Below are 116,245 nucleotides of genomic sequence, written 5' to 3' on the forward strand. Positions count from 1 at the left end.
TAAAGTTACATCGATGATAGATGAAATAAAGTTAAATTGAAAGGATAAAATAAAACCTATTGCATCTAATGTGTTGTATCGGAGCAGTTCAATACTAATAACCGTCTCAAAATTTGGATTTTATTTATACAATGGGTTATGGTGACCCCATGTCAGGGCCTCAAATATCAAGGGAAGGCACTATCATGAAATATATAATTGCTTGATTAGCATTTTAAATAAATAAATTAATATATCTAAACAAAATGATATAAATGCTTGCAAAAGATACATTTAACATGTATCTTATTTATTTGTTTACAATTGTTTGTGATTTAATGATTAGTTTATCGTGTTAAAAGTTTGTGACATTCGAATTTTAATAACATAAACCGGTTAAACCATTCTACAATCAAGTGGCACATGAATCATGACAGAAGTTGGCAAACGCTGGAAGAAAAAAATCGCTTTACTGGATAATATTTGAAGCTGCGACAAGTAGCAAGTATTTGCAAAGGTATGAACTTATGTCATGGACAATTGACTATGGTAAATTATCATGACATATTTTCATTATTCAAGGATTTGTCATATTCACACTCCACATGAAACAAAATGGAGGTAGGAATTCCATTTTCTATTTTTAGAACATGTCGAGTTCATTTGTGTATCTTTTAAGCAGACGGAAATATTTTAATAAGCATTTGATAGTGTAGAAGTATATCTGTAAATAAACATGATACTTAATGAATTAAGTAGTACTTGATGATTAAATCTATAAATAAACAATGAATTAAGAAGTCTTATACCCTTCTCTGCTGCAATGGTGGTTTCTAGCCCACCAGGAATCCCATTGAAGCCTGGGTCTGCCTTATTGATGTTAATAAGGCGGAGCACCTCCTCGGGCGGTTTTTCCGATGGTGGTCCACCCCCTGTTCCCTTCAAATGCTTTCTTTGTTGCATTTCTGTTGACTTTGCAACCCGGTTCAAGTTGTGAAATTTGTTTCTTACATCTTTTCCTGTTCTTATCCCAACTCCAGCAAGCGAATCAGCATTACCAATACAATCCCACATATTTTGTTTCGCATCTTGTGATACCTTTGCGTTATTTAATTTGTCCTTTACTTTTTCATATTCAGTTTTGAGAATTTCCCTCTCATATGCAGTAAAGTTGCAACCTCTTTTCTTATTTTTTCTGACAATGACAAAGTGTTGTCTGCTTGGGCAGCCATTACGTTTTTTTCAATGCATTGTGGGTAGTACTTTATGCATTTAAATGCATTGTGGGAAAAAGCAAATGCATTATGGGTCAACCCCATTATACATTTGTCGCTTAAAATTTAGCGATATCGCTAAATTTCCTAGCGATATCGTTAAATAGTTTAACGATTATTAGTTAGCGATAGGGATAACAATAGTCTGAACAATCGGAATTTTAACAATTTGTTAGCAAGCGATTCATAAAAAATGTAGCGATTGTTAATTTGACGAATCGCTAACTTCTAGCGACTTTCTGAACACTCGGGCCATAGTGTATAAATTGTTTATATAAGATCAAAAAGACACATGAGTATTCAATAAATACGACATACATGTATAAAATTAGGTCTAAATGAACGCTGAATAATTTCTCTTTCACAATTTGCAATGTTTACCTGCCAATTAAAAACAATACAGCAATAAATAAGACTAGCCCAATCACTGTTCATTTTTGTCATTCAATCTTAAAAAAAGAACAGCATTGTGACTCACGTATTTAGAAGGTACAATAAGTAACGTTTCTGGTTTGTTTTTGTCGGTTATGGGTCATAATACAGATTGTTCAGAATATTCAAAATGGCCGCAGCCGTTGGCATGACATTAACAAATTGTTTTACCTACTATAAGATCTTGTTTAGCAGCTTAATATCCCAAACAATGGTTGTAAAACCGACACTAAACCGTTTAATCTGATGCTAACAAACAAAAATGAGAAAACCCTGTGAAATAAAAGTAGAAATGGCATTATTTACATTGTATCAGAAGCGTATTTGAAACGGATGTCGGAGAATTCGCACTCATTCAATATCGTACCGGGCTGATAAGTTAGAGGAAAGTGCACTTACCGCGGAAAGTACGAAATCGGTGAATGCTCATGAAACGATAGTTAAGTGGTTACTGGTACTAAATCTCCGTAAATCCGGGAAACCCCGTACCAAGATTGGAACGCGAAGATAGCACCTGAAGTTTTTAGTAAACAGTTTTCAAAATATGAGATTCAATAAAAATAAAAACATGCATCTCAGATAAACTCACCTTTACAATTAAATCAGACGTATTTGCTCGGCTTCCAAACTAGTAGAAGGATTTGTTATGGCTCCATTTGTTGTTGTTGTTGTTGTTGTTCCTTATAAACAAAATGGCGTTCAATGCTCTCTTGAAATCTTCATCAAGTTCATTGTAGCGTGGAATGCGGATTAATATAATTTAAGTTTGATTCCATAAGCATTTAGTTTCAGGGATACTTAGTGATTTTGTCGGATGAAATAACTGCTTAAATGACAAAAACCATTTTGCTACATACTGTATTGCACATAAGTAATACACGCTTTCCTATTAAATGCAGTACTACTTTTAACTCATATCCATATATGGAAGTTCCGATCCAAAAATACATGTACCTCGGGTGTTTCCGTGATGAATTTTCATTGGTTTACGGAGGTCAAACCCCGCCCAAAACATGTACAATTTGCTTGCCGACATGCACGCGCTTTATATGAACAATGTATGACAAGCTTTTCTGGTTCTCATTTTCATGGTTCAGTGGTGCCCAAATGTTTTCATACCTATCATTCCGGCAAAAAGAAGTAGTCCCTTGCATACACGTACAAACCGTAAAAGGGCTTGTACAGACAAACGCTTTGCGTTTGTCTTCAAGCCCATATTAGTTCCAAACGAAAAATTGTTCAGTTTAGGTTAATTGATGCAACCAAATTAATGACGTCGAAAGGAACTTGTAATTTTATCAACTGGAGATAGCGCACCGTTGGCACATTGCTTAATTAAAAGCTGACGAGTGGACTGGGTTGTAGTAGTAGTTAAATAAAACGACGAAGGGCTTTGCTAGACCTTATTCAAAGAATTTGTTAATTTATGTAAATAAAGCAATGCAACAGATTTGATGATATTTTCCACGACTTAACCATGGATATATAAGCTGAAAGTTAGTAAAATCAGTAAGTTTTCGTGCTGATGAAAACTAATTATCGGAATGCGTATATGACATTTGTGTCAATATTTATATGAAAACCAACAGAAAGCTCAGTAGACGAAAGTTTAAACATAAATCCCGTTTAATGGCACAGGGTAAACGCCAAAGACATAAAACACAAAAACAAATAATCACAAACCAGAAATCAATTCCAGCGAAATACATCAACATTTACTTGGTACTCATCGACAAACAAAGCTAGCTGATTGTACTTAAGTTTCTGTTTAACACTAGCATGACCACATTCACAACACCAACACTACCACCTTCACAACACTTACATTACTACTTTCACAAAACTTACATTACTACTTTCACAACACTAACAATACTACTTTCACAACACTTACATGAATACTTTTACAACACTAACATGACTACTTTCACAACACTAACATGACTACTTTTACAACACTTACATGACTACCTTCACAACACTTATATGACTTCTTTCACAACACTTATATGACTACTTTCACAACCCTTACATGACTACTTTCATAACACTTACATTGCTACTTCCACAACAATAATTTGACTTCTTTCACAACACTCACATGACTTCTTTCACAGCACCTGCATGACTACCTTCACAACACCAGCATGATTACCTTCACAACACCAACATGACTACCTTCACAACACTAATAGGACTACTTTCACAATTCAACAGGAATACCTTCACAACACATACATTACTACTTTGACAACACTAATATGACTACTTTCACAAAATTAATATGACTACTTTCACAACACCAACATGAATTCTTTCACAATTCTTACATTACAACTTTCACAACACCAACATGACTACCTTCACAAAAACTACATGACTACTTTCACAACACAAACATGACTGCTTTCACAACACTAACATGACTACTTTTACAACACTAACATGACTTTTATCACAACACAAACATGACTACCTTCACAACACAAACATGACTACTTTCACAACACTAACATGACTACTTTTACAACACTAACATGACTACTATCACAACACAAACATGACTACTTTCATAACACAAACATGACTACTTTCACAACATAAACATGACTTCTTTCACAACACAAACATGACTTCTTTCACAACACCAACATGACTACCTTCACAGCACAAACATGACTATATTCAAAACACGAACATGACTACTTTCACTACACTAACATGATTACTTTCACAACACTAACATGACTATCTTTACAACACGAACATGACAACTTTCACAACATTAACATGACTATCTTCACAACACTAACATGACTTCCTTCACAGCACAAATATGACTATCTTCACAACACCAACATGACTACTTTCACAACACAAACATGACTACTTTCACCACACCAGCTTGACTACTTTTACAACACCAACATGACAACCACAACAACACCAACATGACTACCTTCACATCACTAATATGACTACATTTACTACACCAACATGATTAATTTCACAACACTTACATTACTTCTTTCACAACACCAACATGACTAGTTTTACCACACCAGAATGACTACTTTGACAAAGCCAAAATGACCACCTTCACCAAATTAACACAACTACTTTCACAACACAAAAATGACTACTTTCACAACACTAACATTCTTACTTTCACAACACTAACATGACTATTTTCACAAAACCAACATGACCATTTTTACAACACCAACATGACTTCCTTTACAACACTAACATGACTACGTTCACAACACCAACATGACTTCCTTTACAACACTAACATGACTACGTTCACAACACCAACATGACTACCTTTTCAACACCAATATGACTACTTTCACAAAACTAACATGAATACTTTCACAACTCTAACATGATTACATTTACAGCATTAATATGACTACATTTACAACATTAACATGACTACCCACAGGAAATTAGCATGAATTCTTTCACAACACCAACATGAATACATTCACAACACCTACATTACTACTTTCACAATATTAACATGACTACTTTTACAACACTAACATAACTATTTTCACAACACTTACATGACTACTTTCACAACACCACCATGACTACCTTTACAAAACTAACATGATTACTTTCACAACACGAAGTTGAATACTTTCACAACACTTACAAGACTACTTTCAAAACACGAACATGAAAACTTTCACAATACTTATATTACTACTTCTTCAACACCAACATGACTACATTTACAACACTAACATGAACACCTTCACAACACTTAAATAACAACTTTCACAACACCAACATGACTACATTAACAAAACTTACATGGATACTTTCACAACACCAATATGACTACATTCACCAAACTAACATGGATACTTTCAAAACACTAACATGACTACATTCACAACACCAACACGACTGCCTTTACAGCACTAACATTACTGCTTTCACAACACCAACATGACTACCTTCGCAACACTTACATGAATACTTTAACAACACCAACATTACTACTTTCACAACATGAACTTTACTGCGTACACAACATTAGCATGACTTCATTTACAACACCAACATGACCACCTTTACAACACTAACATGATACTTTCACAATACTACCATGACTTCTTTTACAACACTAACATGACTACATTCACAAAACTAGTATGACTTCTTTTACAGCACCAGCATGACTACCTTCACAACACTTTCATTTCTACTTTTACAGCACCAGCATGACTATTTGCAAAACATTAACATGACTACATTCACAACACAAACACGACTACTTTCACAACAAAAACATGAATACCTTTACAAAACCAACATGACTACATTCACAACACTAACACGACTACTTTCACAACACAAAAATGACTACCTTTACAACACAAACATGACTACTTTCTCAACACTAACATGACTACTTTCTTAACACCAACATGACTTTAATCACAACACTAACATGACTACTTTCACAGCACTAACATGACTACATTTACAACATGAACATGACTACTTTCACAACACTAATATGACTACTTTCACAAACTAACATGACTACTTTCACAACACTAACATGACTACTTTTTCAACACTAACATGACTACTTTCACAACACTAACATGTCTACTGTCACAACACTAACATGACTATTTTCACAACACTAACATGACTACTTTCACAACACTAACATGACTACTTTCACAACACTAACATGACTACTTTCACAACACTAACATGTCTACTGTCACAACACTAACATGACTACTTTCACAACACTAACATGACTACTTTCACAACACTAACATGACAACTTTCACAAAACTAACATGACTACTTTCACAACACTAACATGTCTACTGTTACAACTCTAACATGACTACTTTCACAACACAAACATGTATACTGTCACAACACTAACATTACTACTTTCACAAAACTTACATGACTACTTTCACAACACTAACATGACTACTTTCACAACACTAACATGTCTAATGTCACAACACTAACATGACTACTTTCACAACACTAACATGACTACTTTCACAACACTAACATGTCTACTGTCACAACACTAACATGACTACTTTCACAACACTAACATGACTACTTTCACAACACTAACATGACTACTTTCACAACACTAACATGACTACTTTCACAACACTAACATGACTACTTTCACAACACTAACATGACAACTTTCACAAAACTAACATGACTACTTTCACAACACTAACATGTCTACTGTTACAACACTAACATGACTACTTTCACAACACTAACATGACTACTTTTACAACATGAACATGCCTACTTTCACAACACTAACATGACTACTTTCACAACACTAACATGACTACTTTCACAACACTAACATGACTACTTTCCCAACACTAACATGTCTACTGTCACAACACTATCATGACTACTTTCACAACACTAACATGACTACTTTCACAACACTAACAAGACTACTTTTACAACACTAACATGACTACATTCACAACACTACCATGACTACTTTCACAACACTAAAATGACTGCCTTCACAACACCAGAATGACTAGTTTTACAGAACGAACATGAGTACCTTGATAACACCAGCATGACTTCGTTCACAACACCAGCATTTCTACCTTCACAACGCCAACTTGACAAGTTTCATAACACCAGCATGACTTCTTTCACAACGACAAAATGGCTTCTAACACAAAGCCATTTTGCTAACTTACAAAATAATACAAATACTACCTTATTCACCCCTACTTTAACAGCGGCACCATAACTACCTACCAAATACCACCACAACATATTTAATAATACACCGTGACTACTTTCACAACACCACCATGACTACATTCAAAGCACTACCATGTATACATCTACGGTATTACCTTGAATGAATAAACAACACTAGCATGAGTATTTTCACAGACTTTCAAAACACAACGGTGAAGACTTTCAGAACACCTCCATCAGAGATAATTTAAACATCCCTATTTTATGTTATTGACATAGGAATTGTATTAATCCCTACACAGTGCTTATTCAGACCCACTTAATAAGAAAATATAACTTACATCCGGATCAGATTAGGGATGGATAACGAAGGTCAAATGCATTTCAGTATGATTCATAAACATACTTTTACAGCTTAGGGTCTTATTTATTCAGGATCATCCATCAAGTAAACGTTTACTTTATCGCAAAGATTAAACTAAACAAATTCATCATGCAGGGGTCAGAATGGCTTTTATGAGATAAATGACTTAAGAATACACAAATAAGATAATAAGTTAGGACACAGCTTGATGTGCACATTATATGTGATATTATGAATTACAAGTTTTTGCGAAAATGGAAATAATTTTAATACACAATGAAGTGTTATCTTTTATGTTAAGATACACTAAAACACGTACATTTATGTATGTATTAGTAATTAGCTTGAGACCAAAGTATTGACACATGTTGAAATATGGGCACGACTTAAAGAAAAAAGTGTGTGTGTGTGTGTGTGTGTGTGTGTGTGTGTGCGTGTGCGTGTTTGTATGTGGCGGGGAGGCCGAGATCGGTGGATATAAGGGTTCTTTCTTTTGAAAAATGAATCCTTTAATTTACATTGTCCGACTTGAATCTCTTTCCGAAATGACCATCACTTTAGCAGGATGCAATGTATTTATATGGACAGGATCACACATATATATATAAAGCAAGGTTTACTTCTTGCAACGACAGTTCTTTAATTTCACAGGACACTCTTCATGTTACAATATTTTATCCTTTGACTGCAGCAGTGATTATATAGTATGCTTTTTGAAGATTTCCGACTGTCCATGACATATGCCTTTTTTGTTGAATTTTTTTTTGCCAATTTTCCAACGTCTTACATAGAAATTAACGTCCAAACGTAAACTAATTCCAAGTTGCTAACAAAAACAATTGAATATAGTCCAACTAAAAGAGTGGCCTGACATCATTTGAATCGAGACCCCGGAATACCGATTTATAATTCCAAAAGAAATAATAATACTTGACACTGATCAGGCACAATATAAAGGAAAATATCTAAACTGCTAATAGATAAAACCGTTCAAATACATAATAACAACAATAAAAACTTCATATAGTCGAAATGCTGTATGAATATGACTTAACTGGGGGTCGATTTATATTTAAAAATAGTTTGCCATGCTGGAAATCCTTATCTTGCCCACGGGCAAAGATAAAAAAAGTATCCATATCGAACTACTTTTCACTAAACACAACAGAGTTTCAGCGAAAACAAACTTATGTTTATACTGTGTTTAACTGAGGTGGGAGAAAAGAATCTACAATGGCCGCTCGTGTAAGATAGGTGCATCTCATCCCTCGCGCAGGGTGTTCTGCGGGAATCCAGAAAACCTCGTTTCAGCAACAAAAACCTACGCTCGGTTGTAATGAACATATCTTACACTCTCGGCTATGGAAGATAATTATAATTCTCATTTCTATATAGGTCTGTGGAGCGGGAAAAGTTTTTGTAATACCTAATGTATTATTGATTCATCACATGGTCAAATTATTCGCCGACATATAAACCATTTACAACAACTACCATCTAACTTGAATTTTAATTTAACGCCCGATTCTAATGGAAATATTTACTTTTGTCAATTTTTATCATAACATTTAAACCAAGAACAAGGAAGTATCGTGTGTGGGTAACGCCGTACGTAAACCCATCTGTATAAATACACATTATATTATAATTAATTTTGCTTAAACACAAATATAAACAAAATTTCTTTTAAAAAAGTGAAATAAAATAAATATTTACCGATAATTTGGACGTGCTAATCCCACAGTTAAAGAAGCCACATTGCTCTGATTACAGAGACCCAGTTTGAAAAACCTCTATCAGTTTATATTTTATCTTGAAATGACAGCTACATACTCATTCAGGCTGTCTCATAAATATCATTGCGTTGTGCAAACAGTTTTTGATTTGCAATCGCCCAAATATTGCATTTAAATCCAAGACCCCTGGAGTTCGGCAAATAACATCGAGGTTCTTGTTTGTTACTTTTCGTCAAACTGGTAAGGGTATTAAGATTATTACCATTATTAATGTGAACCTTGAATATGTATTATTAGTATTATAATTAATATTATAATTTAAGCCGGCAAATTTGTGCAAAATGTCAGCTACAAAATGTTACAATCGTGACGTAGGGTTCATTTCCTAAATGTTTTATCCTGACACTTGCATTCCAATCGGTCCAATAAGAAGGTGTCGTGTAAATTTTAGTAGGGATAGTTAACAATGTGATGTTTATCTACAGTCAGTAGGTCATGTGACCGCGAACATAAGCGTCTTTTTTAATCTGAAATGTCAGAGGAAAAGCATAAATAATGCTTCATAACCTGTTCAACAGTCCGCCAATAACCGAACTCCACAATCACTCGCCCAGAAGGTTCCATTACTCTGCATGACATTGGCAAAAAACGGCCAGAAAAATCTACATGGGCACTTTCCCTACCCGCAAATGCTGAACATGTGCAGCATTAAGCGATAGTTAATTCCATTTCTGTTGTGAATGAGAAAATCTCACATACAACATAAATGTATTCTTTCTTTGCCGGTGCAGTTATGAACCTTCAAAACTTTATTCTTTACTATCAACATGAATTCATGCCATTAAACATGTGGCAATTGTTTGTACACTCTTGACTTTGAACCATGACCTGTTTAGTCTGTGGTTAGCGTAATAATTGTTGGTGACGTATCCATGTTTATACACTTTCAAAAGCTTTAATGTTTTAATTGATATTGACGTATTAAGATGCTATTACTATGACAAATAACGTATTCAATTAAGTTGAACAGCTAGTAGTTTAGTCTAAGGGAGATAACCGGGAACGAGGACCTGGGGAGAGGGGAGACGAATCAGAGGCATGAGGCCAGGAGCATGCTTGCTGTAGCTGAAGGTAAAAAGCCACTTTCTTAGACGAATATACGGGTTATGCAGAAACCTTAAACAATCAAAGCACTGAAAGTGCTGATGGACGGTGACATTGTTCGGTCTGCTGCATGTATAGAACTAAGTCCTTTCTCTTATAAACACAGAAAATCATCGGGACCTAATCTTGAATATAGGAGCATAATTTAAACACTCTTAGGTGAGGACAATTAGACAATGCTTCAAACCAAATATCTAAGCTTGATATTTATTTTCCAAACATATTCATTTTAATGCTGTAGCTTTGAAAAGTTGATGAAAAGGTCACCCAGCAATATCATCGTTAATGTTTGTTTGCAGAACTACATCATGGTCAAAATTTCATTCCAGTTGCATAACAAATACGCCAAAAGGACACAATCAAGATAACCGAAGCACAACATTAACAGATGTTTTCAAAACAGTACACTTGGTTCAAAGTTCAATGTTGTACTCAAAATTAAAACGTAGGCCTTAGTTGAAGCAACTGTGCACAAGATGATCAATTTGCAAGATTTTTTTTTATCAAAAACTGACATAAACTTTAATATTAAACTTTAGTATTAATGTGTACAATGCATTGAATCTCACTAACTGAAGTACCACATTTTATTTTAGCTAAGCAGTTATTTCGTATTTTTCCATTAAAAAATCACTGGGTATGTCTACCTAGGTATATAGCTTAAATATACCACCCATTTGGAGTAAGCCTTCGTAGCACAGTGGATACATCACTGGACTGCTATTTTTTTTACATTTTGGTCCTTTCTCTATAATTATGATTCAAAGCTGAACACATTCTATTAAATAATTGTCCTGAGTTGCGTTACAGGAAGAACATTTTTTGGTGCCAATCTGGTGTACAGCCCCTTTAAAGTAACCCGAGAACAACAATGATGAATTGTTTTCCAAACATAGCAACATTTTATTGCAGAGGCAACAAAAATAAAGAAGTAAGTGAAAATGTCACAATCATGATTAGCCAAACACAACATTTTTTTTTTTTAAAGCAGTACATTTTGTCCAATCTGTAAACATATAAGTTAGCCTTTGTCGAGCTTACTAACATATTTCCTTGACGAGTTGTATAATACAGTCTATTATATGATGACCAGTCTTAGTATCTTTTTATCAAAATATTCTTTAAGTAAAGACAGCAAAAACAACCAACCTGTTTTACTTCTCTAGTAAAAAACAGGATACCATACAAGTGATGCTATTCTCTGCACAACATGCATGCATTGCAAAAATGTTGTATTAGGAAAAATTTCAAACCAAAGAATCATGCGATCATTCTCATTCTGTTTGTAAGAAGAATACATTTAAAGGTGATATCAAGTAAACAGAAGGAATAACAACAAAAAACTAAACTCTTTCTTTTTAATTGTGACATCATAATGGTCACCAGTAAGATGAAGTCATAGATTACTATGTGTTCATGACGTCATTTCCTATTTAAACCAATATAGTACCCCATGCAGTACCCAACGTGATTGAAAGTTTTTATCAGGAGATAAGATAAATATCACATTTTCCTCTTAAGAATTGGTTGGAAATTTAATTTACCTTTTTTCATCACAATGAATACAAAATGACAAAATGTCATTCTTGCCAATGAATTTGTTTAAAAACATGTGGAAGGATACTTAAAGTTCCATGGTCAGTAGGTAACCCGATATGGGATATTCAATGTAAAGGAAATAGAAATAGACCAATGTTATATTGATAACCCCATGTGTATTTAGGATAGAAAAAATATGTGATGGCTGTATTTAACTGGATATAAAGTATACAAGTAAATAAAAAACACGAAAAAAATTCTTTATGACAAAACATTATTAAGAATGGGTGGAATGATTGCTGATAATGAGCCCTTCTTAATCATTAAGCTAGTTACTTTAGGTCATTTAATTGAGTTACAACCTCATTGTCTAATTCATTGTCAACGTAAATTCTTATGCAGGGATTGTGAATCAGGTGAGTGACAGTAGGCTGAGGAAAAAACAAACTTGAAGAATGAAATTGTTAATGATTAAGGGTAGCACTTCATTTATGCCTATCTGAAATTTCATTTGCTTAATTGTAGGTTTATTCTATTTTTTGTTGTTAAAGCTGCACTCTCACAGATTGAAAGTATTGACAACTTCTTTATTTTTTGTCTTGGAACGAGCCATTTCTTTGCGAAAACCCATGGAAACCAGTAATATAAGACTGCTGACAAAAAATCAGATCATAGATTCTTATACTTAAGTTCAAAAATTGATAGTTTATGCATTTTTCTTCTTTAACCGTTAGTATCAGTTTAAGCCATTAAACATCATTTTTTGAACGTAAATATGAAAATCTAAGATCTGATATTTTGTCAGATATCTTATAGCATTGGTTTGCACATATTTACACAATAATTCGCTCTTTCCAAAACAAAAAAGAAAAGAAGCTGTTAAAATAGTCCATCTGTGAGAGTGCAGCTTTAAGGGCTCATTATTTCTTAGTCTTAACAAATTGATGTTCAAATTTAGATTCTTCTTATCCATAAACATCTATTAAAACAAGTTTTTAAAAAATAGGGTGTTTTGAAAATATCAAAATTGAATTAAGGAATAGAATTTCATATTTGTCAGGTTTGAACTGACATTTCCAAATGCTTTATCCTTTGGAACAGGCCATGCGGTAACTAAGAAATATGTCAAGTCCAAGATATACGCATTACCACAAAATTAACCAAGCACAATTTTGATCACAATTTACACACTGTGCAAGCATGTCAAAACATGGCCATGTTAAAATTGCAAAATTTTCTTCTGATTGAAAAATAAATCACAGGCTATCAGACTGAATTACTGACACACCTCTTCTATAATAGTTCATGCTGTCTTCAGAAATAAATTGAAATAACGAATAAGGGTAATGTAACATTCTGCCAAAGGGGGAAGTGCATTCATAGTATGTGGATGTCCTGGATTAAATATGCAAATTAACATACCAGGTCTCTGTTTGGAGGGAGAATATATGTATATAAAAGAGTTATGCATGCTTTTCTCTGAAGGGATCTGTTGGCCTTGAACATTTCAGCAATATGGCTTGTTTTTATTGATATTTTTAGACACACATGTTTGATGCTTGATAGGCATACCAATGAGAATAATTTGCCCAAAATTGCAACAGAACAATTTCAGGGGCGTAGCCAGCGTAGCCAGCGTAATGCACTTACGCACATGCGTAACATCAATTTGAAAAATGAAAAAAAATGGCCAAACATGGAAACAAAGTCGAGGGCTAAGCTATGTTTTGACATCAGAATAAAACCTTAAAGGGAAGATCAGCTATAGAAAGCATTGTTTCTCTGTGCTAGATAGATTACAGAGCCTTAAAATCACTTGGTAACTACATTCGTCGGCCTCGAACCTATAAATTCCGACAAATACAAATCAATGCTAAACATGTTAGTTCCATGTTACATTTTTCCGTGGGGAGCAGCCCCCCCCCCCCTTTAACCCCCTACGGTTACAGGGATTCCCCATCCCATAGCCTCTCACATTTGTGCGTAACATTCAGTACAGCCTGGCTACGCCCTTGAATTTAATTAATTGCCAAAAAATGTCAAAATCCTGTCTACATTCTAGTATTTTGATTTTTTTTTTCATTGAATAAGACATTTTTTGCCTATTTAAACACTGTAAATATCCAAAAAGCTATAAACATGTATACAATATTGATATCCCCAGTATGCACAATTAAGTTAAGCATTATTTTTTACCATTGTAAATTTAAACATACAAGAAAATACTGTAATTTACACTTACCTGAAAATGTAATGTCAATGATAGAGAATAATAAGTGGCAGATTTCAAATCTAGGCATTTAAGGCTCACCAGGGGCTTAGCACCGTCCAGATAATACAGCCGGGCTAGCTCCGTGTCCTAATGCCAGGATCATCTATAGTAACTTTATCGTTATGCATTATCTTTTTCAATTGTTAATTTTAACATACAAGAAAATACTGTAATTTGCACTTACCTGAAAAATGTGTAGTCAATGATAGAGAATAATAAGTGGCAGATTTCAAATCAAGGCATTTAAGGCTCACCAGGGGCTTAGCACCGTCCAGATAATACAGCCGGGCTAGCTCCGTGTCCTTATGCCAGGATCATTTATAGTAACTTTATCTTGTTGAAAAGTTTCATACTTGACTAGTCCAAATAAATAGCAACTTCAAAGTCCTTGACAAGTTTTGTTTTGGCGATTCTTCATGTCCACATCCAACTTTTTCTCCTAGCCAAGAATGACATTTCAAGCACTAAGTTTATTTGGTTCAAATAATTGTACATTGAATGATTTTTTACCATTTTTGATATGGCACGTCACGTAGTGAACACGTCTATAATTTTTTACTTGATGTATATTAAGCTTCAAGATGACGCGCATCAGCTAGATAGTTCCAAAATGGCAATGCTATGTTGACAGGAGCTGATCGGTATAAGTGTTTAATGAAACACTTGTGTAATTATATACACTTGTGTGATTAAACAATGATATTGGCTCAAGATAAGTTATGTGAAACTTTTGTGTTTCTATTTTGCAATGCAGTGTTTGATATTGAAGTGTTACAGTTGAAGAAAATATTTTACTATGGTATGAATCAGATCAACATGGCGTAAAGGGAACCAAATTATGCACTGGTCAGTCAATTGTAACCACGCCCCCCCCCCCCCCCCCCAGATCTGGGGAATAGCGGGGACAAGGTCCCTGCACCCCAGGGACCCTAGGTAAGGCCAATTAGCCGCTATATTTAAAGCAGACAAAACCACCGCATTCACCCGGCAATGCGGGGCCACCTGAAAAGCAAAGACACGACCCATTTCACCGGCTATTCCCGGTATATCTCCGGACCTGGGGTGGCCGTGGTTACAATTGACTGGTGCATTTATATCACAATTTTAAAGAAATACCCTACTGTACTGTAATATATATTTTATGCAGAAAGATGACAACTGTGACGCAGAATGCAAGTTGTTTCGAGTTAGTATCATTATTTTTCACATTAGCCAATATGACCATAAGGTGATGATGTTATTCAATTAATTATTTTTAATTATTTTTTTTAGCACTAACAATCCATTGTAAAACTCTAGTTTGATGCCTTAAATCCCATTTGACATCGGAAATTCCACGGACATGTGTTGATTCGTCCGCCATCTTGGATAAACCGGGTCATTTTGGGTCATGTCATTAACACATCATATTTTGATGATTCCACTTAAAGAGTCAACAGTATGATATATATTTTAAAATATTTCGATAGTTCAAAGTATTAAATATATTCTGTTTAGCAACAATGTACTTCAGTATTATGTTCGAAACATTTACGGATTTATTTTTCATGTCAGCTGTTCATTCGGAGCTCTTCGGCCATTTTTTCGATAAAATCGCCGAGGAGTTCCAAATGCAGTTTGGTATTAAGGCAGTGGAACCATTTTACATGTAGAGGTCGATATTGGGGAAATGATTTATCAATATAAATATTTAATTTGAGTACCAATTGTCAATACATTATACATGACCTACTTAAAATCAGCTGTGTATTCAAAACAATGATACGAACTATTTACTGCCATTGGTACGCGCTGATTTTGGCGTGCTTTGGCTGGTAGTTGGATCGGCTGATGTGCCTACTTAGGACGGGCCCTGAGGGGCACCGTCCAAAAACAACATATTCTAATTGGTATATTAAAGCAAGCTGAAAAACACCACACTATGATTATTTTAGTGCATTTTAATTGAGACGGAGTATCCATGTTCTTATTAAGACGCTGAAATAAGACATTCAGTGATGCATAAGAATGATAAACTGTTAAATGATATCAAATCCTTCGATTTCTTTCCAAAAATGTGTACAATTTCTTTTTTTTTAAAAGATAGTTATGTGATGATTTGAAGTACGAGTCTATTCACTTTATTGATCACAAGTAAAATCAATTGAATTGTTTGCAACTGCCGGAGCCCGTTGTATTTCTGTTGATAAGTAATTGTAACGGATGACCCACGAACAAAGAATATGGTTCAAGTTTGTATCTTCAGATTGTATACGAGAACAAAATGCTGTTTCTTTATACAGTATCTCATTTCAGTACGTAATCCCTCTCATGGGTCATAACACGTATGTTAATAGTCAACACATTTAAAATGATCAAAAAACAATAGTAAGAACGTAATAATGAGTATGCAATATACAGATATCAATCAAATTCGACGTAAAACAAATCAAGTATGACGATACATTATGTTAATAAACAATCACATTATCATGTGTCTAGTGGTCCCACATATATAAAAACATGCAAAACAACATCAGCTTGCTTTAACAGGTATCGGATAATGGATAAAAAATAATACACATTCAGGTCTCTTCCACGCCCCTTCGTCGTCTTAAAAAGTATTTTACTAGACCATGAATACATGTGACACGCTAGAAGTCCTACAAAAGACATAAACTGCAAACTTAATACAAACACATTGCACTAGATGCCAAACGTAATAATGGATATCAATTCGTTCATTCGTTCAGGTAAGACAATCGTTTAAAACATTGTGATTGTTCATGTTTTCAGTTATAGTAATAGTGTTATTGTTCACCCGAGTGTCTTATTATGTCTAGCGACCACGTCTCTGGCCATTATATGACAATTAAGCCGGATGTCACACAGCGGCCCTGCTCCGCTATGTAGTAACCTTGTAATGATGAAATTTTGTTGCGGAATATGATCGGTATGTGTTAAATGTTTATAAGATTAAAACAAACCTTTCATGAAACTGCAATGATTATGACAATGAATAAAAGTTGGAACAATTAATGAATGCAAAATGACCAGAGAAGAATATGGTTTGAAATACTCATTTGTTTCTAATATAAATACCTACATCAACAAGAAGCCTTAAGTTATTGCGTGAAACTGTTTTCTATTTTAGTTACAGCTACCTTTACCAACATATATCAAATGCAAACAATGTTGTTGTATTTTATTCTTTCGAATCGTTTTGGATTGAAAACCGCATTCATTTAGATTAAGCGTAAAGATTGTGGTCAGAATTGTAACAAGATGAGGTCTTCAAATGACGCATTTTATACCAGACACGTGTTAAGGCTTACAAAATTGATGATATTTCGTGAATTTGCAAAGCACTGCCGGTGACCCGCCGAGTTTCACAACAGTGCTCTCTAGTCCCATGTTGAAAGTGTAAGTCAGCCGTTCTCCCATTTGGGGCCCAAAATTATTTTTTTCTGACTTTCTTATATAACGATTTCTTTACTTTGTTATTAAAGTTCAATACCTCTGACAAATTGTGTAGAAATTTAACCCACACCATTCACTCCGTTTGTCTACGGAAACATTATGAAGTTACCTACTATTAAATGCGTCGTTACGGAACATATATTAATCATCGGAATATCTTTGGAAATACTATTTTACTAACACTTTATATTGAATGATTTGATATATAGGTATTGGGAAGATAAAGACCACTGGTTAACTTTAATAACAATAGTATATACCATATCTCTTTCTGAAACTTGTATATTCGTGATGTTAAAGGCTTACAACATATAAGCAAAGATTTAAAAAAAAATTATATTGCCATTGTTTAGATGTAATGCGAAAACAAGAACTGTCAGAAAGGTGGTCAATTTATATTTTAGATAGAAGCAGAACACAAATAAAGCATAACTTTTAATTAATGTAACGTTGCCAAACAAATGTTGCTACACAGATGTTAAACCAACAATATTTACATCCTGTTACGAAACATAGGTGACTGTAAATGTTGCAAATGTGTGAACAATGCATTCAAAACATAATAATGTTTTTCATTATCCGTTTAAGCTTCATTGAAGCATCATTGTCACAATTTCACATAATCTAAGAAACCATAAGTAACTGTTAACAACAACAACAACAACAACAGGGATATATTTATATATGTAAATATATATGAGCTGTGCCATGAGAAAACCAAAAGCGGCTTTACGACCACATGGAGCCAGATCAGCCTACATATCGTTTCTTCGCTGATCTTGTTGATGCATCTGTACTTCGTCAATATCTGGGCTGATATTTGAAAATGAAAGCCTTTCTTTGATTTCTTCTTTCTAGCACTTTCCCTGATTGCATCAATCACTGCATTCCCAAAAATTAACCTTTTACGAACAGCACTTCTCTTTTTCACATTTATACCTGCTTTCTTAAGCATGAATGCTGCTTTTGACCTTGGGGTTGCATGTATGCTCTCTCCAGAAGTAGATGGTTGTTATCGTTGACGTTCTCTTTCTACTTGTTTCTGCAGCTTTTTCTTGTCTCTCTCCAGCTTTTCACATGTATCTCTAAGTCCGTCGAGATCCCTGTAAGCCTTTCGTAATGCTCTGCTGTACCTTCTCTTTACTCCTAATCCCTTATTTTCAGAAAAGCTCATTAGTACCTTTAAACTATCAGAGGTCCTAGTAAAAACATTTTCGTGTTCACTTGACTTATTTGCTTTCTTCTGTTTTCTTATACAATGTTTCTTGTAGTCCTCTCTACATTTTTGTCGCCGTTGCTCTTTCTTTTCAGCAGATAACTTATGAATGGGGACATACTTTTTCTGTTTTCTTCTTCTCTCTTTTCGTAAGTATGATTCGTAGTTTTCCACTCTCTGCTTTCGTCTCCATTTTCGTTGTCTTAGGCATTTGATAGTGCCATTCTGAAATAGAAAACCAGTGCAATTTCTAAACTTAGTATCAACAATCATATTAAATTTTTTAATCATGATTCACCATCATGATTATTAACTTCAATATAATGATCATTATAACTATTATCATAATCATTATTATAAATAAACTGTTAAATAATTTAAAAGACATTACGATTGAATTTCGGGATTGTTCAATTAAAATAATCATTCTAAACAGAGCATTTATTAGTACTATGTTCCGTAACGGAAAGCTACAACTTTACAATGCACAATGCTAAACATGTTAGATTTCCAGGTCATATTGAACAAAATTTTCATACATCTTACTCTTGAAAAACTCATTTGAACCTGTTTAATAAACTTTCTGAATAAAAGTTTTATGGTGCACAAAAAACTAGTCAAATACTATGCTTCCGTAACATTTTTTGTGGTTGTTTGTTTATCGGTGCTTTCTTTTGTCATTAAAATATTTATTTCATGTCTAAAACCAATAATATATTTCAAATTGTCAACCACCTATGGATAAAATGCATATATCACATCAATTTATGATGTCACAATTATAACCAATGTTCCGTTACGGATATTTAAAACGGGTAAAATTCCATATAAACATCGTCAACTTACGACTTTTCATTTCTGCAAATAATGTTTGCGATCAAATTAACCAGTAAAACTGCTTATTCAAGTAAAATACATGAATCATAATAAAAAAAGTACAGTGATTTTCACCTACCTTTATTTACCGAATTTTATCACAAAAAGTCGATTTACATTTTTTTTTGCAGACATAATTATGACGTGTCAGCGGAGGCGGTGAAGAGGTAAACAGTCACGCGGTTATTTGAACCATATACTGTACCGCATTTAGGATAATCGATTCGTTACGGAAAATAGTCGTTACGGAAACATAGTGAAATAAGGCTTCTGTGGGACACACTGGTCACTTTTGTATGCCGATAGCATTTATTTTACTCCGTCTCATTTCAAGAAATACAAGTCAACATTTTTAATCTTTATTTGATTTATATCAATTACATTGGAGTATATACGGCCGTTGCGGAGGCATAGCATTTTAAACGCGACATTCGTATTTTCTAAAATAAAATCGTTTGTGTTAAATTGTTTAACCGTAGGAGTTTTTTTTTAAATAATTTTAGTCCAAATAAAGTATTTGGACATTATATTGGATACGGATTCAAAAGAATATAACACACTTTTGGATTGTTGTATTCCAGTTTAAAATCGTTACGGTAGCATAGTCACATTTTGGTGACAGCCTGATTTGATAAGATTTGCGAACAATATTGATCTCTTACTTAAATTTCTGCTGCAATTCCTAATCATAGAGGGATACTTAATTGATTTTATACGAAAAATCGTCTAAAAACACTGTAATAGTTTGTTGTTTTTTATTAAAAAATCTCTTCAATGGGACAAGCGACAGCAGATTTTTGTGGTTATAATTGTTTTTCAGATAGAATTGAAAGAAAATCCTGTTTATATTCGTCGAGTATTAAAACTACGAAATTTAGGCTAAGCAGCTAAAAACATCTCAAAGTACTTCTTTAACTCTTAATTAGATATGTTTAAGCTTTTTTGTACATTTTATAGCTCTTGTAATGTTGGAGACAGGATTTTTTCACTTTTTTACTTGTATTTATTTTCATAATATTTAATTTATTTTCCTTTTTACTTTCGACATTATAAAACAAATAGAATACAATTTGATGTTTTCAGTAATATTAAAACTAATACAACTCTTGGACGCCAGAATTTAAATTATTGAGTTTGTTTTAATAAAATATAATTTCTACGTTTGAAAATATGAAACGGGGGAAAATCTTCTTTCATTTGATGTAATGTCCAGTAACTGGCTAGATATAGTAGTAGCAATTTGGATATGGTAGAATGTTTTGATTAGCACTTAGTGTTATTTAACATTATCATGTGTTCTTATTTGTGTGTAAACTTGTTTAAGCATTATTAAAATCATTTCTGGAATAACATAATTATATATGTTTATTAATTCAAATATTTAGTTGATATGATGTTTGAATGCTTAATATGATAAACACTTTATATATCCACATGACTGTATGCATAAGTCAACATCCACGTGCTACTTGGTACTCAATTCTATATTAACATTTTTCGAATTGTAGGTATGTCTGTCTATTCAGACACAGTAAATCTTTAAAAGAAACAACGATTTCCTTCCAGACATGTATATGATAATTTTTTCCGCGATTTGTGTAAAAAATGTAAGTCTTATCCCAAAAGTTGTATGTTCGGTTGGAACGTTTTTTTACAAATCAAAACGCCATTATGGAGTGTATTCTCACGCATGCCCTTTGTGTCATTGTAGGCCATTCATAACCTTAGTTATTGAGCCGAAAACGTTTTCTTAATACGAGTTTGACCTAAGCCAATATTTATATGAAAAACTACAGAAACAAGCTCAGTAGTCAGTAGTTTAAACATAAACAAAGTTTTATGGTAAAGGGTAAATTCCAAAGACATAAAACACACAAACAAACAATCACAAAGCAGAAAGATGGAACAACAGATCAAAACTCCACAAACAACACAGTACATATATATACTATATAAAAACGCCCCTACCATAACCTACTCAAACGCAGTCTCTTTCTACGTCTTCATATGCGATTGCTACTTACCCGGTTGTATTACTATAGGTCATCACTGTAAACGTTTTCGATGAAGGTGCGACCTCAGCTTCTGGATTGGACAGGTAGGTATTGTAGCTATAAGTCATCTATACTGGACACCAGTTTCAAACTATGACGATAAAAACACGTTTAAACCAACTTTGACCTTTGTGCTACCTTTGTATTGTTGACGTATAGACAAAAAGGTAATACAGTTAACAATCTCATTTTGCAGAATGTTTCGTAACAAAAACAAATGTAACTATTTTCAATGTGATTATTTAAATATTTGAAACGTTATTTAACACAAAAACACCGATCCAAGCTGGTTCGCACGTAGCCGTACTTTTATACTTAGTATTCATAATAGTTAGTTTTCATAAAATCAGAAGTTTTTCTTCTAGTATCTATCGAATGATTATACGCATGAATAATACCAGTAAGCGAGATAACACATAAATTATATGCAACTTGCACAAGTGTGTATCAGCCCTTTGATATTGACAATGTACATCTGGGTTACCGTTTATATCTATAAATTGATATGAAGTATAAAGTAAACAATGTGTTAGCGTTTCGAAACATAAACTTGGCAAAAAATATCAGTTCTGTAATATTATGTATATATATTCTTATAATTTCTTGTAATAATCAATAGTTCAATTAATCCGTACCATTTTACTCTGATAAAATTATGCCATTTTTCGAAATAGTTTAATGTGAATGTGTTCCAATCGCAAGCTCAGTCGTTAATATACTCTCGCAGAAACAATGACACGACTAAGCTTGGCCGAACTCTAGAGCCACTCAAAAGATTGGCATTGCCAGAATAATGATATGTTGAGTAATGCGCTATTATCGTATAAAGGCCATAAACGAAGCATTTACTTTTCAATGTGAAAAATCAGCGTTGGGACGATAAGTTAACTTGTCTATTTTGAATCCTGACCTTCACCAACGGAATTTGAATTAACAACTTAAACCAACATAAAGGAAATCCCACAAAATACACGCTAGTGAAAGTGATCATTGAACGATTATGTCATTATATTAAAAAGTTAAAAGAAGGGAAAAACACCCATGTTTCAAAGGGCTTGCTTGGTGTAAAGTCTTCAGTAAATTGCACTTATGATAACAATATAAAGTCATATCAAATATTTACCTCATTTGGGCTTGATTTGGGCATCATTAGGACAATTTACTATGGAATGTTGTCAGTTCAGTTAAGTATCCCTTTGTTCGATAGTTAAGTGTTAAAAAATCTAATTTTGTTTAATAAGCTCATGAACAGTCATTTCGTCTTAAAATAATGTTAAGACGAATTTCAATATACCATATCGGTCGTAAATGTCCGTGCGCATCATAATTGACCGAAAACTAGTATCCTATTCTTAGTATAAGGAAGTTGACCCCAAACGAGTCCAAATGCAATCTTATGTATGCGTTTATTTGAGATTGCTACAAACCAAGTTGCATCTGGTAATTGTAGCTTTAATCCATGAAACCGAAATGGAATCCAAAGGTATGTCCACATGATGTTGCCTTTTTCAAAGTTTCATTATTTCACGTCTTTCTGAACACAAGTTATGGAATGGACTACAAGTATCGGTCATGTGTTTTCGGTGTGGATGGGAAAATGTTATCGGTATCGAGGCTTGCGGATACACGGATTATGCTTTTGATAACTTTTGAATGGTATTTGTTTGATGAGTATTTCACTTAGGTTACAAACAATATTATATTTTCCATCCACCATTGCGATTCCAAATAACAAGAAAGGGTAACAGCGATACATTTTTTTTTTAAATTGGTAGTCTTTTAAAAGAAATGCATTTTCATCTTTGGTTAACCAAACCTTTAAGACTGGCCGTGACAAACCAAGGTCCACTATTACAAACAAATACGCATTTGACATCTTCAGGTATTTTTACCGATTTAAACTGTCATCCCATCAATCCGTACATATCAACTCTAGACCCTTCGAAATATATATCCGTTTTCAAATGCCAACGTAGAAACTTTGATGGTGATAATAATATAGTGGCATAGGATTCCACCCCTTACTCAAGAGGCTGTGTGTTCGATTTCCACCAGGTGTACCTTTTATGGCCTCTTTTTATTGTCTTATAGTCTCTGCAAATGGACATCAGCACATGTTTCTACCGATAATGGTTCAGATTTGCATTCGGCTGTCTTCACATTCGAGATAAAATACATTCGGATGCATGACAGTGGAGTCGTGTAAACAGTTCAATTCAATTCAATTCAACATTTTATTGCATTAAACATATCAGACATGTAAATAGCAAATACAAAATACATACATGTGCAAGGCATGGATTTAGACACGAATTGCTTTAACAGAAGAGCAGAACAATTGTTTATAGATACAAAAAAGGACATAATTATTAGTTTCTTAAGTTTGCATTGTATATAAATTTTGATAAATTAATTAGAGAATGGTTTGAATTGTTAGATAACAAATTAATAAACTTTTGCTTTGTTGGCCACGTGTAGTAATATCTTTTAATATATTTGGCTCTTAAGTCTACGTATTTCGGACATATTAGTAAAAAGTGATATTCACTTTCAATCATTCTTTGGTTGCAGTAGATGCATACTCTTATAGATCTATGCGTATTAACGTATCTACCACTCTCAATTTGTAGGTCATGTGATGAAACTCTAAACAATGAAGCCTCTGCATATTCATATTAAAATAACATTTTAACCCGCGTGGAACTATTCACAGTATGCTGTTTAAATGTATTGGTAGTTTCTTTTCTTATTCAGCAGCACCAGTTTCATCAAAGTATTGCAGTTGAATAACCATTTCCCTTTCTTGAAATAATTTGCATACTTGGCAGTAATTGTATGTCATTGATACTTAGTTGTTTATATACCCTGACGAACGACTGTACTTTGTTTTAAAGAAGAATTATTTACACAGCTCTATTCGAATTGATGTGGAAAAGTCGCGTTCAATCAAGCGTGTTATTTGTTACGGTACATTTGGCACAATAACTATATTGATGTTTCCTCAAAAACCAGTTAAACAAATATCTCTCTAATTATTGAATCTTTATACATGTCATGGCAATTGTGATTGGATTGATTGTATGTTCCACTTCAATTGAACATGCTTTTAATTAATGTAATTGCTTCATAAACTTAGTTTTCGATGAAGTATTAGATGTCCTAATATTTGATTTACGTTGTAGTGAAAACAGATATATGTGATTCTATGTTAAATTTTAATTTGAGGATATGAAAAGGGATCGTTGCTTAGTATGAACATTTAGTTTCTACGACAAATGTAATCGTGGCAACAAAAGCAAAGGAATTACTATATGTAAAAATATTCTATAAGGGTCGTTTTGTTTGGCCCGCGGTTATTTAAGACTGTTGACTGATGTCGTCGTTCGACTGTTTAGTATAAAGATCATAAACATATGAGTAATTCATGGCTACAAGACAAAGATCAGAACTAAGCAAAGCAATTTATGTAGTTATTAGCTCCAATTTATCGCTTAATCAAGCAACGGTCTGTTTAATAATCGAATTGTGTTAAGCGTCGGAAAGAGTTTTGTATGAAATCGATAGACTTAATTAATAGCATAATTAAACGTTATCTTAGAACATTAAACGATTATTCGTTTTAAGTGTATAATGCACAATGATATCACATTTGTACTTTTTTATATTCGTAGAAGTTTAATACCAAAGATAATTAGTTTTAACAATAACCAAAATAATTATTTACAATTTATATGTATATAAGCGCACAATTATTTTGATTTTCCTAAATGATTAACATGATTCGAATCTTTTCAATTGGTGTGACAGTGTCAAATAAATTGACAATAACGCCACGAAATTCATGATTTGAAAATTCAATTTATAATTTAAATTGGACTGAAAATTGCATATAGAATAACGATGCACAAGGCCACAATGACTTATAAAACAGTTTGTATGTTTGACCTTTTAAATATAGATTAATAACATCATGTGATAATATCATTCAACAAATCACGCTACAACGAATCGCTGAATCCCGTTAGTAATTGTGGTCTTCAAAGACTATAATCGAGCCTATGACAACATTTGATAAAAGGTTCTAGATATCAGTATATTCGTTCTAACACTCCTAATGAGTTGCCATACTTTATTGCGGAGTATAATATTTTTTCGTAAAAGGTGCATTTTACAAATCATAAGCGAGTGTATTAAGATGTACAAATTCGAGCCAATAAATGCCCCATTCGGTTAAATTTTCCATTTTTTTTCTATTTATTAAAGATAAGTATATGTATGTATCTGATAGCAAGTATAATTAAAATGTTTGATAAAACCGAATGCATTTTTAAGGTATAACGTACAAAACTCATTTGTATTAATAATAAAAGTAAAATAAAATTCCAAACAGACCCAGATCTTTGAAATAATATGTCATAGAAATATGCTAGCTGGAGATAAGACACTGGTATCACATTAAATTAGCATAAACATGAATTCTACTAAACGTTTGGTATCAAAAATCTTTATTTAATCTGAATTGTAGAAATAAATAAAACCTAACTAAATTATATAAGCCAACTTGTAAATTTCGCGAACAATCTAAAGATACTGTATTCCTTAAGTCATCCATTAAATAAAGCTGTTTATATTGACGGCCGTATATACAGACTGACGGACGGACGAACAATTCCACAGACAGACTCACAGAGAGTTTATAGGGGAACATGTATTCAAATATTCAGTTTTTATCAATATTATGAAACTGAGTAACATTGCATTCAGTAAATGCTTTACATAGAAATCGGGTGATATAAATGAAATATATATAACTGAAAAACAACACATTTTAAACCATGTAGATAAAGTAAAATAAGCGGCTTTATAGAAAGCATGCAGCAATTTGGTTGTAATTAAAATGGCTGAACTCGCTTGATTAATGATGTTTTAGTTGATTTGAATTTGTTGTATCTGCATTAGTAAAGTTCATATTCGAGCGTCGTTTCGATTTTAAGTAATAAAATATAATGCTAATGTATTTGAAACACGAGAGTCATCACATTTTATTACTCAACTTACGTTGATTGTGTTTCGCATAAGCTATTTAACACTACCCTCTACGTAAACATTTAAACCCTGTTTCTTATTTAAACTCAATACCATTGTTTAATAGGTCGATGCAAAATTTTTGTCTTTTTATTTTAATGCCATGCGCTGGATTTTTTTTGCAGAGAAAAAATAAATAAATTAGCTTTCTTTTTATATCAAGATTAATGTCTGAGCATAATGCGTCTGCCAACTACTTTAATTTTACCGATGAACTATATAACAAAAATACAAACTAATATTAGCGAACCGACGAGTCTAATGATTAAACTACAATTTAATCTTAGAGATCATTTGAGTTTAATAACTCAACGACAAACTAATCTTAGAGTACATTTGAGTTTGGTAACTCAACTACAAACTAATCTTAGAGTACATTTGAGTTTGATAACTTAACTACAAACTAATCTAAGAGTAGATATGAGTTTGGTAACTAAACACAAAACTAATCTAAGAGTAGTTATGAGTTTGGTAACTAAACTAAAATTACTTACGTTAATCTTGCTTTGCATTCATACGATGATGACGAGGGATCAGAGTAAGTATACATGTTTACTTCAGTGATATACAGGTGTCGTTTATCAATTTAAATAATAAGCAATTGAAAAACATTACCATGGTTACCTATATGTCTAAATGTTTTGATCCCCCATAATATTACACATGTCACTTATCAAACACACTTCTTGGAATGGTAGAAAATCTACATCACATCTGACATTTCATACACTTTTATCAAATTGTCCGAGGACCTATTTTGGAAGCTGGTGTAGCAAATAAACAATTTTTTCAACTTTGAGCTATAGCTGGCATTCCATAACCATCGCGACGCCTTCTGTATCCTCATTACCGTTTTAAAATGTCCATTGGACAAATCTAGATGCACGACATTGCTACTATCTTCACCACAGATGAGCAAATTGTTTCCTACTACTTCCATCCCCGTTGGACTTTGTAATGTATTGTGGTAAAACATCTTCAGAATATTCAGGTCGATATCCAGCATAGTGACAGTGTTCTTTTTATTATCTGATACTAAGAAAGCAGCCGACTGGTTGCTTAAGATCTTTCTTAGGCGAAGTGGACACTCAAAATACTGCTGACCAAAGTCATCTTTTTGAATCTGGCGAGTCACGCTACCGTCAACGTTTATGTTTGCTACCTTCCCTCGATAAAATGACACAATGAATTGGCCATCAAAATAGTCAACGCCTCGACAATCTTCATCTAACGGAAAATTGGATTCTAGTTCAAGCAGTTGTTCGTTTTTCGTTTCGAAGGGTGCAATTTCCTTTCTTCTTTCTACCTTTAGGAGTTGAATACCTTTAAAGGGAATGGTAACGGCGACTACATCAGCAGTTACTTGACAAATGTCCCATGGCTGACCTGGCAGATCGATTTGAGAAACTACGAGCAACCTCTGTAAGTCGACAAACTTTACTTTGTTATTGTTCCAGTCTGTCAATAGAAGTATGTCATCAGACAAGAGAATCATTCCGGAAATACAGCAGTTAGAGTAATCCGACGATTTGACTGGAATGTGCTGGCCTGGAGTAATTTTCCTTCTCCTTTGTTTGGCTTTTTCTGACTTATGACCTGAGGAATATTAAATCAATTATATGTATATATAATATGTTTCTATCGGCATCACAAAATAGTGTTGACATTGAGCTAGCAACATTACAAAAATATTCATTCGACAAGCGTGCCTGACCATAAAGTATATAAAACTTATTATTTCAAACGATGGTATATGAAATACTCTACCTAGTATTATAACGTGATTTATGGACATCTTCGAGTTCCTATGAACTCGGGCACAATCCGAGCAAAGCATTTCGTCGCAGTCTTTGCATTTGACCACGTATTGAACTTTAATTTTATCTTGTAAGCATGGCTCACAATGATAGCGGGCTATATTCTTCTTTGATTCAGATATATTGGTCGAAAATATCGCCGTCAGCTTTTCATGTTCATCCGTTGTCAAGCTCTTTCCGCCCAGTTTGCCGATTGTAAAATCCTCAACAGGATTTTCAAAATCTTTCGACTGCAAAAGCTCTACTCTACTCCCGGAATCGTCAGTTGAATCAGGTATCAAAATCCATTAAAACATTTAAAGAAATGTTAATTATGCACGAATTGTAGACAATTGTGTCCTTAAACACAATTGTAATTCATCGTGCGCCGTATATAACTACATGTGTTTCAATTATAACGTTATTATTAAATATTAAAATTGTCTCTATTTCATTCCTTGTTGTTTCATATTGGTAGTGCAAATAAATGGATATTATAATTCCAAGTTATTCGTATTTCAACGTTACAAATAGAAAAATGAAACGCGATTTTACGATATACTGGGAAAGCTATCGCATATATGCTTAGCTTTTTTATTACTTGATATGACTGTCACCTCTGTATTTAAATAAGACACTTATTGAGTGATTTGAATGAGACGATGTAATTGTATAACCCTACCAATTTTTGTTGAAAATGAGCAGAAGACATTTACCTCATAACTTTGCAAAAACATACACAGTCTGTTAAGAAAGTTTGCCAAATATATATAAGTAAACATACACGTTTACAAGATACTGTTTTCATCTTCTTTGAATTACACCTTCATTTCGAAAACATACAAACATGTATTTTAATAAAATGCTTTTACACATTAGACAAGACATGAATTTATGTTACTATCTGACTGTAAAATCCACTAATACATCGACGCATAACGCCGGTTTTCCATATACATGCTAACTGCGTTAGTAAGCCGCATACGTATACCACATCCATATCTCAAAATTAAAATAGTATTTCATGTGTTCGCAAAAAGAATCAAGAATAATAGAAAGTAAAAAACGAATCTGATAATTAACAACTCCTTTCAAGAGCCGCAATTGTTTTTCACATTTACTGGATTAAATAAGTTGTTTCATTTCCATGAGAAATAGTTCAAATTGGTACGGTAAGTTTAATGTTATTATATTTAGACTTAGGATGCTGACGTAATTCACATTGAATACCGGCTTTAAGACTCACATATATTTGCCCCATCATAAAATGTGTCAACTATTTGCGGAGCACATGTACTAACCCGGCATTGTGTATGTTGTGCTGACTTTTTCTTAAATTCCATTCAAGACTCTTGCGAACACTGTCACCTTGTTGTTTTTCTTCTAAGGGAACCAACCTTTGGTTCAGCATTTCCAATACGCACATCATTGAGCTCGAGTCAATCTTTGTGGCTTCATCTGAAAATATACAAAAATTAGTTATGCTGACGTTATTCGAGTTAGACGGCATCGCGAGGATACATTGGTTCCGACTGACAACGTTAATAAACCACTTTGCATTACACTGGAAACAAAAGGGCCAACATGGCCCTACAACGCTTACATGAGTATCAATGCTCATAAACAAAAATTAGGTAATCAAGCAATGTGATGACATGCGAGGTAAATACTGGAAGATATATCAAACAAGCTTGCGAAACTACATACATTGTATTACAAGAAGTCACCGGTTTTTAAGAAATACATGTTTGTTAACGCCTGGGGACAATAGAACGACATTTTAATAAATGCTTCAGGCGCATTTTGTTATTACATGTACATGTATCAAATTATTTATGTTTTCACTTTTAACTGTTTAGAAAAATGATATAATTGTAAGGAAAAGTATCTCTGAAAACCTATACATAGGCGGCAGGCTTCGTTAACTTTGAATCAACATCATTTCCCTGAACTGTTTAAAAAGACACCTGTAGTAAATATTCGTAGATTGAATTTACATCTAGTTAAGACTTGTCAAGTAAGTTATAATTCAGATTCAAATAATAAATTTTCTCAAATAATTTAAGAGTAGTAGTCTCTCCATTAGAATTACCAATAATGCAAAAGTTACGATGGGGCTTGTTTCCTAAAATTTCAACGTGCAATTCTAGGAAATTATTTGCTGTTCTTTTCTTCGAAGAAGCCGAAATATTACATTTTCTATAAATAAAAGAACGTTTCATTGTTTACTCAAAGAAAACGTCCCTTGAAAATCATCTAATGTTATATATGTTCTAACTTGAAATGTAGAAACTTGTGGAAAACAGTATGTAGGACAGACAGGGGGGCAATTGAAAGCACGATTACGTGAACATGTTTTAAATATAGAATTAAAAAAATAATAACTCCTTAAATTTTCTATATCAACATTTTTACAAGACTGAACATAGTTTGAAAAAGTTGACCATTCATCCATTAGAACATCTAATATTTACAGATAAAGAAAGTAATTCTTATAAATTTAAAGCAAGATGCATCGCAGAATTTGACTTGATTAAACGCTTGCAAACTCCATATCCGCTTGGACTCAATGATAACATATTTAATGTAGGTAATATTTCAAAATGTATTAATATTGATATTTTTTCATTATTTCAAGACAGAAATCGTAAGACAAGATCACATGGCAAGAGATTTAATGGAAACATTAAAAGAAAACAGCATTAAACAATTGATATGGAACAGTGTAATAGTATTCTGTAACTAAACGGCTAACATCGACTTCTTTCTACTTTATGTTCCCTTTTAGTAACTTCTTTACGCTTAATTGATAAGGAAGCGGATAATATTATTTTGAGAACAGATCCAACGTATGAATGTGCTCGTTAATGGTTTTACGAAACATTACCTTCATCCCACTATTGAGAATGTCGATACACATAAAATATATCGTATCAAACTTTCTTTAAGCAACAAGGGTATAGATCTTCTCAATTTAAATGGTTCATTCAAGAATAATAATGTAGAAAAATGTATTCTACAATACTTTAAGAATAAAGAAGGGCCAATAATGTGTTACAAATATAAAAAGCCTATTCGAAATTTCATATTCAATTATAATAAAGTAGTAGCAGAAGATGACATTTCTGCAAATACACCTTCTTCTTGAGATTGTATTAACTCCATGTACCGCTACGAACCCTGTTGGACATATTGTTACAGGAGATTTTAATTTTATTAAAAACAATCTCTTTAGAAAGCTGCTTAAAAAAGGTCCTTAATACCGGATAGCATCTGAAATTAATTTCCATACATGTAAATTAGAATTGACAGAAACTTTATCCAAATATTGTAAAAGCTGGTGTAAAAGAGAAGGGGTAGAACTTAATGCCTTAATGCCGTGGATAAATAAAATATTGTACCTAATAGATAAGGAAATAGAGTTTTTCAACAATAATCCATTGCCCCCCCCCCCCCCCTCCTAAGTCTATTTCGATAAATCCAAAGCTGATCGTGGATATTAAATCTCTACATAAAAAACTGGTATTTGAACTAGTTGACAAAGCAGCTGATAATGTAATCATAGTTTGACGTTTATATTAAGTTAATACTATAATTGAAGAGTTAAATCTTCTAGCATTTACATTCCTAGCCAACTCGATGAAGAAAGTGTTATTAAAACTCATATTGATTCTAATGATAAATATCGAGTTCTGCTGAATGGAGATCGTGATACAATACACTGGTTACCTAAAATGCCAAAAAAATCCGTATAATTCACGATTTATTGTTAATTCCATTTCTTGTTCTACTAAACAAGTTTCAATTTTACTAACATCCTGCTTAACTGCTATTAAGTTTCATGTAAAATACTGCAGCAAAGTTTATGAGAATCCTGGAATTAATCTCTTTTAGTCTATCAATAATTCTTTAGATTTAGTTAATGATTTTGAAAGACGGCGATATAAGGTCTCAGTGTTTAAAACTCCTCTTTTCGAAAAAACTTTTACGATGTAGAAAACTACTTATATGGCAGTTGATGATAAAAAAGCTTTTTTAACAAATGATCGCTCAGATAAATATATCTATTGAACATGCACAAACGTCATTGAAGTTTTAAATTTTGTACTTAATAATTCTTTTCTAAAATTCGGTAAATGTTTATATAAGCAAACACTTGGCATTCCAATGGGTGCCAATTATGCACCTTTACTTGCAGACCTCTTTTTATACTGCTATGAAAGTGAATATATGTTGAATTTATCTAAGTCTAGAGATCTCTCTCATGTTGATAAAGGTTTTAATAGCGGGACATAAGGGTGATAGGACGTATTTTTTGGAGCTCAACATTTGTTTGTAAAATAAATATGTTATAAATTGAGGAATGTTTCATAAATTATACCAGTGGATAGAGAATCATATTATTATTAATATACTATAAAACAATGCATTTAATATGATTTAATTTGAGTTCAAAAAGCAGAAAAAAGAAAAAAAACGTAGTGAAAGTGATGATGAAATAAATTTGAGTAAACGAGTAAATTTGAACAATTCATGGGAGAGCACGGACCTAAATATAAGTGAGCGAAAATCAACGGACAAAAGCTGAGGGATTAACATTTCTACGAGCAATCGTTCTGATCTGCTAGAACAGTGTGAGAGTGATACAGAGGCGAAGTCAAATACTGGGACACAAACAATGTCATCACATCCCGGAAGTACCACAGAGGGGCCGTCAAACGCCGACATCGTAGCGCTGCTTGGAAAAATGTGTTTCAAACTGAACGATATGGATCAACAATTGAAACCGTTAGACGGTCTGGAGAAAATAATTGACACTTTTGATAGCGAACTCAAGCGCCTATGGACGAACATCGACGCGCTAGCTAATGAAACGATGGAGAAGGTTGACAGAGCTGAGAACAAAAAAGAATCGGTAGAAATTGACGTAGACGAAGCTTAGAGGAAAATAGCCGACCTTGAGAAAGACGATGCCAAAATAAAGGATGATTTAAACTATATAAAATCCGAGAGTATGCGAAATAACTTATTTTAGGGAACATCCCGGAAGTACTAGGAGAGAAACCTGCGGAAATGGACCATATTGTTAGGAAATTTATGTTGGAGAAGCTAAAAATGGCTCAGGATGTTGTTGACAATTTAAAACTAGAATGGGTTCATCGTATTGGGGTTGCGCCATCACTTCCGGAACAATAGGCTAACCAAGGAGCAATCATGAGGGGAGCAGCGACCGGAAATGGAGCGGAAAATGGAAGGCCAACCGGAGCGTCGGGAACGGAGGGGTCGAAACCAGGAAGACAGATTATGTATATGTTCAGTTTTTTCAGAAACAAGGAGTTGGTTCGTGGTCAAAGTAACAACTTAAGACGACAAACTACTATATTTCGGAACAATTTCCACCGGAAATCGTAGCTAAGAGGAAACGCCTTTAAAGGAAGATGAGGGAAGAGAGGGACGCAGGCAAACAAGCGTGGGTGTCGAATGACACTTTGTGCGTTAGCGGGAGACCGGTGAGGGATGCCTAGGACGGGGAGGGAGGACGTGCTTAGTGTTTGGTTTTAGAATTGTAATGGACTTAGTGTTAGTAAACGGGAGGATAAAAACTTTGATTCATTAATAACGGAATATGATGTAGTCATTCTTTTGGAGTCGTGGACAAGTTAAACTAGTAAGTTAAATCTTACAGGCTATGACTTATTTTTTACAGAAAATATAGGCAATGAAATGCCAAGCGTAATTCAGGTGGGACTGTTATTTATGTTCGATCAAATATCAAAAATGGGTTATTCGTAGTGAAAAATGTACATGATACGATAATTTGGCTAAAATTTGATAGAAACTTTTTTAGACTAGAACGTGATGTACTTATTGCAGTTGTATACTTATGGAGCGATAGCTCCCCAAATAATAACTTTGTAGATGATGATCTATTTGATAGTCTCGAAACTGATATATGTCATTTCCAGTCGCTTGGTACTATACTCGTTACAGGGGATCGTAATGCGAGAACTTCTTGTAAACCGGATTTCATTGATTGTGATAGATATGTCCCAGATACCGATGCGGAAAATTACCAGCTAGATAATCCGTTGCAAAGATTTTCACTGGACAAGGGAAGTAACAAGCAAGGTAATAGATTATTAAATATGTGCAAGGCTACTTCCCTTAAAATTGCAAACGATCGCTTAGGCTCTGATTGTGGGGTAGGGAACTTTACTTGTTTTAATACAAACGGAGCGAGCTTAATCGACTATCTATTATTAGGATAGGTAAATTTCGCCTTAATAGCTTCAAATCCATGACTTTAGAGAGTACAGTGACCATGCAATGTTATCGTTTAACGTCAAGTGTAATACGAATGGTATAGACCCAAATATTGAATAGAATCATGAGAAAATTTCCTGGAACGTAGATAAAAAGGAACATTATAGATCGGGTTTAATAGAGAAACTACCCGAATTTAATGATTTGCTGCTAAACAAGCTAAAACAATACGCGTGTCTGCTTATAATCGAAGGGTCCATAACAGGAAGGTATGGCGAAAATAGAATTGAAAGACATTTACGTGTATGCCAAATTTATAACGTGTTATCGAACATGAATTCCATTTTATCCTTATTTATCCTTTTTATCAACAAACTAGAGAAAAATATATAAAGCGTTATTATAGACTACGACCTAGCATATTTAAACTTGTACAGATACTGTCATCAGAAAATAGATCTGAACTTTTTATGTTAAGTAAATATATATATATATGTATACGAAGCTTCAAAGGTACGTTCAGTGCATTAAATGCAATGAGATATTGTATCTAAGACTTATACCACTATTCTCATCTCTCCTTTACATTGTGAAATTTATATATTCCTTATAAGATCCATAATAAGATCCATTCTATGTGCTATTACCTTATGTCTTATAATTTGATTTGTTTAAATGTACTTATATGTCACAAGGAACTATGTAGTTTACGATGATACATTTAATAGCACTTTCAGATATATTGACGATATTCTGAGTTTGGATAATCCTGTGTTTACAGATAATATTCAATCGATAAACCATTTACAATTGCAACTTAATAAATCTGATACATCTGATTTAAAAGAATCCTATGTAAATCTGCAAATCGAAGTAAAGGAAGATATATTGAGTATCAATCTTTAAGGTAAACGTGGGGATTTTAATTTTAAAATAATTAATTACCCTCCTTTAGATGGAGATGTTCCTAGTTCACAATCATATGGTGTTTTTATTGCAAAGTTGATAATATTTGCTAGAATATGTACAGATGTCAAAAATTTCAGCTCTCGTAGTAAACTTATGACGGAAAAACTTCTAAAACAGGGTTACAGATATTATAAATTAAGGAAAACTTTCTCAAAATTTGTGAATGGTCTTAATAATCTTATATCAAAGTAAATAGCAGTTTTAAATCGCTGATTGCTAATAGAATCGTTCATCCCGATCTTTATGGTGATGTTTTAAAGAAAAAAAAATCAGCAGGTAGTTTGGCAGATAGACCCAATGAATTACTTGGATTTTACTTAAACCGTGGTTATAAAGGCAATACTTTGAAGAGTTTGAAAAGCCTTTTAGTTTTTGAAGATGAATTCCTGAAACAAAATATGGGGTTGAATATAGCATCCTTACATAACCAAGCTTTCAGTCCTTTAATTTTATGAAAATTTTGCAAGTTCATGTTATCTTTAAAACCTTTTTGGCTGACTCGGAGTGTTTTGGCATTTGACGTCATTTTCTTCAAATATTTTACACAGGTAATCATTTGGAAGAAAACATTAGCTAATATATGTCGTTTTTATTTTCAATAATGTTTTCTTTATTTGCTCCCAGTTTAAGTACAATGATGTTTTTATATTATGAAACTCTATGATCACACAGTTTTAAACCTTTTATTTTATAAGGCAGACTGTGTGTGCTGCTCATAGTTTCAAACAATGACTGCATCGTATCTTTGAAAAGTTTTCGCATTAAGTTCTCTGAATTGTATTCCTCCGTCTGCAGATAGAGTCAGGATCTCTAATTATTGAAGTACATGGGGTGTACCTATAAGTTTATTATTATTTGTTTTATTATTAAGTTTCCTCAAGTTAATGCATACTTTGATAATATTTACCTTTTACGTTGTTTCTTTATTTAGGATTCATTTTACTGACCGTTCCAAGGCGATACCTAACAATCTTTGATAAACATACCTATTTTTTATATATTGTTGCGTGCCCGATCGACAGTGTTCTTGTTAGTCGCTTTCTAAATGTAGGACCGTTTGCTCTGTGCCGTTTTAACTGGTTTTAAAAGAAAACCCGAAACCAAAAACACTTTACTGTTTATTGCTGCAATCGGTTAAATATAATACCAGTTGAAAGTGTTAAACAACAACAAATCAAACGACACCCAGAAGCTTAGCAGTTCCAAAAGAAATCGTACTTATTTCGCTTGTCTTCCACAAAAATGAAGCACAATGGTTAGAGATTAACCGAATGATGAGTCACCACCGACATGTACTGTGTTTTCAACGAAGATGAAAGTTTAAGTTTCTTTTCTAATAAAACTACAAAAATCAGTGCTGTATAAGGCAAAAAAACTGGAAATGATTCTTAGCATTACAGTGTTTAGTAAACCATATATAAAAGTTTGTATTAAACTGTTTAAGTGAAAATTTAGATGTTTTTCACTAGAAAAATGTCCGAAAATTTACCATGGACTTTACTGTCAGGAAGATGGAGCTGGAATGAATCTAAAAAGAATCTTCGACCCGCCAACGGACGCTCAGGTCGATCAAACCCAGTTCGGTCTACCAAAGGTCGACCAAAATTCTTAACAAATGATCTTGGAACTCTGTGACCTCGGTCGACCCAAATGACCTTTCTAAGAAAACCAAGATGGCGGCTAGAGTAAATGTAAACAATAAAATAGTTGGAATTTAGCCTAAAGGTTTACTGGTTTAAAACAATTAAATGTACCAACTTACATTAAATGTTAATGTTAATATGAAAATGGTGGTGATCATTTGACAATAATCAATAATTTATAGATGAACTATGACTGAACTCAGAACAGGAGTTCAGGTAAAATAACAACTGCTATGTTTCTTCACAGAATTCTAGCATGCATATAAGTAACAATTAAAAGGAATGGTTAAATGAATACCGGAATGTCCAGCAAATGAATTTTGCGGCTACAAGACTAGGAAAATGGTGAGGGTTATAAGTTAAATTTTACAGTCTGCTTGTCATTAATAAACCAGATTTGTATCAATTGCTAAATTGCCCTCACCAGTTAAAAACACACAAGTTAACGAAAAAATCACAACGGATATGGTAAGTACCTATTTTGATGGTTAAAAGTCACAATAATACACGCTGGGGCGCATCAATACCCCCTCGACAGAGAGGCTAAGCTCCTGCTGCCGTTAAACTTTATAATCACAACTTAGATAAACTTTGAAGAACACAAAAACTTAATAACTGTAGCATACACATTCAATGAGATCAGGTAATAACGTCCAATGTCCATCAACCCTAGTCACACAACCCAAGTACATTGGGTTAAAATGTTAATTCACTGTTAGAACATCAATTAATAAAAGTCCTCTGTTTTGTTTGTATATGAATATAACACGTTTTATATTCTTAAAATGTTTTAAACTGTCTTAGCAAAAACAACACTTAAAAAAAATTGTTTCGAGTCCATAAAATTTGTTTGGTTTAGCGTAATCGGTATTCCTGTGCCGGATATGTGGTCCCTGGCCATACCCGTGTAACACTTGCCAACGCCCAAATGTGATACACGGACTGGCCGCCCACGCGCAGCCAGCGAATACCCAGGTAGCACCACACCAGTGCTACGTGGACCCACTTCTCCGAGCAGGCGCGTCGTGTACCCGCCAAATGCTCGCGTGGTGAACCAGCATTGGGCGGGCCCCACTACGAGGGGCGACTGAGGATGGCGGTAAACAAGGCATGTAAGTTAGAAGGACAGTTAGGTTATTTTGGATTTATATTTTCCTTTTCCTCATTACGTTTTCTCTTCAAATTTCTTGAAGGGGCGTCAATGCGTTCCCGCTCTCTTCGATCCGATAGACTCCTCTAAATCGAGTATAGGCGCCTCTCCACCCGCCTCATCTCGTCCAGCATAAGAGTGGAAATCCTCGAGATGGCTACGCATGCCTTGGTGGTTTCGTCCATTGAGTTCCTGAGGATGTTGAAACCTTCACTGAGAGCTAACACAATTGGGTCCTGTTCAGTCTGGGACCCTGCCTCTGTAACACTGATGTCTGACTGCACACCGGTAGACGTTATATTGAATGTAGACAGCGCAGGCGTTGGTTGATTGTCTTGCAGGAGCAGGGGGTCATTCAGCTCAGCTTCTGACAGGTGTATGTCGACTCGCTCATCAAGCAGGGGTGTAGCAATAAAGGCATGCTTGTGATTAGGAGTCGTCGGCTGAGGGGTTGCTTGGCGTGAAGTGGTCGGAGCTGGGGCTATCCCAGTAAGTTGTGTGACGTATGCCAAGAGCTGGTTGTTTGGGATTTCCCCTGCGCTTGATGGTGGCTGAGATGTGACTTGAGGCTGTCCTTGAAAGGTAGTGTCAGCGCCGGTTGAAAATGTTGGTGGAACCGGAAGGAAAGAATATGTTGGGTGCGGTTGAACAATACGGGGTGGGGTTTGAAGAGGGGAGGTTGGCTGGTTGAATGGCATCGGGGAAAGGGTGGTGACGAGAATGTTCCTCACTGGCGACTCTAAATTGTTGAGAAAACCAGTGTGCTGGCCTAAGGTGAACCATGAGCCCAAAGTACCGAGCTGAACAGGTGTTTGAGGTGTTGAAGGCATCGGTTGCGTGATTGGTACCTGTGAAGATGTCGGTATTCTTCTTAATGGCTGTACCTCCTCGAGCCAGCTTGGCAGCGAATGCTCTTCCTGGTCAGCGAATACCCCGTCCACGTCCTGGTCAATCGGAGTCACGTCTCTTTGGGTAACGAAGTATGGATTAGGAGACTTGATTAACGCTCTGGTGTAGTCTATGTTCTTCTTTCCAGCAATGGCACTCAAGTGGCGTCGATAATTAGCCATGTGACCCAGGAAGACTTCTCGGTCCTCACTCCTGAACTGGCATAATGTGCAGAAGTAGGGCACTCGGTTTTCTGGAACATGTTCCTTCAGGACATGGCCAAAGACTCTGCCCCTCCGGTCTACCTTGCCGCAGTGATTACACTTATAGGCTAAACCTCCGTTGGAGAACTTGTGCATCTGAAAAATATTGAAAAAAAACGTCCATGGACATGGTCTTTAAAACAGCTAGATTAAAGGTGGTGACTCAGCGGGCGCGCTAGTTTCGATGTTCTACTTTACCCAGTTCGGGGACGGACAATGCGGTTTACTGTTTCGCTTAGCTTTTGCGGCGACCGACTTAACCCACTTGGGTGCTCGGTGACCCAAGTACGGCTTCAATTTATTATGGTGTGTCACTTTAGTGGTACCCTCGCGATCGAGTTGAATTGCCAAATTGACACACGAACGTTTTTCCACAATAGGAAAAGGACCGTCATATGCTCTTTCTAACTTGGGGGTCACACCTACCTGTCGACTCTCACGCAAAAACCATACGATGTCCCCAGCATCATATTGTATAAATGACAACCGGGCATCGTAGATCTCTTTGCTTCGCGCTGCACTTCTCTGAAGTTGCTCCCTGACCATAGCATGTGTTCGTCGAAACCTCTCTTGCGTCTTGAGAACAAAGTCAACTTCAAAGTCATCTACGCTCTCTTCAGGCCTTACATGGCCAAACATGATCTGACTTGGGAGACGTGTTTCTCTCCCAATCATGATCAGGTTTGGCGAAAGTTTAGTCGCTTCATGTGGAGTTGAGCGGTACGCTCCAGCAAACACATCCAGGTGTAGATCCCACTCGGCTTGCTCTTCAGCAAGGTAACACCGCACCATTTTAAGAAGAGACCGGTTGAACCGTTCAACTTGGCCGTTACACCGTGGATTTCGAGCACTTGTTCTTGTCTTTCGTATCTCGAGCAAGGAACAAAGCTCTTTCATAAGTTTGCTTTCGAAAGCAGCCCCCTGGTCACTATGTAATGCCAATGGCACTCCCCATCTACTTACTACTGTGTTGAGCAGCACGCTGGCACACGTCTCAGCTGTCTGGTTAGGAACTGCAACTACCTCAACATATTTTGAGAATAGATCCGTGACCACCAGTACATACCTGTTTTTCCGCTCTGTAACCGGAAATGGTCCAGCGTAATCCAGTGCGAGGACGTCCATTGGGGCATCTACCCCTATATGGCCAAGAGGGGCACGCGGGGGTTTTGGAGGCTTTTTGTCAGACTCGCATATGTCACAGCCTTTCACGTGCAAAGACACATCACTCTTTAGGCAAAACCAATAGTAGCTTTGCAATATTCGATGCTTGGTCCTCTTCATTCCCATATGTCCGGCTGTCAAAACGTCATGCGCTTGCTTGACCACTTCCGCCCGGATCGAGTGAGGCGCAATAAGCTGCAACATCTGACCATTACCGTCCTTTCGAATGAACCTTCTGTAAAGTACACCCGAGTGTATTTCAAGGTTATCCCAAATCAGCCAATAGTGGCGGGTTTCTGGGCTTGCAGTAAGCATTTCACTCTGAAGTGGTTTCCTTCCCTCCAGTTTGGCCTCCAGTATAGATTTAATATGGCCATCCTCAATCTGCTTTGCGACTACGTCTTCGTTGCTCAGGGCGGCCGCCCATAGCAAAGTACGACCCTCCCCATACCTAGGCTGTTTTACAATACCTTTTGATGTACTTGGCTCTTGGTCATCTGGATTACTTGCTGCTCTTACAGCCACATCGGTCTGATCTTCATTAGGAGTGTGCTTGGTACCTTGAATGTCACTTGAGAGCTCCTCACCCAGTCGACTTCTTAGTGTCATCAGCTCTGACCGTCGGAGGCACTTTTGACATGGTCCACACTTGAGGGGTTCCATCATATCAACCTCCGGACAACTGCAATCTTTTGGAGTATCGCATCTTGAAAGTGCATCACAATGCCCCATCCTTTTCCCGGCACGGTTCTCTATTGTGAAGTCATACTGGGCAAGTATCTCTATCTATCTGGCGATTTTACCGCTTGGCTCTTTTAGACTAAATAGCCATACCAGTGCCTGGTGGTCAGTCCTCACCACAAAACGCCTACCGAGCAAGTACTGGCGAAAATATTGGATGAAGAAAACCACTGCCAGAAGCTCTTGCTCCGTAATACAGTAATTACGCTCCGCTTTATTTGTGGCGCGACTAGCATACGCAATTACTCGCTCCCTTCCTGACTGTATTTGGGACAACACTGCACCTAGTCCAACACCGGATGCGTCAGTGTCTAGGTAAAAGCTTCCTGCCTCATTCAGAGGGTACCCCATAATATCTGGGCCAATCAGGGCTTGTTTCAGGGCGATAAATGCATCCTCGCAAGCTACTGTCCATTGGAACGGACGGTCCTTCTTCGTTAGGTCGATCAGAGGCCTCGCTAACTTGGCAAAATCTTTCACGAACCTACGGTAGTAAGATCCTGTTGCCACAAACTGCTTCACCTGCTTCTGGTTCTCAGGTCGCGGCCACCCTATGATTTTGGCTATGTTAGAGGGGTCGGGCTTTACCCCTTTTGCACTCACAATGTGGCCCAGGAAGCGAACTTCCGTCTGAAGGAGGTTGCACTTTTCGGGTTTTAACTTTAGGCCGGCCTCCCTGATACGAGAGAGAACCTCTTCTAACCTGCCTAAATGTTGTTCGAGATCACTCCCAAACACGACAATATCGTCAATATAGACGAGACACGTTTCCCATTGGAGCCCCTGGAGGACAAGTTCGATAGTTCTCTGAAACGTACTAGCTGCGTTGTTTAGTCCGAATGGCATTCGGACCATCTCATACTGTCCGAATTTACAGGCGAAGGCGCTCTTTGGGACATCTTCCTTCTTTAGCGGTATCTGAAAATAACCCGAAGTGAGGTCAAGACTACTGAAATACTGTGTGTCTGCCACCGCATCAAGGCAATCTTGTATGCGCGGCAACGGAAACCCATCTGGTTTCACCAGCGCATTAACCCGCCTATAATCCACACATGGCCTAACTGACCCATTTTTCTTGCGTACTAGAACAATTGGACTGGCCCAAGGGGAGGTGCTTTTCTTAATAACCCCCTTCTTAAGAAGGTCTTCAATCGCTTGCTTTTCTTCCTCTGCGTAGGCGAGGGGCACCCGTCTGGGTCGCTGCTTTATGGGCACCGCGTCTCCTGTATTAATAGAGTGCTCTGCTAAATGGGTTAGGCCAATGTCCCAATCATCTTTAGAAAATGTATCACCAAATTTGGCCAAAATACTAGCAACAGCCTCCGTTTCTGCAATGCTTTTGCCCTCTGTTGATCTGTTTAGCAGCGAAATTAAGTGGGAGGGGACCTGATTAGATGCTTTAGTGCTATAAGCCCGTGCCTTGGTTTCTTCAACAGTTGAAGCAGTGTTCACTCGGCGTGCAGCAACATAATTTTCAATCTCTTGTTGATGTTCCACCTGAGAAAGTACTGTAACTATTCTCTCAATTTTTTCTGCCACGCCTATCTCAGCATCCTGTTTTAATGTCACTTCCGCCGGAAATGGATTAAGGATGCGGATCTTACATGTAGGAGCATGGTTAAGGTTAACCAACGTTGATGCCATTTGCAGAGGATACCTTTCTTTAAATGCCTCTGTAGGCTCAACTACGTAATCGGCCGCCACGTCTCTATCGTCAGCTTCGTACCTCTCGATATAAACATTGACCACCGCCTCTGCTTGGCCAGGTAAAGTCATATCTTCTGCTACCACAACCCGCCTTGTTTTGTCCTCCTTTCCAATCTGAAACACAGGAATGCTTACACCGTCTAGTACTATCTTGTTACAACTTAATAAGATATCTGCAGGCTGACCGTTACGTCCCTTAAGGATGTCATACCCCAGCAGCGCATCGTCCTCGATGTCTGCAACCATAACGTCCTCCACCAGCTGCATAGGACCTAAACAAAGATTAAGCTTTGCCTGTCCAGCCTCTCTAATTGGCGCTCCTCCAGCACCAACCAGCCTGGCCGTCTTGTCCAGCAATGGGCGGGTCTCCACCGCCAACTGCTCGAACACCCTGGTGGACACTATTGTCCGTGACGCCCCAGTATCTGCCGTAAATGTAACAGAATGTCCATTTACAGAGCCCTTCACATACACTCCCTCCGCAAGGGCTTTGGAACTCTGTCTGCGCACCCACCCATTACTGATACAGGGCTTCCCCTCTGCACTACAAAACACTGGTGTATGGCCGGCAAAACTACTTATTGGGACCTCCCTTTGGCCGCAAGGGCTGGTCCCTGCCCGTTTAAAGGGACATCGCCATCTGCGCTTGATTCCTTCCGTTGACCGTTTAAATGGCTTCGGTTTCGCTGGTTGATGTTATCCGGACATTCACGTGCGTAGTGGCCCTTTTGGTGACACCGGAAGCACTCCACTTCCCGTTTCCTCCCTTTGTTGTCAACAGTCGGCTTTGTCCGCTTACCTTCCAGATCATCTAAGCGTCTCAATATCTGGTTGAGAACTTCTTCACTGGCACTAACTTGCTTGTTCGGCCTTTCAACGGCAGCATCGCCCCCTTTAAAACTACTTCCGGTATGCTGCTCTCTTGCGGGTGGCCACTCATCACACGTGGGGTAGCGGTCAGTCGTACGCCGCATCGGTCGCCTTGGTCGTCGGTCATCCTGACTGCCCCTTGTTTGCAGAAAGGTGGCAACATGATAAACAGCATCATCAACAGTGGTGGGCTCCTTATGAAATTCTACCTCAAAGCGCGCATCGTCGTCTAGCAGGCCGTCAAGGAACCGGCGCACCAAATCCTCTTCCCTAGTTTTACGGTCTCGGTGGGGGTGAGCTCGGTCATAGAGCATCTTGAGGTCTGCCGCATATGCCTCGATGGTCTCACCTTGCCGTTGGTTCCTGCGTGTGAACTTCGCAGCAAACGCCTTGGTTGTCTCTACCACTCTGAACCGACTGTTTAGCTCTGCCTTCAGGTCCCGATAGTCGTGAAGCACGGCGGGCGGTAACAGAGTGAACGCAAACTGAGCGGCTTGCCCCTCTAAACGCTGCAACAGCTGGTCCAGTCGCAACTCACTCCCCCAGTTCAGTCGATCAGCTATCGTCTCGAAGCGGGTAATCCACACTCTCCACTCCTCTTTCCCGTCAAATGGCGGCACCTTCACCTGATCCCTTGGTCTGGGCCTGAAATGTTCTGAAGGAGTGTAATTAACATAATTATTTGGGTAATGCGAATGAGAGTTTTGAAGAAAGTCCCCACCATGCCGAGCATCTCGTTGCCCCTGGTTATGATCATACGAGTTCTCGTTGAGGTTTGCCCTGTTTGTTGACACATCATTGTAGCCTCTGCTCACGAAAGGGCGGCTGCTTGCTGAAAGGCGAGGGTCACTGGCTAGAGCACTCGGCGTTGTATGCAGCCCGGTCTCCTCGGTTGACTTTGGTTGGTTCAAGCGTGCCTCAATCTCGGACTGGCTGTTACGTATGTCCTTCACCTCGGCCACCAGATCTCTCAATGCTCCCTGTAAACCATCAAGAGCAGACCTTGTTTCCCCCCTTCGTTTGCTACGCCCCACCCGAGAACGTCGCCCCACATACCTGTAATCTGTGTCAGACTGTGATTCATGTTCAGTGTCTTGGTCAGATGAAACTAGTTGTTCGCTGTCTTCACCTGCCGTCATTACATCTTTTCCGTCCGCGTGGTTGCTGCTGGCTCTCAAGTTAATTTGCACCTCGGGGTCACTAGAAGCATTTTCGCATTCAATTGTTGCCATTCTGTTTAACCTGGTCTATAAAAATCAGTAGCGTAAAAATAACCTGAGTTCGTATCACAGGATTCTTAAATAAATAAAGAATCCCACCGCTGCCACCATAAAATGTTGCGTGCCCGATCGACAGTGTTCTTGTTAGTCGCTTTCTAAATGTAGGACCGTTTGCTCTGTGCCGTTTTAACTGGTTTTAAAAGAAAACCCGAAACCAAAAACACTTTACTGTTTATTGCTGCAATCGGTTAAATATAATACCAGTTGAAAGTGTTAAACAACTACAAATCAAACGACACCCAGAAGCTTAGCAGTTCCAAAAGAAATCGTACTTATTTCGCTTGTCTTCCACAAAAATGAAGCACAATGGTTAGAGATTAACCGAATGATGAGTCACCACCGACATGTACTGTGTTTTCAACGAAGATGAAAGTTTAAGTTTCTTTTCTAATAAAACTACAAAAATCAGTGCTGTATAAGGCAAAAAAAACTGGAAATGATTCTTAGCATTACAGTGTTTAGTAAACCATATATAAAAGTTTGTATTAAACTGTTTAAGTGAAAATTTAGATGTTTTTCACTAGAAAAATGTCCGAAAATTTACCATGGACTTTACTGTCAGGAAGATGGAGCTGGAATGAATCTAAAAAGAATCTTCGACCCTCCAACGGACGCTCAGGTCGATCAAACCCAGTTCGGTCTACCAAAGGTCGACCAAAATTCTTAACAAATGATCTTGGAACTCTGTGACCTCGGTCGACCCAAATGACCTTTCTAAGAAAACCAAGATGGCGGCTAGAGTAAATGTAAACAATAAAATAGTTGGAATTTAGCCTAAAGGTTTACTGGTATAAAACAATTAAATGTACCAACTTACATTAAATGTTAATGTTAATATGAAAATGGTGGTGATCATTTGACAATAATCAATAATTTATAGATGAACTATGACTGAACTCAGAACAGGAGTTCAGGTAAAATAACAACTGCTATGTTTCTTCACAGAATTCTAGCATGCATATAAGTAACAATTAAAAGGAATGGTTAAATGAATACCGGAATGTCCAGCAAATGAATTTTGCGGCTACAAGACTAGGAAAATGGTGAGGGTTATAAGTTAAATTTTACAGTCTGCTTGTCATTAATAAACCAGATTTGTATCAATTGCTAAATTGCCCTCACCAGTTAAAAACAAGTTAACGAAAAAATCACAACGGATATGGTAAGTACCTATTTTGATGGTTAAAAGTCACAATAATACACTAGAAAAGCTGGGGCGCATCAATATAGTATGTATGCACTGTGCTGCTTGTGGAGTTTTGTGCTGTTCTTCCATGTTTCTTGTTTTTGATTTTTTTTGTTTTTGACTTTAGCGTTTAACCAGTGCAATAAAACCGGGTTTTTGTTTAATTTTTTTGCTACTGGGCTTGTTTCTGTAGTTTTTCACAAAAGTATTGGTAAAACATTTACAGCTGAAATGTCCACAAAATGCAAAAAATGTGTCGGTACGCTTCTTCATTTACAAATACGTTTTAAATGACACACAAATCATTTATACAGACATGTATGTAAAATTTTATCAGGATAATAGCAGCTAATTTGATCCTTAGTGCTTGTCAGTTGACCAACAAGTTATTCTAAAATGACTGAAGCTACTGTAACGTTTCCCTTTCAACTTTTTTATTGAAGCCTTATTCAGACACCTCAATTAACAATTAGATTATTCAGTATCATGAACTAACGTGCGATTGAGTCTTTATATCTCTATATATCAAATCAGACAAAAATGGTAGTTTTCATGAACAGATCCGAGTTGCTCCTTGAAAACAGTTTCCCCAAAATGGCAATATTTAAGTCCGATCCGTGTTTTTTCTCTTATATAAACAGAACCAGGTAATATGTCTTGGTGAGGTGGTTTATTCGTTTAAATGGGAGACAAATTATCTGTTTGCTTACAATCTGTGAAAGTTATCTAAATGAATGGCAAAGCCATCGCCGTAGAAAAATATATATCATAAGCATTTGGGATTTCTTATAAACTTGAGCTTAATATAACATGTCATTCTATTAATCTATAAAATGTTTGTTTTTCCCGTTGGTTCTTCATTTGTTCTTTATATATCTATTTGTTTGCGAATTAAACAAGAACCTATCACTTTAAAGTTTTGCAGGTTTGGTATCTAGTTTCTGTCATCACCATCTTGATTTTTGGGGACTAAAAACGGGAATCAATCTTTTTACATTTCCGGAATCAATTTAGCTGATTTAAAGGGTGGCATTTTAAAAATAATTTGTCATTTACTAAATATTGTTGATTGGTTAGCTAATGAATATGATCTGATATTCATATTTTGCACTTCGGTCAATATGACTTTCCGCAAGTGAATATCAAATGATATGCAATCGCTTAATTGTCAGTACTTGTTTATAATTCTTTTTATGCCAGGTTAGAGCTTTTTCAAGAGTCAGAATAACTTGAAATGTAACTATACTTTTTACGGTAATGTTAATGCGTTTATAACTACGCATACCGCTTCAAAAGAGCTCCAGTAAGAACCTGTTGTTTTGCTTTACTTCTCTGGAACCGGGGTGGGAGATTTATCAGTGAAATACAAATTATATTTATTTGTTATAAACAGTGAAATAACATTTTGATAGTTTTCACTGTTTTGAAATTTTAGCCCGCTCCACGCTACCGAATCAAATGTCTGAACGCACAGGGCTGCGTCACAAATTTAAGTTCGCTTACCATTTTTCTGAAAAACTACAATAAACTCTATAACAATAATATCAATTTACAGTGTGTGTTTACCACGTGATAAATTACGTCATATATGCTACGTCGGAAGGCAATATTTTGATTAAAATAAAGACTTATATCAATGATAACTTTTCGCTTACAACACCATTTTAAATGAAACAAAGGCCAGTCTATGCCGCTTAAACAGCCCCACCTTTGTTTTATAACCGGAGTTTGATAAGGTGATTAGTTTCATCAAACACTTCGACAAACCTGTTTCCAAAACAATGTTATGACAGTGCTCCGTCAGACGGCCGTATCGTGAAAAGGTTTGTTATAAGAAACTAAACTCTCAATCAAAATTTGGTAAAAGAACGAATGCGGGGCTCCATAAGCGGCATAGACTGCGCTATGTTTCATGCAAAATTGTAAAGAAAATGAAAAGTAATCATTGTTTTAAGTCTTCAATCGAAGCAAAATATTGCCTTCCGACGTAGCATTTATGATGCAATTTATTACGTGGTATACACACACTGACTTAAAATCATATTTAAGCATATAATGAAAATAAAAATTGTTTGTTTCATTGTAAGATGCAATATTGAACACTCAAAGTAAATATGCCATATTTGTCCCATCAGCAGACCCCTATCACCTATAGCTTATTTGTTTGACATGATTTAATAAACAACTTACACATTTTTTCTTTTTTTCGCTTTCTCTCAGCTTTAAAAAATCTGCAATTACAAAATATAGCGAACTGTCCATTAAACTATTCTGAAAAACATATGCATGTATCAATAAGGAGTCGAAACCATTTATTTTCAGTAGTTTGTCATGATAGGAACGTTTAAGAATTTAAATGGATGAAGATAGTTTTCCACTTATAAAATATCTGGAGGCTCAAATGATTGAAATGCCTGGTTTTACAATATTAAATGATTACATTATCAAGAGACTTGAATAACCGAATGGTTCAATTGCTTCCATTTTTCTCCCAAAAATGGAACATTTCTTGTCATGTGATTGTCGCCAACGCGTAAGAAAAGTCAGAGTTGTTAAGGTAGATCCCATTTGCTAGTCAAGGATCACTGGTTTCTTCAAAATTAAGTATTTGGTGACAAAGTCACCTTTGACACCAGGGTCATAACTTGAACAAGTTTGTTGGAGTGCCATTATTTCATGCTATATATCAATTATCAATTCTCTAGGTTTTTTACAATGATGCATTTAAAGCTTTTCCCTATCGTTGTAATGGCAAAGACATTCTTTGTATTCCTTTGAATTGTGCAGTCTTTGTGGAGTGTGGTTAAAAGTTGCCAAGAGGCTAAGAAAAAGATGTCGTTTAAAGAAAAGTTGACGGCGGACGATGCACTACAGGCGACGGGCATTGTCAACACATATCACAGTAACATTGATAAGAGACCAATTAACATTGCTAAATGTATAAATTATTTCAGTTCTAGTCATTACGGTTGATGAGAGGAATATTATTAAAGTTGTTCTTGCATCAGTCTACAAATTTAAACAGGTTGCCTCTTTGGGGACGGGTCTTGATCTCAGGGTCACAATTTAATCAAATTTGGTCAAGGACCACTCAACACTGATTCAAACCGGTTAAGCCCCAGTCGTTGCGATTCAAGAGAGGACAATTTTCAAAGTTGTTCTTGCATAAGTCTAAAAATGCATATTAAACAGGTGACCTCTCTACGGCCGGGGTCAAAGTTTGAGTCATAATTTGAGCAAACTCGGTTAAGGAGAACAAGAAAATGTTATATAAAACATCTTTTAACTCTAACCATAGTGGTTTATAAGGTGATATGCTGTTCCGTTATTAGCTCTGTAACTTTAAGCAATAAACCAAACAATTTTAAACCAAAAAGGACAAGCGCAATGATGTTTATAAGAATCAATCAAGTGGTTAATAATGAAAATAGTGTAGACGACGAATAATGAGTTTGAAATGTTTCATCGTACAGGTTGAAAGTAGTATGGTGAATGTACACACGTTGAATAAGCGTTAATGTGGAAAATATGAGGCTTGAATTGGCTTGAATTGGCTCTACATTTCTTACCTTAGTAAACGTAATTCACAATTTATTGGAGCAAAAACAACACAATTCTGCTATGAATGTTTTATTATCTTACACGATATTTTTTTGCAGTTTACAACCCCTTGATATCACATTATTAACGATCGATGTAGCTTTACACCAGAAATTGAGTTGAACAGCCTAGGTATCATAGCAATTTTAATAAAACGTTACATAATGACCATTTCTGTCAAAAGACGCAGTGAATATATAAACTGTGGATATATTCTGAATGAAAATGCCTTAAGTTAAACTGGCAATTCCGATAATGCGCGCTTGCCAGATTGGCCAAGGGCATTTCAAATCGTGTAAATGCCCCAGAAATGCACGTTGGTCCTTATATTTACGTTATTTCTTTAATTGAAATAATTTAATTTAAACTTAGAAATATCCGCTTTCATTTAGATAACCGTCCGTAAAAGGAATCACTAAGCGGTAAGGCCTAAATTAGGCATAATATGTGTACTACACACATTTTTTTCAATGTATTAATTATATTGGAAATAAATATATATATAAAAAAAATGTGTCATGTGTCGACTGAAAATTTCAATCGCCCGTAAAATGAGTAAAGAAAAAATATTTGTTTCAACTCTAAGGGGATTTAATTTCTAGTATTTTAACTGAATACACCGTATGTTTCACACAATAGGTTTGCATATAAATTTAAGTTTCCATCGTTTATATATTTTGTGCAAAAAGAAAGTTTGTATGACGAAAAGTCTTGTTTTCATATTTATCAAAATGTACTTCTTACTGATAGTTGTCCGAAGGGCTGAAGGCGAAAAAGTATTGGCTTCTTGCTTTTAAACACCAACCTTAGATAAGTTTTCAATAAACAAAACAATCAAAAAACATTTTGGCTAACTTTGACCAAACCAAAGATTTAAGCAGATGATGCGAAATTCTGCATGTAATAACGTTGTATTAGCAATTTCGATAGAAATGATGACTTATTCATACGAAGTTTTATCGAAATTGGTCACATGTCGTTTAAAGCAAGCGTTAACAGACTTGCGACGGACGAAGATTAATCACAGTTGTTCACTTCAAGGCCTAGTTTATTCCTTCTATAAGTGACCTCCCCCAAAAAAACCTGTATTGTACACAACTTATGTGTATTGATCTTAATCTAATTGCCTTATTGTCTTATCAGATCTCTGATCTGAATATCCTGCTGTGCAGTTTTGGAGATTTTATTATAGAAATGGACTCTAAATGGCCCTGAGCCAATAAAAAATAAAGAAGAAATTGGCCACTAATGGGAAATCAGTGCAATTAGCAGGAGATGCACAGCAGGGGGTTGTCATGCCAAACATTCCTTAAACTAGGCCTTTAAGTTACAAAATACTACAGGTACCTGATTGATTCAAAGCAGCAAACACATCCGGTAAGACAACTGTAATTTCCAAGTTTTCAAAATCTTTTTTGGTCCTTAAAAGTGTTTGGACTGGTTCAAATAAAGAGTCAAGAGTCCCTGATATGTAGTATTTGATGAACTTCCACATCCAAACGGCATTTTCAAAGTGGAGCTGTATCTTCAGACATTCTTGTTTGGCTCCTACAAGTTTGAGTTATGGCCCTCGAAATTGCAAAACATGTGCATAGTTCTTTTATAATATCATTTCCGCCGTTCACTTTCTCTTGCATTTTGCCTCCAATTTGTGCTAAACATGATTACAAAGTTTATTGATTTAATATCTTGATAAAGTTCGATTACCCAGACCACACTGTTTTGCCATTGAATTTTAAAATATGCCCAAATTCATCATACTTCTTACTGACTTAGTGACTTAAAAATGTCTGACCTACGTTTTACCAACTTTGCTGACAATGACTATGGGCCGATAAGGTTTACCCTGAACGATTTGACAATGTCTGGGCAGAAACAAACTTCACTAAGCCGAAAGCAGTTCTATTCCAATATTTAAAAAACATTTTTCATAGCATAAACATCCTGACCAAGCCAGATTGCTGTTTTCACTTTGGAGTTATTGGCTTTGAAATGGCAAAAAGTTTCAAAAGTTATTTGCTCTTTAAGCATTTTGCATGCAATCTTAGCCAACGTTTAACACTCTTGTTTCAGTCATGCCATCCGGTTCAAGTTTGACAAGACAGCCAGGTTGCATTTTTCATTTCGAAATTATTGCCCATCAATCGAAAACTCTTATTATTATATTAACTCTTTCACTAACCTATTCAGCAGGCATAATAGTATGAATCCACTGGACATGTTTTAATTCAAGGGAACAAACATCATTTGCAAAACCAAATAACTAGCCACTTCTTAGTTTAGTTTAAATTAATCGCGACCACCTTTACTTGGAAGTAAAACACTTGACCGTAACGGTAGCGTAAATAATTGAAATCTAATTAAGCCGCATTCAAATACTGGTGTCTCCCCATGGTTAAGATGTTACGTATATGGAAAAAGTTTAAGGCTAAAGACGACATTTCAAGCAAAAAGAGACTCGGACAAAATGTGTCAATTTTTCAAAAAAAGGAAGATAAGTTTGCAACAACGGTTCAAAGAGGAAAAAATTCCTGTGCTGTTCACAATATGAAAATGCAATGTATTAATGCTTCAAGTTACTTTGAATTTGTACAAGAAGCTTTTAAGTAAGCCACGAGTTGTAATTCGTGCTCAGTGCGCTATACTGTACGATTTAAAATTGCCCATTCGAAAAAATATTCTTACCGAATTTGTCTAGAAAGGACTCAAATATTTTATTCCTTGATAATACGAAGGGCCGTAAGTTCAGCATGACTGATGTTAGAGTAATGAAACTTCAATGTGAGGCTTTTTTATGTTTATGTCTGACTAACAATAATGAGAATTTATTACTTCTTTTTGATATGTCGTATTAAGAAATATTGAAATTTATCGGTATAACATTTTACTGGGATGACTTGAAACATTTATTCCTCCTGCTAAGATCACAGTATTTGATAAGCCCAGCAAGTCAACTCAAACAGGCAGTATAATTAAAATAGCCAGAGCTGTACCACCTTTACATAATTAAATGGACATCTGATTAATAAATAGTTACAACACACTGTTTTCGTTCTAAAGAACACCACAATTTAATCGTTATTGTTGACGACGTCAGTTCACTGAATACCTACATTTTGACCAAATACCAATGTTGTCCAACAAACTTGTCTCATTACTTTTCATAAATAAATAAAAATAGATGTTGATATTTCATTTAACAGCGCTTTTTTAAACCAAAATTATAAAAAGTGATTATGTCATTAGCAAAACATGAGTAATATTTTAAAAAAGCATATATACCATAAGGATTGTCAAAAATCCTCCAGGTCTCACAGATGGTATGGATAAGAAGAGCTTTCATGTCCGGATGTATTTCTCCAACAATTTCAGGTGCATTTTTTTCTACAAGCTGCGTAAAAACGTCCGCAAAAGATGAATAGAGGAGATGTCTTTGGTCATCTTTTAGTTTTGCGAAAAACATCGAAAGCGTCTTATCGCCTAAATGAATGAATTAATTATCAATATTGACGGAAAGCAGTATATTTCATCCCCAACCCAATGTACCCATTTTTTACTTTTCACGTTTATATTCATGTTAAGCAAATTAATCTCAAAATATGGTATTGAAAGTATTTCATAAAGTACGTTATATCAAGTAATATATAAAGTTTGCTTTTATATATCAGTAAACTGTGTACCTTGATCGTTCTGTAACTGATATGTGAGCTGTTGCACAGCTGAAAATGAAAGGGATAAAAAAATTATGCAAATGCAGATTGTTATATTTCGATCTTTAAATATATATTAATTAAATAATTAAAATGTGGACAACAATTTCATAACATTTAAATCTAGGGCCCAACGTGACATTAAATAAAGAAGAATACAAAACCTATTTGCGTTCACCAATTGCCAAAAAAATTTGAATATTTGTCAGACATTAATTGGAAGCAGGTAGTGATCAAGGACTTGAAGTTGGAGTGGCGCACGTAGAACTTATAACCGTACACCTCCTCCCACCGGAGCTGAAATAATATGCTCTTAATGTGATGTGTGAGCTTGGACGACCTCCCCCAGAAAAGATCTGGCTAAATTTAGTCTGAACTGTTGCATTTTGAACAATTTAAGCGAGTGCACTCCCTCCTAGATTCAAAAGTTAAAAGTAATTTATTGATATTTTACATTTCTTGTATTCTTACTGCAAACAGTTGGTTACCTTTTTCTAAGCCGTCCAACCTTTGACTAGTTTCTCTGTCACTATCATAAGACTCTTGAAGATGCTTATGATCAATCGCGACATAACTTCTCATTTTGCCATGTTCAATGTCATCCATGTCCTCCTTGATTTCAGTTTCAAAAGCAACATCCCCAATATATGTCAGCCCCGAGGAAATGAACTCTTTTAAAACAGGCATGTGTTCTTCGTAAACTAAATGTTCCATCTCTAACCTTTCTGAATGACAAAGATTGTTCCTCATCTCTCTCAAACTATTCAAGGACTCTGCTAATCTAACATATAATGTTTGTGGTTTGGGACACAACACCGAGAAAAGACAAGAGCATAAAGACATATTCCATGTGTTCAGCTCTGTTGGCTTTCCGGACCTAGGGTAAAGTTTGTCTTCGTATTGTTGACCCACTGTTGTTGCAAGCACTTCGAGTTTGTAGTGTATAAGAACTGGATCAATTGGATCTGCGATTTCATAGCACAAGAGCTTCCTTTGAACGTGAGTAAAAACACAACTTAGTAAGGACATGTCCCATTTCTCGATATGCGTTTGTGTCCCAGATGGCGGATATAATATGTCTTGGTTTTTTTGCAAAGAAGCAGATGGCATCTTTAATACATGAGCTTTTTCTCTCGAAAGGAACTGATCCACACACGTGTAGCCAAGTAAAGACACAAACATTGACAGAAGCCTTTTCGTGACCTTAACACAACATCGTATCAGCATTTGTAATACATTGTTGTAACGGTCGGCATCGCTTAAAGTTAACATGTCCGACATCGCGAAATATGCAACTGGAAGAAACAGATGTTAGTTGTAAACATAAACATTCAATACATAACACTTACATGTAATCATGAAAAAACCCGCAAAAAAACAAGTTATAGATTATACATTATTACCAATGTTTGGATATGTACTGCTACCTTCTACTGTAAATTGTTTCCAATATTTTTTTATGAATTACATGTTGAATATGTGATAAAAACTGATGTACTTCACACAATACTTAAACAAGTTTAAACCACTAGATGTTTAATTTCAACCAATTGTGTTGTGCATATGGAATTTTTTGGTGTAACTTGTAACATAATACCTGATAGAAGTTGATAATACACACTATTTTACTTCACACATATTTACGGTCAATGTCACTTGAGCATAATGTTAGCCAGAACTGATAACGGACCATGCAAAGCCTTTCTAGCTGTCATCATAAGGTTGTATTCAACATGCTCTATGGTCGTTTACTCTAATGATTCGTGACCGTTTATATAGTCATTTACTAAGACTAATGTTGGAAAAATAAATAAGAATAAGAACGTACAAACACTGTCAAATATTAATAAAATATCTAAATTACATCTTGAAAGCAAAACGTGTCTGTAAAACAGGGTACGTGTTATGGCAGTAATTATTCAAATCGATGTAAGTTAGCATAGACTAGGTTGACCTGAATTTGTGATATAGTTTTCTCTTTTACCTATGATGCGAGTATTTATTTAAGTAAAAGGTCATCAGCCAATAATACAAATAACAATATAAATAAGATACAAAACATATGCATGTTTTGTTAGCATCGTCTCCAGAGCTACAAATTAACTATTATTAATGAAGAAAATAATTTTATGAACATATATGAGCGGTTGATTAATTTGAGTTTCATTTCGGGCTGACATTATTTGCCATAAATGTATTACCAGTTAACTCTCCTTGATTAAGGAAAATAAATTGACCTTGGACATTTCAAAAAGACATGGTACACATCTTCAGTAACTGATATATCATTGTTAAAAAGGACAGAAAATGCAAAAAACAATATTTTTGTCTATCAATTCTTAAATATCTACCTATTTTTACATGCAACCTATGACTAAAAGTTCCAAATCTAGAAAATGATTTGCGTACCTAAAAAGTATTACTTGAATTGAAGTTGTACATGTACGCCTATCTAAATCATCGAGGTTTTAAATCATAATATCTGTATTTCTTTAAAGTTTGTGTTATGTAAAATTACACCAATATGCTAATTTGCAGACCAATATAAAGTTTGAGGTTAACAATAAACCCATATATCTATGCATCTAGGTAATTTTAACATTGTAACCATTAACTGTCAATTTTTCATATCATTGGGGCGGTCCTCGATTTGTAAGAACCATGATTTCAGACATTTTCATAATATTATTTGCATACCATAGTCTTTAAAAAATACTGAACTGACATTTTAATGTCTGTCAAGACTTTTAGCAGTATCTGCACAACTCCCAACACCGTCTCCGTATGATAAACAAATGACATCAGTAATATTTTCTGAAATGAAATCGTCCTGGTTACAATTGTCTTGAAGGTTTTGACATAGGTTATCAATAAAAGGATTATATAATATGGGCGAGTACTGATCTCATTGACTTGTCCCCATATTGCAATTGAACGCGTTCGTTCGTATTGAAGACAAGATTTCTAATAACGTCACCAGTCGCATACCTAATTAATTAAATGATCTAATTTTGCATTAAAGTTTAGAGTACAAATATTTTAAAATGCCTTGTGAAAATCAACGTAAACCCGTAGAATATACCACCAAACTTAGACAAATGATTTTGTTTCTGGCAGAGTACAGTAAACACATTATAAACTACAGAATAACCTGTCCTGAAGCTGGTTTGAAACCAATATATAGTATTGCAGGCCATAAAATAGGTATCTCTGTAATAATATTGAAATTGTTTTATTTATTATATCCATTCAAGATATACCGCGGTCGTTCTCGCTAGACTAATCAATGGGTGTTATTATACTTCTTCACCAATTGTCTCGGAAATCACCAGATGAACACATTTTATTAAAATGATATTTAATACCTGGGGTATTAACGTACTTGTGTTTTTTTTAATATATGCGACTATGTCTCCATCAAATAGCTTGAACACGAGATCACTTGAACCCGAGGTCACTGGAACCTAAGTCTCCTAGTTTTCATGGCCTACCTCAAATTTTAAATAACATTTATCAATGATTAAAAATTAAAAAAAAAATAAGCCGCATTAGAGCACGCATCAATTTGAAGCAATACAGATGAAAGTAAAAATCAACATGAACTAATAAATTAGTTTCGAGCACTCAATGACCGGATACAAACATCACTTGTAACCAAATTAAACAAGGTGTAGCATCAGGTGCTTGCTCTTAAGAGCCATGTGCATTTCCAGATTTAAATTTTCGTATTGCAAAGTTTTTGCCTGTGGAAACGTGGTGTAATATGGGAGCCAAGATGACTTTCAGTGATGGCAATTATATCATCTTGGCCAAGGTCTATGGTGGGACTAAATTCAGCAAGCTAAAGGTGTTTGCTCTCTGCCACCTAGAGACATTATTCGGATGACTTTTTGGTGTGTCTAAACAGCACATGCACCTTAGACAGGCCATTGTTCACCCTCTGAAGCTGCCCCTGCCCCCTCAAGGTGGCTCTTCAATCACAACAGAAAACAATGGTGTCAGTTGCTGGATAAAAATCATCCAGATATGGATTTCTCCATATATCCAATACAATATTGTATCTGCTATATGTCATAATATTAACAACAAGCATCATTGATGTTTCAAAACCTATTTAATTATTTCCATTTAACTAAAAATTCATTAATATGGTCTAGATGATAATTCATTAACATGTGAACAAATCAAAATACATTTTAACTAAAAATTTCCAGATAAATTCAATAATTTTTATAACACAAAAATGTATTTCTATTTCATTGTTAACACTCATTACTGAATATGCCTTTTGAAGTATTTCAAGGTTAAAATTTATTTATAGTGTGTTTGAACCTTTTCAAAAAGTATAAGCTCTCCTTGCAAAAGAGACCAAGAGAGCATTGAGGATTCTGACGTCGGCTAGAAGGATGGTATGGTGGAGTTTCTGTAGGCTGATGACACAATGCTGACGATCTACATAGAACGATTGACAAATGTTGATGAACTGACAGCAGAAGGAAGTGTTCACTTTCATAATAAACGAAACAGTTCTGAGGTCACAAATTTTGTCAAAATATAACTGAACAGCTTGGCATGAGACCAACTTTGTTCATTTACACATTTTATGTGCTTTGATATTAGGTTCTGAACAGTTTAATTCTTGTTTGAACCATTTCCTCATTTCTCAAACATTACTAGATAGGTCTGAAACTTCAAAGACAAGCATGTTATTTACTGTGAAATTTTAAAAAATCATTAACACCTGAGTAGTTATTTATTCTACTGTATCGTAATATTGTACTCTACACCTACAACGATATTTATTTGCGATATTTTTACTCAGTATTGATGCTCGCATACTTTGTTCACATAAATTCATTTGTGTTACCATGCTAGTGTCCAATAAGAAACAGATAATCAGGTTGCCATTGTTTTATATAAATCTATCACTATGTCGTTTATCAATATAAATAACAGATTGTGAACTTATTCCCGAGATTCTTCAACAGTTATGAACGTGCTTTCAGGCAAACATTTTGGTAGTTTACAGCACAAGACTAGATAAAATAAAAGGATTTTTCAAAATCATCTGCACTTCTATACGTAAATATTTACATTAACACTTCATGCCTTAACGATGGTTGTTGTTTATCAGTTTCACAGTATTTCTGTATTAAGTGCAAAGGCATTTCCCATCGAAATCGCGTGCATTTGTTCCATACTTCTGTCCTGTTATTGGGCGCAATAATACTAATTGGCAGGGCATGTTTACTACGGAACTATTTTTTTCAATGAAATCGTAGTAAAACTATTGGCAACCTGCAAAACTGAAATCTGCAGTAAAGCAGTTAATACAAAATGATCAACGATAATTTGATTGATTTTAATGTAGACTTTGATTTCATGATGGATGGAACAGTTGAAGAAATATTAAATGACAATGATGACGAATTATTTTGGAATTTGGAATTGGCACTTGGTAAAAATAAAGCATCTGACAAAACATGAAACAATAACATATTGTAGTGCACCAAGCAACGTCCAGAAGAAAGAGCCCAGTTCAACGCTAAGTCTTCTGGCTTTCCTTCGTCGAAAGTTACCATTGCATAGACACGTTACTCCACCCACCACCACTGTCGATTCATCCGATGTTAACTTCCAAATAATGACGATGCACTTGCTGATTTGTCCAACACGGTATTCCAACATGGTTCATACACCAACTGATCCTTCAACATGACGCTCAACAAGTAAAGTGAGTGGCATAACTCTCAAATTTGAAAACTCGTGACTAGCAAACGCTAGTGTCGCGTATTATCGCGAGATATAATGAGAACTTTGTAGGTGGCGATAGTTTTATTGTTTTCTTGCTATTGTTAATTTTTCATGTTGTATTTTTCTAGCTGTAATACAGTTATAATACGTTGTTAAAAATATGTTTTTCCTTAAAAATATAAAAATTAAACCCATGAATAAGGAACTATTTTTTCTGCGCACTAATTTATAGAATTTGGTTACCGTAGCTGTTCGAATTTCCCACCGTTGAGAATAACGAGAGAAAAGAAAAAAATGCTCTTGAATAATCTATTTATTTTAGCAGAAATGTACATTTAAATAAATGCAAATATGAGTATTAAAATTCGACTTTTTGTATTTTATTGGGTTATGGTATGCAATGGCGCAGTGCAAAATGATGATGGAGTCCTTCGGATTAATGTCCTTAATTAAATTATACTTTAAATTACTACAATAACATTATTTCTACAAACTGAAAATATTCACTAGTCAGTGTTTTATTGATTTTGTCTCTTCAAACCCATGAAATAAACTTCTTAGTTCAGCTTAAGTTTAACGATTTACCATAGATTATTGACATTTTGCAACATGTTTCACTCATTGCATGTGCTTTCTGCTTCAATATTATCATGTTTATCTTGTGTATCTCAGTATCTTAGTTACTCCACTCATGATTTAGTACTGATCTCATTTCATGTATATTTTTCTTATTCAATACGACAAATATTACTCAAAATATCGTGATGACAAGCCACTGACTGATTTTTTGCTTCATATGTAATAGTATGTACGATGGTTTTGTGTTGTTACACAGGCAGTAATATTTATTTACCAAATATCCTATAAACATGTACATTAACATTGAGTTATTAGTTTATCGTAGATAATTATTGCATTCCATTGGTTTAATAGGGTCAGGGTGTTTTAAAATTCCCGTTGTTGACCAGAATGATTTTGATTGTTTAGCATTGTGTACTAATACCCGACGCCTAACATTTTGATACTTAGTGTATACCACGTGATAAATTACGTCATATATGCTACGTCGGAAGGCAACATTTTGCTAAAAATAAAGACTTAAATCAAAGCGAACTTTTATTTTAATACACCATTTTAGATAAAACAAAGGGCAGTCCATGCCGCTTAAAGGGCCCCGCTTTCGTTTTATTACCGAAGTTTGAGACGGTCATTAGTTTCATCAAACACGTCGACAAACCTGTTTCCAAAATAATGTTTTGACAGTGCTCCGTCAGACGGCCGTGTTGTGAAAAGTTTTTTCGAAGTGTTTTAAGAAACTAAACTCTCAATCAAACTCTGGTAAAAGACTGAATGCGGAGTTCCGTAAGTGGCGTAGACTGCGCTATGTTTCATTTAAAATGGCGAAGAAATTGTGAAGTAACCTTTGTTTAAAGGTTTCATTCAAAATATTGCCTTCCGACGTAGCATTTATGACGCAATTTATAACGTGGTATACACACACTGACTGCGCTTGTTTGTGCATATTTAAATCATACTCGTCATTTGTATGCGTATTGTAGCGCAGTAACACCATGTTATTATGTTTCAACTTCAAAAGTTTCGGTCCTACCGTTTGGGTGATTCGTTTTATAAAATGGTATCATATTATAACGTTGCATGACGCATGCCGCTCGCTTATATGATTCAGCTAAGAAATTGCTCTATTAATATCGATTTCGATCAAATCCAAAATGAACGCTGATACAAATCGGATCATATTTGATCATTGCAGCTTTGTTATGGTTTGGTAAATTGTTTTATCGTCGCTTTTGCTCTTCAGTTGACGTTAGTCATTTTATTCATATGAAGTAAACCCAATACTGTTTTTGTTTTGACTCTTTCCAGTGGCGTTTTTATATAAATCTTTAAAGGGCCGGTACATTATTGTACTTGCATTGTTTAGAACTGTCTGCTTGTTATAGAGATTACCGTATACTACGTTATAACTGAAGTACTGCAATACTTTACCTTACGTCATCACATTAAATTGTGAACACTTGCACGAATGAATGTCAATGCTATTTTTGTTATCATATTGCATTAGTCAGATTTATTGTATCTTTGTAAGAGAGATCTAACCTTTCCAAAATAGCCTTTCTTACCTGAAGATGGTTATTGCAAACCAAGACACATTTGATCGTATTTTGTCTATTTCAAAATGATCTGTTTTAGTGGAGTTTCAGTCAATATTTGTTATATTAAATGATAATTCGTAATTCATGTTGCTATTCGTTTTTGTAAGAGCGATAATTTCTTTTTGGCTTTTCGGTGAACTTAAAAAGATTTATCAGTAATATAAAAATGAATTTATCCTATTGCTAATAGTGAAATAATAGTTTGAAAAATTTCACGGATTTGAAATTTTAGCCCGCTCTCACTTCCAAATCGATCATAGCGCACACAGGGCGTAAATACAATTTCGACAACTTCATATAAATAATGACGCATTGTTTGCAAACAATATTGCACGTATTTTGATTTCTTTTTAAGGAATATTATAACACAGGTGTTTCACTTAAGCTCGATATATATATATTCCAATTCGTAAACACCTAAAGCTTTAATTCACTAGTGGTTACATATTCCCTTCGTAAACACCACACTTTATTTTTCACGAGTTACGTAGCCACACGTGAAATATTTACTTCTGGTTTTCACGAAGAGAACTATAAACCGATCATACACTGAAACAATTATCATGCATATGATATTGGACAAATAAGCTACACTACCATACATTTTGGGCTTGCAAAGATTATTTTAAAGCAAAATTTAATGTGTTTTTACATTAAATGTATTGTCTAAACAAAGTTAACTAAGACCTGGAAATGTGTCTATTGGTTGTATTACGAACACACAAAAAAGATATGGAATCCGATATTGAATCAGATTGACGCTCCTTATTCTACAAGTCGACAGTCTTCTTTGGTCACTAGATTGTGGCATAGCTTTTGTGTATCTAATTTGGTAATGGAATTACTTCAATTATTAAATGTTAATGATTTTATTTATATCTTAGTAGTTACATCAAGTGACAAGCAGATAGCTTGCACTACCTCAGAATGTGAAGCAGAGATCCAAATATGGTATTGAACTACCTGACGTATCATTTTTTTTATTATATAAGGTTCTTTTATGTTTAGAATTCTGCATTCTGTCTGCTTATTACTCAACATTCCGTTCATAATAACATTGATGAAAGAAGAACCTTTTTAATAAGTATATCCAACCTTAGAAACCTTATTTACCAGTACGACATGTTAACCCTGCTAGTTTTTTTATCATCATGTGTTGGGTATAGTTGTTTTCTTTACCAATATAAAAATGTTCGTGATTGTAGAGCATCTATGTGGTACACAATAATTTATAAATGCAAGATTTAATTACCCTAATAAAAGTGACTACTGCAAAATATAACGTTAACTATCCTAAACAGAACAGGTGGAACATTAAAAACTATACCCCAAATACTATGGTCCTACATTACTACAATTAGCATGTTGAACATGTAATATTTGGAAGATAACAACTATACCGCATATTCGATTATTCTGAAACCAGCAGGTTGAACATGTACTATTGGGAAGAGAACTCCTATACCCAAAACATGATGACCCTACATTTACCGGGTAAGAAATTTAAAATTAGAAAGTTTACGAGTGTTCCCCAAACACATTTATTCTACAACGAGCAGGTAGAAGCTATAATATTGGAAAGTGAACAGCTCTCCCTCAATCACGATGATCCTACAACCAGCAGGTTGAACATAGAAAATAAGGAAACATAGGCGTGTCCAACATGGACCAAGTTGATAATAATTGTTATATTTGAAGTTAACAACTTTCCCATAAACACTATTTTCTCAGAGCTAATTAACTGAAAATGTAACATTGGGAAAACAATTATACCTAAATAAAAACAATAATCCTACAATTAGCAAATAACAATACTCCGAAGACGACTGTTTATCTTTGTTGGCAGATGAATAATACTTATGACAATGGTGTTCGTCCTTTTTAATAATCGTCCAGCCTATAATTAGTTATGAGATCAATCGTGAAGATTACACATAAATACAACTTTATATTTGTAAAATAAATATGTTAGGTCGATAAAGAACAATAAATATAGCTAAAAGATGGCTATTTGCATGTTTTCATGCTATTATATATCTCTGTCGTTAGAAAATCAAAATACATTTACGTAAATATCGTAAGCAAGACCTTGCACTTTTTGTTTTTAAATAACAAGTGAACATGTTAAAATTAACATGTTAGAATATTCCAAGAATGCGGTTAATAATTCTAGCTTGGGTAATTATATTGAAGTATGTATATTCACGCACGTCATAGAAATATTGCGCGTACCTTGGTTGCTGTGCAGTCGTTATTCTTGAAATAGTTCATTTAAATTTCACATTTTGATAGGTATATGAGTCTGAAAAGAAAAGAGAAAATATCGTAAAATAAATTTAGAATTGGTTTTATTGGTATTTTAAGCAAAACAACTTTCCTTAGACAAAAACAAGTGCCATATACTATGTTCAAAGATGGCCACATATAACACAGTCTACATCACAATTATTTGCTGTAGTTACATAACAACTACTCAAGAATAATTTAGTTATAGACACAATGGATACAAATTTGTTGAGTATGTTAAAAGTGGTTCAGATCATACCCGTTTATCAGGTTAGTAAACAGAGAAAATGATTTTTCCGGGAGTTAACATGGACTTAAATGTATCAAAGTTATATTATCATAAATATATATATGTATGTATGTACAGTTGTCAATAGTGTAAGTCTTGTCATTTGACTTTATTTAGTGACCCAGCTATTTTAAACAGAACATTTTAAAAGTATAAGGGAAAGAACATGCATTTATTATATAAAAACCTATTTACCAGCCTTCAGTATCAAATAGTGCACGATCAGTGATATGTCGAAGCAATAATATTTTCCTCTTTCGTTTTGCAATACTATTCAAAATCTTTTGAAACAAGATACCGCATAAGAGTCTTGACAAAAGATTTAAATCAATATTGACTTCAATGAAGTGATCAAAAGCAAGCTACTGATTCTTCTACAGTTAATACTTTAATTCAATTTTTGAAAAAAAAACCTACAAGGAAGAAAATGCATAATAATGCGTCTAGCAGCTCAATATAAATTTCATTTTCGGTGTTAAAACGTATGGCCATACCTTAAGTATACTACCATAATTTGTAAATATTACAACTTTGTTATATCCGACACTGGTAACTTTATAAACGCAATCCGATTTTTTTTTAACTTTATCAAACAATTGAACCAAAATAATCTTGCTTTTCATAATTAATATGACAAATGCACGAGTGTAGCAACTCTTATATCTCTGGATTTAATAAACGTTTGTCTAATGACGTTAGGGCGTTTGCACTCGCGTGCGGTGATCTGACTGATTTCTTTATCATGAATTAAGGTAATCATCTGGAGTTAGCGTGAGTGAATCTGACAAAGAGTATATAAGACGAAAGCTCCTTCCACAAAAATTTCCATTGCAATTGTAATAATAACACGATACTTCGACTTAATGTTCGAGCATGTGACACAACTTCAGTAGGTTTTCGAATAAGTTACTTTAAAACATACAGACAAGATATTATTCTATATATATTGCTATGCAAATTATAGTGTTATTCGTATTCTTAATACTCTCGGTTAAACTAGTTATTAAAAAAGAATATAAGTATCTATCAAAGGTTAATTCAAACCTGCCCTAAAACTTTAACCAAAGTTCCTAAGTCAATCAGGGGCCATAACTTGTATTTAGGGTCATGTGGAGTTATGTAACCTCATTGTGAGATGTTCCTGAACAGCTGTGTGAAGTATTTAGTTAATTGAATGAAGGTCATAGAAGTTATTAATAAATAGCCCAACCTGCCCTTTAACTTAACCTAAGTTCCATAAATAATCAGGGGCCATACTTTGTACAAAGGATAATAAGGAGGTATTCTTACCTTAGTATGTGGCGGCCCTTAACAACTGTGAGAAGCATAAAGTGTATTGGATAAAGGAGAATGGCGTTATAAGTGGAAATCCCAACTGGCCCTAAAACTTGAACAGGACGCCGACGCTGACGCCGGGGCGAGCAGCATAGCCCTCCTTATTCTTCGAATAGTCGAGCTTAAAACGGCAAGTTTGAAAATCTTAAATCCGTTTTATCTATATTTGTGAGCTGCATCAGATGGATATACATATACGTATTACATTACTGTGATTTTTTATACCTTAAAAGAGTAAGCACTGTTACTCTGGTGAAGAAATAGATATGCCGGTAAAGATAACGGGCGACGAGATGTTTGAATTTAAAGATGCACTCTTAGTCTCAAAAAAGATTAACCACAAGTAATACAATTGTTTTCATATACAAAAGAGAATGAAAAGATGACGAAAAATTGGTTCTTACAAAGGATACCGAGTTTAGTTTGAACGAAAGGTGCAGAAAACACGGTATTTCTACCTTATAAGATGATAGTAGATCACAGTAAATCGTTTTACCACTCACCAATCATTTAATAGTTTTGCGTTTTCAGCTATTGAACACGGTTACAATCTTGTTAACAGTAATAAATATTTTCCATAAATGCATTTTTAATATGTTCTTAAATGGTTTATCACTCAAACGTTATGTTTGTTATACTTGTGTATGTATTGATATTGAATGAGAGTGTCACTTAAAAATATGTATTATAATTTTCAATGCCTAAGATTATTAAACTAAACTAAAACTATTATAATGTTATTACTTCTAAATATTAAAATTTGGATTGTATCCGACACAGGTAAATTTAATGCAGGTAAAACGTTCATTTATCACCTTGTGCTTTTTTACCGTAAATGTGTAAGCACAGTTACGCCGGTGTAGCAAAAGATATGCGAGTAAAGATAACATGATAAAGGTGACATGACCGGATATCCGGAGTAAACAAAATGTATGGTTTAAAAATATGTATATAAATATGCCTAAGATTAATGAACTAAACTTAAAAATATTATACTATTATAATGTTTAAATATTAAAATTTTGTTATATCCGACACAGGTAACTTAAATGCAGGTAAAACGTTAACTTATCAGCACATCAACACTCATAGTTTCTGTATATGGAACAAACGCAATACCATTTTTAAACATTATCAAACAATTGTACAATTATAAACTTGCTAATCATTTTTATAATGACAATAGCACGAGTGTAGCAAATCCTATATCTCTGAGTTTATTAAATGTTTGTCTATTGACAAAATGATCGGGCTTTCGCACTTGCCTGCGGTGTTCTTATTGCGCGGGCGCATCGGCGCATATATTGATGGTTTTTGAAGTGTCCCTGGTGCAATGGGCTTGCGCATTCGGCGTTTTAATTGTTTTGATCGCGCATGCGCCGTTTCTTACCATTCGCTCTCGGATAATTCCGAAGCAGTTCGCCATTAGACTAGTTCCTGTTCGATTTTTCAATAGAAGATAAAGATTGGTAATCGTCTAATATGTGAAGCTTTGAAAATATATGGCAAATTAAAACCAGAGATTTTTTTAAATAACTCTTTTTAAAAAAAATAACATAAATGCACGGTTGTTGAGAAAACTTCTCTTTTTTATCTAAATATTTTTACATAAAAGAACAAACCACGAATGCGCAGAATGTATCTTAAAATAATCTTAGAAAATCGGTGAACCAGTCTATTATCTGATTACCAGGTTATGACACGGGTCAGATGCAAGCGTCCAGTAGACTAGGGATATCGAGGTCAACACGCTGGCGGTTAGGGAAAGGTATTATCATTTTCTATTTTACGTAGTGAACTGAAAAACTATTGTTATTAAATATATATCATTTTAAAAACAGGTTTCGTGTCTTTCGATTTAAACAGCAGCACGTTTTTTGCGATATTTCTACTTTCATTTTGGACAACTTTTGAAGGCTTTTCCAAATTGCGTCATTAAAACCAGTGATAATAGCCGTCCAATGAAAACGCTTCTTGCATTTCAGACATAGGCGAGTGTGCGGTCAAGGTCAAAATTGCGAGAGGGTGATTCGAAGTGAAATACCGCAACAAAAAACGTTCGATTTGGACATTTACGCGTCTAACTCAATGAGTCACAATGTTAGGGATGATATTTCAAGCCCCTCTTTGTAATGCATGCGCAAAGTTTGTATATCAGTCTGTATGTAACGAGTTTTAGGTGATTTGTTCGTAGTCATTAAACTTTTGCATCGTTTTCATTATGCACCAGTTATTATTTTAGACTATAGCAACAGTCAATTGAAACGACGCCCTCCCACCGGTCCGGGGATTAGCGAGGACCCTGACCATAGGTCCAGCCAACCCCGGATAAAATCCTGTCCTGCGGGCATGAACAGATGGTTAAATCTCGCCAAATGCCCCCCCCCCCCCCTCCGCATCCCAGGGGCCCTAGGTAAGGCCCATTCCCCGCTATATTTAAAGCGAAGACATAACAATCCCATTCATCCGGCACTTCAGGGCCACCTGAAAGTTAAAAACATGGTCCATTTCCCCGGCTTTTTCCGGTATACCCCCGGACCTTGGGGGCCGTGGTTACAATTGACTGGTGCATTAGTTTAAAATAATAAACATGTTTTACGGGATTCTGTCTCAATAAAATATATATTCATATTTATCATCCTACATTCAAGTTTCTACCACAAGAGTTGTTATATATTGAACAGATAGGGCTTCATCTTCAAGATGACAAAAAACAGCACCAACAATAATGGTGCCAGGACTGAGGAGTTCCAAGAAATGAGTATTCTTCAGCCCATAAATATCAGTGCTGCCCCGCTGCCCAAAACCAGGTTTGTTCTCTTTCTTAGTTTCCTGTTAACTTTATGGATTCCGAACAATAACCAGCATTCATATTAAACATGAAATCCAAAACCTTTTGCATTTTATGTTATTATGTAACAAAACTAAAGCTAGGCAAATCTTATGCTAAGTTTTTAACTGCAACTTTAAATAGCATTGCTTTTGGTATTAACATTCAACCTTTAATAAAACAAAATCATATGGATGTTTCAATGCATTTCAATGAATAATTGAATGTATTTACAATTATTCACAATTTCATATAATGTTTAAAATAAATTAACTCTACAGGCCTACATTATTTCACAATATAATCTTTTTTTAGACATCATTTTGATATTTATTTCGCACAAAATACATGACCTATAAACAAGCCTTCCTAAAAATTAATAACATTTTTTTCACTTTTTCTAACAAAATTGCTTAACTCAATGGCTGAATAAATGAATGAAATCATTACTTGTATATAAATACTTAATCTTAATTATTATTTTGCAATTCATGCATCAATCTTTGATTTGTATAACCTGATTGAGAATTGACATCAATTGCAAATTACCTGTCAATTCACATTTCGAATAAAGCTTATGAAATCAACCTTGAAACCTAACAAATTCACCTCAGTTTAATATTTAGAGTTATTTTATTTCTCGTGTTTCATGTTATCAGGTCTTCAGTGCTACATTCACTTAGCATGATATCATAACAAATTCCTTTCATATCTTTTTAGAGTGTGGCAAAAAATAAATGGACCTTGACAAATGTCCTCTATGTTAGAGCCAGTCCCTTACACAAGTGGCCTACTATTGCACAGCTGAGGATGTTATCAAACGTAGCAGTAGGTATGAAATGCGGAAACTGTTCCAACTTGATCTTGAACAGTTGAGTTACTCCTCATCACAATACCTGAACTGAAAACAATCGGTGACGATCCTGCACTTCACTTCTACCTAACAGAGTTCCTCCCTATAAACGCTAGAGGGAAGTTCGAAAATGGAAAACTTGTCATTGCAAGCGTGAAAAGACAAATTGATTCTTAACGAAACAACCTGTCTCAATGCTTTAGCTGACACTACATCAAATCAACACAAGGCAATTTGCTTTTCTCGCAACCTGACCGGTATGTTGAATCTGATCAAAAGTGTACACAACCACTAATCAAGAGTGGGAATATAGAAATACAAGTTGTTTGATCAGTTTCCTAAAATATTCTTGAATATTTGATCATATAATAAAAAGGTGTTTGTTAAAGCTATTCATAGTGTGTGTAGTGTAGGTAAGATCAATGTCAAGGTTATTTTGGCTAAAAAAAAGAAGGAAAATGAGTCTTGATTCATAACATCGATGAAATAGCAAGCCTCAAGTATTTTCGATAAAGTGATACATATATTTTGGGGTGATGTCATAACATTGTTTTACTGTTTTTGAAGAGAAAACACATGTTATAAATATATTATCACATTTGGTATTTTTAGCTCGACTATTTGAAGAAGGAAGTGGGCTATACCATTCGCCCTGGCGTCGGCGTCCGGTTAAGTTTAAGGGCAAGTTGGGATTTTCACTTATAAGTCCAAAACCCTTAATTCAATTGACTTAATACTTCACACAGTTGTTCAATGTCATCATATAATGGGAATAGATAACTCCTTTATACAAGTTATGGCCCCTGATTTACTATCGAACTTAGCTTAAAGTTTTAGAGCAAGTTGTGATATTTATTAATAACTTCTATACCATTCGTTCATTTAACTTAATACTTCACACATGTGTTCAGGACCATCACACAATGAGGTTACATAACTCTGTATTATCTTTAATACAATATATAGCCCCTGATTGACTTAGGTTAAAGGTTTAGGGCAGGTTAAAATTTAGAACAAGATGGAATTTTCACTTATAAGTCCAATACCCTTCATTCAATTGACTTAATACTTTACACAGTTGTTCAGTGCAATCCCATAATGAGGTAAGATAACTCCATATCATATTTTATACAAAAATGGCCCCTGATTGACTATGGAACTTAGGTTAACATTTTAGGGCAGGTTGGGATATTTATTGATAACTTCTATACCTTCATTCAATTGACTTAATACTTAATACACACAATTGTTCAGGACCATCACACAATGAGGTTACATAACTTCATATTATCCTTAATACAAGTTATGGACCCTGATTGACTAAGGTTAAAGTTTAAGGGCAAGTTAAAGTTTTAGGGCAAGTTGGGATTTTAATAAAAAAAAACCTTCTATACCTTCATTCAATGCATTTAATACTTCGCAGAATTATTGACGACCATCTTACAACAAGGAACATAACTTTATGTTAAACCTAAATACAAATTATTGCCCATGTTTGTTTTTTTTTCTTTTTAACTCTTCTTTTAATTTCTGTTGAAAGGCACATTTTTATATTCCTAACCACATTTTCATAAAGGGAAAACAAGTTATTTGAATGACCTGTGTCATTGTTCGGGCGGGCTGGTGTTAGGGCAGCGTCAAAGTCACCTTATGTTTCGAATAATTTAGCTAGGTTTGACATAATGAGACCAAACTTGGTATATGCAAAGAGTTTATGAAGACCTTTTATGGGAATGCGTGTGAGGCCCCTATGATTAAGGTCAAGGTTAATATTAATAGAAAAAGGGTTGGTTTTGAATAACTAAAGTAAGGTTCTTCATATTGGTACGAAATTTGGTATATAGGAAGAGTTTATAGAGACCTTACCTGAGATTGTGTTTTTGACCCCGAGAGTTATGGTCTAGTGCAAGTTCAAAATAGGAATATGGTAAGTACTGAATAACTCAAGTAAGGGTTGACATGGCAACTTGGTTTATATGACAAGTTTATGCAGAGCTTTAATGGATGCTTTTTGGCCCCCTAGGTTACTATGAATAGATTACTTTACTGTTTCAGTATATAATTTATTGTTTTGGGTCTGACAACTTCCAACTTTTAAGTTAGTAAATCATTTAACAAATATACCTATTTTCAACCCAATTCATTCCAACATAACAACTGAAACTGAGTCTTTTTAAGAGCCCCCCCCCCCCCCATGTAAAAGATATTTATCACCCTATAAATAGTTTCATTCAATTACTGTGCATTTGCATACTAGGTACATATTACTAGGTTTTCACGTATTTTCATTTATATTCTTTTCTTTCATACCTATTCAATTGCATTGCTTATGTCTTCTTGTATTGACATTCAACAATATGAATACTTCAGTGAAATAGTGGCAGCATGTATTTTAGTATTGTATTAATTTGTCTGTGTGCATTCTTATTCCATGTATTGGTCATAATGTATTTGTCGCACTTACACTAAATTATAACACATATTCTTTCTATTGTTTATTACATTTTAGTACAACTCTACCATTCCCAGCATACATACTAACTCTGTATATTTTTGTTATCATGCTTATTACTCTTTGTTGTATACAAAATGTATATAAAATGTCATTTTGCTCATGTTCTTTCTTGTTTGTACATATGTTCACATTTCAATTATACTCAATGCAGTATTTATTCTTATATTTCAATTTCATATCTTAAAGAATTGAGAAGTTCTACAGGCGAAATAACATTAACACATTACCACCAAACTTATTCCTCACTTCATTTCATTGTAACATATAATTTTCAGCACTTTCTTCATAAATCTTTTGCGTCATTATATTTCCATACACATTAAGTGATCAACTTCCTAATCATACCACTATCAAAATGCATCACATTCTTCTCATCATCTGCTCATATCTTATGCCTTAAAAGTGCCTTTGGAAAACTTAAAACTGTCTTGACCTAAACTTTACCTTCCTGTTGTATCAATGTATTCCTGTTGTGTCATTGCCTTTCTTTTGTTTTAAAATGTTCATACTTCTATTACATGTGACTTGAGTGTTGACAAAAATGTTAATTTCCATTTCAGAACCGTAAACATTTCTTTTCAATATCTTAAAAATACTTCTTGTAATATCTTCTCTTTAGATTTAAACAATACTGTCATTTTGGCTATTACCAATACCAACAATGCAAATACTGATAGTGTATTATGTATGTTCTGTATATTATATGTTTTTAAGTATGTTTAAAAGCTTATAATATGATTATTTTTCAATCACTGTTTTCTAAGTCATTACTCTGTGTCCACATACTTTTAAACCACTATTTATGTTATTTTATTCTTAAGAGCATGTTCATTTCAGGATCAAGGTGTGGGGGGGGGGGGGGGTTCAGACTAAGTACCATGTACACTTCGCACATTTCTTAAAACAGCTTTCTTGATCCATCCTGCATGCCTATAAATTATCTACGCCACAGAACAAAGAAAATGACATTAATACTGATGATCACATTTCTTCCTTTCAGCTCATGGATAACCAACATCTTTTAGTTTATGTTAAATGTATTTTTTAATTGTGTTGAAACCTGTTACATAAGCAAACAGTTTCATGTGTTTTTCAGTTAGAAACAATGGCTTTGTAACACTTAATTATACCGGTCAACTTGTTTCGCGGATTATTAGCCAAAAGTAAACATTGTTTTAAGCAGATGTCTTTAATTAGTATTTTGGATATATCTTTGGTGCTACTCTTGTTTAAAGTGAACATTTCACCAAAGTACAAATTCTCAACGTTTCGAATTGTGCCCAGAATTTACCAAATCATGTTGGCATATTTAACATTTACGCTATCATATCATCCACTCCAAAAGAAAACCACCACTGTGGCCATGTTGTATTTTATAAATGTGTGTATATTGATACAGTTCATGAATAAAGTTATTTGATACAATTATGGTTTCTGTCATAGATATACAATCAGTTGTACAAATATTATTGTGCTACGTTTTATTTTCATTTTAGAACAGCCCAATTATGTCATCTTTTAAGTAATTTCATTTCGCTGACATCTACAGTCAATGCTAGCCCTTACTTGATTTATTTCGTTCTGACCCTATATAAAGACTTGCATAACCAATAGTTAGCCCGCGCTTACATCCAATTGCTGCATCTTGCAGCAACTTTTGTACATGTTGATTCATTTATCATGAATTACGGTAACCATCTGAAGTTAGCGTGAGTGAACCTGGCAAAGGGTATACAAGACAAGAATGTTCGATTCTGTTTTATTTCTGAAAGGCTAGTATATTACTTCATACAGCTACAAGATATCTTAATATTCGATATACTTTTAAAATATTCAAAACAAAAGGTATGGATTAATGTTTGAATGTACATTGCTTAATACAGAAGTTCTTTCAGATCTTTTTGAATAGTTAAACAATAGACAAAACGATAACAATCAGTTTGGACGACAATATGAATACCCATTGGAGTCGTTTCGTAAGACGAAACCTTTCATTTGTAATGAATAGGAAGTTTAAATATCAAAACACATACTTAGAAGAGGTTTTCGTTTTATAAGTGTTGACTACCTTATATAATTATACTACTTTATACGCGAGCTCTTGTACCCTACATTTTTATTTAAATATAACGTAATAATACACCATTAAAGGGGCTAGACGACTTGGAAACCCTGACGAATCTTGTATACCCAAATTTTGAAGCAAGGCAAGTGTCCTTACAATGGAACACAGAAATCAGATCCGACCCTCAACGAGCTGAAGGTTACTCGCTGTGAATGAAAATAGTATACAAAAATGAATTTGATGGATTAAGATTACGAAATGTTTGTGGTTTAAATACCTAAAATATCATCTTCATAATAAGTTTTATATTAATTCATTTTTTTCTAACTCAACATTTCCCGGGGGGATTGTATAATGATATATTTTATATATAAGTTGTAATTATAATAATAATACCAACAATAATAATAATAATAATAATAATAATAATAATAATAATAATAAAAATCATATCATTATAATTATAATGCCAATACACAGTAGAGCGACTGAAACTTCTTTTTACCAGCAATCTACTTGGTTAACTTGGGCTTTTAAAAGTTAAAGATAAAGGGGAATCAACATAAGGAAAGAACCAAGTTTGTGTTCGAAAATCAAAACTTGAAAGCTTCCGCTGAAAGGGCTGCGTTTTATTGCATAAACCTATGAATATTTATAAAAGGGTCAGTGCATAATGAGGTCTTTTTTTAAAACTTGGTATACGAAAGTGTTAATTTTGACGATTTACAGGAAATAGAGCGAACGCAACAAGGCCGCAGACCGAGAAAGCTCGAACCATTTTCTGTTGATCACCAAAATAAACTCTTATTTTGTGTTCGCCAAGTTGATATGGAGGGGTATTGAAGCAAAAATTACATATTGATTTCTGACTCGTATATCTTGCCTTGTTACTTTTACATCTTGCGGTATTGCATCCTTAGTTCGTTATTAGGGCATATGTTACGCTAGCTTCGTGAAAGTTTCTTTTTGTATCTTGGTTGGCCTAAAGTGACATCCAACGTTTGCCTATGCATAAATGTGCATTCGTATGTTTTCTGAATTTCTTGTCAGTCAGTTATCAATTTAATTATTAATGTCAGTTAAATATTCTTATTTTAGCTTTTACTGTAGCTAGCCTTATAGCATTCTTCCTGATTAACTTTCTTTCCTTGCTTTGTTTTCCAATACACAACATGAATGACGAAAGTCAGCAAGAATCATGACGTATACTGCATAGCCAAACATAGCAAGCACGATACAATACGTCATAACACGAGTGTTTCATATTATTATACCAGGTGACTCTGTGGTAATAATGTCGGTTATTTCCGTAATTTTCTAAAAATAGATTTAAAATACCGGACGGCGACGGACTGCTTTATACAAAGTTATCTCTGAGAGTTTCCGTGCGGTTTCGTATAAGTTTCCAAACTTGGGCCATGTGGTGTTAAAAGACGGAGCTGTATACATTCTGTTTGTGGCATGTTTTAAGTGTTTGTTTACATGTGCTCTTCAGTCATTAGGAGAATGTGAAGTTTCTTAATGGTTTGTATACTCCTAATATAGCACCATGCAACGTGAGTTAACAGATATAAAAAAATCCGAGATTAACTTTGAAAACAAACAACACTTGAAAATAATATAGCCAATGACCAGCATGACCAATATAACTTTTAACCCTAAAGATGCTCAAATTACGAATTAGAGATGCAATAAGGCAAGATATACAAGTCTGAAAGCAAGATGTAAATGTCTGAAAGCAAAATGCACAAGTCAGAATGCAAGGTGTAAATGTCTGAAAGCAAAATGTTCAACAAATAATTGATATTTAGATTATTAGAAACATCTAGGTATGATTACATAGTACAGAACTTGACTAGGATGAGCTGGTTATTTTGGTACTGAATTTATTTCATTGGTTTTATATTATAAAGAGCATTTTATAGGAAGACACGCCAATGAGATTTGTCTTTGAATATTGACACATTTATATGTTAATTTTGCACTGAATATATGTCAATACGATTTGATAGCTGAATACGCATCATTTTTAGAAATTAATAAACAAGAATATCCCGTAGCATAGAAGTGTACCATATAACCATATTCGTGATACAAATATTTAAAATAGAGCAAGGAAGTAAATTTAGCGCTCACCTGTTAGGACAGGTATTCATTTAGATAAATCATCTTAAGTTGGTGAAAAACAGAAATTATTGACAGTATTTGCTTTAATTCAAAAGCAGGTTGAAATAAGGTAAAATAAATATAATTACCAATTTCCACAACACAGTAAAGTGACGAAACATTTTATCACACGAATCCAGTTGGTTAATTCACGTTTGTATCGAAATATCTGATAGCCTGTTTTACTAAAACATCGGTTACTTGTCAATAATGATTGTAAGTTAAATTATGTCCTTCTCACATTCACGTTTAAACTACGGTGATCACATTAGAAGTATGGAAATACCGGTCCTGGGACAACCTTATTGATTTCCTCCGTTTACACCATGGGTTAGAGATTTTTTTCCTGTTTAGCTATTTTGTCCAGTCCTTTCCGAATGTCTGATGAAGTGAACCACTGCCGAAGTGAACCAGGTCTGAGTGAACCATTTGGTTGGACGAAGTGAACCATCTATAAATTATATGGGGAATGTTAACATACTGATAATGTTTAATATCTTTTTTTCTGCAGTAAATACTTTAATTCAAGTTTTGAAAAAAAATCTCCTTCAAGGAAGAAAATGCATAATAATGCAACTAGCAGCTCAATATGAATTTCATTTTCGGTGTTTAAACGTATTGCAATACCTTATATATACTACCATAATTTGTAAATATTACAAATTGCTATATCCGACACAGGTAACTATATAAACGCAATACGATTTTTTGTAACTTTATCAAACAATTGAACAATATTGAACTTGCTTTTGATATTTACTATGACAATTGCACGAGTGTAGCAACTCTTATATCTCTGGGTTTAATCAACGTTTGTCTACTGAATTGGCGAAATGATCGGGCGTTTGCACTCGCGTGCGGTGTTCTGACTGATTCCTTTTTCATGAATTAAGGTAAACATCTGAAGGTATCGTGAGTGGATCTGACAAAGGGTATATAAGACTACAGCTCCAGTATCATACAAAAATTTCCATTGCTGTTGCAATAATGACACGATCCTTCGACTTATTGTTCGAGCAAATAACACAACTTCGGTGGGTTTTCGAGTCAGTTACATTATACTATACAGACAAAATATTATTCTATAAATATTGTTATATAGTGTTAGTCGTATTCTTTAGAAAATTATATCTCGGTTATATTGGTTATATTTAAGGATTAAAATTCGACATGTTGCATTTTATTGGGGTATGGTATGCAATGGGGCTGTTCAAAATGGGTGGAGTCCGAAATTGATTATTCAAGAGCATTTTCTCTTTTCTTTCTCTCGTTGTTCTCAGCGGTGGGTAAATTAGAACAGCTATCGTAACCTAATTTTATACGACATGAATGCACAGATAAAATAGTTCCTTATTTATATGTTTAGTTTCTATCTTTTCAAGGTCAAGAATATTATAAATACGTATTATTGCATACAATGTGTGTTCTCGGTCCGTTATCGTGGTTTATTAAAACGCAAAAACCCGGGCATTATCGGTAGAAAACGTGCATTATTCAGGAAATTCACGTACCGTTAATGCCCGGTTTTTTGTTTTACATATGCGCTTTCAGGGCCCGCATCATAACAATGAAGGCTGAGCGACCTGGTTTCTGACCGAAAGTTGGTCAACGATGCAAACTTTTGCACAAAACATATTTTAGAATATATAATGTAGCTGCATACAAATACCAAAACATGAAATAAACCACATATAACTTACATATTTTCTGCTGAGTTGTCTTTTCCTGGCAAGCTGATGTGTTTACCAAATAGTTTTTTCTGCAGTTGTTTTGACTATTAAAAGTACTAAATTATTTCTAAAACGACTAACTCCTCCGAACTTTAGTTATGTCTGTCGATTTTATTCAGAACATACAACTTATAGTGACGTGATTCCATTACGTCGTATGCAATGAACAAAGAAATTTCAAATATTTTTTCTCTGATGCTGAAGATGCTGTACATTTTATCAAGAACATGTTTACAAACTTTTCAGGCTTAAATTAGTTATCAAAACAAATAATGGTTAAAGCAGGACTGAATAGGTAATTAATTGATTACCCAATAGGTATTGTGTGTAAATAATCCCAGTAATCCAGTCAATTTTCGAAAAAACAACACTTTCAAAACGAATGAACACTGCAAAAAATGGCGTCAAAACAAAATGCAGCTGCCGAATTATGTTGCGGCCCGAATCGAGCTTAATGGAAAACTTTTTCAATGACATCACTAATGACGTCATACAAGCACCCGTTATAGAGGTTATTTTGAACTAACTGTTTTTGCATTTTCGTGACATTTAACAGCATTTTTAAACACAAATGCTTCTTTAACTGTTCCATCCATCATGAAATTATCTACATTAAAATCAATCAAATTATCGTTGCTTATTTTGTTTTAACTGCTTTACTGCAGATAACAGTTTTGCATGTTGCCAATAATTTTACTACGATTTCATTAAAAAAATAGTTCCGTAGTAAATATGCCCCGCCCCTTGGTATTATTGCGCCCAATGACAGGAAAGAAGTATCGAACAAACGCACGCGATATCGATAGGAAATGCCATTGCACTTTATACAGAAATAAAGTGCAATTGATAAACAATAACCATCGTTAAGGAATGAAGTGTGAATGCAAATATTAATGTTTAATTCTGTTTTATTTCTGAAAGGCTAGTATATTACTTCCTACTACAATATCTCTTAATTAGCGATATACTTTTTAATTCTTCAAAACATATTGATCGAGTAAGGAAATATTTATATATTTTATATAAAAGAAGTGCTTATTTACCAAATTTCAGTATCCATTAATACACGCTCTGACATATACTGAAGCAATAATGCAATGCATTGATGTCAATGTCTTGAAAACTGATAGGTAAGTCTTGTCAAAACAAAAGATATGGATTTATATTCGATTGTAAATTGCTTCATAAAGAATATCTTTCAGATTTTCAGTCAAACAAATGTCAAAAAGATAACAATCAGTTTGTCGAAGTCGTTCCGTAAGACGAAACCGTTACTTTGTAATGAATAGATGGTTAATATATCAAAACACTATTATTGAATGTTCTATCGATTTTTAAATGTTGACTTCCTTATTCGGCTCCTCTTTATACGCGAGCTCATGTAAATATAACGTAAATATGCACCATTACAGGGACAAGACACCAGATGGTCACAAAATTGGCAAAACAATATTTCGTCAAAACAAGCCTATGACTGTTAATAAGAGCTAGTATGAGACTGATAATACATCACTGAACATGATTCTAAGAATAGTTTGTCGCCGATGCCATTTTTCTAAATTAACTGGGAGTAACGTGGTTGATAGACCAAGCAAATTTTTAACTTGGTAAAATACGTAAAAACAATCGAAAGATACATGTTTCGTAAGCGATGTTATACATCAGTAATTACGTGCGTTGTGCACAACGGAACCGATTTGATATTTGTTTTTGACAATTTTCTTTTTTTCTTGCAATTGTATCATCTGATGTCTAGTCCCTTTAATGTTATGTCTTAAACATCGAACGCTTGAGGACCCTGATAAAACTTGTATACCCATATTTGGATGCAATGCAAATATCCTTACATTGAAACACAGATATCAGATCCAACACCACACGAGCTTAGACTTACTCATTCTTAATGAAAAAAAACATAAAACGAATTTGTTGGACATGGTTCACAAAATGATTGTGAATTAAATATCTACTCTATCATCTTCAAATTATGTTATATATCAATACCCCTTTTTCTTATTCAACACACCACGGGGGAGGGGGGGGGGGGCTTATATCAGGAAATATCTGTTATAAAAATGTCTCAAAGACACATTTTTGAAACCATTTTTTTTTAATGAAAGGGAGGCAAAGGTACGCTTAATCTGAAAAACTTCACATGGTCATGTATATGACTAATTAGTTGCATAAACACATTAACTTTTAAAGCATTAAGTGAGATCTCAAACTGTAAGCACCAGTGAAAATCAATACTTCAGACTTTCTAGCTGATTATAAATAGTTCATGTTATGTATGTATTACGAATAGGTTAAGTGATACTCGTTTACTTTTTGGGCACTTAAATGATATCAACGAATGAACTAATGTATATTTGTGTTTATAAGCATATTTCTATGTATGTTTATAAGAGGTTTCATAATTAATGAGGCTCACTACTGCTTTAATATTATTACCCTGTACAGGTGTAGAAAGTTTGCAACGTACGTGTTCTTTAAGTACAATAAGGGTTGTTTTTGTGTGCAGAAAATAACATAAAGATGACAGCAATTCAAATTCTAAATTGCTTTCAAATACAACCTACATTTGCAGATAGGCAGTCATTAAGTAGTAGACTTATTCATTGAGAATTTCAACTTCCGTGTTTAAAGATCCGCCTACTGCCAATCATTCGATATACACTCCCTGTGTCAAATTTCGCGTTGACAATGTATCAGCCAATGAGGTTGTATTCTAAGTCGGTTAGATGACATGAAGTGAATTCTTAATGATTGAGAAGTACTCGTTCGCTACGCTCACTCCGCTCATTCTTAATCATTATTGACTTCATGTCATCTAACTATTACTAAAACTTATCATTGAAGAATAGGTAAAATCATAGATATTATCACAAATAACGTAAATTTTGCCGTGACATGTTATGACAGGTAGTGATCAGTTAATATATAACATTCATTTTGGTGATAAACATAAATTATTGACACTAATTGCTTAATTGAAAACCTTAGAATAAGGTTCAATAAACTATTAAAATAATATATATTTACCAATGTTCAATACACAGTTAAGATAAAGACCATTTAATTATGAACTTCTTTCACAGAAATCCACTTTGTTAAATCGGACTTTCATAAAAATGAGCACCAAAACATCTGCTTTGCATTTAATTGCCCGCGATTTCACATAGCGCTAATTTTCCCCATGGGTAATTTTTAATAAATAGAAAGGTTTGCGTTGATAAGTACTTAAACATCATGCAACTGTTATTACAGGCATTTGATATAAATATCTGATAGTAATTATTAGAAATGTGTGAGGCTATCCGACGTTCAGATGTAGTAACGTTGGGAAAACTGATAATATTGCGAATCTGTCAGACGGTTTTAAACTAGTATGTGTACATGTTTGTTTACCTTGTCGTAAAATTCTTAAGCAAACAGGAAGAACCAAGTTTAAAATTCAAAGCTTCATAGCAATTTCCTTCCTATATTTGAGTTTTTGTCAAGTATTTACTATAAAGCCCTGCGATTTTTTAATAACCACAGGTTCAATCAATTGGTGCGTTTATGTTACCCACGTTGGCAGGTTTTCCAAACACAAGTATAAGGTATTTTTAAGACTTTTTTTATTTGCGTGTTAATGCACATATTTGGCCCCGCGGTAAAATCTCGGCATATAAACGAGTTAAATCAATTTTTTATCCGGGTGATTAAAATTATATACATTTGGATATTTTTATTCATTTCAAAAGCCGGCTGTTCTTTATTGAAAACTGACTCCCGGTCGTTAAAAATGTGAAGCTTTATTTTCTAATCATTGATCAAATATTAATTGAAAACAATTGTTGTTTTTGTCCAAAATGATTAAAACACATTAGTTTAGTCCCTGTTACAACAAATTGAAATGGAAGTCAGTATCCATGTAGACGAAGATATAAACATGCCATGAATATTAATCATGTAAAACATATTAACTGAAGTTCAATATCCAATTAAGCGGGTTCAGCGACATACCGAAGTAATGCTCGTAGTTTATTATACTACAGACAATGTAATTCTATTCAATAGACCTTGAAACAGGATACGTGCGTATTGTACATACAAATGATTTGAGTTTTTCACTGTAAACTGTGGTTTTAGTAGAGATTAACATAAAGCACTTAGTGAAATCCGGTAAAGTTAACTACATAGATATTTGCGTTTGTATGCATATATTTGCCTCCGCGGTTAAATCCCGTCATATAAACGCGACACGTAATACTTTAAATGTAACAAGCTTAACAGTTGTGTGAATATATAGAAAAAGCTAACAAGTGCAATTTTATCTTCTGCGTATCAAAATTCTGTACATTTGGTTATTTTTCTAAATTTCGAGATCCAGGTTTTCTTTATTGAAAACTGACTCCATTCGTAACACTATATTTTTCTTATCGTTGAGCAAACATAAATTATTCTGTTAAAAATTAACAGAACACAATAGATAAGTTCCTACAACAAGATAAAATGCTAGTCCTTGTTGACATAGGCAGACGAATAGTAATGATAAAGCTATAATATTAATCATATAGCACTTATTTACCAAATTGCATTATGCAATTGAGCCAGTTCAGCGGTATATCAAAGTAATGCTCGTAGTTCATTGTATGCCTTTTGTCAATTTATTTTGTAATACCTGAGTATTGTCAATACAAACTATTTGGGTGAAACATATTTGATTGTAGTTAGTTTAACCCTATTGGTAAATATTACCAGTAGGCAGTAATTGAGCTCCGATGTTTTCTATATGAACTTGCCTAGCATAGATATGTAACTTGACTTTTTACAATCAAACGATTTACACACATTTCTATATATGATAAAAAAACAGTTCTCAGACTTTTACTTCTAAAAATATGTTTTCCTGATACAATTTACTTAAGGATTAAAATTCGACATGTTGCATTTTAATTGGGTATGGTATGAAATGGGGCTGTTCAAAATGGGTGGAGTCCGAAGGGGCTGTTCAAAATGGGTGGATTCCGATAGACTCCACCAGCATTTTGAACTGCGCCATTGCATACCATACCCCAATGAAATACAACATGTCGAATTTTAATACTTATATTTACATTTATTCAAACCTTCATTTCTGCTAAAATAAATAGATTATTCAAGAGCATTTTCTCTTTTTTCTTTCTCTCGTTGTTCTCAACGGTGGGTAAATTAGAACAGCTATCATAACCTAATTGTATACAACAATGAATGCGCAGATAAAATAGTTCCTTTTTATATGTTTATTTTCTATATTTTCAAGGTCAAGTATATTATAAATACATACTATAACTATATTACAACTAGAAATATACAACTTGAGTTATGAAAAATTAACATATCAAGAAAACAACAAAAATATAGCCACCTACAAAGTTCTCATTATATCTCGGGTGATACGAGATACTAGCGTTTATTAAATCACGAGTTTTCAAATTGGAGAGAAATTCCAGTCAATTTGCTTGTTGAGCGTTATTTTGAATTATGATGTTCCTTATAATTCATATAAAACAATGTTGTTTTCCATGAAAAAAATCATTTTTTAGTCATAAATTAATTAAAATATAAAGAGAAATGCACAGAAGTTCATGTACCTGAAATAACAACTGTGTTTCAAGGATCGCAATAATATATGCTAGTAAATAAAGGAATGAACGAGACTTCAAACATGTGAAACATGTACTTATATTAAACTGATCATTTAACATTGCATCTTCAAGTGTAGAACAAGGTATGTTTTGGTATAAGGCAAACTTTCACTCCAATGAGATGGAAGTTTATTTAACTTAAAATGATAAGTTGACAACATAATATCTATGAACTTAAGCTGATTATGTAGACAAAAATGATACCAAAGCAACATCAATAAGCTATAACTAACTCATCTGACACTGTGTGATTTACCCCCCCCCCCCCCCCATTTACATATCCCTCAAAAAAGGTTGGTTAATATTATGACATATATATATATTTAAATAATTATATGACTTTGCCAAATGTAATATAATCAATATTATTCAAATTAATGTAAAACCAAAGCTAAGTTAAAACTGTATCATCTCTGTTAACTTTCCAATGGTTAGTATATTGTTTTTTACTCAATTGCATTTACAGACTGGTAAGAGAGTGGCATGAGTAATTAAGTTGTTTTAGAAGCCCTACAATATGATTTAGTTTGATTTCTTAATCATTTGTACACAACTTATAATTAATTATATTTCTTAGTTATTTTGAATTTGTTACTTCTAACATTGTGTAAACCTAAGTACATATTGTCAACTTAAATCAATATGGAAATATTGGTTATTGAATATTTCATACATCATATGAACAACAAACAAGTAAAAACAAAGACTTGTTTACAACATGTGCTCATGTAAACTAAATGCCTAATTATGACTAGTTCTTATATGTCAAATTCACAACAACAAAAATGCAAAAGGAATATCATAACATGAAATAATACATATCAAGCGCAAAGTTATTTTTTGCAAAATTTACTGGTTTATATATATAAAAACACACACAAGAACAGCCAGCCGAATTAATCCTTTGGAACAATTCTCTTACTATTACACCCACTTCTTTATAACAAAAACTGTCACAACAATAAAAGCTTTGTTTTAAATTATCACAAAGTCAACAACAACAAGCCTAAGAACACATGCCAAGAAATACCAGCCAATTTTTCCACTTTTCATTTCTACACGAGAGTCAACTTCAGCTACACATTCACTCCTAATAGACCTAGAATCTAAGGTCAATTTCTCATGTTATCATGTCTTGGGAATCGCTGCGGTTTGGGTCAAGATTTGGAAGAATGTATTAAATCTTGCCAAGAAAAACATGAAGAACTATTAAGTGTTATACATAATTATTGACTAGTTAAACTTAAATATGTTGTTATTTTAATGAGTAACATTAACAAACAATTAGACATATGATAGCTGGTAATGAAAATGGTATGCTAACAACCGTTTTATTAGGAATGTTAATGTAACCTATATTGCATTATATATGAATCTGGTCGTTTCATAGGTCGAATTGTATTTAGGGGTATGCTTTACTTAGCGTATAAATATTGATCTTACAATGGCAGCTTTTTAATTTCGCATTTTATAGAAAACAACAACACTCTATTAATTTTTCATTTTAAAAGCTTTATTTTTCACTGTATATTTTTATTAAATTCGTAAGTACAGTCGAATCCCGTTTGCTCAAACTCCTAGGGACCGGCGAAAATACCTCGAACCTTGGAAAATTCGAACCAAGCGGTAATTCTTACCTTCAGTTTAATGAAACGAATCCAAAACATCAAGGTCGGGCCAACGAGGAATTCGAACCAAACGAGATCGAACCAATGGGGCTCGACTGTATACGTATTCACCATGGAGAATACAATCGAAACTTGAAAATACATCATATTGATGAAACTGAACCTCCGAGTGTTAAATTATGTTCAATTGTGTTTACATCTTCATGAACACATTCTGGGGCATTGTGAATGCATTTTCGTATAACAGATAGCGATTTGTTTTGCAAATGTTTCAATCAAGAAAAATGATTTGTTTTGTGTGCATCTTCCATTGTTTTCACACCGTGACCGGTGTAAGAACATATGTACATATTTTGACCCATATAAAATCATTATCATTGAGTGATTCCTTTTCTGTAAAATATTGACCGACTCCCCCCCCCCCTTAATCATCATAAAATGACTCCCCACGATCGTTTCTGTAAACAGGTATATAACCCCAAACAGAACCGACTTTGTTCTATTGAAGTTTAAATAAATACATTAGGTCAACATGTTTGGTCATTTAATACTGTGCTCTCAAGTCCAAGTAATACAGCTGGTAATGCTGCAGCTTTTGCTGTTAATACTACCACTACTGCTTCCGCTATTGCCACTGTCACAACCACCGCCAACCAAACACCGCCACCATCACCACATCCACCACCCCCACCACCACCACCGATAATGTGATGATGTTGCTTCCCCTGAAACCACTGTCCCTCTTGTTGATACTGTTGTTGTTGTTGCCATTCTACAGCACCAGCTACTACTCCGACTACTAACTATTCAATAACTACTATTGCTGCTGTTAATCTTGAGAAAATCAACTATATGTAGTTGTGGATGAAGGGACTACGTTTTTGTATCAATGCGAAGACCCATTATTTATTTATTTGTATTGATGAAAGCACGAAGTAAAAACAACCATTATTTTCCGCAGAATTTCGACAACTACAGAAACATGACTCCACGGTATCATTTTACTTCGTGTACAGGAGTCAAAATATTAGTTTAAACATATTTATTTTACAACGATTGTGAAAAAAGTTATGACAAATTTATATTAATTACTCTCGTTTGCACGCTTTTACGCGAGAGTGTGGTCTTGTGTTGTGGAAGAAATCGGAAAACCCGTAGAAAACACACTTGCCCAGCTTGGTGACTACAAACCAAACTCACATGCGCCCAAGCCGGGAATTGAGTCCTGGTCGCCTAGGTGACCACTGCGCTAACCGGACAACCAATCCGGTATTCGATTAAGTTTGACCCGTAAAGAATAATGACTGGGTCGTGATTCTATTTGGGTTTAAACACATCCTTACGAAGGCCAAATCCTAATAGCCTTTTATTCAACAATACCATAATCAAGTTGTTAAATTTATCGACACAATCTAAGCTATAGGTGCTAAATTATTACATTTAGATGTTGCGAGTTAAGAAATATAGTTAGTTACATTTGTACTTTATGTTTTCAATCTTTAAACTTAACTCAAGTATGTGGTTAAGAGTTAAATGCTGTTGTCAAGGAGATAGTTTATAAACAGTATCAAAGATTTAATACTTAGCTTAATCATAGTTCAGAAAATCATGTCTATATTCAGTAATAAACTATTATTGTGTTTTACGTTTGACAAGTATCGAAATATATTGAGATGAAGCGTTAAACCTAAGAATCATGCACCATTCCAAAAACTGACCAAACAGCATTTCTCCCTTGCAATTCATGCTGGGCGTAATGGCCATTAAATTTCGATGATTTAGCTGTTAGCAGATAACTGATAAAAGTTGACTGGAGAATCACAATACCACTGGATCATTCTGCATATGCCAGGTATATGCAGGAATAGCCCCTGCGGACAGAGATATCCTTCTTAATCGAAAATTGGATAGGATTTCTTGACATGATCAAGTTATTTTCAGCGCCAAAACAACTACTTTTAGTACTTACTTACTACTGTTGGCTGCACATAATGTTTTTGATTAATTAAAACGATACACTGCATGACTGAACATAAAAATACGTCTGGACATCAGTGTTGACATTTAACATTGTCCGCTATTTTCACTTCCGGTGCAAATTTATTTTGCACTTTTAGCAATGTAAAACTGTCAGTGGTCGATATTATGATTATTCCCCTGATGAATTAAATATATAAATATGAAAACATGTACATACCTTCATTTTATTCTATAAATTCTGCCAAATTCGCATGTTTAAAGTCTCGCGTAAGCCTTTTGACCCCAATGTTTATCTTACGAAAAAATGAGGTCATGAGGAATCTGAATCAAAGGGAGATTACAGCAACGAAACGCAATTAGATGGGAATAAATTTGTTAAAATCTTGTAGAAAACGGTTAAATACAACTTTTTGTAATATATAAACTTCTTAACAGTTCAGCAAAAGACAGAAAACGCGTAAATAATGTTTGTTTATCGAAATAAAAGTTAATTGTGTGACGTCAGATTTGAAGTTGATTTTCTCAAAAACGAGGTTACCTCATTTGGACCCAAAATCTCAGAGTGCGTCACTTATCACATTATTTCCTGTAAGAAATAATATTTTCTGATTAGATACATTATTTCTTAATGTAATAAATAATTGTTTTAGTGAAAGTCAGATATTAACTTCTCCTCGTTTTATTTCCTGTTATTTTTCTTGCCTGTGTATACTTTGCTATTTTGTTATGACAATATTTTCATATGGTTTTGCCACATTTGAGTGACCTTTTCCATACTTGATTTTTTCTTATATGAATTTGTGTTAATATAAAGCACAAATTATTGTATTAATAATCGTCTGTTTGTTTACTTAGAAGCAGCATTCCCCCCTGAATCAGTCTGAATTAAAACGAAGAACATGTTTTGTTCCGATTCGAGGCCAACTTTTCAAAATCTTTGAACGAACTGTTTATCGAATTATGCTGATCTACATAATGTGGTTAGTGGATGTGTCCCCTACAACACGCATTATGTAAAACTCCACCTACTTCACTAGACAGTACCAGGCACACGGAAAACGGGGTTTTGGCGAGTTTGAGTCAAATTGGCGAAAGCGCTTAAAAATAATATACAAAATCTCCTATTGTGGGGACCTATATTGGATGGTATGTGCGCGTGTCCCCTACAACTGCGAGTAAATTGTTCTCCGCCTGCTTCCCTCAAGTAAGTAATAAACCCAGTCGGAAAACGGGGTTTGTGTCGATTTTTGGCTAATTTTGCAAGTGCTTTGGTCCATTTTGGTCCAGCTCTTCGAATGCTTTGAAGGAGTCAAAGAGATTCCCCAGACAGGGGTTACCCCCCTAGTTCAATTTTAATGAGTACCAGACCATGCCGAAAAATGGATCTTGCGGCATGGTTTTGACCGACATTGCGAGTGATTTGAACGGGTTAACGAGTTTATCTAAAGTAGTTTAGACAACAGCTACCTCCAGCCGGCCAATCATAACCTGCAATAGTGTTTGATAAATCTCACACACAACTGTTTTTCTTTCGGATATTTGAACTGGTAAATCTCGTGCAAATCGTGCACCTACTTATGTTACAAGGACGTTCTTAATACTACAGAAATGTTTGTTTCCTGTGCTTTAATGACATTTTTTTCATACAAATGTATGGTATCGGACTGAGAAACAAGCAATACACTGTCTGTTGTCTAAGTCGGATAGCTCACGAGTAGCCGTTTGATATGGAATTATCAACTCGCTACGCTCGCTGAAAAAGTCCATATCAAACGGCTACTCGTGATCTATCCTATACATAGCTATGGTGTGGTAGGTGGTAAACTAAACCAGTTAAACTTTAGTATGGAAAAAATCCCCGTGTCGTGACTATACTTAATAAAGAAACTATGCTGTTTATATAAATCAACATTTGATTTCATAATTTGCCGAAATATGAAGTAAACACATTTTCATACTTTAACCCGTTTTGTGTATTTTGTAAACAAAATGATTTTTTTGTAGGATAAAACAGCAGCGCAAAGTTACTTAACTTGCAAAGATTTAACATCCGCTTCAATTGAACAATGGATTTACCATCTCATACAACGCTTAAGGTTAATCTTGATTAAGATTTCTTGTAGAAGCATATATGAAGTACTTTAATTTCACAGAAACTTAGTCACAAACTACTCTAGTAGATGCTTAATGGACAATAACATAGCTTAATGAGAAACTTTAGTAAATACAGTTGTATACTAGAACTACTTAGAGCTTCTAAGTGATACTAAGAGATACTCAAACAATACTTTGAAATGTAACAATGTAAGGAAATGAATTATTAGTTAGGCTGAAATATAAGGATGAAGTTAAATATTTTATCCTCAACTTCTTATCCTCAAATGAACGGCCTTTCGCAAATTGCGAGTTATGTTCGGATCGCGAATCATTGCGTATTGATATAAAATGAATGTTGTTTCTCTTTTTATTCTATTGTTTCTGCAGTCCACGAACAACTTTAATCCACATATTGAAACGTTTTTATTTATGATTGTTCAATGTATTGTTGTCTTAAATGATTCAATTTTACATAAATAAGTGATTTATCGTAATAACTATGAAGTAATTAAAAAAGTCTACGTCATTTTGACGTCATATGATCAAAAGCTGTTTCCGGTTACGGTCGACTCGATGTATTTACAGAATGAGAAATAATTATGTAAGGTTTTCTTGAATGAAATTACGTATTGAAAAATTCTTAAAATAAATAATAAACTATTGATGTAAATATAATTAATGAATTGCATGATCGATGTCATTATCCGGGATATGAACGCAGTTGAGCTAGTTAAAGTACGCGTGGAGTCCTTCGGACTCAACCCACTTTCAACAGCCATACTGCGTTCATAACCCGATATTGACACCAATCAAGCGTCTGGTCTGATAACGGTCGATAATTACCCGTAATCTGTCTTCTATAGCGCTCTGAATTATTTGTCAATATAACTTTGAAACTCATTAATTTGAGAGATGTTTTCAATGCTGATAAATGATTTCGATTAAGAACTCCGCCTACTTCAATCTTGTGAGTACCAGACCCAGCCAGAAAACGTTTTTTATTTCATTTTTTGTCCAATTTTTCGTGTGCAATAATTAAATCAATTATGCAAATGTTGCTTCACATTGATACGCTGATGATGAAGGATTAAGATTAGTTTCATAAATACATGTTACTTCAGTGATCTCTATGTGGTCCTTTTCAATTAAAGCAATCAGCACTGGGAAAGACATACTATGGTCACCTTTATGTTAAATTTGAAGAATTATAGCCCTCCATATGTAACATGTGTAGCGTAACAGCCACAGAACTCTCCAGAACTTTCTAGAACTCTAAGTCATTAACCAACAATTGTTCCTATATTCATTCTTTATTTAAAATGTTCTTTCTTAATATGATACTATAGTTCTAGGTACAATATAACGTTCTTTATCTCATTACCAAAACCTAACTCAAGTCCAAGCCGGACTCAACCCGGAGGTCAACCGGCCTCTACCCTTCTACATAGAAAATGATCCAACTTAAATACCAAGAATATGAGGCAAATTTGACATACGTTTTTGTAATTAACATGACAATTTATGCATTTCTGTGCATTTGTACCAAGTCGGCTGTCAACCACTTATGCATTCATTAACAATCGAATATGACCAACGATAATTACTAAATATTTAATATGAAGACAAATATCCATTTAATTAAAAGCTAATTATATCATGAAAAACCTTAATAAGATCATTACGTTACACATACTTTAGACAAGACGAAAATCTACATCAATCCTGATTTTATTAGTTACTCAATGAATAACTAAATTAATATTAAAGTAAAGAAGGACAATAGAAAATATACTCCTAACAAATTGATTAATTTAGTAACACGTTATTTATTTCGTTAAATGTGTATATTTTCAGTCTTCTTAACCACTTTCATCAACATGGTTATAACTCTTAAAATGAGTCTCATATCCTGCATGGAACTAAATATCTGTAAAATACTGTACACCTAATGTTTTTATGCTTTAATTGAATAACAGCATCTGTAGTTTTGAAATATTGACAGGTATCACATGGACTCTTTTCTGATGTAGCTCAGACGGTATCCCCTTTACCTTCAAAGCAGTGAGATATATGACTTGGTAAGTCATGACGCATGAGAATCTGTTATTTGTTCATTGCCACTGAATACTTGAATTGGACGATTCAACTCACTCAACCCATATGCATCAGAAACGTAGAGCCTTTTCTGTTGCTGACTGTAGCAAACACTTATTGGCCTGTGTATATCTTCCTTCTGTCCAAGTAGTTGCGTCATCTGATCACTGGACAATTCTAAGCTTATTATATTGTCACTATTCCTCCCACAGATAAGCAGCTGGTTTCCCACTGCAGTGATGCATTGTGGTCCTCTGAGTGCTGGATCGTGGAATATCTGGAGGATGTTCAGGTCAATGTCCAGCTTAGTGATGTTGTGTTTGCCACAATCCGAAACATAGATGGCTGCTTTTTGGTATTCATGGAGCACTACTATGAGGTACCGAGGATTTGAAAATACTGGTTTCCCACTGTCATCCCTGTAAATCATTGTTATCACTTCCCCTGCCATGTCCATCATCTTTACCTTTCCGCTCGAAAAGGAAGCTATTAGCCGGTCATTATAGTAACCAATACCTCGACAGTCAATGGCTACCTTGATGCTATCACCAAGGGAGAGTAGTTCCCGTGTCTTCAGGAACCTAATACTACCATCGTCTAAACTAACAGCCACCCTATCCACAGGAAGGAGACACATGTCTAATGGTGCACCTGGCATTACACTGACCTGCGACACCAGGATGTTGGTCTGCAGGTCAAGCAGCTTTACTTTATGGTTACCCAAATCAGTTAGTAGCAGTCTGTTCTCAGGCAGAAGAAGCATACTGGTAAGGATGCAGTCCTTCGGGTCAGAGGGAGACTTTACTGAGATGGCTGGGGCTTGGGTAAACGTCAGTCTGGTCAAGTCTTGGGTTGGGGCTGGGATGAAGGACAGGCTGCCGAGATCATCACTTTGTTTCGCTGTAAAGAAAAGTTAAACTATTTACCAACCAAACATAACATGTCTAACGTCAGAAGAATAGCATATTTCATGGAAAACAATCAGCCGTAACTTTGTTATAACTCCAGTTAGTCATATTTTTATACAATCCCGGGCTACACAAGTTCATTTTTCAAAAATAATATATCGAGCGTATTTGATGAGTTTTGTTGTAATGTAAAAATGTGTTCTGGCACTTGCATAAAAATCGAACTGATAACAGAGTGCATCATAGACTTTGCTACATAATGTCAGTTGGCAACGCTTTTTTATTTAGGATCAGTTGGTCCCGTGACCAATTCTGGCGACATTTTAAGAAGATCATTAATTTATTTCCTTTAAACAAAACATCTTTTATCAAACAACGGTATCTAGAAATAAGATTTAATAGTTTTATATAACCCGGGTTTTATTCTTCTAATTTACATTCCGAAAATATGTCTTTTGCGTCATTTTGATGACGCATTTATAAACAAAATGTCAGCGTAAATGGAGAAACGGTTTGATAAATGCGTTGACTAGACATTCGATATCATTCCTTAAGGTATATGTGTGTATAAAAGGTGTATTTTTAATTATAGCACTAATCTTGTCTAAATAATATCATTGTGTTAAAAAATGCCAGCTGGTTGATTTGCAGGGCCATAGCGGCGAAGCCGAAAGTTTAGACATGCAATTTTAAAATGCTGTAACTGGATATATTCCGCAGAACAATACCAATACTATTTCAGTACATACAAGGTACGTACAACATTTCTGTGATTATCCTTCCAATATATATCCATTATCTTTATTTGATCGAGTATTTACAGACAACAATATTTTTCGCAAGTTGTGATTACGAGAAATTGTTGACAAAATTTGAGAAACTTGGGAAATCGCGTGCGATTAATAACGTTATGATATCATTGTATGATGTTTTCTTTAAGAAATTGTTCAAGCAATATGCATGGGAAACAAAACGAAACGCAAATCACAGCATTGAAAAAACACAAGATATCACTGAGCAGCATAAAATAAAAGTTGCTGACTGAACATGCAGACGGTAATTGATCAGCGAACTTCCCGATTAATGGTAATACAGTTTAGTGTTGATGAATAGCTGATGTTTATACAATTTCTAAAACATTCAAAATAGAAAGTTTAACAGATGATATGTTACTAAATAATGATATGATTTAAAAGAGGACCATTCTGTATCAGAAATAAGCTTTGATTTAATCTAAATCATCGGAGAAAAACTTGCTCCTTTATATTAATTTCTTAACAAACAACAACACATGTTTAAAGACGTTCGGTACTTCACGTCTTTAAAGAGGAAATGACGTCAATACAATATTACGAAAGCGGTGATATTGACACTAACCTTCGGATCTATCGATGATTTGGGGAATTAGTTTTAGAAAGCATTCGTGACTATATTATCCGAGTGCTGTAAAACAAAGCTTCCAGAATGTTGGGAAATTTGTTTTAGAAAGCATACTGGACTATATTATGCCAGTGCTGTAAAACAAAGCTTTCAGAATGTATACAGAATAAATATGGTCCATGCAATATCATACCTATTAAAATGTGATTTCTGGTCATCTTCATGTTCCCATGTACCCGGGCACAATCAGAGCAAAGGAATTCGTCGCATTCTTTGCATTTGACAACGCATTGATTTTTAATTTTATCTTGTAAACAAGGCTCACAAAAGCGACTGACTAATTCCTTGTTTATTTCAGACGTATCAGTCGAAAAATAAGTCATAGACTTTTCATATTCACTCGCTGTCAAACTATGTCCACTCGATTCGTCTATCATGCATTCCTCTACCGGCTGTTTAGATCCTTCCATCTGCAAAGGCTTAACCTGTTGTTCAGGTCCGTCAATAGTTATTTTCTCAATGGCCTTTTCATATTCTTGAGATGTAGAAGTCATAACCCGTTTTCCAAATTCGTCAAAAGAAAATCCCTCCGAGAACGTTTTAGATTTAGCAACAACTAATCGGTCTGTTTCTTCAACTAAAGTCTCTTCTGGTCCATCAGGCTTGATTGGCCCAGTCTGAGTACTGGAATCAATCATAAGATCAATGATAAAATAAATAATATAGTGGACTTAAGAACACTTGTCACAAGTATGACACTTTCAAGTTGAATTTATGCCAAGTGTGCTATTGTAATTCTGTATGAGTAATTGACACACAAGATGATTTCCTTTGAAAGAATAAACACCATAAAGGTTCATTCTGTTAGCGAAAGGAACAACAATGCAGCAAAAATCACTTTATATATATATATATATATATATATATATATATATATATATATATATATATATATATATATATATATATTGCCAATGATCTCCACCAAGCGGATGAATATAAATAAGCAGATAATGAGCAAGACGAAATATTACACCCCAAAGGCTAAGCCATATACCACAAACTATTTTTTCTGAACTACCACTGTGATTCTGATGGTGAATATCCAATCATTTATTTTTCAATTCACCATTTCACGTCTTCTCATAATAATGGCGAGTTTGTCTACTTGTCCTAATTCAAGAATTCTCCATTAAGAATGCACCAAAATGTGCAATTTGGCAGTGAAAATGTAACACAAATCGACATGCAGAAGGGATCTGTGGTACTAAAGTATGTTGGCCTGCGGCCTACCGTCTAAACAATGATTCACATTTACTGTTGAACACATCCATTCGTTACAAAAGATAAATACAAGAATCATTATTCTTGCATACCGGACATGTATTGCCGCTGATTTGACATAGATGGTAGATTAGTCACGCGCAATAACGCGCCAAATGCAAATACAAAATCTACCTGACATTTTGGACTTCTTCTTGTGAAGTTTGTGTCCTCCGATTGGAAACGTCTGAAAACAATTCCAGCATATACATTACCGAGCCAATGTCCATCTCGACTGCTTCACCTTTGATATTAAATAAAAACGTTTAATAAAGAGTCGTTTGTATTATCACCCAAAAGCTCAAAATAGTAAAAATTTAAATTGGTCATATGTCAATAAAATAGCTGATTTTGTATTGCGCCTATGTGATTGATGGATATAAATCGTATTTTCATAGTGCTATATCCATCAAATTTACTCGTTCAAGCCAGATACAATTGATTGCATCCTGAAGGCATTGTAAGCCGAAAACTTGTATGGTTTTGTTTTCTTGATAACACTAAGATCTACGCTCGACTTTATATTTTCCATCCATAAGCGTGGGGCTCGCAAATCGTTCAATGGACAATTGTACAAAGTATTACAGTAATACTTATCAAAAACTTAACATGTAAGGGATGTTTTCGGTTGTTTCGCGTGTGTTGTAATGCTCTTATTACATAAAAACCATAACATAATCTTAATTGTGTAGTTCATACTTATTAAATATACATATAAAATTTGTAATACACGTACCTATTTGCATTAACACTGAAAAGATGTCCGGAACGTTGACGGTTAATTCCAATTTTTCAAATCCTTCTTGCCTCCTAAGCAATGTTTGCATTGGCTCAAATGCCGATTCCAGTCTTCCATTCAAAAAGTCTTTGATGAAACTCCACATGCATACGACATTGTCAAAGCCAATTTGTACTTCTATGCACTTCCGCCGGACACCAAGCACACGCCGTCCTTCTAAAAACATTCACAAAATGATGAATTCTGAATGAGCCGTAGGAAAACTGGGCCTTATTATTTTTACATCTACGATTGTGCGTGTCTGTGACTAACATAGTAACAAAAGGATAGCGCATTTTTGGGAGGGCGTGAAAAACTGCACACACAAAATACAAGTACGTAGAACTTGTAAGACCATGAACACATTACAAGGCCGCCTGCAGATGCTCAAGATCCAGAACAGATGCTATTAACGCTATTATTGCATAGTCGAAAAAGGTGCACAACACGAGATTTATTAAGCCAGATTGATATTGCTTTCTATACAGGAATGTAATATCTCTTGCAACATGTGAACTAAGTTTACATATCTTTTTAACGTTTTATTGCAGAAAACGTGTGCCTGCTCGTCTGTTTCGTTTCAGTCGAACATCGTTATTTAAGCCAGAGTGTTATTCCTCGCTCTAAATGTAAATATTATATCTTGTAACATGTGTACCAAGTGTAAAGATGTTATGCACGCTATTATAGTGGTATAAAAGAAGAGCGGCCTGCTCGTCTGTCTCCTTAAAGTTGAACAAGGGGCATGACTCGAGCTTCTTTTAAGACATAGTATTATGCCTTGCTATAATCGTATATATTATCTCTTGCCGCATGTACACAACGTTCATTTTATTATCTTAAAATAATGGTTAAGGTTAACATCATTTTTTTTTGTCAAATGATGCTTTATCTTTATATTCGTATCCCTGTCAACGTAGTTAGAAATAGAGCGGACACAAACTTGTATAGGATAAAAATAAAACAAAAACAAAACTGACAAAAGGACAACTCATTTAATTAATTTTATACAGTACAAAAAGTAAAAGTAAATGTTAGTACTTGCTTTTAAAATAATGTACTTGCCGTATGGATTGTCGAGGATTCTCCAAGCCATACAACTAGCAAGAGTGATACGCTGCGTTAATTCCTCATTTTCTTCTGCCTCAGGTAAACTGCTTTTCAAACATTCATTAAATGTTTCAATATAACTCGCATAGAGAAGTTCTTTTTGTTCTTTAGCTAACCTTCCAAAGAACACCAACAAATTCAGTTCACCTTGAAATAAAATTATACAATGAACATGTGGGTCAAAGAATTATCGTAAAATCAACGGAATTTAAAAGTACTGTAGTTTATCTTTTTTCGAATGAGCAAATGTTATTGCACCATTTCCACACTGAACATTGGAATGACTCGAAAGGTTAATTCGACTACAACGTGCAATCGGTTCAGTTTGTGACAATACAAAAATAGAAATTATATACAGACACCCGGTTATTCAAATTGACTTTACCTAAAAAAAAATAATAATTAACTTTTCAAAGTTTATCATAAAAAAACATTTATTGCAAGCTGTGAGTACATGTTTCTGCGAGTACAAGTTTCTGCGAGTACATATTTCCCAAAACGTAATAAACAATAAGGCTATTATTCATCAATTCTTCAAAACAGAAAAAAATCATGTCACATGTTTGTAAACATGGCCTAATTTGATATCATATTTGACTGGGAGGGGGGGAATTGGAAGGCTTGTTGAAAGTCAGTTGTATTTCTATTTTCAAATATCGGCCATGAAGTAAAAAAATAATTCAGATATCTGAAATTGATTTTAATGTTAATTGATCTTATAGTAAATACACGCAAAAATCTTATCTTTGAAATATCTTTTCTAAAATTCTTACCTTGACTCGGCATATCTTTTACAGCTGTAATAATAAAAGACATAAAGAGAAATATTATCAATCAGAGGCGACCTGCAAAACGATGCATCACTAATTGTAGATACATTTCATGTTCGTACATTCTCATTAGTGTACGTATCTTACAAGATTTGTTTTATTTGAAGGAAATCTAAATATGCAATGGTAAATTACAAAATAATACATTATTCATATTAATATACAAACATTCATACATTCGAAATACTTGTATCTTGCGCGTCTTTCCACTTTAAACGTTAAACTCTTTTGACACTTAATACAAGGTCGAGGTACCTTTTTCTATATTGTCTAATCGTTGAATGATGTCCCTGTCATTGTCGTATGATTGTTGAAGATGACTTTGATCAATCAAAAGAAAGGTTTTCATTTTGCCATTTTCAATGTCACACATTTCCGTCTTTACTTCAGATTCAACAGCATCATCTCCAAGGTATGCAAGTGCTTCGTCAATAAAGGTTTTCAAAACAGGCATTTGCCTTTCGTAATCTGATGAGGTCATTGCAGGGTTTTTAGGATGGCAAATGCGGTTTCTAAGTTCCCTTATATCATCTAACGATTCCAATATTGTAACAAGTAATGTCTGAGGCTTTGGCGACAACACTGATAGAAGACAAGAGCAAACTGGCATGGACCATTTGTTTGTATCCGTTGGTCTTCCAAGCGTTGGGTACAGCGTTGTTTCATATGCTCTACCTTTTGGTGTTGAAGTAACTTGAGCTTTGTTCTTCTCAAGCACTGGATCAATAGGATTTCCGAATTCCTGGATAATTATCTTCCTTTGGATAAGGTTAAGAATACAATTAAGCAGCGAAAAATCCCACTGCTCAATATCAGTTGGTGTATCAGGAAATAAAATCGCCTGGATATTTGGCGAAGAAGCATATGACATCCTTTGTATGTGTGTTTTTTCCTTTGAAAGAAATCTGTCCACATATGGATATCCAAGCGTTTGAACCAACTTTGACAAAAGTTTTCTCATAACTTTTACGCAGCAGCGCATAAGTATTTGTAGGAAGTTGTTGAAACGATCCACATCGCTTAGTCTATCTGCCATCCTGTGTTACGAGTATTTGTTATGTAAACCTTTAAGAAAAATACCAGTTACTATTCGATTCAAATTAAAGGTTGTAACTATATCAAAAGCGGAAACATTGTTAGTGACCAGATCAATGGGTTTGTTACAAACTGTGTGAAGTCCGATCACGTTAGTTCCCAAAATTCATCCACTTCGAACATTCGAATTGAGGCCCAAATGGATAATCAGTCGTAAGAAAAAGCATCGACCATATAAAGAAAACTGGTTTCCGTTAAACATAGGCTATAATAACAGCACAGTATACGTAAACTTAGAATAGTTTAAACTCTTGAACGCCGTTAACAAAGTTGCCGAAGTACCTGAAATGATGTCACGGGTCAAGTAGCTTACCACACTGTACAATTCTATATAAGATATTCTATATGAAGGGTCATTCATGGCGGAAGTGACATAATCGAACAATTCAGTTGGTAGCATATCTTGTTTAAGTGGTACATACGTCTAAATCATATGCATAAAGGTTCTGGCAACCAAACAATATGTGTCAATTCTGATTCAATAATTACCGTCGCGAAGTCATGATATAAAACAAGGACGGAGACCTACTTCAATTTTGACCTTATATGTGTTAGCTTTCGGTTCACATTCACCGAAACCATTTGAAAAAAAAGGAATCAGAACCATCAATTAGAGTTGTCAGAGTAAGTCCTCAAAACGGATTGTACTCGACGGCCTAAGCCTAATACTACAAGATATTGTCTCATTATATTGTCAGAAATGATGTTTGAATGTCATAAGTAACCAAATACTTACAAAGAAAACCTCTTAGGGACACAAATGGCTATCAGTATGGAAATGAGCACCTCTTCGGACATACCAAAAATCAGGTAAAGTTAGTTTGATCTTACTTTTCTTTTACACCACGATATAAATCTGAACATTTTATAGCTTTTTGATAAAAGAAGTGAAATACCTTTTTAATGACAAAGAACCCTTGGCACTTCTTTCGAGAAACAAAACGAAATGATGCAAAGAAGCAGCGACTCCTTAATTAAACTATGATGTCCCTGTAAAACATACAAAAACGACATGTTCCAAATAATGCCGCTTATAAATACGTACATACTTTGATAAATGCATATGGCACAACTAACCTTTCAATCGTTAACAATCCATATTCAATCAAAATAACCATTGGCTAAAAAAGTTATACTCATAGCGGTTGTTGACATTTTTCGAGCTTCCGGCAACTTGACTTTGTCGCTGATTGGTTCTTATTAGGAAAACACATGTAGCTGCAATGACAACGGATATCGCTGTAAAACTATTGAATTTAAAACTGAAACTTGTTTCTTCCAAAACTTCAAGGCCCTTAACCATGAAAGAGATAGTTGGACAAATAGACTGAATTTGAAAAATAAAGTTTGATTACATGATATACTAATCGATAGGTTTAATCTCAACACACGTACACGTATCACGAACAATGTTAAGGCCTATTTTTAAATAAAAATCCATAGTAAGCATCCCAAGAAGCCTCTAAAAGGACGGGCCTATGGACGCCCCGAACAGGACGGGCCTATAAATACACTGAGGGGTATGGCTGCAGAACTCCCTCAACATATGAAAATGCCCCTAACAGGACAGGCCTAGAGACACCTGTAAGCTGGACGACGGATCTGAACTGCGGCACTCCATCTTATTTAGAGACGTGTGTAGGCCGGACGACATACCTATACAGCGGTACTCCATCACACCTCGAAATCCTGTAGGCCGGACGACGGACCTATACAGCGGTACTCAATCACACCTCGAAATCCTGTAGGCCGGACGACGGACCTATACAGCGGTACTCAATCACACCTCAAAATCCTGTAGCCAGGTCGGACGACGGACCTATACAGCGGTACTCCATCATATCTCGACAATTTGTTTGCCGGACGACGGACCTGTACGGTGGTACTCCATGATACCCAGAAAAACATATCAGCTACCGATACAGCGGTACTCCATTTTACCTAGAGGAACCTTTAGGCCAAACGACGGACATGTACAATGGTATATCATCTTACCTAGACAAACCTGTAAAACGGACGACGGACCTATACAGCGGTACATCATCTTACCTAGGTAAACCTGAAAGCCGGCCGACAGACCTGTTCGATGTTATTTCATCTTACCTATACAAACCTATAAACCGGACGAAAGACATATACAGCGGTACTCCATCTTACCTAGAATAAATATGTAAGCTGGACGACGGACCTGTACAGCGGTACTCTATATTACCTCGAGAACCTGTAGTCCGGATGACGTATCAAAAGAGCGGTACTCCACCTTACCTAGAGAAACCTGTAGGCCGGACAACGAACCTGGACAGCGGTACATCATCATGCCTAGAGAAACCTGTAGGCCGGACAACGGACCTGTACAGCGGTACTCCATCTTACCTAGATAAACCTGTAGGCCGGACGACGGACCTGTACAGCGGTACTTCATCTTGCCTAAAGAAACATGTAGGCCGGACGACGGACCTGTACAGCGGAACTCCATCTTACCTGTAGAAACCTGTAAGTCGGACAACGGACGTGTACAGCGGTACTCCATCTTGCCTAGAGAAACCTGTAGGCCGGACAACGGACATGTACAGCGGTACTCCATCTTGCCTAGAGAAACCTGTAGTTCGGACGACGGACTTGTACAGCGGTACACTATATTTCCTCGAGAACCTGTAGACCGGACGACGGACCAATAGAGCGGTACTCCATCTAACCTACAGAAACCTGAAGGCCGGACAATGGACCTGTCCAGCGGTACTACATCTTACCTAGAGAAACCCGTAAGCCGAGGACGGACCTCTGCTGCGGTACTTCATGTTACCTTTAGAAACCTGTAAGCCGGACAAGGGACCTGTACAGCGGTACTCCATCTTGCCTAGAGAAACATGTAAGTCGGACAACGGACATGTACAGCGGTACTCCATATGGCCTAGAGAAACCTGTATGCCGGACAACGGACCTGTACAGCGGTACTCCATCTTGCCTAGAGGAACCTGTAGGCCGGCAACGGACCTGTACAGCGGTACTCCATCTTACCTGTAGAAACCTATAAGTCGGACAACGGACATGTACAGCGGTACTCCATCCTGCCTAGAGAAACCTGTAGGTCGGCAACGGACCTGTACAGCGGTACTTTATCTTGCCTAGAGAAACCTGTATGCGGGGCAACGGACTTGTACAGCGGTACTCCAGCATATCTAGAGAAACATGTAGGACGGACAACGGACCTGTACAGCGGTACATAATCTAGCCTAGAGAAACCTGTAGACGGGACAACGGACTTTTACAGCGGTACTCCAACTTACCTAGATAAACCTGTACACGGGACAACGGACTTGTACAGCGGTACTCAATCTTGCCTAGAGAAACCTGTAGACGGAAAAACGGACCTGTACAGCGGTACTCAATCTAGCCTAGCGAAACCTGAAGACGGGACAGAGACTTGTACAGCGGTACTCAATCTTGCCTAGAGAAACCTGTAGGCGGGACAATGGACTTGTACAGCGGTACTCAATCTTGCCTAGAGAAACCTGTAAGCCGGACGATGGACATGTGCAGCGGTACTCCATCTTACCTAGACAAAACATTTAAGCTGGTCGATGGACCTTGTAAGTTGTCTATATGAATATATGAAAAATGTTTTTTACACCCATATACGTTTACAGATGTGTGACATACTCACGCTTTCTGCAAGTGATCCAATATTATATTTTAACGTTGATTTGACGTACAATTTTTGCTTTTTGATTATCTTAAAGGGGCTCGTTCATGTTTTATAGGGTCAGACATGGAAAATATTAATTATGTGTGAAATAATTGTAAATGTTTATTTAATGATAACATCATCAAAATGAAGTTATAATGTTATCATATATATTTAAAACTGTTTCAGAAAATGCGATAGTAACGCTATTGACAATTGAAACTATATTAGACGCGGTTAGAACAAAAAAAAATCAGTGAACGAGTCCCTTCTACTTTTGTGATGTAAACAGATTCGAGTTTGAAACCTGAATTACAATTAGGTATACTCTAGGTTCCCAAAGATTTGAGCGGAAAGGTATTTATGAATTACTAATTAATGTTTAACATTACATATAGTTTGTGACAAGTTTCATCGTGCTGATATTTAATGATAATTTAACAATGAAGTTATTTAAAATCTTATGCAGTTGTTCTTCAAACTGCTCTGTTGGCTTGGCAAAAATCAGATAAAGGTATATATCTAGTACATGTATGTAGAAAATAGTTCACATTTCAGAGCAAATAGTTAATGGCATGAACAAAACCCTACGGTATTAATGAGATGTAATTTGGTTTACTAGTATTTGGTGAAAACTTGCCAAAAAAGTAGCATAAGGTTTGCTTTATACGATGCATGCTATCTAGGTTTTGAAGTTCGAAATGATTTTCTTGCTAAGTTCTTCTTCAAAAAAAAAAATGTAATCTGACGACATCAATTGTTCAATTTTTTTGTATTTTTGGAGCAATTTTAAATGGATCATTTAGTAAAGAAAGAACATGTGAAACATACTGAAAACAAATAACTAACAAGCTTTTTCGGTCTTGAAAGTTTGCGAAACAAATCATTCCACGCCTAATTTAAGTATAAATACAAAACATAATTACAAACTGTAATACACCAAACAGTATGCCGACAATAGCTAAACTGACTATAGTAAGTAGCTTTTGATGATATATTGAACGTTCACGTTGCAACATGTCTAATTATAGCCTCATTAGGCTTGACAATTTAAAAGCAATGAAAAAATTCAACCTATGAATATAAAGATATGGATAACATAAATAAATTGTTCAATATTAAAACAATACCTTCATGTACAAGTTTCCTTTCTTCTTATAAGACCAATCCTTGGCTCATATATTCTCCTTTGTTTCATAAGTTTAAGTGTTGTTGCGTAAATGTGTATCGCCCACAATATGAAACCGGAAACACCTACTTAATCAAATTTATAACATATTATTTGTAACAAAAGTCTCTACATTTAAAGTGTTAGGTAATATTTCTCCACAAAATCACAAAATATTTCATAACCGAATGACCAAAGCCTATCAATAAATAGAAGTTTATAAAAATTGTGATATTTCTGGTATATACTCTTGAGCTTTGGTCTTTGCTTTCTACAGTATCAATGTTTTAAAGCTGCACTCTCACAGATTGAACGTTTTGACAACTTTTTTATTTTTTGTCTTGGAACGAGCCATTTTTTGCGAAAATCAATGAAAACCAGTTATATAAGACTGGTGACAATAATAAGATCGCAGATTTTTATATTAAAGTTAAAAAATTGATGTTTTATGCTTTTTTCTTAAACCGTTAGTAAAACAGTTTAAGCCATAAAACATTAATTTCGAACGGAAATATGAAAAAAATGCGATCTGATCTTTGGTCAGCAGTCTTGTATAATTGGTTTGCAGATATTTACGCAAAATATTGCTCATTCCAAGACAAAAAAATAAAAAGTTGTCAAAACGTTCAATCTATGAGAGTGCAGCTTTAAAACATTGATACTGTAGAAAGCAAGGACCCTACTAAACCTTGATATAAATCATACAGCTACTCATTTCGATGAAAGTAACTAGTGGATGTGTTTTGGATAGACTACTGAACTGCGATATTAAACTAATGATTCTGTAAACGGTAAAACTTCCTAATATAATCTATTTATTGTTTCACACAGGATATTCCTTTCCGTGATAAACACTTGTGCAATACTTCTGAAACAGACTGATGATCTGTTGTTATCAAAATGGTACTGCAGAGAGTTAACATCCTGATATAAGTGTGGATATATATTCACACAGGACACTCTTTTCTATGATAAACTCCACAGTAGCTCGACAAAACATGTGTTGTTATAATGACCAGAGTTATTGTTGATCATTGCATCACCAAATTAATAATAAAGTATGCAATATAAACATTTATACCTGACACTACTAGCATCATGTCTAAAGAATGGATAAGTATTATAAGTAAAATTATAATTATCAAACCTCAGTCATCAACATTAACATACATAAAAACGAAAACGGACGAAATATATATAAACTTGACTTAACGAATTGCTTATGGGAAATGAAAAAAGAAAAGAGGCTGAAACTCCCTACCCCTATTGATAATTCGGTATGCATGACCTCTTGCAGACTCAAAAGGGTGTACGCAGAAACGTAAACGTCTGCATCATTCTCTTACATTTAGTTGTTGTGCATTTTTGTGGTAGACACTTAGTGGGAGTCAGTTATGGCGTCGGGTTACAGCCTCAAAAGGTTTTTTTGACTTTAATATCATAATTTTATACCCATTTTACCCCTAAAGTAAACCTATTAAATGTGTGAATAAAACACATACGATGATTTAAAACATTACATCGATCAAAGTTATTTGATTTTTTTTTCGAGTTTTTGGTAATTTTAGGTACTTCAGCGAAAACAAAGATTCGGAAGAACTTTACCAATCGACAAATCATTTGAATGATGTCAGTATAGAAAAGTGGTTTGCCTTGGTGACGAAAGTCTGTACGTCCGCGAACCTCATGCTTTCATTTTAAAAGAAAACAAATAGTAATTAGTTCGCAAAGGAAAGTTTCATTTGTGATATATTGGTGATATACGAAGGTTCAATGTGTTCGGGCAGTGAAGCCAAACACCTTTTATATTTTGCGCCACTCCAATAATTCTTGTTGGCGGCTTTTACCGTGCATTTGTTTTGATATGAACAACAAAAGGATATACTTTTACAATCTGTTGTTGTCGACTGTAGAGAAACTCGTGTTGCATGAATGATAGGTATTGCGTTGAAAAGAACTAGGTCTGCTGAAAGTCTGAAATGATCGAGGTTTATGTAGTCAGGAATCGGGTCAGACCCAAATCGTGACACGTTTACATCACCTGTTAAAATGATGCATTTTAGTAAGGTCTGACGGGAAAACGTACTCACATTCAATATAGATGTTACAAGCAATGAAAAATATTGTCGACAATCATATACATTAAAGGGCTTTGAAATGTTTTACGGGGCATATAAAAAAAATCAGTTCTTAAAAATAATACAAAGAAGACAATAAATGACTTAGGGGTGGTAAGTAGTAACTGTGATAGAACGCTTACATCTCTGGTATTTTCTAAAGATGCTGTCAAAAAAGACGTCCTTGAACATGAAACCGGCATGAGCCGAGAGAAAGAGAAACTATTCCGGAATGAAGGGAAACGGAGAGAAAAGGAAATCTAAAAAGGAAATAGTCTGAATATGTGAGCGTAGACAATGGGGATCTTGGGCTGTATGCGGTGGAAGATTTGACAATACACCAGACTGGATATAGTTGTGATCGGTGTGACTAGTGGATGCATTACAGTTTTGTTCGCATTAGCACGGTTGAGGACTGGAATAAATATGAAGGCGATGTTCAATCTGTAAAATTAGTGTAACGTTTTTTCTAGTGTTTGATTTCTTAGAAATTTTGTTCAATATAAGACTGATATATCGATATACCGTAATTGTTTATGTCGCCTGAGCAGCATTGGCAGACATATAGGGGTCATGTTGTCCGGCGTCGTCACATTTTTATTTCTTTTCAATAACGAAAGCCTTTCAGAACAATTCTTAGTCAAACTCGGATACAATTCGTTTTGGCAAAAAGCTCTATAGTTTGATAAATGCAATATTAACCATAGCTGACATCAAAACTGTAATGCATAAATTGATCATTGATAATAAAAATGCAGAAGCACTATATCAGAGTTACAACCCTTGTAATTTCAAGATAGAGCCACATGATATGCCTAGATATAATTGATAAGCATTTCCTATTAAAAAGAGAGCACCACATGCAGGCAACGTATACAATTTGCGCAATAATCTTGGTGTTGTCCTGTTACTGGTGTATGCATACACCATGATATCAAAGTAAAACAAATGTTGATTGTTTTCCAGATGTCTTCCTCCGAACTATGAGAAGTGAGGAAAAAATAAAATTAAAGACGATAGTCGATGGATATATTTATTTATATAAACTTTTTTCTTCTGACGGACAGTAAAAGTGATAAACATAGAGAGAACGTTCGTTTGTAAAGGGAACTTTTGATATTTCTAAGACGGTGGCACAGAGGTGGGAGAAATACCGATTGAGTTACTTTTCTTGAAGGTAAAATAGCTCCTAATGGGTTCCGGTCGGGGCGATCGATAAAACTATTTTTGCATCTTACCTGTGACTTAAATTCATTATATCGTCCAGAAATATGTGATTAAACAGATGGTCATTTGAAACACTTACAACCTAGTTAAAGTAGACTAGTTGACTTACATAGGCATAATATTAACAAAGATATCGGTGTGTTTGAAATGCCTCAAGTTTTCTCGTCGCAATGGAACGGTCATCAAGAGTAGAATACATTTAGAAACAAGGACATGAATTTACTTGAACTGTCAAGGTTAATTCCGACGAGCCTATTCCTACCGTGAACTAAATTACACCAAAATACATATAACATGTAGAACAAGAAAGAGGAAAAACAATGGTCCATTCTGATGCTCAGTTCTGTGTCTAAACGATATATTCATAATAACAATTGTAGCACCCTCGCTGCCTTCTACATTCAGCCCTTCAATCTTATTTTATGAAGTCAAAATAACCACGTCTGAATATTCAAGTGATGGTTAATATGGATATTTGGTGTCAAATGTTTTTATTTCTTAAACAATAGCAAAGCAGGCTCTCAGAACTTAACCAAATGGAGACGTTAACCAGAAGCAGACTGCCTCAAACTAGGTTCGCAGACCCCAAGATTTAAACCATGCAGTATGAGTTAGCGAAAGGCTAGACCTTCACTGATTATAATTCAAGTGTGCCGGTAGCCATAATGAAGCTAATGAATAATATTAGGATGTAACCATTGTATTTCTTATGCCGTTAAAGTCTAAAATTGTATGACAGTTATATCTCAAGTATTCATTCAATTCAACTCAAAGTGTGAACGGCACGTTGTGTTCATTGACAGGATATAACAAATATAGGACGTAAAATATGACAGGACAGACACCAAAATGATACCCTTCTGAATAACTATGGCTTTGTACTCATTATTATGAATTTTGGGTGTCTCAGGATGTTATGGACCATGGACTTTATGGACCGGGCATAACAGACCATATGTGGGGACACTACGGACCATGATTTATAATTTCTTTACAGTTTGTTTTACCTCTATTCCCTTCTTACTCTCATCCGTTCTGTTTACCTACAGGTAAGTATTATATTTTGAAGAATTGAATTTTAATTAATAAAATGATAAAAATAATTATGTCCGTGAATTCAATTACAACATACGTAAGACAAAAGCTGTCGTAGGAAAGCCCGCTCGACTATACGGCGCTTTGTCTTTAAAATGAATACAATAATAATGCAATATGTTCCTGTCAAAAGCAATAAAAAGAACATTTAAAATGTAAACAAGAACCGCCGCAATGCGACGAAACCAGGTTTTCAATGCTTGACAAAAGAATTTCAGCCTTTGTTGTGAGATTCAGCTTTAACTGTTTTTTTTTTGAGTAACAGTGGACCTTGACCTTGACCATAGGGACCCGAAATGCAATTAAATTTACGTCCTTCGTAATCTCATCCTACGTACCAAGTTTTGCCGCAATATGTCAACCCTTACTTAAATTATTCAGTATCAACCGTTGTTTCTATTGCAGTAACAGTTACCTTGCCCTAGGGACCCAAAACGCAATCCCATTAAATGTATATATCTAATATTCCTATATACCAAGTTTTATTACAACTTGTCAGTCCTAACTATAGTTATTCGGTACATACTATTTTTTGTTTACAGGACCTTGACCTTGACCATGACTGTCGGAGCTATCAACACAGTCCCATGAAAGGAATCAATAAACTCTTCCTTTTGAACAACACTATCATTCACATCATAAATTAGAACAAATCTATGTTGTTTTTTAATTTCTGAAAATCACATACACACATACAAGCACGCACGCATGCACACACGCACGCTCCTAACCACAAACACATGTACACACACATACATACACACAAATCTCCCTCACACCCACACATGTTCCTTTATTATATTAATGCTTTTACTATATGGTTTTGTTAAGAAAAAATACCTTCTATACTAATTATTTGAGTTTTGTGTCGGCATACAATCGAATAGTGTTGTTATTTTAAAATCATAAGTTTAATACATTCCATTTGAGATTGTCGGAATCATATATATCCTGTTATAGCGCAATATTTTCTACATCTTTGTCTCAGAGTTAAGTATTGTAAATAGGCATTGAATGATGGGATAGTGTTTCAGTATTTAATTGAGAAAATAAGAAAATTACACATTAGTGTGTGTTTAGATTTGATATGGATACCAAAAAAAAACTATTTCTTTTGTATATACGGTTTTTATGGATTGTTGTTTAATAATGCCATTTAAGGCATTCTGTAGGGGTTGTACTTTCTGACACGGCGAAAATAGGTGATCTAATTTTTTCGATATTTATGTTACAAAAATCAAATAAGTGCGAAGTTTTTATTTAAAATTTGTACAAATATGTATTTGTGGGTATTATTCTTATTAAGAATTTGCAATGAGCGTATCGTAGCGATGTATCATTTGAGCTTATGTAAATGGTATTTTATATATTTTCCAACCAATATTTTTTATGTTCGGGAATGTAAGTTGCCAATTATTTTTTTGATGATAGGTTGATATTGTTTTTGTTGTCTGGAATTTAGAAATTTGTTTGTCTGCTTCGATTTTTTTATCCTCTCTGAATATATTTGGGACCTGGCTTGATTGATATTTGCGAATTTAATCATCGTTTTCCAATAGGAGAGTTCCTTCTGGTGTAATATATTTATTACCGTTTGATCAAAATCATCTGATACAGTAATTATTCATGGCCGTAGTTTTGTAGGTTTGTTTTATATAAAATAATGTTTTCCAGTCTCCATTAGTTGACGGGTCTGTGTTCCCTTCTATCCACAATGCATTTTGTTGAATTTAAAAATGATTATATATCTGTCAGCTTAAGTCCATCGTGTTGATAGTTTTGGTAAAGGATAATTCATCAGAACCCAGGCTTTTTTTGTTTACATATCTTTTAGAGCTAGTTCACTTTCGAAGCTGGTCAAAAGGTCTTCACACGCACATATTTCATCTTCGTGTTTTGTATGAATTTTCTACAAAAGGTTACGTTTCTTCCTTTTTAATTTTTTATCTCTAGAGTATACTTTTGTGTAAAATCTAACTACATTGTTTAAAATATTTTCGATACCCGTTATTCTTTCGTTTTTAATCTTTAGTGCATTTATTGATTTTCCTCCTGAGCGTTTCTTCTCAAGGTTGGCAAAAAAATTCGTGATCTTTAAATCCATTAAACGTTAACCGGACGCCGTCGCCTCACTATTCTTGAAATAGACGAGCTACACACAAACAAATATTAGTGAAAAATACTTTTTTTCTCAAATAAATCAATCACATATAAATACTATAAGTTACGGGGTTAGTAGTTGTCCCGATATGAACTATACGGGGCAAAGGCCCGAACCCAAATATGGTTTCCTGCGCCCCGTATATCCCATATTGGGTCACCTACTAGCCCCGTAACGTATATATCACGTCGACAACCTGTTTACATGTTTTCATATATTTATCGGATTCGGAAAAAAACGCCATTTTGGTAAACTATAAATTTGATGACCGACTATGGAAAAAAATGGGGTCACCGGGTGACCAGTCTGGGACCAATGGTTATATGTTTGAGGCGTGATACACATATACACAATCATGCATTAACAATATATAGCAAACGATTAAAGACACATCAAACAAGTTCCCTACAAGTCACACAGGGCCGTTTAGTTGAGCACGAGCCTTTAGGAGACCACTTGTAGATCTTTCGTTCGCGAAGCATTGCGCACGCCGCTTCTTCAGGATACTAGTTATTCATCATTTTCATTTGAAATGTTAATGGTAAAAAACAACAAGAAGATTGCTGGAAAAACGCCAACAGTGTCAAGCCCACTGCTTTAAACTTATGAAAAGGTTCTAAAACATGTTGTGGTGCAAGAGTGAAATTGACTTATGTACATGGTTTGTGTGTGGACAGGCTATCTGTTGATAGTGAACTCTTCTAACAAGTTATTTTGAAATCCCCAAATGTATGGCCAACAAAATGCTCGCACAGCCAAAAAAGGTGGTACCCAGAATTCACTCGACCAGAGACGGATGGATGCACATACAACAAAACCGCTATTGGGGCGTCCTCGTCAAGCTGACTACAAGCTTTCTTTTAACCTAAAAAAGCTTGTTAAAATGGCGGCGAAAAAGGCAAGCGTTTCTGCTCGCACTTACAGGTTAAAATAACTTGATGTTTTGTAAACGGAAAATTACATATAAGGACATATTCCTTTTGAAGTGCAGAATGGAACTGTGTTTTTCGTGTGGATATATTTGTGGTCTGAAAAGTTATGAGTTGACATTTGATACCTATGTGACCGCGTTAGGGGATCTTTTGGGTGCCCGTCCGTCCGCTTAAAGTCAGAAAATCAACAAATAAGTGCTATAAGTTCGCCAAACTAGCACCTGACTGTTATAACACAATCGACGGCGAACGCACTTCAGAGATTGAGATCAAACATGTTACTTAATGACTCAGTGTCAATCGCGCAGGATGACACAGCGCTTCCGGCTGCCTTAAAGAATCGAATGTTTTAGCCACACTGCCTAAGCTCCTGGCGGACGTTGATGACTTATAGATTCAGCAATAAAAGTCTACAGATTTATCGTTTGATGTGAAATCCATACTTACTAAAGTATGCACATGACGTTCTGATTAGTTTAATTAATAGATAAAAGCAAGCAATGTTACTGTAAATATACAATTTAAACAATTTGTCAACGAAAAGTTTCGAAATCAAAGGCTATCTTCTCAGACACAAAAGGTTGGGGGGGGGTGCTTTGAAAACCTACCGGAAGGTGGTTGGTAAGATATGCAGTCATATTTGACCCATGTGATCAAATAAACATACAAAACAAACAGTATTTACAGGTGATTCATTGCATACATGGCAGTGTTTACAGGTGATTCAATGCATACATAATAGTGTAATAGGTGATTAAATGCATACATAGCAGTGTTTACAGGTGATTCAATGCATACATAACAGTGTTTACAGGTGACTCAATGCATACACAACAGTGTTTACAGGTGATTCAGTGCATACACAACAGTGTTTACAGGTGATTCAGTGCATACATAACAGTGTTTACAGGTGATTCAGTGCATACATAGCAGTGTTTACAGATGTTTAAATGCATACATAACAGTGTTTACAGGAGACTCAATGTATACACAACAGTGTTAACAGGTGATTCAGTGCATACATAACAGTGTTTACAGATGTTTAAATACATACATAACAGTGTTTACAGGAGACTCAATGTATACACAACAGTGTTTACAGGTGATTCAGTGCATACATAGCAGTGTTTACAGATGTTTAAATGCATACATAACAGTGTTTACAGGAGACTCAATGTATACACAACAGTGTTAACAGGTGATTCAGTGCATACAAAGCAGTGTTTACAGGTGATTCAGTGCATACATAGCAGTGTTTACAGATGTTTAAATGCATACATAACAATGTTTACAGGTGATTAAATGCATACATAACAGTGTTAACAGGTGATTAAATGCATACATAACAGTGTTTACAGGTGATTCAATGCATACATAAAAGTGTTAACAGATGATTCAATGCATACGTATTACAAACAACTTAAACAATTAACCAACACTAAGACATAATATTGAGTAAGCACAAACTACAGTTGTAAGTTAAGGCAATAAAACGTTGTTATATATTAATGGATTTTTAATAATTTGAAACCTGACAATGTAAGTGTATAATACTTATAAACAGAACAGAACAGAACAGATATTTTATTAAGACTTGTACAAAGTACATCTTCTTCTTAACCACAAATGAATAATAAATAAGCAAACACATGGTATGACATAGGTTATACATTATATGAAATAGAATCATAAATACGCTTAAAAATATATATTTAAATCAGGTGAGGATAAACAAAACTATTATTATTAGAAATCAATATTTAAAGTTGATCTTCTAATACTCACAGCTTGTTTGACAAATAAGGATAGTTTTCTAAGTTCTTGTTTATTTCTTGTGTTTAACAGTTCAATGAACTTAAAAACAGACGGACGTAAATAATAATACCGTTTTATATATTTCTTTCTTATAGTTTCAAAACGTGTACAAATACAAATAAAATGAAATTCGTCTTCTTTGTTATAGTAACGTACATATGTGCTCTCTCCAGCAACTTATTTATAAATATGAAGTTTTAACGAAAGCTTCAAGTATTGTTTTACAATACTATTAATATCAACAAATATCTGTAGCCCCCTACATCGGACAACATATACCATAGATGATTCACGTCTTCAAAATAGAAGTATCTTCTTGTTTCTTTTTTTCATTTCATTTGTTAATTTACCTCAAAAGTAAACATAGTCTGAAAGATATGTTTCGATTTCTGTTTGACATAATCTGTTTAAAAGGGGCTTAAGCTTGTCAACTATGCCTCAAACTGCATTTGTTTCTGAGTAAGCACTGCAGCAAAACAGGAAATGATGTTCTGATTGTATATCTTTTCGTGGAAGTAAATCACATACTCTATCTTGCCAATATACGTAATCATATATAACATTTTCTTTAAACGGAGAATGCAACGAGAAATTTAAATCTTTATTAATCTGTCTTTTTTATTTTCAACCAAATCGATATAGTAATAATATATTAAATCATTTTTATACAAGAAAAGGTTCTTCATTTTAGGTTAATTCGGTAGGGCAATGAATGCATACGGCCCTTTTGTATAGTTACAATAAATGCCTAAGACCTTTTCGTATGTATGTCTTAAGACCCTATCGTATATATGTCTTTGGGGTAATTAAACAAATCACGTTCAAAATCGATTTCTCCCGATACACATGCAAAAAGTGCTTTTGACAAATTGTCTGAACTTCGAATTGAACAGTCCAATTATGTAAGGATTGATGGCATTATTCAACATAAATGATCCCAAAGCGATCTGTATTCCGACGCTGAATTCTTGATCTTTTGAATTTGGGTTCTGTTTTACAGTAACATTTACAATAAAGTAGGGCAGAAAACTTATTATAGATGCTATTGTTATGACAATCATCATCAGGGTAACTTTTCTTTCAACGTGATTTTGCTTTGTTCTTTTTGAATAATGTCTTTTGTCTCTGTTATGTTTTTGACCATTGTCGCTTTTAAAAGACAAATTCTTAAAATATTTATCTGCGTCACTAGGTTTGTCTTCCCCATGAGGGTTTATTTTTAGACGTTTGTCCATGTCCGTGACAACAGCAATGTCGCTTGATAATGTATAACAGGGATCATCATTCAAGTCAAGTTTTTCGTGGCTGATAATATCTGGATTAGATGGCACACATAAAGGTTGCGTGATAGACTTCACTGCATCATTTATTGTATTATTGCTGTGCGTGTCTGATAATGAGGTTTCTGCCGTGTTACTGGCTCTTACATACCAGGTACTTGTACTGGCACCTTCTTGGTGGCCGTTCGCTGATCTCCCTTTTCCTTTGTAAGCGTGATTGATATGCTTTCTTGAGATCCATAGAGCTCTGGATATCAAAACATACAAAACTAAACATCCACCAATGACTATGATAAATGTCAGAAGATCAAAAGCATGGAATAAGGTAATAGCAGTTTTTAATTCAGGGTCCTTTGAATGCGTGCAATAGAATGCTTCAATTGTTTTTCCACTTTCTTCTTCTGTCACGTTTACTTGAACAACATCAATAATTACAAAATCCCTTACAGAATGAACCATTGCTGCAATAATGATAATCAGGAATGAAATCTTGGCTGATTTAATTGAAAATTGCCATGCAAAAGGTCGACAAATCTTCCGGTACCGATCAATAGCCACAAACAATAGCATGAAACCTGACGTGATTGCAAGCCAATGGTTAAAGAAAAATATCATTTTGCAGCCGGTTTTGTTTTTGAATGTTACCGAAAAACATAGTTCGATGATTTCGTCGGAAAATAAGATGCATGCTATAAGATCAACTGTTGTAAGCCCTGTTAGTATCACATGTGTTGATGTCCTTGGTACTTTGAAGCCATAGAACATGACGGACATGATATTGCCAAGTATTCCAAACACTATGATGAACAAGGTATAGGCGATGGCCCCGGCATACTCTTCAATTTTCCTTTTATTTAAAGTTTCGAGATCATCGTTATAACTGCTGTTGTGATCCATTTCATAATTTCTGGACTTCCTGAAAGAAGATAACGATACTGTTTAGTTGATTAAATGTTCAAACACTTGATGTGATCAATTTGAATTAATTCGTATACATCAAGTTTAAACACATTTTTATACACTACGAATATTTTCAAAACATAAATTCTACTTTAACTTGCCTTGAAACAAAGAAGTTTGCAATTGAAAACATATAACTCTTACGATGATGACATGTGGAAATGAATGTTACTTGTACAAAATAATCCGCAAACATTTATGAAGGAAAATGATACCCGACCAATTGGTTTTCACATTTATCTATCACTATGTTTAAACCGGAACTACTACTACTACTAAGAATGCTATCATAATTATTTGTATAAACGTCACAAAACAATGAGGTAGAGCATTTAAAATAAAGTAACAATACTGCCGAAGGCGATGATGGCTGTGGTGCGAATGTAGCCCGGTGGTGACGATGCTTTTCAAGAGAAATAATTGCTCAATCATTGCTTTTTATTAACCATTCTTACAAAATAAGGATAAACTTAATACTGAT

At 34.8% G+C, this 116,245-nt stretch overlaps 2 protein-coding genes across 13 annotated transcripts; both read right to left on the minus strand.

Moving 5' to 3' along the window:
• Positions 1-29,929: 29,929 nt before the first annotated feature.
• LOC128238912 (uncharacterized) lies at positions 29,930-76,926 on the minus strand. 4 transcript variants are annotated; one of them, XM_052955229.1, is made up of 7 exons: positions 76,789-76,902; positions 64,593-64,662; positions 54,921-55,727; positions 54,403-54,441; positions 54,005-54,202; positions 49,313-49,353; positions 29,930-30,455 (listed from the first exon to the last, which is right to left on the minus strand). In XM_052955229.1, exons 3-7 carry the CDS (start codon positions 55,711-55,713, stop codon positions 30,423-30,425), a joined length of 1,104 nt encoding a protein of 367 aa, XP_052811189.1. In that variant the 5' UTR covers positions 55,714-55,727; positions 64,593-64,662; positions 76,789-76,902; the 3' UTR covers positions 29,930-30,422. The 4 variants fall into 4 exon arrangements, with proteins under 4 accessions (XP_052811189.1, XP_052811187.1, XP_052811188.1 ...); XM_052955227.1 differs by lacking the exon at positions 49,313-49,353; XM_052955228.1 differs by lacking the exons at positions 49,313-49,353; positions 64,593-64,662 and having other exon boundaries at positions 76,789-76,926.
• A 14,182-nt stretch (positions 76,927-91,108) lies between these two features.
• LOC128238843 (uncharacterized) lies at positions 91,109-104,411 on the minus strand. Of its 9 annotated transcripts, none has more exons than XM_052955119.1 (10): positions 104,140-104,411; positions 102,612-102,675; positions 100,461-100,542; positions 98,485-99,266; positions 98,173-98,196; positions 97,355-97,546; positions 96,248-96,466; positions 95,647-95,755; positions 94,382-94,872; positions 91,109-92,800 (listed from the first exon to the last, which is right to left on the minus strand). In XM_052955119.1, the coding sequence occupies exons 1-10, from the start codon at positions 104,143-104,145 to the stop codon at positions 91,890-91,892; spliced, it is 2,880 nt and encodes a 959-aa protein (XP_052811079.1). In that variant the 5' UTR covers positions 104,146-104,411; the 3' UTR covers positions 91,109-91,889. The 9 variants fall into 9 exon arrangements, with proteins under 9 accessions (XP_052811079.1, XP_052811083.1, XP_052811082.1 ...); XM_052955123.1 differs by adding an exon at positions 100,221-100,314 and having other exon boundaries at positions 102,612-104,411; XM_052955122.1 differs by adding an exon at positions 100,221-100,314 and having other exon boundaries at positions 98,485-99,294; positions 102,612-104,411.
• Positions 104,412-116,245: the final 11,834 nt, after the last annotated feature.

This window comes from Mya arenaria, chromosome 6, assembly GCF_026914265.1.
Source record: "Mya arenaria isolate MELC-2E11 chromosome 6, ASM2691426v1".
Lineage (NCBI taxonomy): Eukaryota > Metazoa > Mollusca > Bivalvia > Myida > Myidae > Mya > Mya arenaria.

Bases quoted from the DNA above. Each gene is read 5' to 3' on its own strand.
- LOC128238843 (XM_052955118.1), bottom strand. From the start codon at position 100,627: ATGGTTAAGGGCCTTGAAGTTTTGGAAGAAACAAGTTTCAGTTTTAAA. The intron at 99,267-100,460 runs GTATAACTTTTT...CTCGTAACACAG, and splicing joins AATGTCAACAACCGCTATGA to GATGGCAGATAGACTAAGCG. The intron at 96,467-97,354 runs GCAAGTACATTA...GAATGTTTTTAG, and splicing joins AATCCTCGACAATCCATACG to AAGGACGGCGTGTGCTTGGT.
- LOC128238912 (XM_052955228.1), bottom strand. From the start codon at position 55,713: ATGTCGGACATGTTAACTTTAAGCGATGCCGACCGTTACAACAATGTA. The intron at 54,203-54,402 runs GTACACAGTTTA...TCATTCATTTAG, and splicing joins TCAGTTACAGAACGATCAAG to GCGATAAGACGCTTTCGATG. The intron at 30,456-54,004 runs GTATATATGCTT...GTATATTTTCAG, and splicing joins GATTTTTGACAATCCTTATG to ATGAAGCCACAAAGATTGAC.